The sequence below is a fragment of the Aedes aegypti genome, chromosome 1 (assembly GCF_002204515.2).
Source record: "Aedes aegypti strain LVP_AGWG chromosome 1, AaegL5.0 Primary Assembly, whole genome shotgun sequence".
Lineage (NCBI taxonomy): Eukaryota > Metazoa > Arthropoda > Insecta > Diptera > Culicidae > Aedes > Aedes aegypti.
The window spans coordinates 209,781,900-209,903,795 of record NC_035107.1 but is presented as its reverse complement, the minus strand read 5'-3'; the positions used below and the strand labels follow the sequence as shown (position 1 = coordinate 209,903,795).

The 121,896-nt window shown below is 39.5% G+C and overlaps 3 protein-coding genes and 1 long non-coding RNA gene across 6 annotated transcripts; 2 read left to right on the top strand and 2 right to left on the bottom strand.

Moving 5' to 3' along the window:
- Nucleotides 1–9,825: 9,825 nt before the first annotated feature.
- LOC110674313 (zinc finger protein 845-like) lies at nucleotides 9,826–11,391 on the top strand. Its single transcript, XM_021838600.1, has 2 exons — nucleotides 9,826–9,848; nucleotides 9,915–11,391. The coding sequence occupies exons 1-2, from the start codon at nucleotides 9,826–9,828 to the stop codon at nucleotides 11,389–11,391; spliced, it is 1,500 nt and encodes a 499-aa protein (XP_021694292.1).
- A 3,709-nt stretch (nucleotides 11,392–15,100) lies between these two features.
- On the bottom strand, nucleotides 15,101–15,371 carry LOC110681512. The gene is made up of 2 exons (XR_002503229.1): nucleotides 15,315–15,371; nucleotides 15,101–15,244 (listed from the first exon to the last, which is right to left on the bottom strand). It is a non-coding gene; the product is annotated as an uncharacterized LOC110681512 (long non-coding RNA).
- Nucleotides 15,372–21,023: 5,652 nt separating this feature from the next.
- On the top strand, nucleotides 21,024–62,223 carry LOC110681511 (zinc finger protein Xfin-like). Of its 2 annotated transcripts, none has more exons than XM_021857432.1 (4): nucleotides 21,024–21,176; nucleotides 21,400–22,304; nucleotides 33,644–34,883; nucleotides 60,613–62,223. In XM_021857432.1, exons 1-4 carry the CDS (start codon nucleotides 21,136–21,138, stop codon nucleotides 61,811–61,813), a joined length of 3,387 nt encoding a protein of 1,128 aa, XP_021713124.1. In that variant the 5' UTR covers nucleotides 21,024–21,135; the 3' UTR covers nucleotides 61,814–62,223. The 2 variants fall into 2 exon arrangements, with proteins under 2 accessions (XP_021713124.1, XP_021713122.1); XM_021857430.1 differs by having other exon boundaries at nucleotides 33,641–34,883.
- A 14,710-nt stretch (nucleotides 62,224–76,933) lies between these two features.
- Nucleotides 76,934–105,196, bottom strand: LOC5572335 (RING finger and transmembrane domain-containing protein 2). Of its 2 annotated transcripts, none has more exons than XM_021857429.1 (4): nucleotides 104,997–105,196; nucleotides 99,947–101,706; nucleotides 99,666–99,881; nucleotides 76,934–77,974 (listed from the first exon to the last, which is right to left on the bottom strand). In XM_021857429.1, the coding sequence occupies exons 2-4, from the start codon at nucleotides 101,579–101,581 to the stop codon at nucleotides 77,741–77,743; spliced, it is 2,085 nt and encodes a 694-aa protein (XP_021713121.1). In that variant the 5' UTR covers nucleotides 101,582–101,706; nucleotides 104,997–105,196; the 3' UTR covers nucleotides 76,934–77,740. The 2 variants fall into 2 exon arrangements, with proteins under 2 accessions (XP_021713121.1, XP_001654025.2); XM_001653975.2 differs by having other exon boundaries at nucleotides 77,047–77,974; nucleotides 104,851–105,196.
- Between the last annotated feature and the right edge of the window lie 16,700 nt (nucleotides 105,197–121,896).

Genomic DNA, 121,896 nt, shown 5'->3' with positions numbered 1-121,896 from the left:
TTCTTTCGCCGGCACGCGGCATTCGGCCTTTTTGTGGCCCACTTTTCCACACCGATAAAACTTCATCTTCGCCATCGCCACACCATCACTGCCGCCCTCTTGAGCAGCTGAGTTGAAATTTCGACGCTTCATGTCCACATCCATTAGGCGCTTTTTGACGAAATCCATTTCAACGCCCCCCGGGGGTGTTTCAATTGCCGTAACGACGGAATCGAAAGACGACGGCAACGTCAGCAATAAGTGACAGATTGCGTCCGAGTCATCCACGTTGGCACTGCTCCCTTTGAGCTCCCGAATCAGTCGATCAAAGCGCATCAAATGTTCCGACATCGGCTTCTTCGGTGTACTTGAGCGTAAGCAACTGTTTTCGGATGTAAAGCTGACCTGCAACACCACGCTTTTCGAAGATGTTCCTCAGTGTGTTCCAAATCACTTTCGGCGTTTTACAATCTTTAATCAATTACAATTGACTGTCTGTCACCGCCTGCACGATGGGTGATTTGCACTTTTTCTACTGCGATTTTCTCTCCAACACTTTCTTCTTCTTCTCTGCCTTCACTTGTGCTGCATCATCATCCTCCTCTAGCAACTCTTCAATTTCTTCCACCTCGCGTTCGAGGCAATCCAACAAATCGAAGGAATCAAGAACCGTTTCCATCCGGAAGCGCCAATTATGGAATCCGGAACCATCAAACGGTGTGATTTTCGCCTTTTCTTCCATGTCTGGGGCCATAACCTAAAAGCGAACGCGCAGACCGACTAAAGACTCGACGACCGAAGGACTCAGAGAGAGAAAAATGAAACACTTGTTGTTTGTAGAAAACGCACTTTTGAATGAATTTATCGAAAGCAACCTTTTGACGTTTTACAGCAGGGCCGCCTCTTTGCGAATACAGTTCATGGTTTATCTCTGTTGTGTGTAGTGTTGATCAAGGGGTATACGATTGCACTCTAACAAGGAAGCTGTCGGGTGCCTCATGTATTTGGCGCAGAGCACTCGGCCGGACATACTTTTTGCGGTGAACACTCTCAGCAGATTAAACAACAATCCGGGACTCAAGCACTGGAACGCGGTGAAGCACGTTCTGCATTACCTACGTGGTACTTCCGGCTTCAAGCTGGTTTATAAGAAGGACGCAGATTCCAGCATTGTTGGCTACTGAGACGCCGATTAAGGATCCGATCCAGATGAGTGAAAGTCAACCAGTGGCAACGTGTTTTTGGCCCAAGGCGGTGCCATTTCATGGATGTGCAAGAAGCAACTGACGGTGGTGTCGCGACCGCCGTCTGATGAGTCCATTTTGTGCCTTGTTGCTGATACTGATGTTGTTGTTGCCACGATCCGTTATGTTCCGAGTCCGACAACTGAATGACCCGACTTCGGATTGGGGCCACTATTTATAGGAGACAGCTGCAGCGAGTCAACTCTTTTAACCTCGCTACAGTCTGTCTGCTACTAGCCACTCGCCTTGCTGCTGCTGCTGATGTTGTTGTTGTCACGATCTGTTCCGTTTCGAGTTCACCAATTGAATGACATTGCTGTGGCTTAGAGGGTCGTATTTATTGCATTTTGTCTTGCGTTCGTTTCGCAATTTCCCTCCACTTTTACCCGTACAGACATATATTCATAAATTGCCAAATCCATTGTATCCCTTGTATACCAAATTCGATGCGACCACCAGAGCTGTATCGCAATCGCAAAGAATGGTGGGTACAATCCTCGCACGAAGCATATAGATATACGCCACCATCAAGGACGCTCTGAGCCGTGATGTGGTACAACTAGCGTACGTTGGCATGGAGGACCAAGTTGCCGATGGCCTTACCAAACCACTACAGCGGACGAAGTTTGAAGAGTGCCGTAAGATGATGAGAATCTCTGCGGCTTGAGGAGGAGTGTTGAAGTAGTATCTCAGCAAGCTTTGATATTCATAGGTGTGTAGTAGATAAGAAGAGCACATATGAATAAAAACAAAAAATGTCAATTAAACTTACCAGAATCTACTTATTCGATCGACCCAATCCGATGAAGAACTGTTTTGATTGATACGTGAAGAAAACTGAATCAAAACAAAACTAATGAAAACTGACATTTCCCGAACAGCACGAACAGTTCCAAAAATAACATTGAGCGATTCGATTTCAATAATCGATTATCGATTATTGTTTAGAAATGCTTAGAAGGTTCGAAAAGCTTGCATAGAAACTAGAATATGAACCTAAGGTAAAACGCTTTCGGGAGCTTAATTCGAAAACAAGGTCAGAAAAAGTTGCGTTCCTTAAAAAGTGAATATAGAGTTAAATGAACAGATGAGTGTGTGCGTGTAATGGATGAAGAAAAGACGGTTGAGAGTGTTTGGACTGATCCGTTCCTGATCATTCGGAAAACTAAGTTTAGAGCGAACGGAAGCGTTAAATTCGGTGTCGCAGTTTTCGTGTCTACAAAATGGAAGGCCAAAGTTACCACAAGGTGTAAGAATTATCAGAAAATAAATTAGTTCCTTTTTAACCACTACCAAAGACAGACGTCTTAGCTACTCTCTACATAACTCTATAGATAATCTGTGGAACGAACTTAAGATTCGAGTCAACAAACACCATCCAACCAACAAAAAGGACCTAAAGTTGAAGATTTTGGCGGCTTGGAATGAAATCCCACCGGCGGTCACGAAAAAGTAAGTGGAATCGATGCCGCGCCGGCTGCAGGCGGTCATTGATGCCAATGGAGGGCATACCAAGTACTAAATCCTGAGCGGAATTAATATGTTATCAACAATTTGTGAATTTTAATATGGTTTCAGTTGTACGCTCAATTTTGTGTCTATGAAATCGAAGACAGTTTACTATATATTTGTCAACCCAATTTCCTAGCTGCATATCGAAATTGTAGGAACTTGATTATATATTTTAAATTTTGCACCCTATCGGACGCGACGATTTGTAATCGTCGCCGGTAAAACCATCGCCAAAATCGTCGCCAGTCAAGCAACTGCTGTGAATTTGACGTTTCACCAGTCTTACCAACACAATGGCAAATCACTTCCTTTGATTAATTTTCTGGCATTTGACGTTTCACCAGTCTTGCCAACATAAAGGCATATCACCTCCTTTGATTGGTTTGGTGGCGACGATTTTTTCAGTCTGTTCGAAAGTTGGCGGCGCGTTTTGTTGCGAATGAAACAGACAATAATCATAAGAATAGGTAGATGTTTTGTTCCAGTAAATTACGCTCCCGACCGTTGCTAGGGGCAACGTGAAGAAAATAGCATAGTAGGCTGTTAAATGTGTAAGAGGGATTCGAGAAAAAACCGTTGTGTAATAAAGACGTGTTTGAGTGCAGTGAAAGTGGTAATTCAATTTATTTGACCAATTCGTCGGCCGATTCTGTTTCTCCGTGTTTCTGCTGTTCCGCTCCGGATACGACCCTACAACCTGGCGACGAGGATGAACTCCGGTAAGATTTCATTACCACAATAACGAAAAAACGTGAGCTTACATAGTAAAAAAAAAAACTGAAAATAATGCCAGAACTGGGAGAGTTCACTTTGAGAAGATGCTTAAATGCGGAGTTTTATGTGAAAGAACCAGTAAAACTCGGATCGGGAGGGTCCACTGAAGTTTATAAAAAAAACTGTCTTCTGGCAGTGCCCGGGCTGGGAGAGTCCACTATCAGGTTACTGTAAGTAAAAAAAAAAAAAAAAACGGGCCGGGAGGGTCCACTGAAGTTGACAAATTTGCTGCTAGTGGGCAATTCCTGGACTGGGAGAGTCCACTAAATGATTATGAATATCTTGAAATTTTCTGAATTTGACGAATATACAGGAAGATCGTTTTTGAAATAGTGAAAAAAAATATCTTACTCAACATTGTAAGTGTAATCCAGAATGTTCGAAAAAAAAGAGTTGCTATGGAGACAAGCACAAGTGCACACGAGTCGATGACTACTTTGATTTTTTTTTACGAATGGATGACGTTTTTAAAAATTACAAATTAATTGAACTCTATGTAAGCTCATGTCAACGTTAAGTGAATAATATAAAAAAAATAATAATAAATAATAATAATAAACATATATTGCAGCGATGGAATTTGAAATGAGACCATTGCCCCCGTTCCGTTGTGAACAAATAGAGAGATCGAAGCTAAGCCGAGAGTGGAGGTCGTGGAGAAACGCGCTTGAATGTTATTTCGAAGCGCATTCCATTTTTGACCAAAGAATAAAACGAGCAAAACTTTTATTTCTTGGTGGACCACAACTCCAGAGGGTGTTTGAGCATCTTGCTGACACGGATAAAATTCCGTTGGTAGCCGTAAAGGAAACGTGGTACGACGTTGCGATTGAAAAATTGAACGAGTATTTTCAACCAGCTCGTCAACATACTTTAGAAAGACATCGTCTTCGTGAGATGAAACAAATGAAAGATGAACGTTTCGCTCAATTTGTAATGCGCTTGAAGCAGCAGTCTGCGGATTGTGGCTTTGACAAGTACTCAACAGAAATCTCCAAGATTCTGACCGAGATTACTTTGATAGATGTAATAGTCCAAGGATGTACGTCGAATGAGTTACGTCGTCGTATATTGAAAGAAGACCATTCTTTGGCTGAGATCGAAGCCCTTGGGGCGATGTTTGAATGCGTAGATGAGCAGGTGAAGAGTCTGAGTAACGTTACCGCAAATACGCAAGAAAAGATTTTTAAAGTGACCGAAAGCAAAAAGGTTGAGGATAAACCCGATACAAATGGCCAACTGTCGTGTTATCGGTGTGGAAACACAGGGCATTTTTCGAAATCTCCTAATTGCCCTGCCCGGAATAAAACATGCAGACGATGTAAACGTATTGGCCATTTCGAATCAGTATGCCGTGGATTCTCGAAACGACCTGCACAGAAACTGAATGACAATATAACAGCGAAAAAGATTCGAGTCATTGAGATCGTTGACAGCGAGACTGAGTTGATGTTACCAGGTAAAGATTCCAAGAAGGATGAACAGACTCCATCGAAAACAAAAAAAAAAAATGAAGCCGTATTACGCGAACGGTATCCCATGCCTGTCGTGGATGATTACATGGCTAGAATGGGAAAGAATATGATTCGTAGCAAGCTTGACATTCGCGAAGCATTCCTTCAAGTTGAGCTAGAGCCAAACTCACGAGACATCACCACATTCATCACCAGTAAAGGATTGTTCCGGTTTAAGAGGATGCCTTTTGGTTTGGTTTCCGCTCCTGAAACATTCCAAAGAGTGATGGACGAGATATTGACTGGCTGTGAAGGAGTATACTGGTATCTTGATGATGTCATGGTCGAAGGTGCAACCGTCGAAGAGCATGATGCACGACTCAATGAGGTATAACTTGATGGAATTTTATTAAATGCGATTTTATTTGCATTGCATTTGAATATAAGTTTGCTGAAATAGAAATTAATTTTTTTTTAATAATAGGTTTTAAATCGTTTCAAGACTCGCGGTGTTCAATTAAATTGGGAAAAATGCGTTTTTAGGGAACAAGAACTTGAATTCCTGGGACATGTAGTCTCACCTGAAGGAATTTTTCCAGTAAAATCTAAAACAGATGCCATTCAGACCTTCCGAATTCCAAAGAACGAAACTGAAATTAAGAGTTTTCTTGGACTAGCTAATTATATGAACAAGTTTATTTATAATTTGGCTACCATTGATGAACCGTTGCGTAGGTTGACTTTGAAGAAGGTGCCTTTTGAGTGGACTGAAGAACATACTAATGCTTATGAAAAAAATAAGCAAGAAAAGAGAAGAGCTGGGAAATTAGGGTATTTCAACCTAAACGACCGCACGGTGGTGACAACTGATGCAAGCCCGGTTGGACTTGGGGCTATTCTTGCGCAATATGATGACAACGATCAAATACGTGTCATAAGCTACGCGTCCAAATCTCTGACTGACACAGAGGCAAGATATTGTCAAACTGAGAAAGAAGCGCTTGCGCTAGTATGGGCTGTAGAGAAATTTCAAAGATACCTTATAGGGAGATCTTTTGAATTGGTAACCGACTGTAAAGCATTGCAATATCTATTTACTACCAGATCCCGCCCTTGTGCACGCATCGAGCGATGGATTTTGCGCCTACAAGCGTTTGACTATAAAGTTATTCATGTTGCTGGTGAATGTAACGTTGCAGATGCACTGTCACGTTTGGCCACTTTAAACCCACTTCCTTTCGATCAAAACGAAGAACTTATGATTCGAGAAGTAGCAGTATCTGCAGCAAATGCAATGGCTTTAGATTGGCAGCAAATAGAAGATGCCTCTAAAGAAGATGAAGAAATTCGTAATATAATAGCGCTTCTTGATTCCAACCGGCAACGAGAACTATCTGTTCCATATCGGGTTATAGCGAACGAATTGTGCCACATTGGAGACGTTCTTATGTGAGTAGATAGATTAGTTGTTCCCTCGAAACTTCGAACTGTGGTACTGAATCTAGCCCATGATGGTCATCCGGGCAGCCGCATGATGAAAAGCCATTTGCGTAGTTCAGTATGGTGGCCTAAGTTAGATCAGCAAGTTGAAGAGTTTGTACGAAATTGTCGCGGATGTTGTTTAGTATCTGCACCGGACGCACCTGAGCCAATGATAAGAAAACCCCTACCATCTAGACCCTGGGAGGATATTGCGGTAGATTTCATGGGTCCTCTACCGGAAGGTCAATATTTGTTAGTAGTAGTGGATTATTACTCACGATTCATAGAAGTGAAAGAGATGAATACTATTTCTGCAAATGATACCATCCAAGAGCTAAGTGTAGTTTTCAACAGATATGGATTTCCGAATACACTTAGAGCTGACAACGGACCTCAACTTAATGAACACTGTGAAGAGCTGAAACTATTTTGTCGTGAAAATGGAATAAAGCTACACGCAAAAAAATTGTGCAGTAAAAACTACCATTTTAGGGGGTTAACTTAAGCGCTCGCACCGGCAATTTTCAGCAGACCAGAAATGCGCTTGATTTTACCGCAGACAGACGTTTAAGCAGGAACAAATTTATTCAAAATTCCTGTGTAAATTCTACCGTGGTGTCACCTAGGGAGCAAATTGCTGCAGTACAGTGACAGTTCGTAAAAGCACGTGGCTTCATCTTCTCGCTTACCACCCAGTCCACCACCCACTGAACAAAAATATCAAAACAATCACTTTAAAAATGATTCACACAATTGTGATATTTTCACGCCAATTTATTTTACATGAGTTACGATCATTCAAGAGTGTTATACTAGCATGAATCTGTGAGTAAATTAAATGCCAACTTATGGTAAAAATTACAATGGATTTAATTAACTTTTACATGAGAAATTAGAACCAAAAGGGAACATCACCCACCCAGCGCGAAAAAAAAGGTGCATAGTTTTTAGCGTTGAGCACGTGGACTGTGGGAGCGGTTGTGTGTCATGCTGTCAACGAAATGTGATCAGGATGGTGGCGGGACGCATACGCCACTAACGCCATCTGTTAGCTTATTGCCACTTGGCGATTTGTGGCGGCCATGTTTTTACACAAGTGGCTGAGTCTAACTTGAACGTCTGTCTGCGATTTTACCATGTCTGTTGTCGAAATCAGATTGTTGTAAATTATTTCTGTCAAATGTACCAGTAATGAGGTGGGATGTACCGTAAACATAGTAAATTGGTCTGAAATTCCATGGTAGTTTCAAGAATGGGCGAAGTCAGCTACAATAGTAACTTTTACCACAGATTTTTTTCCCGTATAGTAAACACAATTCCGTATTGGCCGCAGCAAAACGGTGAGGTAGAGAGACAGAACCGTTCTATATTAAAAAGGTTGAAAATATCTCAGGAACTAGGCAAAGATTGGAAGAAAGAGCTAAGTCAATATCTACTGGTGTATCATTCAACAAATCATTCGAAAACAGGAAAGTCTCCGGCCGAACTGATGTTTGGTAGACGCATCCGAAACAAACTGCCTCATGCCCGGATAAAAACGTATCATTCAGTGAATGGGATAAACCATTAATGTACAATATAACGTATTGGATATAATACAGCGTATTGTTATTGAATGTCGAAGCAACATTATTCTTGTATGGATATACAATTCAAAAACAATATAATATATTGTAACAGAACACTGTATTGTTTTCAATTGGTTTTATACCTTACAATTTTGGTCAAATTCCTATTTTCGCGTAAAACAACTGTTGCTATTTTCTATGTAGCTTTGCTGAAAGAAATAAACAAAACAAGTTTAGAAAGTAAGAAATGTTGGGTGAAAAATATTCAAAAAGTAAAAATAAGTAGTTTTTTAGAAGTCACTTGACATTAGCTGTAACGACGAATGCAACCATGATACAGTTCGTTGAATTGTTTTTGTATTGTACAACAATATACGAATTGCTTATCAAGACAATACATGAACAATATATCGTATTGTATTTTCAAAATTTTTGTATGAGAAAATATCTATATTTGTATTGTTACGATACTTAACCACCCATACATTATATTGCAAAAATCTCATATACCATACAGTGAACTGTTCAAAACAATATATTGTACAGTAATTGTATTGTCATTTTACAATATACTGTATTGTATTTCCAATATATTGAATGGTACTGTTTCAATACGTTATATTGTTTTTGTATTGTATTTTTTATCCGGGTGTTCCGATGTACCGTTTGGATGATGAAGAAGTTCGAGAAAATGATTTGGTTCAAAAAAGAAAAAGGAAAGGAGTATGCTGATGGCAAGAGAAAGGCAAAGCAAAGCGAAATTGTGGTAGGAGATATTGTGCTAATGAAAAGAATGAAAAGAACGAATAAGTTGGATACAGATTTCTGTAAGGAGGAATATATTGTAAAACGTAGAGAAGGTAGTGATTGTACGGTAGAATCTATGGAATCATGAAAACAATATAGAAGGAACGTTAGTCATCTCAAACGAGTGGGAAAGAAAGCGGAAAGCAATAATGTTACAGAAGCTTCTGAGGAAAATGTAGACTTGCAAGTACAGGATGGGAATAATAAAACAGACGAAATACAGTTAGAATTAAACGAAGATGAAAATCAAAGGACTAGGAAGAGGATTCGCATAGAACCGCATCATTTCAAAGATTATATTGCACACTAAACCGATAAAAAAGCAAAAGTGGGATTGTAGGAACTTGATTATATAATCATAAGAATAGGTAGATGTTTTGTTCCAGTAAATTACGCTCCCGACCGTTGCTAGGGGCAACGTGAAGAAAATAGCATAGTAGGCTGTTAAATGTGTAAGAGGGATTCGAGAAAAAACCGTTGTGTAATAAAGACGTGTTTGAGTGCAGTGAAAGTGGTAATTCAATTTATTTGACCAATTCGTCGGCCGATTCTGTTTCTCCGTGTTTCTGCTGTTCCGCTCCGGATACGACCCTACAGAAATATTCGAATGATAATTTTGAAAATTTGAAGTATCACACTTTTTAGGAGAGAAAATCGAAAAATGATGTAAAAATTGAACTTGTATGCTCAATTTTGTGAGTAACTGTAGTCCTACGTCAAAACATAGTTTACGCATAAGATAAAAAGATTGTATTTTTGTGGTCCAAGTTGAGTGGAGGTTCTCATTTTCGGCGAGTTGAAACGCTGCTTTTCTTTTGGTCTGTGATGGCATCACTGGTACTCCAGGTGCAGTTGCACTGTCATCAAAAACAAAAAACGCTGCCGATGCAGTTCTGCGCTGCAGTTGACATCAGTAGTTTGCGGCTTCAGTTTGCATATTTATAAAAGGGAATCGTTTCCTAAACCTTACCAAAGAATTCTTGCAAATTGTGCATTTTTCATGTGATGGACGAAGACTACCTGATAGTGTAATAATTTGCACAAGTAAGTGATTTCGTATTTCACCGATTCAATTGTTTTCGTAATGGTTTCAGACCAAGCGGACCGCCGGATTCCTACTGCCGGTTGTGTCTTTCGGAGTCCAATGTCGAGCCCTTGCTGTTGGTTTCGGACGGTTTCCTCCAACCCAACCAGGGACTGGTAGATCTTATCAAGCGATATGTGGAAATCGGGCTATCCGCCACGAGGGATAGCCCGTGCGGAATTTGCCACACCTGCCGGATGATGCTGGAGGAATTCGAGAGTTTCCGGGAACGGTGTCTGCGGTGCGATTACATCCTTACAGGGAAAGAGCGCAATGTGCCATTTGAGTGCAGCGAGTGTCCAAGCCGGTTCCGATTCAAGACAGAGTTCGAACGGCACTGGAAGTTGTACCATGAGATGTTCTTCCGGTGCGATTCTTGCGAAGCCGGATTTTCAACGCAAGCCATGCTGGATGGTCACCAGGAGCAGTATCACAAAGAAGGAGGGAACGAGATGACTTTCAACTGCTCGTTCTGCTCGCGGATATTCGCCGATGAGAATCAGCTTCAATTCCACGTTCGATTGTCGCATACGACGCCAACGTCAGTAACGGATTTCGTTCCTCCGCCGGCCAAAAAGAGAAAACCGGCCAGGAAGCCGAAGCCTATCCAACAAGAGCCCGAAAACATCGATAAGCCATACCAGTGTAAAGCTTGTAAGATTAGATTTACCTTCATTGGATCTTTGACGCGCCATTTAGCTGAGAAACACCGAAACTACGCTAGATCGTCGAAAAATAAAAAATCCACGACTGTCGCTACGGGAATTCAGTCCAGCAGTCCAATGGCCACAGATAGCTCATTAATGCCTGAGGTTATGATTCAGGAAATCGAACCTTCAGCTATGGCGTTTCCCTTCGATAGGGAAAATTCTGCCATGAGTAACCACTTCTCAGCCCAAAATGGATCGGAACGATCTATAGTCTCACCGTTCGTCATAGCTCTGAATCGTTTGGATCCCGACTTGATCCCTCCGATAGCAAACTACGAGATTCCTTTGGGAAAGTTTTACCATGCCTTGCAGAGGCAAGCGGACCCTGTTGAGGAACCGCCGATGGACGACGAAATCCTGATGAACTATCCTTCGTTTACGCGCAGAGTCCACAAGGCGGTCCGCTGTGATCAATGCTTGGCGGAGTTTTCCGATAAACGGGGCCTCGATCGACACCGGGCTATCAAACACGACGGCGCCTACCACACGTGCCCGGAATGTTTCCGCCAGTACCCGGACAAGAGCAGCCTGGATCGGCACAGATATCTGCATACCAATGATTTCCCCTACAATTGCGACCAGTGTCCGCTGGGATTCGTGCGGCAATCGCTTCTGAACCAGCACAAGGAAAAAGCTCACTATCCGGGGGCGCCCCCGATTCAGCTGTACTATTGTCCGTACTGCAGTCGGCCGTTTACCGTCAAACAGAAAATCAAGTCCCACATCATGTTTCTGCACAGTGATCAGAGCGATGATCTCTACAATCTACCATTCTAACGCAGAAGGATTTGTGGCCATTGATCTACTGAAGTAGGTATCTATTTTATATATAAAAGTATATTCTTCTAAATTCTGTCGGATCTGAGGTTGAAATGATGTTTCTTTCGGAAAGAATTACGTGAAGCAACTCGGTTTTGCAAAGATTTAGTTGGCTAGCCTTATGAATCAAAATGATCTTCATATGTTCTGTTCGTATATTCAAAATTCATAATGTGAAACCGAGAAGCTTCGCTTCCCTTCCCTTTCAGGACGGCTTTTCTACACACATTTCACGTATTTTTACATCTATCAAATGGGTTTATTTTACCAGTAGCGTGAGGTGACAATTCTCGAGTCGAGTGAAGTGACTCTATTTGATTAACATGGCGAGTCAATTCACTCGAGTCGAGAATTGTCACCTTGCTATACTAGGCCGACAATTCTCACCTCACGCCACTCGTAGAACAAACCTAAGTCAAGCGTGTGCTGGAATGAGGGCGTAAGTACATTACATTAGAGTGATGTACATTTTGAAATTTTGACTCAGCTATGCTTAAATTATTTTTATTATTTATTTATTTACTTGCTGTTACTTCAATTAGTTTGATAAAACCTTGTCAATGATGTTACGCCTATTTACTCGGTCCAAGGCTGTGCCCCTCCAACTTCGATTTCGGCCCACGCTCTCCAGATCTTGTTACACCTGATCAAGCCACCTCGCTCGCTGTACTCCCCGCTTCCTTGTACCAACCGGATTCGACGCGCCTTCTCGATACAGGGTTCGCCGTAGAGCTTAGCGAGCTCGTGGTTCATTCTCGGCCGCCACACTCCGTTCTTTTGCCCACCGCCAAAGATTATCCTAAGCACCCTTCTTTGGAACACTCCAAGTGCTTGCAGGTTCTCTTCCAGCATGGTCCATGCTTGGGGCCCCCTCAATGTGGGAACAGGTTGGTTTCCTTCATCCGCCGTGCTGAAGTAGTCACTTCTTCCGCTGTCGTGACCCTCTGCGCTTTTGTTCTCCGTGCCATTCAGGTGTTCATCATAGTGCTGCTTCCACCTTTCAATCGCCTCACGTCCATCCGTCAAGATGCTTTCATCCTTATCCCCACACATTTCGGCACGAAGCCTTTTCGGTATGCGTTAAGCTTCTCGCAGAGCTTTCTTGTGAACGATGCAGCTGCTCCATTTCTTCACATTCCAGGCGGCGCTTTTTGTCCCGGAATAGGCGGGTTTGCTGCTTTCGTTTCCTTTTATATCGCTCCACGTTTTGTCGCGTTCCTTGTTGCAGCATTGCAGCCCACGCTGCATCCTTCTTCTCCAAAACTTGCCTGCATTCTTCGTCGAACCAATCGTCACATGTCCTCGTTTCCACGTACCCGACGATGCTCTCGGTAGTGTGATCACTATTTCACAAATTTTTGTCATGTTTTCCTTTGGAATCCAAAAATTGTTAAATTTTTTTTGATAAAATCAGTACTTCATTGATCTCTATCAGTTTATGTATTCGATATTTTATGAAATAAAATTTAACATTTCATAAAATTAGTTTTAATATCACAAATTGAAAATAACACATTGGGGCGAAATTGATCACTATACACACTTAAATTAGAATGCCGTATCTCGGCTAATTTTAACCGAGATCCGCACAGCCGAGAAGTCGGCAAACAAATTTCATGGGATCTCAGTAAATAAAAGCCGAGTATCATTGAAACGTGCTTCGTTGCTAAGCAACCGGCCAAATTGTTAGCTGAGTCACGGTTAAAATAGGGAAACCGAGATTCGCACAGCCGAGCTCGTGAAAAAAATCTAAGTGTGTATAATTAAGCATATTTTAAAATGTAAAATTTCCCTATCTACTAAATTTGGCTATCCTGAATCTGAACATGATGTCAAAATTCTTACAACTCGTATATTCCCTGGCCAAGAACACAGGGTTTGACGGTGCCAAAGTAGAAGGTGCACCATAATAATACCCGTCTGTGAAACATATCACCTTACCAATACTTTGGCACACCTCTAACGGTTCATGATTTATCATGAAACGGCTGCACTCAGGCGAGGATCTTTTAATATGTTTCGGCATATTATCAGGTCCTCTTCGAACGGAGGGACCGCCAGGGCTCATTAGTTACTTATAAACCAGTGCTGGTTGTTGATGTTTCAGTTCCTTTACACGACCTGTAGCATCCTTTGTACTAATCAGTAATGGTGGTTAAGTTTCGAACACCAGTATGTATGCGAAGCCGCCATCTTTTCGATTCCAACATGTTCTAAGTTACCGTTGGGCACTCAAATGCATTGTGATGCGGATACTTAATTGATCTTGGCTACTGTCAAATCCAATAGGTGGGGTAGGAGTTGCCATATACGTGGTTTCAAAGCCAACGTGTGTTAAATCGTTTTATAATGCAACATAAGAATGTGTGTTTGGTGAAACTCTGCGTTACACTCGTTGTTATAAAATTAGTGATTGTGAGGGTGCTAATAATGATGTTTAAAAAATTGAATTGTGATGAAAATTTTAAAATGGCGTTGAAAGTGATTGTGACAGTTTTTACAACACGCAGCGAACTGGACTATCGAATTTCATACATTTTGCCTTATGAAAGGTGGAACGAATATTGCAATACGAACGCTTTATGTATAGTTTTAGCATCACACCTCATCAAGGCGTCGATAGGCGCGTGATGTACGCTCGGGCCTATCGATCGCAAGGTTCTTGGTTCGATTCCAGGTTGCCGCGAAAACGTTTTTTATTTTCAAATTCTGGTTTCATAAGGCAAATTTATGAATTTCAATCCGATTTCTTGTGGCGAATTTTCATAAGGGGTTCCTATGTTTATCGATAGTCCATTTGCCTGAGTGAAATATACAAATAATAATTATATGAACCCTACTAGTTTAACAATGGCCATAATATATTTTGGAATCATTTCTCTGAAGATAAACACTATGGCCTAGTTCTTCACAAATGTATGATAAAAGGGTTTATAATGACAGCGAGTGCAGAAGAATGGATCGAAATGATTTTTTACTGTAACTTTCTTGATCGTAGTGCTAAATCGTAGTTTGAATACCCGCATAAACCAGAACCGTACTGGAACAATTTACCAAACTATCCACAACCACTAACGACAATATCTAACCCGTTTCCTGTAACATCCAAAATAACAATAAACCGACACTACCGCAAACGACTTTTACAGTTCGGTAAATGGTAAATGGGAAAATAACAATGTGGGGAATAGGTGGTTAAGTTATGTAACCATTCAAAAACGACGATTTTCTCGAACAAAATTTGTCGTGGATGGTTTGCCAAAGGGTGGGTAAACCATCCATTTTTTGCCAAATCTAATGTTGGGCAAATAGTTGAGAAATTGTTAAACCATATTTATTTATTGAAATCATATAATGTATGTGTAATTGTTGGCTAATGGTACTTTATGGTATTTTAAACGTATGCTGAACTGTTCTATTACATTTATACCATTAAAAAAAGAACGGGGATATTTCTTAGAAGAGGCAATGAAACAAGTAAATAAGTGTGTAAAAACTTAGTTTTAATTAAAACCTATGGAATCACGATTGATCACGAATAACTTGTTATCACTTTATAAACAATTTTTTTGTTTGAAATGAGTTCAGCCCACACGCACTACTTGATTCATTATTCGCTATTGAAAATGATCAACTAGAATTGTAGAACTAAAACTATTATTATTCATCATTAAATCACTAGCATTTTAATGTAGGAGCTCGGGACACTGGTTTGATAAGGTGCAATCCAAGCTGCGCGGCATCATCATCATTCCGTCCCGGTTCTTCCGCTTATCATCGTTCCGACCGAAGCAAAAACGGCAGCTGTTTTCTGGAGAGAAACAAACAGATGCACATTACATGAGGATTCATGGGATCAAACTTGGGATCAGAGTACTTACCAGCACTTCCGGATCCGGTTCTAATAACATGATATGTTTTTCATTTCAATGAAAAAACCTGACTTAATCCACCGATGGTGAGACTGAACCCTTCTTACATTTCCATACCGGTTTGAGATAATTATTATTCATCTTTCATTTGAAACCTTGTACCAGTATAACTAAACTTGAGAATGTTGTGACTATGTTCTATCTGTCCTAATAGTTTAATGGTTTGCGAAAAAGTCCTGGAAACTACACGTCAAAAGGCGGATATCAAACTTTATTACTTTTCATACTCTTTTTATCATAGTTTAAGAGGGTCTATAAACCCATGTTGCCATCCTGTAAAATAATATCGAAAAATGAAAAATTGATATCCTAAAATTATTTTGCCAGCGATTTTTTAAAGGTTTATGTGCAGGTTTAAATTATAATTCGATTGCAATATGATTGTGAATGATGTCAGAGCTTTCAATCGATGAAAAAAAAGCTTAAATCGGTTTGAAAATAGCTGAAAAATTGATCAAAATGTAAAAAGTTGTATATCTTAGAAAAAAAAATCCAGTACCTTAGAAAATTCTTCCATTGATATCTCTGTAACTAGTAATCCGATTTCAATGAAAATTTGAAGGCTTATGATTGAATGTCAGAGCTTTCATTAGCCGATAAAAGAACTTAAATCGATTAAAAAATGGCTGAGAAATCGATCAAAATGCAGACAGTTGAAAATATTAGAATATGCTTTTTCTAGTACTTTACAATACTGTTTGAATCATAACTCTGTAACGAAATGTCCGATCGCAATGAAATTCAATAGCGTTCTATGGGAATGTTGTAGCTTTCTTTTAGAGCTAAAAGTGTTTAAATCGGTTGACAAACGGCTGAGATAATTAAGTGACATTTTTTGTAACACACACACACATACACACACATACATGCGTTATCGCTGGCATGATGCCCATCTGCATCACCCTGGCCGAGGACGTGGAGTGTTATGAGCGAAGAGGCACCAGAAATGTGAGAAGGATCGTCAGGACGGACTCGTTGGCTAAGTGGCAGCAAGAGTGGAACAACGCGGAGAAGGGAAGGTGGACTTACCGTCTAATTCCAAATGTATCACTGTGGGTTAATAGGAAGCATGGAGAAGTGAACTTCCATCTGTCGCAGTTCCTGTCCGGACACGGCTGTTTCCGGAAGTATCTGCATCGGTTCGGACATGCTTCTTCACCTTGTTGCCCGGAGTGCGAGAATGTGGAGGAAACACCGGAGCATGTAGTCTTCGAATGTCCTAGGTTCGAAGAAGTGAGGAGGGACATGCGAGGAGTCACTGTCGATAACGTTGTCGAAGAGATGTGCCGAGAAGAAGGCATCTGGAACGCTGTCGATAGCACGGTATCGAGAATAATGTCCGAGCTTCAGAGGAAGTGGCGTAGCGACCAACGATCTGCTAGCTAGAGTGAACGCATGAAAAGGAAGAATGGCTGCTCGGTTTCTGGAGATATTCCTTTGCCGGGGAACTCTCTGACGGAGTAGGCTAGATCCACCGCCGGGGACTAGCTGAGTAGACGCGGCGTTGCACCGGTCCCGGGTCGTAGGAGCACCAGTGTACCGGACGATAGGCTTCACCGGAATCGCTGGACTGACTTCGGCATCCTACCGGTCGTCCCGTAAAAAAGTGAAGATCAGCAGTAGCAGCAGCAGCAGCAGCAGCAGGAGAATCGGTCTCGGGAGAACTTCCATCGCCGGGGAATTCTTCGTCGGTGTAGGCTAGGTCCACCGCCGGGGACTAGTTGAGTAGACGTGTCATAGCGCCGGTTTTAGGGTCGTCGGGGCACCAGTGAACCGAAAGCTAGGCTCCACCGGAATCGCTGGACTGACTTCGGCACCCTTCCGGTCGGCTCGAAACGTAGAAAAAGAAGAATCGGTCTCGGGAGAATTTTCACCGCCGGGGAATTCTTCGTCGGTGTAGACTAGGTCCACCGTCGGGGACTAGTCGAGTAGAGTACGTCGGGACGCTGGTAATGGGTAGTCGAGGCGCCTACGAACCGGAAGTTATGCTCAACCGGAATCGTTGGACCGACCTCGGCATCCTACCAGCTGAACAAAGAAAAGGAGAAGGTCGTCGTAACTGTGTGAGTACGCGCTCTGAATGAGTGCAGAGTAGTGTACAAACTGGAGCCGAAGGGCTCAGAATGTTGCATGTAGGTACTAACAAATTGACGGGTCGCCAATGGGCGAAAATAGGTACTAACAAATTACTAACGTGAGGAGCCGAAGGGCTCAGCATGAGGCACAACGTTCAGCGGTTTTAAAACTGCTAACAGGAGCCAAAGGGCTCAGGAGCCGAAGGGCTCAGGAGCCGAAGGGCTCAGGAGCCGAAGGGCTCAGGAGCCGAAGGACTCAGCATGTAGAGTAACAAATTGTAGAGGTGCGCTCAGCACGTTAGCCTCCCCTCTGAAGTAATACCGGAAGGTGGTTCCGGAGGGTTATGGTACTAAACCTAGGAGAGTGTTTTTAGTGGGGAAAGCACATTGTGGATCCCACACCGCGCCAAAAATTACACTGGCATGAGCATGAACATATACAGGCCAGTCTATGATGATTTTTAAACTCCTAGTTGCATGAAAAAAAAACACTCACATACACACACACACATACGCACACACATACACACACACGGACATGTGCTCAGTTCGTCGAGCTCTATCGATTGGTACATGAGACTTGGCCCTCCGGGCCTCGGATCAAAAGTCGGTTTTTTCAAGCGATCTTTATACCCTTCTTATGGTTGTAAGAAGGGTAAAAAACAACTATAAACTAGCAGGAGCAGAAATAACAAACTCGCGACGTTTTTTATTTTTCTATTTTTCAGACAGCGTGAAAACAAACACGCATGGAAAATTCAACAGAGTGTATGATAAAAATTTTACACAGTAGTTTTTTGTCTTTTTTAAGGATTTTACATCTCCTATAAAAAACAAAATAGCAGCGCTTGTTTTAAAATTGTTATCAAGGGTGAGGAGAAATATATTTCTTTTCTACAAAATATGGAACTTCTATAATATATACTGTGAATTTTATCAAGGTGTAATTTTTTTAGCGTGTATCTCTTCAACTGTTTGCCAAACTGTTGCTTAAAAGTAGTTTATAGTTAAATATTTATTTGTTTGTGTTGCACAAAAAGAAACAAAATCCATTCCCCAGAAGGTAGATTTATGTTGTTACTGTTTCTCACGACTTTCAACTTCATATCATTCAACAATATAAGTACAAAACACTAAATTGTAACAATTTGCTATGACTCTAATAAAACGTAATTTATTGTTTAGAGTTTGAGGTGTCAAAATGTTCGACATAAATGCAACAGTTTGTGATATTTTAACCGTATCAATTACATGCAGCTTATTGTTTGGAAACTAAGGCAAATTGTATTTTTCTATGCGGGTAGTAATGACTACAGCAACATAAATAATAAAAAAAATAAATTGAATATCTTTTAATAACTTAGTAATCATAACAGATGGTAAATGATAAGAACAATGAATTTATATGAAAATGGTATGATGTAAATTTGATGAAAATTTGTAGTTGTGATAATGAAAAGTGATGGATAATATATCTGAAGTGTTTTACGAAAGTTGATGAGTGATATTCGGTGGTATACGTGATAGTGTCGATAGTGAGTGATGAAATGAAATGGGGAATGAGGACCTTTTAATGAAACTATTTCGTTCTTCACTTTAACCACTCTAGTAGCATTTCGGGCCTTATCATAGTATGAAAGTAGTCTGAACTACTAGACTGCAAAAATACGGTAAGGGCTGATTAAACCTCATAATGAAGTATCCCAACTGACAGCAATAATGGGTAATTAATACACATGATTGTTTGCAATGAAAAATTGCCATTTTTATAAAGTTTTTCTGCGGCTTGGTGTGAAGTCAAATCTTATATCGTTAAGTGAAAGTTTCCATCAAAATAATGGACGAATACTCTTTCTTGAACAAGTAAGTAAGTAACTATCTGTTAGTTTGATTGCAAACATCATTTATTTCGTTGCAGATTTTTGAATTCAAATGAGTATTATTAGCTGATCAGATTTGCCCGATGCTGCGATTCCCTTGTTGCCTCTACGGAATACGGAGATATCATACACAATTAAAAAACTTACGCGAAGGGATTTTAACAGTTAAATAAATGACATAAATTTTGAAAATTCAATACAGTCGAGTTTCCACATCTCGATGTTCTACATCTCGATATCTCTCCCTATGTCAATGATTGCTTCGGTCCCTTCATCCTGCATACGATTTCTCTCTCCATATCTCGATATCCTCCTTATCTCGATATCTCCATATCTCGATGTGTTTATGTTGATATGTCCCAATTTTCTCTCCATATGTCGATATGAACATTATCAAAGGTTACTAGACCAGATTTAAGTGATTCAGAACAATTTGGAAACTCAAAACGAAGTTTGTTTGTTTATTATTTTCCTAGTAACGGAGTGATTTTCAATCTAGTGTTCATTAAATTTATATTCTTTGTCTCGATCTCTCCCTATCTCGATGGCCCCTTTGATATCGAGATGTGGAGAGGTGACTGTATTATCCGTTTATAAAGTCTTTTATTTCTGATTGTTTGCATTTAGTGAAGCATTTTCAACCATAACCTCAATCTACAGCGTCGTTCTTGCAAATAATGGGGTTTTATTACCCATTTTCAAACCTAAGACCAAGAGGGAAAAATACCCATTATTTGAAGTTCAAGGCGAATACTCTTTAATGAGTAACTCGAGTTTACTCTTTTAATGAGTTAAACCACTTTTCTTTGAAATGGGTACCATAGTACCCATTAAAGGGTATTTCCATGTTAGCGTGTATGATTCCTGTAAGAGCAACGTGAAAAATAAGATAAAAAAAACACTTATGTTTTCAAGTAATATAGATTTGACATAAGTTGCTAGCTGATTTATTTTCAACTAGTGGTCCCGGCAAACTTCGTCTTGCCATCAAGTAGGCTGTTGTATACGCTATGGATCGTCCTATACAAAATGACAGTTCCGTCCACTCTCGATTTTTCGACTTTCCCGGTAAATATCCTGGAATTTTTATACGCACGAACACGTCGGAACCCTTGACGAACAAAACGGAGAAATAATCATTCATATCCGTTAACCCGTTCGTAAGCCATTTCGTGACGTACAAACACCATTCCATTTTTATTTATATAGATAGATATGAGCAGATTTCGTCTCTTTGTATTTTAGACTCTTTAGCTCAGTGCAGGTGTGATTCTGAAACGCACACGGAGACGGAATTCAACTCAATTTTGGGTTGTTTCAACGCAATTCCGTAGTTGAGCCCAATAACTCAATTTTGACTAAATTTCCAAGGTCCCCACTAGGTAGTTTGGCTTTAATTCCATTAGAAAAATATACTCAATTTTGGGTTGATTTAACGCAAAATTGAGTTCTTTCGACCCAAACATAAGAAAAGTTGCATTTACCCAAATTTGGCTTATTGGGCCAAAGTACCCCCATTGGGTAGATGCAGCTCTCTCTATTTTTGACAACATTCGTGTGGGAGAAAGAGAAAACCGAGAGATTTTGGGTTGAAACTTTAATCGATATACTTAATTTTGGGTAAAGTAAACTCAAAAATTAGGTAAAAATATTTCTCCGTGCACTGTTCGGAAGCCCCTTGGTAAAAGTGACAGACATGTCACGGAGCTTCAGTCACAGGGCAAAGAAAAAGAAAGTTTGCGGGATACAACACAAACTTGGTCCGAGAGCAAAAAATTGCATTTTTCCGCTGGAAAACCATTCGTGGAGTATTAAATGGATCCGTCCGCGTCCACCGGGGACGACCTGCTGGATGTGTAAGTATCGGTTACTTGTTTTCCGGCATGGATTCGGTCCGAAATCAGTGAACAAAATTTGTGTATCTCGGATGGTTAAAAAATTTTGCTTGCGTCTTCTTTTTCTCTATCACGCTCGTTCGGTGCTTGTTGTGTACGCACATAAACACACACATACCATTGCAATTCGGATTTCGGATGTTGACGATGATTGATGATGATGGATTTGGATCCGGGGTCGTAGGCCAAATGGCGATCCGGCTAAATTCTGTCGGCTGTGCTGTTCGGAGCTGGATGTGGAGGAGCTGTTTCCGGACGGGCAGGGTATTCGGCAGGATGTGATCGATCGGATTTACGGGTGCACCGGAATTCGGATTACATTGGAGGACGATTATCCGTCGGCGGTTTGCTGGATTTGTTTGATGTCGTTGGAGGAATTCCAGTGGTTCCGGGACCGGTGCCAGCGGTACGATGTGCTGATCCGCAGGAAACGTAAACTGATGATCGCCGACCGGGAAAAAGTTCCGATACTGGTTGGAAATCATGGTTTTCCGGTCGTGGAGGAAGATGATGGGGATTACGACGACGATGACGATGAAGATGAACCGGATGGACCCGTGCTACGGATTTCAGCCGTTCAGGAAAATGTTCGTACTCTAGAGGAGGAAAGTTTGGTTGTGCCCCAATCGTTCCAGCCCGCACCGGAGGAACAGGATGTCAAGCCAAACGCAGAAGCGCTGGCAGCTTTTGCCGCTCATTTCATATCCGGTGGGGATGGATCTCCCGCGTCCGAGGACGCCGAGAAACGGTTCCAGTGTAATCTGTGCAGCAAAAGCTTCAAAAACAAGGCCAACCTGTGGGAACACAACCGTCTCCATAAGGGCAATCTCCCCTTCCCGTGCAAAGACTGCGGAACTGCATTCAGCCGGACGAAATCGCTAGAAACCCACCGAAAGAAGTACCACTCGAAGGACTCGACGGAGGACCCCCCGCTTCGGTTGCAGTGCCCGTTCTGTCCCCGGGTGTTCCCGCGCAAGGGCGATCGCACCCAGCACATAAAGATGGGCCATCCGGATTTGTACGACAAGATGGAAACGCCGACACCGACGCTGTCGAGCGGGAGTAACACACCGGCGCCTGCTTTTGGGGGTAAGTTGCGAAATTGTACGATAGGGATGGTAGCAGGACTCACTTTTTCAAGGCAAATCTCTTAAAAGTCTTCTTGTAATGGTCTCTAAAGTATTCTCTTTAAATGGTATCTAAAGACACTTTTCCACCCATTCTGCTTACTGTGAAAACAAGTGCAAAATTCTAAAAACTTCAAGAAACCTTAGATATTACATATTACGTGACCCCCGATATTTTTCCTCCAGCTATTTTTTCACAACTTGTTCCACTAATTTCTCCACTTCTTACTCTAGGAGATCATCCAAAGATTTGTACAGAAGTTCTTTCACGAAAATCTACGATGATTCATTCCAAAATTGTTGGAGTTTTTGACGACAAATTTGTTTACGGATTTTTCCAAGAAACCCTACCAGATTTACTATACAGATATTTTAAGTTATTCTTCCTAGCATTTTCATATAGGTTCATAGAGAATTCATTCACGGTTACTCATAGGAACTGCTACAAAAAAATTTTCAGGCATTACCTATTAGAAAAAAAAAAAACTATAATCTAAGAACACACTGCCAATAATTCATCAATCAATTCGAACTGGGATTTCTCATGAAGTTTTTCCAGGGTGTTAAACTTTTCCGTAGTCCGAGCGAAGCGAGACTCGACTGAAATTTTATTGCGATTTATAATGTGTAGTTTTAACATAATTAGTACTTACAATTAAGTTTTACAGTGGTGCAGTAGAAATCGACCTCACATATGTGCTAGGACAGCTTGTAGTAGATACCTGTGTATTTCAATGTAATGCTTAGACATTTTGCTTGGCCAATACAAACTGCTACTCACGGTTAACACCTAATCGCAACTTCGTAAGGGTACTCAAATATGCTCTTCTTCCAAATAAACGTGATCCTTTCTAAATTGATACATAATTGTAAACTTTGTTAGGTATACCACATCTAGTTCAACAAAACGAATTCAATGTCATCGATATTTACCTGATAAAATGCTCAAGCGGTTAATTTAATAGTAGAAGCAACTTAGCTAACAATTTCATCGCCTATTGGCTAATTATATTCAAATAATGAGGAAAAAACTAATTATATTGCAAAGTTTGTGGCAAAAACGTGTGAGCTATTCTTCTCTGCTCCTCTATAGAAAATGCAATCTGTCAGGTTGTTATAGTGGATCTATTCAGTCCTACCTATCCAAAGGGCCTATTCGCTTTGTGCGTCAACACCCCGACCCGTGAGGCCTAACTTGTCGTCGGCCTTACTATCTTCTAGCACATCTAAGAGAGCCAGTTTAACCGTTGGTCGTTGAAATGTTCCTGAGCCGGTATGGATGTCTACCTTGCGTATTTGTCCATCGACACCTGGATAAGTCCTGATAATTCGTCCACGAAGCCAACCATTTCGTACACTTTCGTCGACGATAATTACGAGATCGCCTTCTTGAAGTGGTCGTACATCTGTGAACCATTTTGTTCTTCTTGCGATGGTAGGGAGACAGGATTTTATCCAGCTTTGCCAGAATTGATTCAGCAGATGCTGCATTATTCCGCAGTTGGTACGCAACGAAACCGTTTGGTTGATAGGGATACGCGAAAGACTGCTGTTATTGCCACTGGAACTCATCAATAGGAAACTATTCGGCGTCAATACTTCTTGACCAGGAAATTCCAACGGCACAAAGGTAAGGGGACGTGAATTGACGATCATTGAGGCTTCTGCAAGCAAGGTAAGAAGTCCTTCATCGTCTAACTTTTCACGATGCGCTAGAACCTTGAAGGCATCTTTAATAGAGCGAACTTTTCTTTCCCACACACCTCCCATGTGTGGAGCAGATGGTGGGTTGAAATGCCATTCTGTTTCAGCGTTAGTAAAGGTGCCCGCAATGGCCAGATGAATCGATTTGATTTCAGCAGCTAGTTCTCTGGCGGCTCCACGAAAATAGGTACCGTTGTCACTGAAGATATTCTGCGGTGCTCCCCGTTTATCGAAAAATCGCCGAATGGCCATTTTGCAGGACTGGATTGTCAATGAATGCACCACTTCAAGATGCACCGCCCTAACGGTAAGGCATGTAAAAATCGCAACCCATCTTTTAACGTTGCTACGCCCCTGCTTCACTAGCAGTGGTCCAAAATAGTCAATACCTGTGTGCGTAAATGGACGCACAAATGGTATTACACGTGGCTGTGGCAACGGTGCCATTCTTGGTGTGTCCGGCTTTGCTTTATATACACGACACCACATACACTGTTTGATGACCTTCTTTACTACTGAGCGGATCTTAGGAATATAGTAGGTCTGTCGCAGTTCGTTTATAACGGTCTCAGCATTGGCGTGACCATATCTTATCAGTAGCTCAGAGGCACGATGTTGTTTAGGTACAATTATTAGATTTCGAAAATTGTATGGGTAATATGCGGCTTTTGGGTCGATCCTACTTTCCATTCTCAGAACATTCTGTTGATCTAGGAATGCCGACAGTTTCGCCAATGGACTGGACTTCACAGGTAATTTCACATTTTTTAATGCTGCTATCTCCTCTCCGAATTCTTTCGCTTGTACTATTCGCCACAATCCATTTTCTGCCGCCACGTAGTCTTGACGTACCAGTGTCACAAGGCGGGATTTCGTTGGAACACGTTGTTTCTTAGAACAACGGTTGACGAAATGGTATACATAGGCTAGAGATTTGACCAAATCCTCCCAACGTGAAAACTTGCTGAAATCAATTACGTTGGTCGTCGCTGCTTCTCGGTGTACGTTCGTTGTTCTCAATTCTTCCATTGGTTCATCTACTATACCTTTCCTTACAGGCCATTCGCATTCCGGTTGCCAGAGGAAATCTGGCCCGCGATACCAATTGCTCCGTCCATCAAAACTGGGACCGCTGCCCCATTTGGTTGCCTCATCTGCGATGTTTAGCCGGGTGGGTACCCAGCGCCATTCCTCTAATGATGTCTCCGCCAGGATTTCAGTAGTCCTAAACTGCACATATGGACGATACTTACGAGGATCCGCCCGCAGCCAAGCCAGTAATACAGTGGAATCAGTATGAAAATATCGCTTTGTAATTTGCAGCGAGTGATTGTCCATAACGCTTTCATTAGCCGCACCCCAATTACGCCTGCATTCAACTCGTTTCGGGGAATTGATTGTGGTCGCAGAGGAGTTACTTTAGCTTTTGCAGCTACCAGGGCGCATCGAGGTTGCCCGCGGTCGATTATGCGAAAATATGCCACACTACAGTACGCGAGTTCACTTGCATCCACAAAAACGTGTAGCTGTAGTGAACCGTAGCTTTCTCGCTCGTAGTTTGGGAAGTAACATCTCGGAATGTGCACTCGTTCTAGTTCTGGCAATAAGCTTATCCACCTTTTTCAGTCCATGAAGTCCCTGTTGATAATGGGATCGTTCCATCCGACGCCTGATCTCCAGATATTCTGGATAAGTATTTTTCCATGGACCGTAAATGAAGCAATAAGACCTAGAGGGTCAAAAAGGCTCATGACCACACGCAAAACTTGCCGTTTAGAAGGTACAATTTCACCAGCAAGTAGAGGAAGCAAATCTGCATGAAATTGAATGGTAAACACGAATAGGTCCTCATTCGGTTCCCACATCATTCCCAAGACGCGGGCTGCAATCGTCGTCTTTTCTGCGGTGAAGCTTTTTACTGCTGGGCAGACATCTTGGCTATTTTCAACTCCGATTCGCTGAAGAATCTTCCGGTCATTGGAGAGCCAATTCCGGATTTCGAATCCGGCTTTACTGTGGACCTCACGAACTTGTACTGCCAATTCACTAGCTTCTTCAACGGTGTCTCGGCTGTCTAAGTAGTCGTCCACGTAGGTGTTTTGCGTAATTGCTCGTGCAGCCTCAGGATACTGTGCTTCATACTGGGCAGCATTTAAATTTTTAGCATATTGGGCTGAGCACGGTGAACAGGTGGCCCCGAATGTAGCCACGTCCATGACATACACATCCGGGGTTGACTCGGGTTTTGCACGCCACAGAAATCTCTGCGACTGTCTGTCCTCCTTTTTAATCCGTAGCTGATGGAACATCTGCTTTATATCGCCTGTTATAGCATACTGTCTTTGGCGGAATCGACAAAGAACTGACATAAGCGGAGTCAACAAATCGGGTCCGGTTAAGAGCATGGAGTTCAAAGAAACTCCTTTGACGCGAGCTGCCGCATCCCATACAATGCGCACCTTATGGGGTTTATGTGGATTTCGAACGATCCCCAGCGGTAAATACCACACGCGATTTGGATCAGAGCTTCGAAGCTCTTCGTCAGTGGCCTTGTGAGCATACCCTTGTTCCTGATACTCGTCAATCTGAGCTTCCACGTTCTTTCGAAGCTCTGGATCCGATTGCAGCCGATCGCATAGCTTTCGGGAAATTTCACCTCATCGTGCTTCCATAATAATCCGGTTTCAAACCGACCTGATTCCGTACGCCGAGTAGTATCTTCCAGGATCCGTCGTGCACGCCTGTTTTCCTCGGATTCCAATATTGAAGTGACCGTTATACCCAGCTGATCCATTTCAAAATAATCTCTTACCAGCTCATGAAGCCGTTGATCCACAGAACAGTCACAAACGTGAACCATCGCACATGTGTCGGTTGCTCGCCGTCCACCGAATATCGTCCAACCCAGTCTCGTTTTGACAGCCACTGGCTCTTCGTCTCGTCTCTCTCGCTTGTTCAAGGGTAGCTTCAACCGAGCATTATCAGCACCAATCAAAATCTTTGGAACTGCTTCCGTATAACTCTGGATCGGTAGCCCACGTAGATGCGGAAATTTGCCACTAATTTCTGCGTAGTCCAAGCTCTGTCGAGGCAGGCTGAGATCGTCAACAGTTTGTACTTGTGACAACACATGTTGAGTTTTTCCGCCACCTTCGGATATGCCGACTTGCACTCTTTTCGATACGGATTCTTTTCTAGTGACATTACTTGTCCATTGCAGACACAGCGAACTTTCTTCTCCCTCCAAGTCAAGCATGTTCGCTATACTGTTTTCAAGAAGCGTGACGTTCGAACCATCATCTAGAAAGGCGAATGTCGAAACCGATTTTCCATTATGCGACAACGTCGGCTTTAGGGGCCCAGATCAACCATTTCGCAACTGTTGAATTATGTTTATATAGCTTCACTTTAAACGGCATATAATTGCTTCAAACGGCTTGAAATGGCTTAAATCGGCGTAAAACAGCTAAAAACGGTTTAAAACTGCATTAAACAACTAAAAACGGCTTGAAACTGCTTAACACGACTTAAAACGGCTTGGAATGGCTTGAATAGGCGTAAAACGGCACAAAATGGCTTCAAACGGCTTAACATGGCGTAAAACGGCTTAAAATAGCTTAAAACTGCTTGGAATGGCTTGAATCAGAGTGAAGCGGCTTAAATTGGCTGAAAACGGCTTAAAATGGTGTAGTACAGCTTATAATGTCGTAAAACGGCTTGAAATGACTTTAAAAGGGGTTAAACCGGCTTAACATTGCGCAAGATGGCTTGAAACGACTATAAACGGCTTAAAATGGCTTTAAACGGCTTGAAATGGCTTAAATCAGAGTAAAACGGATAAAAATACCTTAAAATGACCAAAACGGCTTAAAACCGGCTTAAAAAGGCCTGTTTGAACCATTTTGCATTAGAAAATCCTAACGAACAGCATAACATATGTTCCATAAAAAAGAGTTAGATTCAGCCCGCTTCTCTAGTCCACTGGTCGTATGGCTGAAGACGATGTAGACTGTCTTTTTTTTTAATCAGCGTCGCGTTCAGTCAAATTGCTTAAAACGGCTTATAACGGCTTAAAATTGCTAAAACGGCTTAAAACGGCTTTGAAAAAAAAAACAGCTTAAAAGGCTAAAAACGGCTTAAAATTGCTTTAAATATCTACAAACGGCTTAAAACTGCTTAACACGAATAAAAACGGCTTATAACGACTGATTAAAATGGCTTAAAACAACTTTAAACGGCTTAATCGGCTAAAAGCGGCTAAAAACAGCTAAAACGGCTTAAAACTGCTTATAACGGCTTAAAACATGTAAAAACGGCTTAAAACGGTTTAAAACGACTTAAAACGCTAAAAACACTGTTGCCGAACGATAGGGCGTGGAGTCGGATGGCTGAGCTTCTTTCAGCAAATCAAAGGTGTTTCGTTTAGTGGATGAGCTAAAGCTAAAACAAGATTTATTAGTTCCAATTCTGTGCAATTCCAAACCCACTTCTTTACAATTTCTCAGTACGACCTTCTATTCTATTCCCTAATCTTTCGACAAACATCGAATGGCTTCAGCTTTGCTGGATCTTGTAGTGTCTGCCGATGTAATAGGTGTGTCACAAATTACATAATTGTTTTAAGGATTTTTATAAACATTAGTACTTACTTAAATTCGTTTAAGGTAGATAATATGATTTCAATTCAACTTTACTAGACTTCTTTTCCCTATGATATTTACTTCACTGTCGACTTTAAGTGACTTTTAGCCGTTTCTCTAACTTGTTCTTAAGTAAAAACTGCTTAAACGGTTTAAAACGGCTAAAACAGCTAAAAATAGCTAAAAACGGCTAAAAACGGCTTTTAACGACTTACAACGGCTAGAAGTGGTCTAAAATGACTGCTTAAAATGGCTAAAAACTGCTAAAAATGGTTAAAAACTAAACGGCTTAAACGTCTAAAAACGGCTCAAACTGCTTAAAACTGCTTAAAACGGCTAAAACGGTTTTAAACGGCTTAAAAGGCTAAAAATAGCTAAAAACGTCTTAAAACTGCTTAAAACGGTTAAAAACTGCTTAACACGGCTTAAAACGATTTAAAACGGCTTGAAACGACTTAACGGCATAAAACAAGTAAAAACGGCTAAAAAAGGCTTAAAGCGATTTAAAACGGCTAAAAACGGCTTCAAACGGCTAAACACGGCTTACATGGTAAAAAACGGCTTAAAATGACTAATAACGGCTTAAAACTGTTTAAAACGGCTAAAAACGGCTTTAAACTGCTTAAGACAGGTAAAAACGGTTTAAAACGGCTAATAAGGGCTTAAAACATGAAAAAACGGCCTCAAACAGATAAAGACGGCTTAAAACAGGTAAAGACGGCTTATACAGGTAAAAACGGCTTATAACGACTTTTAACGACTAAAAAGGCTTAAAACGGCTTTAAAAAAAAGGCTTCAAAGGCGACCTAAAACGGCTTTAAATGGATAAAAACGGCTTATAACGACTTACAACGGCTAGAAACGGCTTAAAATGGCTAAACACTGCTTAAAACTGCTCAAAACGGCTAAAAATGGCTTAAAACTGCTTTTAACGGCTTAAAAGGCTAAAGCAGCTAAAAACGGCTTAAAACTGCTTAACACGGCTTAAAACAATTTAAAACGGCTTCAAACAGGTAAAAACGGCTCATAACGACATGGCTAAAAACGGCTTAAAAAACGCTATAAAAAGCTAAAAATGACTTAAAACTGCTAAAAATGGCTAAAAACGGCTTATAACGGCTTCAAACGGCTAAAAACGGATTAAAACGGCTTTAAACGGCTAAAAACTACTTTAAACTGCTTAAAATGGCTAAAACGGCTAAAAACAGCTAAAAATGGCTAAAAACGGCTTAAAACGATTTAAAACGGCTTAAAACAAGTAAAATCGGCTAAAAACGGCTTCAAACGGCTAAACATGGCTTAAATGGTAAAAAACGGCCTAAAATGGCTATTAACGGCTTAAAACTGCTTAAAACAGCTAATAACGGCTAAAACGGCTAAAACGTCTAAAAACGGCTTAAAACTGCTTAAGACAGGTAAAAACGGTTTAAAACGGCTAATAAGAGCTTAAAACATGTAAAAACGACTTAAAACAGGTAAAGACGGCTTTTATCGACTTTTAACGGCTTCAAACGGCTAAAAACGGCTTAAAAGGCTAAAAACGGCTTAAAACTACTTTAAACGGCTAAAAACTGCTTAACACGACTAAAAACGGCTTAAAACGGCTTGAAACGACTTAAAACTGCTTAACATGGTTAAAAACGGCTAAAAACAGCTTAAAACAAGTAAAAATGTCTGTGAAAGAAATGGTAAAGACATTTTCTACAGCGAGCTCCATTTGAATTGACATTTCTTTTCAACTGCGTACTGCGATCAAAGTAAAAAGTTTTTTTGCATGAAATTTCCCACGCATGTTTTTTTTCAGGTGCATAGTCTCCATAATAGAAACAAAATCCCCGATAAGTCAAGGCTCAAGAACTTTTTTTACAAGCATCGGATTGCTTTGCGGTCTTTGGAAATATTATTCATCGCAAATGTATCTATCGACGTTTATATTTAGATTTTGTTTATAAAAGGCAATGAGCGACTTCTGGCCATTTTTTAAATGTTAGTATTATTTTTTAAATGTAAGTAAATCCTATACAAACTTTGAACAGCTAGCTTTACCGATCGAGCAGAATTTTGTACAGCAATTTGTACATACATTGAACAGTTAACGTTTATCGCGGATCGACGTCATTTCTAACCCTTCCACGGAACGTCAGCGGCAGTAGATATAATACTGAGCAGGTGAACCTGATATTATGCCACCCTGCAGATTCAATGCTGATAATACTATCCTTGTGCTTGGGAACTCCATCGTAACTCTTCTCTGTAGGGTCAGGCGGGGCAAGATGAGCACCCTAAAGATAAGAGTGATTTAATCCTACTTAAACGTTCTTATTTTGGTAAAATTGGTAACCATACATATCTTTTACATTATTACTTTGACCACCAACCATTGAAAGTTTCAAAAAGTTATAAATAGTTTTCCAAATAACACGTTGAAAAATAGCTTTTTTATCATCGGTCAAAAATACTGTGGGGCAAGAAAATTATTATTTTGCAATGCTTGTAATATCCGAAGATATTATCTTTAATTTCTGATGGTATTTATTTTCAACTAGCTTAATTTTTCAAGCTTTTATCAAAAAATAAATCAATTTTAATAAATTACTAAAATTTTACTTAAAAAACGATCAAATTTGTTGTATGTTAATATATTTTTAGAAAAATAGTTTTGTACAAAGCGGATACCGTACGTCAAGCCCACAGATAAATGTGGTTCTATAATTTCACACTTTTACTTAATTTTGAGCATGGTGCTCATCTTGCCCCAAGGGTGCAAACTTTTTAATATAATCAAAACATTTGAAACATTTAAGTAATTTGATAAAAGTTTCGCTCCATATTATCTACAGAAGATTGTTCTATAACAATACGGCCAAAAACATATGAATGAATTTGTTTACGCAACAAAAATGTCCCTCTTAAATGATCAAATCTTATATGGAATGGGTAAATTTTTGGACTAACATGTATTTTTGACAATATTTACGTTGTGTTGTTGATTTTTTGGTTGAAATTTATGGTCGTCAGATCAGTTTAATGGTTTTCATCAGAACCCCAAATATTTTTTTGATAAACTTCGGTAAGAGCGACACAGACAAGGGGTGCTCATCTTGCCCCACGTTCCCCTAATTGGAACACTGAGGTCTAGTTCTTCCAGTGACCAACGGCAGGGTTGGTAATAATGACTTAAGTGACTTAAACATTAGCATCACCCATTCGATCAAAAAATCCCTTAAGCAAAGTGCATACTTAGCATAAGAGTATATTTTCTAGGGGGCTAGCCCCCTGTATTTACGCCAATGGATTTAAATGATCAAGGTAGATATAAATTACCTACAAGTTTTATAAAAAAATACATAAAAAGCGAAAATGGATGTTAAAACGTTAAAACTGTTTTCTAAAATTTGTCCGGATTTGCACCGAAAATTCCTCAAAGAACGTTGTCAAAGCATTCGAATTTTTCGACAGAAATCTATGACAAATATTCACCTGAAACTTTCCAGAAAGAGCCCAAAAACCCTTCCTTTTAGACCTTTAAATTCCCATATGAAAAGTTGATGTCTTTAAAAAAAGAGAAAAAAAAAGTGAAACATCGCTATGCATATTGCCTTGCTGTTTAAATTTGAGGAGCTAGCCCAACTCATAGGGCGCTTGCGGCAAACATAAGTGTGCCCAACGTCCCCATTTGATGTTGCCGGGTAACGGTCTGAATGGACGAATTGCCCTTCGAAGGAAGCACCACACTATAGTGCATGCAAATCTAAGATGGTTGAGTTCTGTGACTGACCAATTTTACGTGGAATTTTTCTAATATGAGTTCTTTCAAAAAGATCCGTAATGATTAGGGGCGGAATTAAAAGGTACAAGGTAGTCCAATCTACTTTTAAGTTTCTCTATTGAGATTCTGCTCAGAGGATTCTAATATATTAAAAAGAGTCATAATGATTTATTTCAGAGATTTTCGAATTTTTGAAGAAATTTGTTTAGGTTTTCTTGATTGGTATTTGGTCTCTTATTGGATCCTGTTTGGTTTCTTTTTCCAAGCATGAAGTCTCTAAAATTACTCTGAAGCAGTCTTCCCATGAACCGAACCGATGTGCAACTTTGGTTCGAACATTGCAACTTGTGTTGAACCACAAACACGCTTCGTACCAGTGTATCAAACCGAACCCGGTAAATGTGTACTTCGGTTCAAACTTTGGTTCAAACTTGGGTTCAAATAATGGCACAAAGCAGACAGACAGAGAACGGTTGAAATCCACGCGGATAAATTTCTTCGATCATATATGGAACTTCTTGGTTCAATTCGCAAGACCCTTGAGGCTTGAATAAATGTTTCATTAAAGCAGATCAATTGAGTTCAATATTTGGGTTACATTCAGTGGTAACTTTATGAAAAAACAAGGATTTTACTAAGTATATCAAACAACAAGACACGATAAGTAGAAATTGATAAGGGGCTGTCCATTAATTACGTAAGACAATTTTAGCGGTTTTTCAACCCCCCCTCCCCTCTTGGTAAGATTTTTTGTATGAAAACCAAAAATAATTTGTATGGCGCGTAAGAAATCTTCAACCCCCCCTCCCCCCATAAACCCTTACGTAATTAATGGACCACCCCTAAGCGTGGATATCAACAATTTTATGTCTCTCCGTTTGTGTCATCGTTCTGAACCTCGGATGCAACTGAAGATTTGCACCAAAATTTGAACCGCGGTTGCAATCGAGGTACAAATGGACCGGTTTTCGAACCGGCGTTTGAACCAATGTTTACACATGTTTGGGTTTAGGTTCAGTTTCGAGCGTTTCGGTTTGCACACGAAAACAGAGTACAAGGAGAGTACCGAAACCGCCTGAACCAACGTGTTCGGTGTTCGTTTGGGAAGACTGCTCTGACGCCGCTGCTACTAGCCCTGTTGACGATACATTGCCAATTGATTGAATTTCATGTTTTTTTTTCTAGCTGCTTCATCTTCCATGCTCGCCATGCCGGAAACGAAGCCTATCATTAACATTAAGCGACCGATACTTTCCAGTACTCCCACGCAGAAAAGACAAAGATTGTTTCCGGTGAGCGGGCCAGAAGGTCCCAATCTGAACTGCACCATCTGTACGAAACTGTTCCCATCGCTGCGAGAGCTTGAGGAGCACGTCAGCCGGGATCACCCCATCGGTTCCATCATGTCTTGTCCGTTCTGTCCGAAGACGTTCAAATCTCGACAGACAATTCGGATGCACATCCTCAACCACCAGGGCAAGTTGCCGTTCAAATGCGAAGACTGTGACGCACGATTCGATCGGAAGTTCTACCTGCAGAAGCATCGCGAGCGCTACCACCAGGGAGACATCGGGCAACCCAAGTGTCGTTTCCGCTGCAAGTTCTGCCCTAGGATCTTCCTGCGCAAGATGGATCGCAAAACGCACACCAGGTTGGTGCACCAGTCGGAGGTCAAGATCAAAAAGGAAAAGCTCGATCCGGACATTGATGGGAAGGAAGCGATCGAGGAGGCGGCTCAATCCAATACCTCAACTCCGGTCTCAATGCAGCAAAACGAAATAAGCTTCGGATGCCTGCAGTGTGGAATGCAGTTCAGATCAGCGGACAAGCTCCGGGCCCATACCTCCACGCATCACCTGAAAAAAGAGGTCAAACCCACCACCGTGGCCGGGAAGGGCCCGAACCCAAGGCCTATCCGACAAGGTCTTAACGTTCGCCGCCCTTTCAAGTGTCAGTATTGCCCGAAGTCGTTCAGCCGGAAGTACATCATGATGGAGCACACGTTCATCCATACGGGGTCTTTGCGCTACCCGTGCGACATCTGCATGGCCATGTTCAACCGGCCACACTATCTCAAAGCCCACAAGCTCAAGTACCATAGCGAGAACTCCACGTTCAAGGCCATCAAGTGTAGGTTCTGCACCCGGACGTTTGTGCGGCAGCAAGACATTAAAATGCACGAACGGGTTGCCCACAGTGTAACCGATTACAATGATGCGAACGTCCAGCGGGAGGTGTTCGAAACTTCGCAAAACGGTTCACTGGATGAGAGTGGTGGCAAAGGTGCTGGGGAAGATGGTAGCGCGGCTGGAGGAGGAACTACGAAGCTGCCCTACACAATCGATGAGGACGTGGACGATTTCGATGGCGACGATGACGATGACTACGTTGATGGGGACGAAAACGGAGAAGACGACAACGGTTACGAGTAAGTGTTCTTTATTCTTTATTTTTTTTTCTGTAAACTTTACTTAGTCCCCAACAAAAAGTTCAAATGAGGTCACAGGACGATCGGGAATCTATATTTAGAGATTCTAAATTTGACGAACTGTAATTTCGAAACCAACCGAGTAATCTGAATCATCTATAATATAGTTGAATAGGTTTTTGCATGGACTATGAGTAGAGGTCGTAAGTTCAAATCCCGCCAACCGAGAATATTTTGGTTAAGGAAATTTTCCCGATTTCCTAGGGTATCGAGTTTCTTCGTGATTATCTTCTTCTTCTTCTTCTTCTTGGCATTAACGTCCTCACTGGGACAGAGCCTGCTTCTCAGCTTAGTGTTCTTATGAGCACTTCCACAGTTATTAACCCACCGTCGGTCGCCCTATTGTACTGAGTACACGCACTTTGCGAAAAGTCGAAAAACACGTTGAAAATCCCTTCAAATTGATCCGGGTGTTGGTCCTATTCCAAGATCTACTCTTCTTCTTGCTTGTAGAGAAGAAATTTTTCGAAAAAATCAACGAAAAGTATTCGAAAACATCGTGTTTTTAACCTAAGTTTTTAGGCGTGTACTCAGTACACCAGTGCGACCGCTCGTGTAACTTTTTTTTACCGGGCCCGTCACACGAGCGGTCGCATCGTGTACTGAGTACACGCGGAGCAATTTTGATTGTACATCCAAAGCTAGGCAAGATAGAATATGGATGTCTTCGACAAATTTCTTCAGTCCAACGGTACCAATTGGTCAGTGGACAGAAAACACTTTGGAAACATCCTCATCTTCCTGTGGCCATCGGATTGTGCCCCGGGGGAACCGATGTAGTGGACATTTCGCAATGCAACATCTCGTACACAAATATCTCAGGATCCAGATTTTTTAGCAAGATGGTGTCTTCGGCAAAGTTGTTCAGTAGGTCAAGGGCTAACATGTGATAGGCTGCTTGTTTCGAAATTCTGCCACCAGATGGTGCTAGTGAGCATTTAATTTTTCAAACACCGATATCTCAAGATCCTGATTACCTAGAAAGATGGTGTCTTCGACAAAGTTGTTTAGTAGGTCAAGGACTAACATATGATAAGCTACCTAACAAGAAAAACTGCCACAAGATGGCGCTAGTGAGCATGCAATATTTTAATCACGGATATCTCAGGATCCCGATTTTTTAGAAAGATGGTGTTTTCGGCAAAGTTGCTCAGTAGTTCAAGGGCTACCATGTGATGATCTTCTTGATTTGGAATTCTTTCAATAGATGACGCTAGTGAGCATGATATTTTGCAAACACAGATATCTCAGGATCCACGTTACCTATAAAGTTGACGTCTTCGACAAAAGTGTTAAATAGGTCAAGGTCTAGTATGTAATAAGCCACAAAACTTGAAATTCTACCAACAGATGGCGTATTTTGATCGCGAATATCTCAGGTAAGTCAAGTACAAACTTGTGATGGGCCACACTTGCTTGGGAATTCTTCCACTAGATGGTGCCACTGAGTATGCTAAATTTTCAACCCAAATATCTAGGATCGTGATTGCTTAGTCATGAAAATGACGTCTTCAACTAAGTTGTTTATTCTGTCCAAGACTGAAGCATGTTTTACATGTAATAAACCGTTTGATTCGAAAACGGTGCTCTTCAGCATGAAAATCCCATCAGAATATACTTCAGAATTTCAAGGACAGTCAAATTTCCAGTCGATACTCAAAAGATCATCGACTCATGGAACAGATATTCTTTAGAAAGCTGATAAAAGGGAGCATTATAGTAATTATTATATTTTTGTTCTAAGTATGGTTTCATGAGTCGATATCGAACTATGGAACATCGACTAATGAAAAGGCTTATCATATATCTAATGAGCCTATGCATGCTACAAAACGTTTGACTTTTTCTGTGTGCGCTGTTTTCGAGTTGCCCGTGAGAGAGAGCGAGACAGCTCCAACATACGGCGCACAGTAAAAGTTAAAAGAACAAAACAACTAATGGCACGTACAGAGGCTCATGAGCGGCAGAAAGCTGTTACACAAAAACAAAGATGGATGTGTGGTAGTGCAAAGTGATATGAGAAACTCGGTTTCTTATGGCGACTCACGGGATGGCACGCACACTACAACATTGTTCGAATCACCTCGAATGTGATTGACTGTTTAACGATAAACTTGCGACGATCGACGCGCCACCATATTTCATATAACGGAGGGTATTAGAACTAACTTGGAGGTGATGCTTTGGAGGTTATTTGGCAATTTGGAGGTTGAAATCACCTCCAAACACTAGCGATTTTGCGGTGAGATGTTGACGTTTGATCACGAATAGTCATTGCCCGTGTTGTTTACAAATCCATTCAAAGTGCTCTTTGTGCTAGTATAACCATAACCATATTATGATTATACTAGCACAAAGAGCACTTTGAATTTATTTGCATACAACCAGTAAGTGAAATTATCGGTCACGGCGATAATCATAAGCCTATCTCTCAAGCTGATTTTCCGGAGGAAAAAGACGTGCCATAATATCAAACCCGACCAGTACTGCGAGAGTGTGCTCTCATGAGATGTGCAGCAACGAATTTAGATGATCACCAGCAACGAGAAGTTTGCGTCCTACTTTTCTACTAAATATAAAAATAATATTGTTCAATTTGAATCTAGAGTTTGAAGTAGAATGAACCCTATATGTTTAATTTTATTTTGTGCTTATCTATTAATTTACTTGTAGCAAAATGTTTTAACATTTGACAAAACGTGTATAGATGAGCCCAAATGATCAGTATCATAAGATGTTCAGAAAATTAAATGCTCACTGGCGCAGGGTTACATAATACAAAATATATTGAGGATTTTGCCCTCTAATAGACTCACACTTAAATAATTTTGTCACACCAAAATATTCTCCCACCATGTTTGCCATATATTGGATGGTGTCGTAGCTAACAAAACCAACAAGTAACGCACATGTAATGCATTATGTTGGATTGTACATTTAATGCAAGGTGCGTGCTTCTATGAAAGTGCCATATAAACTGACCTGTGAGTATTTATTTTTACACGTTAAAAATGTGCACGAGAATCTATTCCTTAACTAAACGAGCAATAATTGCCAATAACATATGAGCACTTTCCTTACCTAATAAATTTGATGCAGACGTCAAGTTTTAAAATAATCGGGAACTTCAGATTCTGTATTTGAAAAAAATTAAACCAGGAACTCTTTCTCTAGCCTGATGGAAGTATTTGAAATCTAGCAGCCCATTGCATTTTGAATTGAATGTGGAAGAATTTTGAGTAGGTATATTTTACACTTAACACGTTGGTCCATGGCATACAGAACAACTTCATCGAAGACACCATCTTTGTAATCTAACTTTATTTTCCTAACCAGGAACCTGAAATAATTCAATTCGAAAATTTTGTTTTGTGGAAGAATTCCGAATCAAACTGCATATCACATGTTTAGTCCTTGATCTACTAAAAATCTTTGCTGAAAACACCATCTTGCTAAAATATCATTATCTTAAGATATTGGCGATCAAAATACAGCATGATCACTAGTGCCATATGGTGGTAGACTTTCAAGTTGGGTGGCATATTACATACTAGACCTTGACCTATTCAACACTTTTGTCGAAGACGTCAACTTTATAGGTCCTGGATCCTGAGATATCAGTGTTTGCAAAATATCATGCTCACTAACGCCATCTATTGAAAGAATTCCAAATCAAGAAGATCATCACATGGTAGCCCTTGAACTACTGAACAACTTTGCCGAAAACACCATCTTTCTAAAAAATCGGGATCTTGAGATATCCGTGATTAAAATATTGCATGCTCACTAGCGCCTTCTTGTGGCAGTTTTTCTTGTTAGGTAGCTTATCATATGTTAGTCCTTGACCTACTAAACAACTTTGTCGAAGACATCATCTATGCCCAGGGAAGCCAAGGAAATTTCTATTACGAAAAGATCCTGGACCGACCGGGAATCGAACCCGGAAACCTTCAGCATGGCTTTGCTTTGTAGCCGCGGACTCTAACCACTCGGCTAAGGAAGGCCCCATTGATTATCATGCAAACATTATTATTGATATTTATTTAGGACTCTTCACCATTTATATGGTATTCGTGTCGAAATAGTCGCATTCGCCCTTCAACATCCATCAATTCTTCAACAACACTCATTCACACTAACATCGTTTATACCTATTGATTATAGAAATTACAATCTTTAAGAAATTGCGAAATGTTCGCTTCTCTTTTTGCACATTGCGCTAGTATTTCAGTAAGTGATCCGGTGAAGCGAAGTGATTTCGCTTCTGATCCGTTGTTGAGAATATCCTCTGTCGTCAATTAGGATGCGTGGGATTCTTATTTGGGTTCCACAAAAGCGACATATAGGTAGTATGGTTTTTATCCACAAGATGCGAATGGGTGAGACGAGTGAGCGCTATACGAAGTCGAGAGTTCGTTGTTTGGAAGTATTGTTACCGTCTGGGTACTTACTTAACCCTTTGGGGCCTGATTTTTTCCAAGAACTATTATACAGTTTTTTGAACGCATTTCAATAGTTTTGGTGCTCAAAATGCTAAACATAACAAGAAATGATGACAAATATTTTTTGGGAGGTGCTAGGTCTTCCAAACTGCTCTTGAGTTCATAACTTGAAGTCTATGCTTGTAATAGCAACCTTGTTCATCATACAAGGTGATGAACTGTAATCTACCGTATATTCTGAACCTTCTGAGTGTTCAGCAAATATTATCAGATCATTTCGAATGTTCTAGATTATCTCACTTGTCGGGATGTTCAGTACATAAGATCTACAACGCGATGAGAGTCAGGATTTAGTGGTAATAAATTAATAACCACGAAACGAAGCACTTCCGTATTCCATGTATTCGACAAAGTTTCCAGTCATAATTAGCGACATCTATTGGGAAGCATCCATAAATTATGTCACGTAAAAATATACTATTTTCAACCCCCCTGCTTTTCACCTTTTGTTTGAGAACAATTTGTGAAAACGTCAGTAGAGTCTAAATGCGTAAACGATGCATAAAACGGTTGATTCACAGGTACATGCAAAAAACGGTTGATTCACAGGTTGTGCAGAATCTCATGGCCGGGGTTGAGGCCAAGGTGCGGGCATTTACGTATGGTCTGTAAATAAAATACGAGGTAAAATGAAGTTTAATAGTTATTTCTCAATCCCTGAAGTTTTGATGGCAATCGGATGAAAACTCGAATTTTGCAAATCAATTTTGTGTGTGGCAATTTCACACCCACAATTCACAATTCACAATTTGACACCCTTTAGTCTATGCCCAAGGCAGTCAAGAATATTTTCATTACGAAAAGATCCTGGACCGACCGGAAATCGAACCCGGAACCCTCAGCATGGTCATGATGAATACCCGCGTCTTTACAGCTTCGGCTATGAGGGCCCTATATAATCTGGTAGATTATATAACTGAACTCTATTTAGCAAAAAAAAAACACTGCCACAAGGGCAGATTTGAAGTTCTGAGCTCCAGGATAGTTTGGAAAAGCTTTTGAGATTCTCAGAGGTCAATAGATTCCGTTTGAGTTGAAAATATTATTTGCAGCGTTGCCAGATCTACGGAAATTTCCGTAGATCTACGCAATTGAGCACTTTCTACGGATCCGTAAGATAATTCTACGAAAAATGTATATTTTCTACAGAAAGCTACGGAAATTCTCATTATTCTACGGTAATTTACGGATTTTTCCAACGGAAATCTACGGAATTGCAATGCCGGGGATCTCTCCCCCCGCTTATCACTTTTCGTCTATGGAATGATTTCCAAAGAAATCTGGCATCGCTGATTATTTCTAGCGCAAGCAACTACTGCTGTAAATTTCGAGAATTGAGCTTCGGGAAAGTCTGAACGTCGTAGAATATCCCAAGACATGAAAAGGCATGTGAAGCAGCGTTTGTCTTGACATAATAGGTATGTACCAAGTACGAACATCAATTGTATTTACAAAAGGCATTTTTAGCTACTTTTATACTAATTATTCTATTTGTCAGACTTCTGCTTGTTCAGGATGTTCTAGGTTGCCAAGTAGGACATTAAGGCATACACCTAAAATTTTTCCCTGACAGGGAAGTATATTTGCAAGGACTTTTCCGAAGACAGTAAATTTTATTCATTGGTTCTTTTTATACAGCCATTTTCCGACTGCGGTCATAAATGACCGTGCCGGCCCCAAAGGGAAAACTTTGATCATTTTAGCGAGAAAAGTTACTGCAACAAAGGGGTAGATTGGAGGGCCTGGAATATCACCAACGTTCCTTGAAATAGCCAATTGGTCTGTGAGAAGGTTCAGTGAACATGGTAGATTATATAATTTCACTCAGTTTAGAAGGAAATATTACTGGAAAAATAGTAGACCTGAAGTTCTGAAGTCCTGGGGAAATTTTGAAGGATCTGCAATACCTCAATCGTTCCTTGAAACAGCATATTGATCCATGAGAAGGTTCAGTTAACATAGTAGATTATATAACTTCACTCAGTTCAGAAAGAAAAATTACTGGAACAAGGGAAGACCTGTAGTTCTGAACTCCAAGGTAATTTGGAGGGCCTGGAATACTCCAAACGTTCCTTGAAATATCTTTTTGATTCGTGAGAAAGCTCAGTGAACATTAAATAACTTCATCGTTTAGTAAGAAAAATTACTAGAACAATTGTAGATCTGAATTTCTGAACTCCGGGGTAATCTAGGTGGCTCGGAATACCCCAAACGTTCCTTGAAACAGCTAATTGATCCGTGAGAAAATTCAGTGAACATGTTAGATTTTATAACTTCACTCAGTTTAGCGAGATAAATTACTTGAACAAGTGCAGACCTGAAGTTCTGAGCTCCAGCACGCAGAGAAAACAATTTTAATATTAAATATATTCTATATCATTACAAAAATATATCTGTATTATTTGCCGGCTTATAATTGCCTTTCATTGTTTCAATAATAACTCGTAATTTGGTTCAAAAATATTTATTGTTGAATTTGACAGCTGGGTTAAATGCGGGGCAACAAAAATATTTTTTGTTTCGACTTTCTTTTCTTTCGAAACAACAATTTTCTGCATTAAAATAAAACCTATAGTTTTTGTAACAATATTGCACTGTTTTTTGGTGTGATAATGTTTTTGTTTGAAATAAAAACTCATTTTTATTAATCTCAGTCCCCCGAAATCTTTGTTTTTTTTTCTTTTTATAAAATAAACAACGATAATCGTTCTGAATAGCCTACTTTATTTTCTCTTACGTAAGAAGTTTATGAAACTTGCTCCATAATGTGTTCAACTGACGAATGAATTTTATCAGCTCTGCGACAAGAAAGAATGCAATCATCAGCTCGTGTAGGAATCGACTGCAATAATTTAGAATGCATTAGTGGAAACAACAATTTAGAAAGAATGGCCGAAACTTACCAAAAACAGTTTCGACTCTGAAACAGTAATGAAAAAACGATGACCCAAACTCCTTACACAGCAGTTTTTGCACGTTTTTCACTTAAATACAACACACCGAATTAATATTTCCACTTTCGTACCGTTTCAAATGAGAACCAAAATGGCGGGGCAGTTTTCATGCTACACGCATGGTTAATTGAACCAACAGTGAGGGAAATTAAAACAAATAAAACTTTTATTTGATGTAATGATTTTGTTTTGTTGTTTCAACAAATTTCTAGTTAGAATTGCTCCTATTCAATCCAACAAAATTTTTGATTTATTCTGATAAAAAATATTGTTGTTCCAACGCATTTTTGAATTGCAATAAATTAAAAATGTTTATAAAAAACAACACAAATATTTATTATTTTGAATAGCTGTTAATTCTCTGCGTGAGGGTAATTTGGAGGGCCTGGAATATCCCAAATGTTCCTTGAAAGAGCTTATTGATCCATGAGATGGTTTAGTGAGCATGTTAGATTATATAACTTCACTCAGTTTAGTGAGATAAATTACTGAAACAAATGTAAACCTGAAGTTACGAACACTAGGGTAATTTGGAGGGCCTAGAATACCCCAAACGTTCCTTGAATTAGCCTATTGATCCGTGACAAGGTTCAGTAAACTTGGTAAGTTATATATCTTTACTAAGTTTAGCAAGAAAAAAAAATGGAATAAGTGTAGACCTGAAGTTCTGAACTCCAGGGTAATTTGGAGCACCTATAATATCCCAAACGTTCCTTGAAACAGCCTATTGATGCATGAGAAGGTTTAGTGAACAGGAAAGATTTTATAAATTCACTCAGTTTAGCGAGATAAATTTCTGGAATAAGTGTAGCCCTGAAGTTCTAAACTCCAGGGTAATTTGGAGGGCCCGGAATACTCCAAACGTTCTTTAAAACATCCTATTGATACGTGCGAAAGTTCAGTGAACATGGTAGATTATATAACTTCACCCAGTTTAGCAAGAAATACTACTGGAATAAATGTAGACATGAAATTCAGATTTCCAGGGTAATTTGGAGGGCCTGGAATACTTCAAACGTTTCTTGAAGTAGCCTTTTGATCCGTGACAAGGTTTAGTAAACATTGTAGATTATATAACTTCACTCAGTTTAGCGAGAATAACTACTGGAACAAGTGTAGACCTGAAGTTCTAAACTCCAGGGTAATTTGGAGGGCCTGGAATATCCCAAACGTTTCTTGAAATAGCTCTTGAGATTCTCAGAGGTTGGTAGATTCTATTTGAATTTGTAATGTTATTGTTTTTAACCCAAACAATTACTGTTACGGTTGTAGATTCAAAGAGTGTGCTTCAGGACAGTTTGGACGTCCTAGAACATCCCAGGACATAGCAAAGCAAGTGAAATAGTGTTTTCGTTAAAAGAGTAATTCTGTATTATCTAGCCTGAACATCATTTATGTTCACAAACAGCATTTCACGCTTCGTATGTACTTATAGTTCAATTTTCCAAACTTCAGGATGTTCAGGATGTTCTAGGTTGTCAATTAGGTCATTAAGGCATATACTTCATATTTTTCTCTGATAAAAGAGTACATTTGGGACAACTTTGCCGAAGACAGTATATACATTTGTTCATTGGTTCTTTTTTTACAGCCTTTTTTGTACTGCGGTCATATATGACCGCGCCGGCCCCAAAGGCAGCCAAAGTTATGACTGAACTTAGCGCCTTTCAAATTCCCATGTGAACCAACTCCGTAGCACTTATGAGGGTGTCGCTGAGTCGGTGGCCTCTCATTACGTAAGTGCTACATCAACATTTCCTTCCCCTATCCCAAGTTACGGTAAAGATGGGCGTGGCCGAGAATAGTGATATTCATGCTTTTAGTATTCTTGTTTATGATTTGAACAAGGTATACTCCCCTGCCTTGTTCCTGAAAGTAGTCATAATGAGATTATTAAAAAGAAACATGAATGTTGCTAGTATACCGTAACTACGCTAACGCTAACGCTAACGCAAATTCCCATGTGAACCAAACACTTCGCTTCAGAGCCATTTTTACGTCTTGAGAGGGTACAGGAAAGCTGAGCTTTTGCTTGTTTCGCGCTAATTTAGCTAAGTTGTCTGGTCGTTCGTTCCCTCCCGGGTAGAGGAAAATAGCAAAAGAATAACTAAATTTATCATTAAAATAGAATGTTTGAATAGCAAAATTTGTTCTTTGTTTGTTTGAAATAAGAGATAAAATAACAAAAATAATAACTGAGTTTGTATGGCATAAAAACTAAATCATAACATATTTTGCCATTGTAATAACAAAATAATAGCAAAAATATGGGCAACCGTAAATAACAAAATATGTTATTATTTTGATATTGATAACAAAATAATAACTAAATAAGCTATTTACGAGTAGATCAAAATAACGGTAATTTTAGTTCTTTGACTTTAATATCTAAATTCTCGCATAAACTGGGATAACGCAGAATTTAGCATGATTAAAAAATAAACTTTTAGCTTTCCTGCTGAAAAACTTGCTTTTTGAATCTAACATAGGGGAACGTGGGGCAAGATGAGCACCCCTTGTTTGTGTCGCTCTTACCGAAGTTTATCAAAAATATATTTGGGGTTCCGATGAAAACCATTAAAATGATCTGACGACCAAAAATTTCAACCAAAAAATCAACAACACAACGTAAGATATATAAGATTTGATCATTTAAGAGGGACATTTTTGTTGCGTAAACTCATGCATATGTTTTTGGCCGTATTTTTTTTTTTAAGGCACTCTGTGCTCCACTACTGTGCCGGAATCAGGTGATCTGTAGCTTCTTTACCGATACAGATCTATTTTTAACTTATCTATATTTACATCAACTTTCACTCTCTCCTACTCTTTTACTCTCACACCGAGCAGGTAGGAGAGAGCTCTGTTGTTAGTGAGGCTAGCTGCCTGCGAAGAGGGTCAGTTTGTCTCAGTCACCATCTGATACTGACGGAGGATGGATGTGCTCCCCAAAGCACGGTCCTCCGTGCGGCGTCTTCTGGTGGCTGGACGGGTTTTTTGTGGAGGGGCTGGGAATCGAACCCATGACCTTCCGCTTATGAAGCGAAAGCGTAACCTCAAGGCTACAGACCCCCCTTAGGCCGTATTGTTATAGAACAATCTTCTGTAGATAATCTGGAGCGAAACTTTTATCAAATTACTTAAATGTTTCAATTGTTTTGATTATATTAAAAAGTATGGTGCAAACTAATTTTTGCTCAAAATTAAGTAAAAGTGTGAAATTATAGAACCACATTTATCTGTGGGTTTGACGTACGGTATCCGCTTTGTACAAAACTATTTTTCTAAAAAATATATTAACATACAACAAATTTGATTGTTTTTTAAGTAAAATTTTAGTAATTTATTAAAATTGATTTATTTTTTGATAAAAGCTTGAAAAATTAAGCTACAGTGATACCTCCATGAGTCGATGTTCCATGACTCGATATCGACTCATGGAACCATACTAAAAACAAAATTTCATGGTTACTATGATGGTCCCTAGAAGCAGCTTTCCAAAGGATTGCTGTTCCATGACTCGATATTTCCATGAGTCGATGGTCCCTTCAATATCGACTCATGGAGGTTTTACTGTAGTTGAAAATAAATACCATCAGAAATTAAAGATAATATCTTCGGATATTACAAGCATTGCAAAATAATAGTTTTCTTTAGAAAATTTAATCTTTTTATAAGGGTGCCCATCTTGCCCCGCAGTATTTTTGACCGATGATAAAAAAGCTATTTTTCAACGTGTTATTTGGAAAACTATTTATAACCTTTTGAAACTTTCAATGGTTGGTGGTCAAAGTAATAATGTAAAAGATATGTATGGTTACCAATTTTACCAAAATAAGAACGTTTAAGTAGGATTAAATCACTCTTATCTTTAGGGTGCTCATCTTGCCCCGCCTGACCCTATAAATAGTAAAATGAGAGATTATGGCAAAATTTGACATTGGTTTGTTCTCATGAATTATTTGAATAAAGTTTTCAAATATAAAAATGATGACATATTTTACTATGATGGCGATGTTTGTAATTCTTTAGATATTTGTTGTTTTTAGTAATTTTGCACAAGTACACGTCTTGAGAGGGTACAGGAAGTCTGAGCTTTTGCTTGTTTCGCGCTAATTTAGCTAAGCTGTGTGCTCGTTCGTTCCCTGTAATACCATAGTGTCTTTGGATGCAACAGAAGGTGATGTTCATGTCCTTTGACGATCTCCCTATAGATTGAATCCATAGGTGTTTGGATCTGGCGCCTCTTAGAGCATCTTATGCAGCTGGCAGAGTTAGTGAAAATTATGGTGCTGTGTTTACATTTACTTTGGACAGCATGAGGCAGAGCAGGGCTTCTATTGAAAATACGCTGCAATCGTCTGGGAGAGAATAGCTTTCTTCTTCTTCATCCATGACAACCCCTACCCCAGTGAAGGAATACTTTTTGGAGCCGTCGGTAGAGTATTTCACGTAGTGCAGGTAACGATTTGTTTTGAAGTCCTGGAACATTGGTATCACGATTCTACTATTCGTGCCAGCTTTAACGCTATTTCTTAAAAAAAAAGTTATCAATCAGTATCAGTAGCCTGTTGTTTGCTGGAGGATATCCTTTGCCCATGAGTCCGCTGGGTATTTGGACGATATCAGATCTTTCTCCAAAAATCGTTCAGCTAGTTTCGCTAATCGTAGAGTCATGGCAAGGCGCACAACTTCTTTGTATGTTATTCCTAGTATCTGCTCCATATCTTCGATTTTCATGCTTGTTAGCCCTAGACTGTATAATAATTTTGAATAGATCATTGTTGAACCTAGGCTCTGCAAGATTGATCTGTTACTTCTCTTCATCCGAGACACTAAATCTCGGAGGATATTGATTCTCCTGCTACAGCACTTCTTTACGGCTGTTAGGGGCGTCGAGAGTCACAATCTCAACATGCTCGTCGTTTGCATAGCTGAACAGAGATTCGACGCATTTAGACGTATACAATGTTCTACATTGTTTAAGAACAACTAATGTCGGGGATCCAACGTACCTTTTAGAGATGTGGACTGTATGTGGCTTTTCGTCCCCAACATTGGTGAAGTGCAACCGATAGGTATAATGGCGGCCTAGTGATACTCGCACAAACAGTGATCATTTGTCGATGTCCTTGATCCTAATCAGCGTGTGAGTTCCGGGGTTTTCCAGCTTCAAGGTTGCACATAAAACACATTTTTTAAAACGGCAATCAAACACATGTATTAACGCAAAGACTAAGACTAAAAAACATTTATTGCTTAGTACTAAACTGACACGCGTGCCCTACTCTTTGGAAGCTTACTTATGACTAACATTAATTTGCCTTACAATCTAGTTTCTTCCTCAATCTCATCCCGATGCGATGTTTCCCGATCGAGATAAGAGAGATTAGAGAGATGTGTTCATCCATATCACAATAGCCAGCAGTGTGGAACCTATTCGAATCTCTCATGCTCATCCGTCGAAATCTATAAATAATCTGCTATTGGTAAAGTAGCATACTGCCAGGGTTGCCAGGATCGCTGCTTTCCGACATTCTCACCCACCCTGAGATGTCCAATATCTGAAAATATACAAATCCTCTTCGACAAGGAAAGGGAAGTGGGGAGGTAGGGGTGATTTGAGCAAGTCGTAATCTACTATTCTGCGCTTGTTGTTTCATCACCATCTATGTATGGCAAAAGACAAAGTTTTTCAACAGATCTTTCCAGCACACCGTTTGAAGTTTTCAATGTCACCACCCTTACAACTCCATCGGTTCCTGGATGTAGGTCACAAATTCGTCCCATCTTCCAACGTGATGGTGGTTGCTTTTCATCTTGGATAACAACTAGCTGACCGACTTGAAATTGAATTGGTGGTTTCCATCGCTCAGTGCGAGCCTGTAAAGTATGCAGATATTCCCTGCGCCATCTCGTCCAAAATAACTGCATCTTTTGCTGCATCTGTTGCATTCTGTTAAGACGATTCGAAGGTAAATCCTGAAAGTTAATATCAGGGACTGTCTGAAGCGATGACCCGATCAAAAAATGAGCCGGTGTCAATGGTTCCATGTCATTAGGATCGTCTGATAACGCAGTTAGAGGTCGCGAGTTTAAACATGCCTCGACTTGCGTCAGTAATGTGGCTAGGTCTTCTGGAGATTCAGGATTTTCGCCAAGTAGCTTTAGCAGATGGTGCTCAGCTGAGCGCACGGCTGACTCCCAGATGCCGCCAAAGTGTGGTGATCCGGGGGGGATGAAGCTCCATCGCATGCCTTCAGTACAGCAGAATTTGGCAACCGCTTCCTTATGGTCATCTTCGGATAATAACTTGAAAAGTTCCAGTAGCTTATTTCGGGCACCGACAAAGTTTGTCCCATTGTCGGAATATAGTACAGCACATCTTCCGCGTCGGGCAACAAAGCGGCGAAGTGCCTGAAGAAACCGATCAGTACTTAAGTCTGTCACGAGTTCCATGTGAACCGCTTTTGTGCACAGACAAATGAAAACAGCTACGTAAGCTTTAACAGATGGCCTTCGTGGAGCTGGCCTCACGTAGATAGGTCCAAAAAAATCTACCCCGGTCTTCAGAAACGGTCGAGAGACGGTAATCCGTGATGCCGGAAGTTCGCCCATAAATTGTTGAACAGGTGTTGGTTTCGCTCGGTAACATATCTTGCATTTATGAACTAACTCTCTAGCTAGATTTCTGCCCCCTAGAGGCCAGAAGCGAAGTCTTACTACTCCCAATAATAACTGGGGACCTGCATGTAGTAATCGCACGTGATGATACTGAAGAAGCGTCCTAGTGAACAAATGTCTAGCTGGTAGGACAGCTGGGTGCTTAACTTCTTCCGATTCCTCAGACTTATTGAGTCTTCCTCCAACTCTTATTATAATATTAGCTGTATACATTATTAGCTCCGATACATGGATGAAACCAACGCAGACATGATTTCTGGGAAACTGGATGTCCGTGGACAAGAGCGTTCCATTCATCAGCGAAGGTTTCTTGTTGTACAAGACGAACCAACAAATATTCAGACTCCCTTAATTCCTCAGTCGTCAGGTAGCCCTTGTTTTTACGATCCACTTTCGGTGTTTTCAGGAGGTCAATCAAACGAATCCAATAAGCAGTATGTCGAATAAGTTTGCTGTATGACGAATACTTTCCAATGTAAAACTCGTTGAAACCTTCTGTCGCCGCTGTAGCAGCAACTGCAGTTCGTCTCTTTTCCATTTGTTCCGTATTTGTTGCTGAATTTTCAGGTGATAGTGGCCAGTTCGATGAGTCCTCCTTCAGCCATTCTGGGCCATGCCACCATAATTGATTTTGAACTACTTCTGTTGGTGAGATCCCCCTTGAAATCAAATCAGCAGGGTTAAAGATTCCTGGTACATGTTTCCATTGGCTTTCATCCGTAATTGTTTGTATTTTTGCTACCCTGTTGGCAACAAATGTAACCCAAGTCAATGGGGGAGACTGAATCCATCGGAGTACACAAATGGAATCCGTCCAGAAGTATGCTTGAAATTCCATTTTTATTGAGTCTCGAACCTTTTGGAACAGCTGTGCTCCAAGAAGAGCTCCACAAAGTTCCAGACGAGGTATTGTTTGAGTCTTGAGTGGTGCAACCTTAGATTTTGAGGAGAGCAATTCAACCATTACTTTTCCATCAGAGTTCGTGCTGCGTACGTAGATGCAACAACCAAAGGCCTTCTCAGAGGCATCTGTGAAGCAATGTATCTGCACAGAAACAGCATTCGGCATAACAACACAACGCTTCATCCTGAGCTCGTTCAAAAGTGGTAATTGATCGTAATATTTTCTGAAGGTCTCACCCACCGTTGAAGGTACCGGTTGATCCCAGTTTAATCTTTGACCATCCTTGCCTATTAAAGTCCATAGTTGCTGCATTAAAACCTTCGCACTGGTGACAACCGCTCCTACCAATCCTAATGGGTCAAATAACATAGCAACGACCGATAAGATTTGCCGTTTTGTAAGTTCTGCAGTTGCATCTATTACTGGAAACTTGAACTCAAATCTAAAGACATCCGTTTTTGGCATCCACGAGAGACCCAAAGTTTTAACCGAAGGATCCGGGTCTAAACTAACGCTGTCCGTGTCTTGAATTGCCAGATTTTCCTCCGATATTCCCCCTAATACTTCAAAACAGTTCGATGCCCATTTTCGAAGTCTTAATCCTCCACATTCTGCCAGTTTTTCTAGTTGACATCGCAGCTCCTTGGCTTCCTCGATGTTATCAGCCCCTGTCAAAACATCGTCGACGTAGGTGTCCTCGTAGATAGCCTTCGCTGCTAGCGGAAAGCGATGTTCCTCATCCAAAGCCAGTTGATTGAGCGTCCTCGTGGCTAAGAATGGCGCTGATTTAGTCCCGTAAGTGACAGTACATAGTTCGTAGACGCTGATTTCCGCTGCTGTTGATGATCGCCACAGGATACTCTGCTAAGGTCGATCCTCCTGTCGTAGAAGAATTTGTCGGAACATCTTTTCAACGTCGGCCACCAACATTATTTGTTTTGTACGACACCGAAGAATGATCGAGCGAAGATCCTCTTGAACTGTTGGTCCGCATAGTAAGCAATCGTTGAGAGAAAACCCAGTAGAGGTCTTACAAGAAGCGTCGAATACTACCCTGACCTTTGTCGTTGTACTCGCTTCCTTGACGACAAGATGGTGCGGAAGGTAGCAGCGATTGGTAGAATCTTCGTTTGATACTTTCTGCATATGGCCCAGCAGAAGGTATTTCTCCATAAACCTGGAATATTGCTCGGCTAGACTGGTATTTCTCGCGAGTCTACGTTCTGTAGCTAAGAGCCGCCGTAATGCGATATCCCTCGACTCACCGATCCGTGCTATTGTGTCATTTTTCGGTAGTGCTACGATATACCGCCCGTCCTTTGAACGTTCAACCGTCTTTTGATATATATCCTCGCATTTTCTTTCCTCTTTCGAGTACGCATTTGTTGATTCCAACTCCTCACATTTCCAAAATCTTTCGAGCAATTCTTCCAAGTTGCTGAAAGACGAATAGTTACAGCTGACCCGTAAAGAATGCTGAGAACTTGAAATTCCTCCGCCTATTACCCAGCCGAATACAGTTTCACTCAATGTTGGTAAGCGTTCTCCTAGCGAAAATCTCCGGCCGGTGTGGAATAAATCGAAAAAGCATTCAATTCCTAAGACTACATCTACCATGTTAGGTTGAAAGAATGAAGGATCTGCCAACATAAATCCACTTGGGATGGACCACCCTGCTGTGTTGACTGTAGTTGTTGGCAGATTAACAGTGACCCTAGGCAAGACCAAGAACTCCATCTGTCGGGAAAACTCAGTGTTTCTAGACAGGACTGTTGCAGTGACAGAATGCTTGACTTTTGAAGCGGATTGGCCAATACCCAGCACAGAGACATCTACGGTGCTTCTTTGTACACGCATACGCTGGCACAACGATTGCGTTATAAAGTTACTCTCTGATCCAGAGTCCAAGAGAGCTCTTGCTGGAAACCGATTTCCTTCGTCATCCTCCAGAAGAATAAGTGCCGTCGCCAGAAGGACTTGTGATGAAACCTGATGAGCTACATTAGATACCACGGTCTCAGAGACAACCGAACTTGCCACATTAGAAGTACTTGCATTGCTTGATGATCCATGAGGTTCCTTAGGGTTTGGAAGATTGTTGACCTTGGAAGGTGGAACAACTTTCGCATCGTTATTCGACCTGAAGCATACAAGGGTGTGGTGCCTCCCTTTACATTTCCGACAAGAGTACCTTGATTGGCAATCCTTTGCCTGATGGCCAATCTTGAAACAATTACGACATAAACCATTAGCTTTCAGTATTGAATCCCGTTCCATAACGGACATCCAGAACACTGATACAGTAAGTGGCTATCCTTGCAAACCGCGCACCGTACTGTAGAGTTCTGTACCACATTATAACTAGTTTTAACTATCGAGGATTTAGGTTTCAAAGGGGCTTGTGATTGAGCAATATTCCTTTCCATCGGTTTCGACGGCATGGATTCCAATATCCTTATCCGTCTGTGTAGGAATTCCGTGAGATCCTTCACCGAATCCTGATCCTTAGATGCCGATTGTTCTTCCCAACTCCTAAGAGTCACCGGATCCAACCGTGTGGTGAGAAAGTTTACAAGGAGGAGGTCCTTATAATCTCGAGGTTGAACAACTTGATCGAGAGTTTGTATTATCCTTTCAAATCCTTCAAGAAGGCAATGCAATTCGGCCACGGATTCCTTCTGGAGTGCGGGCAGCTTAAAAAGCGACTGAATCTGACGTTTCTTTAGCACCTTACTGTTATCATACCTTTTCAAAAGTAAATTCCAAGCCACTTGGTAATTTGCTTCGGTGAGGGGTAAAGGATCGATTAAGTTCTTTGGTTCCCCTTGTAGACATCCTTTAAGGTAGTGAAACTTGTCAACCTCAGGAAGTTCCGCCTTTGTATGAATGAGAGATGTAAAAAGATCCCTGAAACTTAACCAGTCGTCTACAGAGCCATTGAAAGTTTGCAGCTTAATTTGAGGAAGCCGCACGTGATCCAATCCTCCAAACATAGAAGTATCGCGATATGATTGCTCGTGTTCTCGTGATGGACGACGCTCTCGTGACTTATCGAGGAGAAACGCCTTGACTTCATAATAACGATCACTAATTGCCTGCCTTTGCTTGTCGTATACGTCGTCTTCATCTTCGAACTGTGCATGGCCCCTTACAAGCACTAAAGTTTCAGAATACCTTTCCCACAATTTGTCAACTCTATCTAAACGTAACGCTATTTCGGTGGTACTGGTTTCCTCCCTAAACTGTTCCACGAAACGAGATATGTCATGGAGAGATGACTGGATGTCCTTCAGTTGAGCCTTCAATGCCTTCAATGTTGGGGAGCTCTTGGTCGACGGCATGATGATGTTACGTCACGGTGTACCGGTAAATGTATGGAAATGCTGGTGTAGTATTCCGAAAAGCCTAGCTTCGGCGGACATATACTGTCTTAACTGACCTTTGCAACAGTAGGTTGACGCCAAACTGAAGAAACTCCAATGACAAACTCAGCGATCCAGTAGAAACAGCGTGATGTCTTAGACTCGTAGAAGTGCTCGCGATCGATTTAGTTGTGGGAAAGGAGGGTACACTATGTAAAATCTGTCGTCCTAGGCCTCGGCAGGCCATATACCATGTATCTCACCTTTGAGACTGAAGAAGGCTACCATAAAACAACGCAGTTTTCGTTCAATCAATCAGCATTCACAAACGCCAGCTCAAATTCACCAAAAAATGAGGGGGAGGAAGAGAAAATCCATGTAGTTTCCAAAAACCTTTGCTTCGGAGGACATATACCGTTCTAACTCACCCGTGAGAAGAACAGCTAGGCTAGTCCAACGAGCTAAGCATCCAAATATCCAAGAGGAACCAAACTGCAGAAAGCGGACTTGTTCTAACGAACAGTTCTCGTATGCAGGGATTCGTGGCCAAATAAGTGTCGAAGAGGTTTAAATTTAATTAAAAACATGCAATATCTATTTGCTAGCTTCGGCAATACACTATTCTAAATAGCACTCACCCAACCGGGTAACAAATCATGCTGCCTCTTCATGCGACTATGTCCATGCCAAAAAACGTAGGGTTGTTATGACGATACGGTCAACGACCTCGTTGTTGTGAACACCAGTATCCCTTCTCTTGTATGGTTGATTTCTTGATGTAGGTCTTGTTGAGGGTTGAACGGCGGCTGCCTCTACCGTTCAAAAGCACAATGGAGAGAACGTCGAAATGCAGGTGTTAGATAAAAGAAACCATGGCTTCGGCCAGACATACACTAATCTATTCTAGCTTACCTGTGAAAACAGGGTTTGATGCGGGGTTAGTGTCCCAGTCCGCTTATGCCAGTCAACGTCCAACGCAACATCCAAAGAAACGTCCAATTCCAGCTCCAAGGTGCTTTGTATCCAGAAAAATCCTTTTATATCGATCCACAATGGAGAGCGTAACCAATTGTTCGTCGGCTTGGGATGACGATCCTTTGTTCAGACAATGGCTATTGTCCCGGTTTGTGAAGATGCCGCTTGGTCCACAATGTGTTCTTCCGGAGAGTCTTCGGATCCGGCTCGAAGGACCATTTAATGTCGGGGATCCAACGTACCTTTTAGAGATGTGGACTGTATGTGGCTTTTCGTCCCCAACATTGGTGAAGTGCAACCGATAGGTATAATGGCGGCCTAGTGATACTCGCACAAACAGTGATCATTTGTCGATGTCCTTGATCCTAATCAGCGTGTGAGTTCCGGGGTTTTCCAGCTTCAAGGTTGCACATAAAACACATTTTTTAAAACGGCAATCAAACACATGTACATATTAACGCAAAGACTAAGACTAAAAAACATTTATTGCTTAGTACTAAACTGACACGCGTGCCCTACTCTTTGGAAGCGACTAACATTAATTTGCCTTACAATCTAGTTTCTTCCTCAATCTCATCCCGATGCGATGTTTCCCGATCGAGATAAGAGAGATTAGAGAGATGTGTTCATCCATATCACAATAGCCAGCAGTGTGGAACCTATTCGAATCTCTCATGCTCATCCGTCGAAATCTATAAATAATCTGCTATTGGTAAAGTAGCATACTGCCAGGGTTGCCAGGATCGCTGCTTTCCGACAACTAATTTGGAGCAACTTTGCCGAAGAACACAAATTTCTAACTCTTATGGATCGTGAGTTCTGATTTTTTTTAAACAAATAAGTTAGGGTGGTACTTGGTTCCGAGCACTTTTAGAACTTTTGATTGCGCAACTTTTTGCTGAAGAAACTACTGTTCAATCTCTTATGGTTATAGAGTTATCAGAGATTTTCTTTGAAAAATGGTTGTTTTCAAATGCAGATATCTCTGAAAGGCGCAAACGGATTCTAAATTTTTTGTCGCCATTAAAAAGATTATCTTCTTCTCTATGTATGGTTGAAAAACTGTAGGGACGTTTTTTGTTTGAAGAGATTAAAAATCATTTGAAAAATAATATGTTTTTTTTTTTAACGAAAATCGTCCATAATTTGAAAAATAACCGAGATAGCTACTTGGTGCTTCAGCAAAAATATGTAAAATTCAATGTTTTGATAGTGTTTCATACAAAGTATTCATAAAAATTCAGAAACAGATATATCCACCATTAAGGTGAAGCGGCGTGTAACTCAAAGAATCATTAGAACCATCATTGATGTAATAGTAGTAGTGTCGGCTTTCCATGTATATTTTCAAAACAAACAAACAAAAAATATAACATTTTTGTTAAGCATATTTTCATGTAAACACATGGGAAATTTAGTAGATTGACGAGTATTGGAAACCAAAATCAACTGTTCAATCGTACATATCAACACAAAACATTACAATTTAATGAAGGGTAACGGAATTTCTCTGTTTTTTATTGGATTTATCGCATATTTATGTTATGCATCGATACGGTTTATGTTTGCAAGGGATGACGGTGTTGCCAGGTGATTGGTGACAGATTTTTCTTGCAATTGTTATATGCTTGTTTTCGGAATATTTGCTGCATATTATAAAGACTTATCATTTTGCAAATAGTTTTCCATCACAAGATCACTGATTTAATAAAATTTCAATGATTTTTGTGATCAATCCACATTAAATGCTATGATTTTACAGATAGCAACTCTGACATCACTGCGCTCAACGATCGCGATGATTGTGCACACACGATAGACGCGTCCCGACGCATCCCGACGCATCGCACTGTGGAGCTTTTCAATTATTTTGGGTGGTGCAAATTGATAAACACTTGGTGTGATTTTATGCTTTGTAGAGATGGTTTCTGTAATTTGAGAGAATAGAAAAACAAACAACGTATGAGTTTTAAGTTTCTATGCTTTACCCAACCTTTCCGCACTGAAAATTAATACAACAGAAAAAAAGTTGGATATTTTAGACTATAAACACAGGCATGTCTCAGTGTGCGGTGGCGGCGTCGATTCTCAGCAAGTTGAAACCATCGCCATAATAGTTTTGAGTGATGCGGTTGATAAAACTTTATAAATATTTGATTCCCGTTCGAAATGTGTTCCTTTAGGGAAAGTGAATGAAAGATTTGTTTAGTGGAAGTGTAGTGAACGCAATATGAAACCCAAAAAACAAATGCTTGCTGCAGAATTACAATGGAAAAGGTAAGCACCTTCTATTTACAAGTGTAGTTGTGTGAGGCAATGAAATGCGGCATGAAATCGGAGATTTTTTTGAGAATATAAATATATATGTATATTGCCGCTAAATTGATAATGCTGTATCTGAAAGTGTTGATTAAATATTGAAATACCACCTGAAGCATTTTTCTTCGCATACATTATCCATTAAATCAGGTGATAAGCAGTTATATTTCATCGATGTTGTAAATACCAATACCATCATAACAATATGTTAATGATTTTGGAAGAAGCCATTTTGTGATGACGCACCAAAAGGCCTTAACCGAAATTTATATGGTAAAAAAAGCGAAAAACGAGATTTTTGCTAGAACAATCGGATTTACTTTATGTAAAGCAGAGGGTGTAATCTACAGACTTCACAAATACAGGAAACCAGAACACACACCGCCAACATCATCCGTAACACGAACACTACACCCCAAAACAAAGAACACAACATAATCAAACAACTGAACACAAAACCAGTTCTCTATTTAAGAGCAGATAAAGGTAATTCTACTGCAATTTTTGATAAATCTAAATACGAAGAAATAATGCAGAATAAAATTTACGTATACAAAGAACAGATCCTCTTCCAGGAATGGTAAGATCAGGTATCAGAAGGCCGGCTCCAAAGGCACGTTCCCCGCCAGTTGGGGGATTTGTGCCATCGCCATATTTGAGCCTATTTCATCATCTACCCGATGGGAGAGGAAAGGTAAGGGAAAGATGGTAGGAAATAGGAGTGGGGTCTCTTTAAGAGGGAAGATCGCATAAGCGAAATGAGAGCATGTAGCTCCATACCACGATGGGTTCAAACAGCGCCCTAAAAAGGGCACTGTAAAACGCATGAGCGTAAAGAAAGCCTATAGCTCATTACTACAGCGGGTCAAGGATAACAGAATGTCCTGAAGATTCAGGCTTCTGAAATCAGTTTCACCTAATGAGTGTTTACTATGTAAGCGGAGTCTCAGTTGCGCTAAGACTAGACAGTTACATATACGGTGATATGGAATGAGCTACAGATGAGTCAGCACGCTGAATATTTGACATGTGCTGGCTCAGGGCCAATGGAGTCATGAGATGCTCCATCGCGAGCTAGCTCATCAGCCAATTCATTTTCAGCGATGAATACAAGGTTTACAGATTTGACTAAATTCAGTTCCTCAATTTGAGTTCGACATACGATAACAAGCCTCGACCTTGAGTTGGCCTAAGCAAGAGCTTTTATAGCAGCCTGACTATCTGAACAGAAGTATATGACTTTACCCATTACGCGTTGTTGAAGTGCTGATTGCACTCCACGCATAAATATTTCCGCCTGAAAAAAACGGTACCAGTGTCTACCCAGTGAGAGAAACTGATTCAGCCTTAGCTTACGCGAATGTACTTCAGCACCAGCTCTACCTTCAAGAAGGGAGCCATCAGTGTAACATACTATTGTGTTTGATATACTTCTGTACAAAAAGCAGACATCCACTCATTCTGTGAAGGGAATTGTGTGGTAAATGTCCTGTAAGGAAAGTGACAAGCAATGGATTACCTGCTTTGCTCTTGTCCAGTTGATCAGCGGCAATTTTCTCGTTTCATTTTGTATGGGGAAAGGCATCTAACTTGAAATTTATCGTAAATGAATGCATTAATCGAAAAAATGTTTGGTAGGCGTGATAATTATTATCATCACCTACAACCGGTACCAAATATTTTGTTCGAAAATAGTTCACAATTTTCGCCATACGAATATTTTTCGCATTAACTTCTAGCGACTTTTCGTCAATAGACACTAGTGCATGTTCGTTACTATGTGGCGAGTAGCGAATAAGGCCATACATGTAACCCATTGTGAGATCACTTGGAGCAAGGATAACTTTGTCTCAATTCGCCAAAAGTGGAAATAACGAAGTGTGTGTAGATCTACAATTTACCGGATTTTTCTCCAGTAGATCCAGTACCAAGAGTAAGAAAGTGCTTCTTGTTTAAGATGTATGTGTAGTGGCCCAACGTCGAAAAGCGTCCCGAGCGCTGCTGTGGGAGTCGTAGAGAACGCACCAGACATATTTCATAAGAACTGATACTGATTGGTCTAAAGTTCTTCGCTTCATACGACACACGTCCTCCTTTCGGAATAAACTTCACAGTAATATCACGCCAAGATCTGGGAATATACACAGTAGCAAAACTGCTTACAAGTAGCTGAAACGCAAAGTCTGCGCAGTTACATTTGAATGTTCAAAGAAGATGTAGCGATGATCAGATGATGATTTCATCTGATACATGCCAATTCGTCAACTCGTGACTGATTCTATTCCAGCAGAGCGTTATGTCTAACACTTCTTCTCTAGTAGAAACCATGAAGGTTGTGCGATTGCCTATATTAAGTAATCCAATGTCTGTACTGCCCATAAATGCATAACTGTCCCATGTGAATAGGAAACCCAGCAAACATGGGACTGACATGTGTTTATGGGCAGTGTACTACTTAAGTATTCCATCAGACTGAAGCCTTCAAAATTTATTGATATCTGAGCTGCCCCAGATGATGTGATGAGCATTGGCACCACTGCCACAATCAGCGGAAGGCTTGTTTTTACGCAGTGTACGACAACTCGTTTGAAGTCATCCGTTGGGGATGATTCATCATGTGGTAAATATACCGAACAAAAGACGTTTTTCCTATTGAGGTCACCAGGTTATTAACGAGCACACATGCGCGGGGCATGGAGCGCGAGTTTGCTATTTCAAGTTTGAACTAGCGTCTCTTGGGCTGTACCATATTGCATGGGTTTGCAAAAATTGATCGTTGCTGTTCTTTTATGTTGAAGATTGATCTGAGCTATCCTAACCGTAGCCACTATCCAAACTAGGCAGGATTAAGCTTTTTGCAATCTCAGCACGAAAAAGATCAGCATCGAAAACAATCAGATCTGTATCTATTGAAAGTCGCCAAAGAAGCTCAGAATACGCTGTGTAAAACGCATAATGCGAAACCATATAGGTGATAGTTTAAATTAAATAACAACAAATTCATAATCCCCTCCTTATTTAGCCTCAGGCTAGAGACTGAATAAGGGCAGCCGATTATCTCGGAGAAGCACAAGTTCACACTAATCACACTTATTGTGTGGATTTCCATTTTTATATGGGTTGTCACGTTTCTCTGAAATTACCTCCCTCCTATTGTGTACGTTACGTAATTTATTATGAATGATCCCTATCATACAGTTTTTTCCCACTTTATGTTGCAATGGATCGAATAGCATGGAAATATATTTGATAAATCTCGAAAATAACCAACTAGAGACTGACTAGATCTCCACAATAGACATGTATTTTCTTGGTGAAATAATGTTTAATTTATGGGAATACAGCTATGAATAAATAATTAATATGTAGCTGAATTACAATTGTGAGATACCTTGGGCGTTAACGGGTTAAAATAAATAATACTTAAATATTCAACCACATACCTATGAATGGTTCATATTACTTGATTGGTTACAAAATGACAGGCACGGGTTAGAGGTCTTCAATGCTAGGGGTGTCCAAAAAAATCTATATGTAGCAAATTCCTGGTGGACACAGTGGTTAAAATCGGATCCCTGGAGAGTTTCTGAAACAGAAAACAAATCAGTCAATTAAAATTTTGTAGCAAACATCAAAAAACAAAGTCCGCTTAAGGTGAAGATGAATCGGAGCCAAACCTAAAGCACGAATCTGGAGAACTAGACATCCAGCTGGTGGTGACCAATAAATTAAGTTTTCAGCTCAATCGGATATCTCCAGATTCGTGCTCTTGAAAATTTGAGTTTTGGCTTCGATTCATCTTTACCTTAAATCAAAAAATAAAATCAGGAAAACAATGGATATCATTTTTAACCTCTCTTTATCATAGGTTTATATCAATCTAAAAATTCAGCATTTTAAATATTGAAATGGGTCGCAAGAGACCTCAAGCGCTTATCAAGGTTAATCGAATATTTTCTTCGTTTTTAGCATTCCGGAAAACCCGGAGATTCGCGACGTGGTTGTTACACTGGAGCGAATCCCCGACGACGTCCTGGAAACGCTGGACACTTCATACGACTATGGAGAAGAGGGAGAGGACGGTGAGCCCAACGGTGAAGCCGAATCCGAAAGCCAGCGGATCGACACTCCAAGGCTCAACATGAGCATAACTCTGCACCGCTGCCCCAAGTGTCACAAGGTGTTCAAGACCCTCAGATCGCTCAAACATCACATGATCTACCATCAGAGCCAGCTGCCGTTCGCTTGCGACGAGTGTGGAGTCCAGTTTGCCCGTAACCGACCGCTTCAGATTCACAAGGAACGCTACCACTCGGAGGATGCTCCCTACAAAGGGGAACGCTTCAGTTGCGACTTCTGCCCTAGGATCTTCCTGCGCGATCGCGATAAACTGTTCCATCAGAAGATCGTACACTCTCTCGAGAAGAGCTATCACAACCGAGACGAGGGCACCCCCGAACTAAAGAAAGCCAAGATCAAAAAGCGCAAGGACTACGTTTGCCTGACATGCTCCGAACGGTTCGAGACGGAGAAGGCCTGTCAGCGGCACATCAATCAGCAGCACTCTGATGAATCAAGTGACAAAATGACAAGCGATTCAGTTATTCCAGCACTGTTGGTAACACCCAAACTTGAACCGGAGAGAGATACCCCGGAAAACCTTGACGATGTCAAAGCAGCAACCATTCCAGAGTCGGATCAACCTCCGCCACCGCCTGCGTTGGCAATGAACAGACCGTACAAACTATGCCGCTGCACGATTTGTGCGTCCATGTTCAAGAATCGTGACAACTGGGAGGATCATCTCCAGAACCATCCGAACGTGCGTCCACATCACTGTGAAAAGTGTCTGATCAAACGCAAAAGCCGCTCGAACCGTAAGGTCACGTCCGTCGGGTTCAAGTGCCAACACTGCCCCAAGGTGTTCACCAAGGCCAACACGCTCCGTGGGCATGCACGTCTTCATAACTCCGAGCTGCGCTTCCCCTGTGACGAGTGCGGCATGATGTACGATCGCTACCGATTGCTGCAGGCCCACAAGGACAAATACCACTCGGAGGACTCGTACATGAATCCCCCATTGGAGACGTACCGCTGTATGTACTGCCCGAGGACTTTCATGCGGCAGCGCGATTGCAACTTCCATCAGGAATCGGTCCACGCAGTCTAACGCGTAATTGTTTATAAAGTATTACGAAAATTATCAAAAAAACAAGCAAAGCATACACACGTGCCCGGAAACGGACACTATGGTAAGGACACCTGCCCAACGATGAGCGGGAAATATTATTTTATAAAAGTGGTACTCTTCTTCGTTTACATTTTATTTAGGTTTTATTTTTAATGCTACATAAATAACGATCAGGTAGGACTTCCATTCATCTCGGTCTTTAGTTTAGAAAACCATATTGTGATGGGAGCACAGAGTTTCACGACAACCAGACATTACATTTTATACTCGACAGACGCAGAACTGTTATAGCTTCCTTTTCGCCCTCCTTCTGTCTTAATATTAGTATGACTTTACCTACTTAATAAAATTGAGTAAGATCTGAATGCCGAAATGTGCAAAATAAAGAAGACGGTGCATTTTATTTATACCGAATTTCCTTACCATTTAATAGAGGGAGGAATTACAGGTCGAAAAACTGATCTGTGATTTACACTGCCGAAATTCATTTCTACATACCGTGACATGCCCTATTACCGTGAGGTTAAAAAATCTTAAGTTTTAATCAATCAGAAAAAAATAATGTATGAGTATTTTCAAGTTTCTCAAATTTTACCTAGTAGACCGTTTTATATATTTTGCACAAAAAATAAGATTTGTACTGTTTTGAAATTTTCAACCATAGTTACAGTTGATGTTGTTAAACATACCAATGTTCCAAATACCGTGCATCTCACTCCGATTGCCGGGTGACATTTTGAAACATCTCTCATTTGAACGTCATTTGAAGCATCATAATTAAAACTTTTGTATCATACAACGTCTTGAGATTTGTGTGATTGATTCAGGGAATAAAATATGTATTTCACTCAGCCATTTTGGAATTATAGCTGAAACACGGTATTTGGAACTCAGAATCAACCGTGCCTTAATACCGTGTGTTGACATTAGGCGATTGTATTCTAACATTACCTCCAGGAAAAAGAAAATGCATGTCTGTTTCTATTATTTGCTAGAAAACATGTTTGTCCATGAGATAATGAATAAAAAAAGGCTTATAATAATGATCCTCATAACTAAAAACGCTTCCTTCCTTAGAGGGCGCGTTTTACCCCCAGTTACCCTAACAATTTGTTCCACAGAGCTAATCTAATCTAATCTAAGCGCTTGCACAGTCAGTATTGAAAAGCATCCTGGAAATACTAGAGATAATTTTTGTATTTTCTTGTCGACATTGATATTTGCAGCATATCGATAATATGATAAATATCAAAATGGTCAGACCTACTGTGCAGACTTGGGTTTGAAGGTAGGGGAAGTGGTGGTAATATGAACAGGGGTGGTAAAATGAACACCGTGCCTTTTACCGAGAAAAAACAAATTTCGATGAATTTTTATCACGCACGGACGATTTAGAGCATAAATATGAAAGTTCGAGTTGATACGTAGGTCAATTGAAGTGAAAATATCAACGAAAACTAAAATTTTAAAAAACCACGTTTAGAAATTAGAACTGACTTAACTTTTAGCTCGAAAGACTTGAGGTTTTTCAGTGATGTGAATATCCCCAAGGAACAATTGGTAGCTTTTAAGATACTTATGTGTTTAATACAAGCTGCATAGCAGCAACCATTGCTGAACAAATTTTTAGTTGAATCATTAATTGAATAAAATTAATTTCCGCTTATAAAAAAGCTGTTATTCCACTTGAAGTTTGTGTTTTGAATAAGAGCTGAATAAACCTCCGAAAATGCAAATATAGTAGCTTTTGTTCTACAACACATAAGAAGTTTAACAATTGACGGATTAAAAGCTTCTATAGGTTGTAGCCATCATTTTAGTAAAATATTGAACATTTGATTAACAACAAATCGTACAAAAGATTCAGTGTCTTATACTTAAAATGTTGAAAATGCGAATAACAGTATATGAGTATGCTTTTATTCAAGCAAAACATATCATGTCTTTTTATGTTATTTTCAAATGTTTCAAATGTTTTTTCAAATCAAATCTAAGCCATGTAGGCGACTATGGATCAACGAGGGTAAAGTTCGAATTGGATTAAAAACATCATAATTTAAATTTTCCAAATGTAGTGATCATCATCTGCGACGTTATTGATATCGGAAAAAGTTACTAACCATAATATGTTTAATGATAATCGAAGTATACATAATAATTTAACAATGATTACATGAAAGTGGTTAGGGGCCCAGATAGCCGTAGCGGTAAACGCGCAGCTATTCAGCTTGACCATGCTGAGGGTCGTGGGTTCGAATCCCGCTGGTCGAGGATCTTTTCGTAAAGGAAATTTTCTCGATTCCCAGGGCATAGAGTATCCAATGTGCTTTAATAGAGGTGAGGAGATGATTTTGTATATTACACAACTGTTTGATTGTGTTAGTGAATCTTTTGAGTTTTCACACAGCAACCCATTGCATTGTGACCTGAGACGAGACTCGCGAAGAGGAAAAAAAGCAACGTCATATGCAGCCCAGATTTCGCTGTCAGATGCAGCCAGTTGATTTTGTGGGCGAATATGTGGAGAGTATTGGAATCATTAATAAAAAAAAAAATAATTCAGCGAAATATTCCATTTGATTTGCGCTGACGAAACTAAATCGAAACAAGCAAAACATTTGTTATTGCAATGTTTACTGCGTTTGCGGATGTAAAATTTAACTTGAAAAGGTTTTCTGAACTTGGAACGATGCAATCGCAATTCATCTTTGCCATTGAGTTCATGTAAAAGCTTGAACATCTTGCTCACAAATTTGTGTAAACACAGAATCGAAGAAGAAAATCTTAGCAACCGTAGAAAAAGAAGACCGACTTCGCGAGTCTCGTCTCAGATTGTGACTATGTGTGACGTCATACAGTTCGTTATCGAATGGTTTCTGGGGCTTCGTTGCTAGTCACCCTTCCGTTACCAAGGCTGTTCGGGTGTTGTTACTCAAACAATAACATGAAAAATAATCGGCACGGGAAGATTGCATAGGAGGTAATTTATGCACCTAATTTAGTTTCACTTTTGTTTTATTTTAGGATGAAATCTTTAATCCAGAATAGATCCAGATAGAACCATGGAAGGAACCGTAAAATACTATCCCGTAAAATGCTGGTAGTAAATGCATGTTCATGAGTTGTACAAATATATTGTGTGAGATAATGCGTCTAGTGCAGTGTTAAACTTCAATATGATTTGTAAAAGAATATAAATCCTTGACTTTATTCCCAAGAAACATTATTCCCGGGATACCCAAGTAACCACAAGCATTATACCATTGCATTAATTTGGACGAAAGTCAACATTTTTTGCATTCATAATGTTATCATGCATTTATTCAATAACTGTCAAGCAATGATGCATTTGATTAACATTGTAAATGTTTTGTAGCATTATTTTAATATAGCATTATGCTAAGCGTTTAGAGTGAATATACAGTTATGCTGTCATACAAGATTACATAACCTCATTAAACGCACTCGAATCTGTAATAAATAAGTAAGATGATCGAGCACGTTCGCACTCGCTCATTACGTTTTGTGGGATATGGAAGAATAATGAAATGACTTTCTTTCATCTCGAACCCCCATTTCATGATCTAAGGATATATGTATTCATTCAAAATTGTTGTATTTTATCTATGAGACTATTTTATTCATAAGGAGCGAGAGGAAATGTCGATCAATTTCTCTCCCCTGAAATCTGTTTAATGCGCCAGGGCTTTGTTTTGTGGGTTAAGTTCTGTTATTTCCTCTACGAGAAAGAATGGTGATCAAATTATTTCTATTGATGTTTCATTTGGTGAGGAAAAGAAATCAATCGCCGAAGAGAATTCTTTCTATTCGTAATAACTGGGCGAATAGTAATGGTAACACACACAGTGGCTTCGTTTATAAGGAACTTTTAGCCTACCTTATTACATCAGCAGCTTTAGCACAGGACACCAACGCGCCAGGCATCCAGCACACCATCATCCTAGTTGTGGGTTTGAATCCTGATTCCAACAAAAAAATCATTAAGCTGGTAAAGAAAACCATTGAAAGGTAGTCAATGGATTCATTGTTTTGTTTATTTTTAACGCAAGCCCTAAACATACATTATTTTAAGCTAATATACATCATGAACCCTAAATATACAAACATAAATGCTTTAGTAGGGCTTGTGCATTAAAACTGCTTTACCAAGTATTGCATTAATTTGGTTGTTGTGGGGCCCTTTCCCACTTTAATTATGCTTTATAAAGCTCTCAAAGGTTATGTCACTTTAAAACTAAATCTGATAGCATACTATAGAGCAAACATAAAGTATTCATATATAGCTTCGTGGTTACTTGGGAGGTAGTCGAAATACGCGTACACCCGATTCTGTTTTTGCACGGATTTTTTTTACACGGCCGTGCAAAAGAGTTTCCATACGGGGTAACTTTGATAATGCGGGTAACTTTGATAGTGCGAGACCAACAACATACCCAAGTAACCACGAAGCTATATATGAATACTTTATGTTTGCTCTATAGTATGCTATCAGATTTAGTTTTAAAGTGACATAACCTTTGAGAGCTTTATAAAGCATAATTAAAGTGGGAAAGGGCCCCACAACAACCAAATTAATGCAATACTTGGTAAAGCAGTTTTAATGCACAAGCCCTACTAAAGCATTTATGTTTGTATATTTAGGGTTCATGATGTATATTAGCTTAAAATAATGTATGTTTAGGGCTTGCGTTAAAAATAAACAAAACAATGAATCCATTGACTACCTTTCAATGGTTTTCTTTACCAGCTTAATGATTTTTTTGTTGGAATCAGGATTCAAACCCACAACTAGGATGATGGTGTGCTGGATGCCTGGCGCGTTGGTGTCCTGTGCTAAAGCTGCTGATGTAATAAGGTAGGCTAAAAGTTCCTTATAAACGAAGCCACTGTGTGTGTTACCATTACTATTCGCCCAGTTATTACGAATAGAAAGAATTCTCTTCGGCGATTGATTTCTTTTCCTCACCAAATGAAACATCAATAGAAATAATTTGATCACCATTCTTTCTCGTAGAGGAAATAACAGAACTTAACCCACAAAACAAAGCCCTGGCGCATTAAACAGATTTCAGGGGAGAGAAATTGATCGACATTTCCTCTCGCTCCTTATGAATAAAATAGTCTCATAGATAAAATACAACAATTTTGAATGAATACATATATCCTTAGATCATGAAATGGGGGTTCGAGATGAAAGAAAGTCATTTCATTATTCTTCCATATCCCACAAAACGTAATGAGCGAGTGCGAACGTGCTCGATCATCTTACTTATTTATTACAGATTCGAGTGCGTTTAATGAGGTTATGTAATCTTGTATGACAGCATAACTGTATATTCACTCTAAACGCTTAGCATAATGCTATATTAAAATAATGCTACAAAACATTTACAATGTTAATCAAATGCATCATTGCTTGACAGTTATTGAATAAATGCATGATAACATTATGAATGCAAAAAATGTTGACTTTCGTCCAAATTAATGCAATGGTATAATGCTTGTGGTTACTTGGGTATTAAACGAAATAACGAAGTTTCTGTTAATCAGTTAAGAAAAACGAATGCAAAAGTAAAGAGTATTAGTATGACACTTCATGTCAAAGTTATTTTCGTTGGAATCAAGTGCATTTACGGATTTATATGCAAATATTAAAAATTTACAAGATTTTAGCATTTTTACGACGATAACAAACAATCTGTTCTACGATCACTATTTGATAAAGTCATAATTAGTTCGTCGCTTATCCATGACAGCCTAGTTATAGTAGGACATGAATTCAGTCTCAAATCTCTTAGCGAAAACCATTTTTACAAACTGGGACCATTTTTGTAATCTAAGTCAGAAATTTCCATATAGCGTTAAACGCCTAGAGGTATGCAACTCCCTATAAATGTTCCGTATATCATTCTATTTTGTTCAATTCATACTTCATTATCAAAGTTACCGTAATTTCGGGTGAAATTGATCACTTTTCACGGTTTTTCTTCTCTGATTTCTATAATGTTTACAATGCCAAACAACTGAATGCAGGAAAACAAGTACGAAGGTGAGCCTCATTGACCCAAGTACCAAAATTTTCTAACAAATCTAATTTTGATGCTAAAAAATTTGTCTAAAATAAAAAATCGGGCTATCTCATTTCGGGGTGAAATTGATCACTTATCAATGCCATTAGGCTGATACAAATATTAATTTTCTTTTATGTCACCCCCCCCTTCAAAAATCCGAAAATTTTGAAGGGGAGAAAAAAAAAGATACATCATTTTTTTGACATCAGTTAGTTTTTTTTAAATTTTTATAGAAAACAACAGGTAAAATAATGATCCAGATGACGATTGAAAAAAGTTTAACAAGTATCGTTAAAAATAAAAATTCGAAAAAAAACTTTTTTTTCCTTCTTATTTTTTTGTTCCTTATTTATTTTTATCCCCCCCCTCGTACCTTCCAAGTGGTCTCGGACATAAAAGAAAATTAATATTTGTATCAGCCTTATTGTTAGTTTTAAAAACAACTTTACATAGTTAATGTGAGCTCCCTGAATCCGAATATGCTTGCCAAATTCTTAACAATACAATATTTATAGAAATAATGAATGTTTAAATTTCAAGAATAACGCAGAAAACGCATAAATGTATGCAATTTTCAAAGGAATTTCCTGATATATAACAGAAATTCAATTATTTCAACCAAATCAACGAATTGGTTCGAGTTTTGATTATGAAATCTCGTTTGGGGATATATCTTAAGTATCCTCACAAACTTTCAGGATTATACCATGTCCAAATCCTTGTCTAGTACAAGAAGTTTATTGATGTTTGTCAACACTGCACCGTACAAGATTTTGAAATTTTACATTATTTTCATAGAAATGAACATTTTTGAACGCAAAAAACTTCACAACACACAATTTGGACATACTTACGACAAACAACGTTCATTCACTGCAGGTTACATTGACATTTGTGCTCCATTAGGAAGAAATAAAATCGAGTGACACAGTGATCAATTTCACCCTACTGATCAATTTCACCCGAATTTACGGTACCCCAAAACAGAAAACCGACTTTCGTGTATATGAAAAATAATATATCCATTCAGAATAAATCTTTTGGAAATCTATCAAGTGCAATCGATATCTATGATGTCAGTACTTGTTTCAAAAATATAAATTCTTTGAAACAGCATGCATAAATATTGAAGTTTTCTTCGAAAAAAACTATCAAAGTTACCCCGTTTTACGGTACTTTTTTTGCACGGTTTTGAAATTTTGAACTGAAAACTTTTTTTGCACGGTACGCATCCCCCGTGCAAAAACAGAATCGGGTGTATCTGGCAAAGATAAGCAATTAGGGTGGAATTAAAGGGTACAAGGCACTCCAATCTACTTTTTTGTTTCTCTATTGAGATTCTGCTCAGAGGATTCGAATACATTGAAAAAAAAGGGCTGATTTTTTGCTTTAAAACTCAACCAGAACCCGTGCAAATTTGGGTTCTAGCATATTTTTTTTTTCAGGTCGATTACTTATTCCCATATAGATTCAGCATACTCGGATGAAAATTTATATTACAATCTTTAACCTTATGAAACTAATACTTATTATTGTAGGTACTTCAAATAATTAAAGAGCTTCTTTATAACGTATTGCTGTGGGCGTTTGAAATGCAAATATCAAAGGCGGGAACACCAAACGCGGTAATATTTTTCACAAGAAATGCGATGTCAAAGATAAAGTTTTCTTGCTAGGGCGGCGTTGATTTATGTAATCGTTGCTAGGTGTCCTTTGATTATTTTGTGTTACCGCATTTGGACGTTTACTCAACATTTGCATCTCAAATGCAAACAGCAATACAAATCGCTAACCTCCACTCTACGCGGAGATATCTAGCTTAGGGGGAATAGTTTTATGTTTCCCGAGATTCTCGTATTTCCCGGGAATCCAAAATTTTCCGGCAAATTCTATTTCATTAAATTGACCACCTACATTTAAACAAAAACTATTGCACAATTTACTTTTCATAAGTAAATTTGGGGCCTTCCTTAGACGAGTGGTTAGAATCCGCGTCTACAAAGCAAAGCCATGCTGAAGGTGTCTGGGTCCGATTCCCGGTCGGTCCAGGATCTATTCGTAATGGAAATTTCCTTGACTTCCCTGGGTATAGAGTATAATCGTACCTGCCACACGATATACGAATGCGAAAATGGCATAGGGTAGGTGTACCAGTTATGGACATAGTGGTTCTCTATTTCGCCATACGTGATAATTTGTATCTCTCCACATTTTAAAAGGTTCTGTGTCTTTTAGCAGTGGTAAATGATATATCTTAACGTTAAAACATTCAAAAAGATTAAAAATATGAAAATCATAGAAATTTTACATATGGCCACATATAGAACCACTATTGCCATAACTGGTACACTTTCCCTATTTGGCAAAGAAAGCTCTCAGTTAAGGCCGCACGGGACGTCATCATAATCACCCTATCCATTTGAAGAAGCAAATCCCAAGAACCACTCCATATATCGATGCGAAAAATATATCACTATGATTCTATATATGTAGTGCATAACCTAATAAATTTTCAGCTTTATCGGTTCACTAAAACTCGAGATTTGCTTCCACAAAGTTTTGATGATAATTGTTAGAGTGAGACAAAAGATAGGGTCTCCCGTGTCGCCTTAATAACTGTGGAAGTGTTCATAAGAACACTAAGCTGAGAAGCAGCCTTGTCCCAGTGAGGACGTTAATGCCAAAAAGAAGAAGAAGTAAACTAAAGCCGAATTTAATACTACAGTGCCTTACCGATTTTGGCAACAAGGCGTGAATATTATGTTGCCAAATTCGGAATTTTGTTTTGTTTTTTTATCATTCTAATCTCTAAAGTATCAGAAAATTCATGGCAACAACTACGAATGATATGAAAAATGGCTGGTAGCCTTCTTCAGTTGAGCTTTTGATTCAAAAACAGAGACATCATTTACTAATTATATGCACCATCTGAAAAGCACACTTGTTGTACAAAATACAAGCGTGGTATCAATTTCAGTGGACAGTTGCGACTGTTCTAGAGTGCAGATGTGCAATTTTAAAGCCAGACCATAATGAGAGTAGCAGATTTCGAATACAGGTTCGGTGGTGCATCCTTTCGGGTGGGTTGGGATTTCCTGAGCATAGCGTGCAATTTTGGCTACCACACGTCTTAATAGTAAACAAGGTTCTATGTAAACAAATGGAAGTTCTTATAATTTACTATGTTAAAATCGATGTTTTCACAATTCAAATTTAATATCAGGGATGAGTAGAAAAATAGAAGATGAACGATATCCATGACATTTATTTTTTGTAAGGCCTGTTAAAAAACTATTCGCCTTTTTTGTATCATGGCAGTTTTCAAATGCTTTTTATTGAGACTGGCACCGCCATGTAGGGTAGATGTACCAATAGTTGAGGTACTGTGCACGATTGAACTTCATTTTATCGCTCAAATTCAAGTAGCGCAATAAATGTACATTTTAATGTTGAAACGGGAAGTAATACCATTGACTTAATGAGAAAAAATATTTCATCGCAGTAATCCACGGCATGTCAGTGAAAAATAATACCTCCACTATTGGTACACTGTTCCTTTCGTTGCGGTATATTTTTAATTTGTGTTCCTATAGTTGCGGTATCCGTTGTTTTCTTATGGGATCCTCCACTATAGGAACACTTTACCGCAACTATTGGTACAAGCAAGAAAAGTTTTAGCAATTTTAGTGATATTTCATCAGTTTTAAGGTAATTTGTACGCTCTTTTCAACTATTCCGTGTACAACAAGTCAATACGTCGATTGGCAGTGTCGGTTCTGCGGCTAATGTAATAAAATCAGTGAAAACGGCACTACCGCAACTATAGGAACACCCACAACTAAGGGAACACTTACCCTACCCTGAAATAGAGTTAATGACGAGATCTCATCAAGTATTATGTTCGTTTGCTGAGATTCGGGATAAATTTTGCTGATAGTTGCAAAATGTGTGATAGAGGATTGGAATGAATTACTTGAAAAAAAAAAACAAACATGTTGAAGAAGAAATGTGTGGCGGAATTGTTTAAGCAACGTGAGGAGTACATAATACAGTTCGGTTTCGATTATCCGGAGTATCGATTTTTTTTTCACTCCGCATAATCAAGTCCTCCGGATAATCGAATCACTAAGAAAAGTTAAAATCTGCGATAAACGAACTTAAATATTATCTTTTTTCGTTGCTTTATTTATATGATGCAGTGGCGTAGCCAGATATTATTTCTAGGAACATTAGGGGTCTATAGAAGAAAAACAGAAGTTGACCAGCATACATAAAACCCATTTTTCAAACCCTTCTTTTCTTACCTAAGTCCAAAACTGCTAACCTATTCATATTGTATATTGCAATACTAAATTATCTCAAATTTATGCATAAAAACTGAAAATCAAGAATATCAAAAATCATACTCCGGATAATCGAGTCTAAAATTCCGGATAATCGAATCCCGGATAATCGAGTCATCGAATAATCGAGTCTCCGGATAGCCGAGTCCGACCTGTATTCGAATTAAAAATTGCTGTAATTAGGGTTGGGAAAACATTTGAAATTCATTCTACAGTAGCCAAAGCCAATTGCAGTCAGCGAAGCCAGTGAAACTCACGCCTATCGCTGCTGTAGGCAAAGAGCCTTGACAATTGCAAAACACCCGTTGCTAAGGGCAACCCAAAATTACTGTAGAAAAATGTTCTATTTCCCGCTGCATTTCCCGTAAATAGGGCCTTCAATGACACTAAAGATTGATGAGATTCACGATTTAGAACTACTGTACTGGGAAAGCCACTTGATTTTCGCAAAATTCAAGCCTACTACTATTACCATTCCCAGCACTGGCTGTAACTGCTAATTTCATTCATTTCATTGCGTTTCCTTTTTCACGAGAATACCGTTAGATTATTTTTACAAATTCTTGAAGAAATTGCTTGCAAATTCTTTTTGGTACATATGAATTTTCTCAAGGATTCCGCCAATTCATGTTTCTGGTAAAAAGTACAATCGATACAAGTAAGGATATTTAAATTTTATTTCTGCAGGATTTTTCATAAAAATTAAAACGGTTAGCAGAGACAACGTAGCTCACATTTAGCGGAATCAGTGGAAAAAATGTAGTAAACATTACTTTTTTTTCTGCTTGCAGAACAATGTGTAAACTTTAAACTTTTAAATCTTTGATTACAGTAAAGATTTCTCGGTGACATTTTTTATTGTAGTAATTTTTTATGTTGAAAAAAGAGGTAAATTAATGAAGAATTCGGAACGTGACAAAATCGGAACGTAACAAAAACAGAACAAGCATGTATTATTGTGTGAGAGGTAAGAGCCAATGCGTACGCGCAGCATCTTGAGGCAGCGTTGGATGAGAGCGAGCTCGATAGGGTCCCTCTTGAGAACTGCTGGAGGACAGTCAAAGCAGCCATTAACGACGCTGCCGAAAGCATTGTCGGATATGTGGAATGGAGCTCAAGAAACGATTGGTTCGACGAGGAATGCCAGGAGGTTTTAGAGGAGAAGAATGCAGCGCGGACTGCAATGCTGCAGCATGGTACGCGGCAATACGTGGAACGATACAGACTGAAGCGCCTATTCCGGGAGTTGTTGTACCGTTCTCAAGAAACGCGGAAGTTCTATCACATCCCGCAAAGGATTCGTGCAGCGAGCTGACATGTGCCGGAATAAGGATGGGAGCATCTTGACGGACGGACGCGAGGTAATCGAAAGGTGGAAGTAGCACGATGAACACCTGAATGGCGCAGAGAACACAGGCACAGAAGGTCAGGACAGCGAAAGCGATGGCTACGTCAGCACAGCGGACAGTGGAAACCAACCAGCTCGCACGATGGGGGAAGTTAAGGATGCCATTCAACAGCTCAAGAACAACAAGGCCGCTGGCAAGGATGGTATCGGAGCCGAACTCATCAAGGTGTTCCCGGACAGGTTGGCCGCTTGTCTGCATCGGCTGATAGTCAGAATCTGGGAAACGGAATAGCTACCGGAGGAGTGGAAGCAAGGCGTTATATGCCCTATCTACAAAAAGGGCGACAAACTGGAGTGCGAAAATTATCGTGCAATCACTATCCTAAACGCCGCCTACAAAGTGCTATCCCAGATTCTCTTCCGTCGTCTACCACCTATAGCAAACGAGTTCGTGGGAAGTTATCAAGCAGGTTTCATTAACGGGCCAGATCTTTTCCGTGCGGCAAATCCTCCAGAAATGCCGTGAGTACCAGGTCCCTACGCACCATCTGTTCATCGATTTCAAGGCGGCATACTTCAGTATTGACCGTATAGAGCTATCGAAGATCATGGACGCGAACAGGTTTCCCGGGAAGCTCACAAGATTGGTTAGAGCAACGATGGATGGTGTGCAAAACTGCGTGAAGATCTCGGGCGAACACTCCAGATCGTTCGTGTCTCGGCGGGACTACGACAGGGCGACGGACTTTCGTGCCTGTTGTTCAATATTGCGCTTGGAGGTGTCATGCGGAGAGCTGGACTTGACAGTCGAGGCACGATTTTTACGAGATCCGGACAATTTGTTTGCTTCGCGGACGACATGGATGTTATTGGGAGAAAATTTGAAACGGTGGCAGATTTGTTCACCCACCTTGAACGCGAAGCAACAAGAATCGGGCTAATGGTGAATGCGTCGAAAACAAAGTACATGCTGGTAGGCGGAACTGAGCGCGACAGGGCCCGCCTAGGAAGCAGTGTCACGATAGACGGGGATACCTTCGAGGTGGTGGACGAGTTCGGATCCTTGTTGACGGCTGATAAAAATGTTAGTCGGGAAATACGAAGGCGCATCATCAGTGCCTACTGTAGGCTCCAGAAGAAACTGCGGTCAAGAAAGTTTCACCCCCGCACCAAATGCACGATGTACAAAACGTTCATAAGATCGGTAGTCCTCTACGGGCATGAGACGTGGACTATGCTTGAGGAGGACTTGCAAGCTCTTGGGGTTTTCGAACGCGAAATTCCACACGTTCCGCTCATACTCAACTTGATTTTTCACTTTTAGAACGCAAACTGATTGTATGCAAAATTTAAGCGATGTACACGGTAATTTTTTTTTTTAAAAGTGATTCGTTTTAAACAGTTTTAGAAGACAGGTTGTGATTCTTCTTAATTAATTTTCTCAAAACCGTATGAAAGCTACTTACGTCGATTTGAAAAAGTAATCGAGATTTGATTTTTTATAGTTCATTTAGGCGTTCTGAGCTGCTTGCGATTTTGTTGACACATATTTTAGATCCCATCCTAAAGGGATTTCCCAGCCGAAGGGAACATCTATCAAACTTTATAAAGGAATCAGTTGAAGATTTATTTTGTTTCTACCTATACGAAGGAAAAATCAGAATTTTAGAACAATTGGATGGAATTAAACTAAATTTAGATAAAGCAATAAACTGTTACCAGTTTTCTTTTCTTCTTTACAAGCATATTAAATGCAACAACAGGGTAAATTTATGGAAGATTGTATTGAGGTTCCTGTTAGCACTTCAGGGATGTTAAGTTCAGTAATTATTTAAATAATTTGAATATTAATACTGGAAAAACTATAACAGAGTGCAAATTTTCAAATTGTTTTTTATTTTTAATTGTAATCCGTAGAAAAGTTCACAAACAAATTTGTTGGCGAATTTCTATAGGAAACCTATTCCATGGCATTATAGCTATGATGTTCAGTATATAAAATATGATGTATGATTACAAAAGTGTAAAGGATATCTGGATATGGCCAGAATCTCATATTTAACCATGGCATTATAGCTATGATGTTCAGGATAAAAAATCATGAATTTAGAGCCATTGCCCGGCACTATTTTCTAAGTTTCATAAAAAGTCCTCTTTGTGTAGATTCAGGAACCGGCGCCAGGTGACCAGAAAACCGAAATCACCAGAACCAATGAGAAACAATGCCATTCGACCCTCTGGTAGATTTTCACTTATGGAAAGTACACAATGAATAATTTTCTTATCGCTTATTTAAAAAAAAAAAAAATCTACGTGAACCATCACTTCCGGAACGAACATACCCCAAAATGGAGCATGCCAAAAACGGAATCCATCTGTATTATCATTGATGGTGGCCTTGTCCAATATTAGTAGTACAACGCTAGTGGTGCATTTGTTACAAAACTGATTTTAAGGCCGCACGGGACGTCATCATAATCACACTATCCATTTGAAGAAGCAAATCCCAAGAACCACTCCATGCAAAAAATGTATCACTATGATTCTATATATGTAGTGCACAACCCAATACATTTTCAGCTTTATCGGTTCATTAAAACTCGAGATTTGCTTCCACAAAGTTTTGATGATAATTGTTAGAGTGAGACAAAAGATAGGGAAAATAACACGGTCTCCCGTGTCCCCTTAATTATTACTCACCCTCGTTCTCGTTTACGGCGGATCCAACTTTCGATCGAATCCTATTCGTTCGAAGTACCTGCCCACTTGATTTTGCTGGCGTAATCGGAGATTGCAAAACGGTTTTCAAACAACAGAGCATTCATTCGAACGTAAACAAGAATAGGGGTGATTATTCTTCAATCATTGTTTTTAATTGTTTTTTTTTTTCAATGCCATGTCGTAGAGGATGATTTGTTTTGGCTTTTAAAATTAATTTGACACTTTGAGGACTTGTGGAAAACTAGATGTCGGTAACACGAACAGTAGCGACATTAGCATTCTTAGGTTATTGCGTCTACTTCTTGCCCACTACCGTAAGTTACAAAGCATTGGCTCCAGATATTTTTGTGCAGACACAAATTTGCAAAAGCACTTCCAAATTAGGAACAGGCAAAACAATTCCAAACTGTAAACGATCATAAAACTCTCTTTCTGGCTGACAAGAAAAAAACAAGGTTCGTCGCCTAACGGCTCTCGGTCGCCGCACGCGTTCAAGTCTCCCACACGATTGATGCCAAAAAGCGATCACAAAACGGATTTTCTTTCCTGTCTCGTATTGAATTCACTTTTGCAAATGGCAAATCACCGACAACAGTTTCGAAACTAGCAATGTTTGTATTTTATTTTGAAAATAATATTATTCATATTCATACTTATGTTGCATTAGGTATAGGTTACTTTGCTTCCTTGTTTTTTCGTTCTTCCTCGACTTGAGCACACCATCTCCTGTATTTTCTTTTGATTAAAGGTAGTGCCCTCCTCGTTCGTCAATTCATTTTTGTTTTTCTTCAAACCTACTTTTTTGATTATAGTAACAGAATTTTTCGTTTTCACTGCGCAACTTTAACACATCGCCATCTCAGTCATCACTATCGCAATTTTTGGTTCACTCTTTCCTCGCACTCTTCCCCGTACGATTTAAGCTGTTTTTTTTTATCGCGGCATCACGTTTCTCTTCAGTTTTTTTTTCAGTACCTTTTTTTAATTAAATTTAAATATCATCAAACACAGTAAAAAAGTTTTTCTGTTTATATGTCACCATGGTTACGGTTATTTTGTGTAAACTTTTGTTGAATTTTTGGAATTATAAACGCATAAAATTAAACTAATAGGTAAAATTTTTGTATTTGCTTACAATTAAATCTCGACCCAATAAGTTTGGTCGGCAAACCATGCGCAAGTTGATTTCGCCCTGCTCAGGATGCCGCTCGTGAAGCAGTTTGTGCTTCGGAAATTTAGATAAAATAATCCATAATAAACAACTCATAAACGCTGTTTACGGGGCTTTACTCAATAAACGCAATTGTCACTAGTCTCCGCACTGCTGCTGTGTCACTGAGTTCCGTCATAGACGGTTTCACTGTACACGTGTTGCACGCGGGGCATCGATGGTTTGGGGGGATTAATACAGCTGCAAGAAGAACGTAGTTGCGCCGTCCCGATAGGAAGGATCGTCAACGATCTTGGCCCTACAGAGCGGGCAGGTTTGCTCCCGATCGAACCAGGTTCCGACGCAGAGTTCGCAGAAGATGTGGTTGCACTCGAGCAGTACCGGCGAGTTGAAGTTGTCATGGCAGATTGGGCACTGCCCACCACATGCCTGCAGCTGTTCCTTCGACGGGATGGTTCCGTAGCTCTGGAATTAGAAGAGATAGAAGAAATGGTTCTAGAATTAGTGGTTCTATTTGCAAGGCACACTCGAGGAAACGCTTAGAGAACCATGAAGAGTCGTCCGACGCGACCGAACCACTCGAACGGTAGCGAGATCCAGACAAATTTGGGCAACGATCCAACACTTCCATTCAGATCTTCCGTAGAACTAGATCTGCTGGAGACTACGACTGAAGTCGTGCCGGATGATTCACCGCCGGAGTTTGCCATGCTTTGTTCTGCTACCGTGGAGTTCCAGCGAAACACAAACCAGCCCCCGGACGAGAAGGCTAGAATCGCTCCAAGCCATCGATCTATCGAACGCGATCGAACCCACTTGACGAACAGGGGGCAACTATCGTGATCGAAGGCGATCCGGAATGGATGATGGACACGAACGCAGTAGTCTACGACTTATTTCGGTAATAGTTTGATTGGCGTTTGGTGGCCATTCATTGCCTACTATGAGCACCATGAGCGATCGACGACGGCAACAAGTGCGTCACCTTGGTTCTCTTCGGCTCAGTGCCGATCGCCGCTTAAGAAGTGCACTATGGGCCAGGCATTGAAATTTCGTGACAAAAAACTAAAGACCATTTTTATATGATATATAAATAAGATAAATTGTAGATTTTACTATTTATTTTGCAATGCACCCATAATTTCTATTCCGCCGTATGGCTGAAGATGGCTTCAAATTGCTTAACTCTCTAATACCCGATTTTTTATTTTCGATCCAAATATCATTTTTCGTTATGTAAAATCGTTCTAAACAGGTTTTGGACAATGATTTATTTTTATTTGCAAATTTATGAATTTTGGTTTGTGATTTTTCTAACTTTTATTTTTGAACATCCCTATCATTTTTCATTTTTTCTTGAAGCCTCTAGTGGTTACTGATTTTTGGCAATAATAAAAATACAAGTTTTACGGTACTTTTAAAAACAACATATTTTATTTTCTGTGTAACTAACGAAAAACCAGGTTTGGAATAAATAGGCTCTTCTTCTGCGATAGGTTGATTATAGAAAAATAAAATATAAAACGATTTACGATTTTTTATATAACACGTTAAATAAACCACAGGCGTTTGTACGTTATATAAAAATACATTTTTAAACATTTTTGCAGGGGATCGTGCCACTGGAGCCGTCTTTTTGAAAGTGTACCCCGTTTAAAGGCGGGGTTGGGTATTAGACAGTTAAGATGGCTTTAAATTGCTTAGAAAGGCTTAATCGTTAGGCCGAAGGCCATTAGGCCGAAAGGGTCATTAGACCGCAAATGGCTGATAATCCGAACGAACCGTAAGATCGAATGGGTAATTAACAGGGATAGGTCATGATAATTTGCATCACCTAGAAGCCGCCGGGTGAATTTTTGATTGTATGACATTTGCCAGAAAACCATTTGCCAGAATGATTTTTGCCAAAAACCATTCCCCAGAATGTACCATTCGCCAGAAAGCCATTCTCCAGAATGGACTATTTGCCAGAAAACCATTCCCCAGAATCATTTTTTGTAATTCGTTTTCAACCTTGATATCATATTGATCGACATATTTGTGAAAATGCATCGAAGCCAAACCTCAAATTTTCAAGAGCGCAAATCTAGAGACCCAAACAGCCATTCCAGCTGAAAATTTAATCGATTGGTCACCACCAGCATGTGACCAATCGATTAAATTTTCAGCTCAAACCGCTGGCTGGTTCTCGAGGTTTATGCTCTTGAAAATTTGAGGTTTGGCTTCGATGCATCTTCACCTCAAGCCTACCGAAATTTTCGATATTTGTCATTTTTGTATCTTGAATATACTCATATTATTTGCACTTATAGCATGAAACATTGTGTAGTCAACTTTCACATTATTTACATCAAGAGGATTGGACACTGCATAGCTGCAGCGCAAAATTAATTAAAATTTAGCGTCACTTCTACAGTACTTCACTCTCATCGTAAATATTGCTCCAAATAATGTTTATATCTTTGTAATATTATAACAAGTATAAAACAACGCAACTGATCGATCCGTGTTATTTAGTCTATGTTGTTAAAATCCTTCGCATACAATTTTATGCAATTTTTACTACTTACATAGCTGGTCTGAGAACAAAAAAGCTGAAACGTTTGACACGAATTAGTTTAGTTGAATAATTTCTGAAATATGAATAGTGTATCTTTGTGGAAAAAATTGCAAAACAACTAAAAAGAACAGCCTTTAAGTGAAAGAAGGTAAAATTATGTTTGAAATATCATTGGAACAATATACCATGCCCACACAGTTACGGATCACCCACAGTGACGGATCACTTTGGCGTTCAACATCGGATAACTCGCTCAAAACATAAACGTTGGCGTAAAACATATTTTTCCCATGTTATACTATTTGTCTCCTACTATTTGAAATGTTAAGCACAACATTCAACCGCCAAATAACGGTGTATTTGACAAATGTTTAGTTGGTACCACACAGCTATCATTATATGGTCGTTTTCTGTAAGAAGTGCCGTCAGCATTCATAAGCTCCCACATGTGGTAAAATTCAAATGGTAAAGCATGTTTTATACTTGATCGCTTCGATTTAGTATGAATTCATCTTTGGAAAACATTTTTCTTGATTGTTGGTGCTAAATACCGAATATTAGCATTTCTAACTAGTGATCCATAATATGAACCAGGAAATGATTGTTTACCACGGTTATGGATCACTTCCAAAGAATGTAGATTTCTGCATTGGATTCGACATTTTCAGACAAAAGCACTAAGGATAAAACTAATAAAACATCAAGGTTTGTAAATTTCATTTTTTAACAGACAAAAATGGATGGAAAACTTAGTGTGGAGCGAAAACAGTACATGTCTCAGTTACTACAATGCAGTATCACAAAAAAGGGCGTTTTACCTTTGTTTCCAGCTCTAACACTGCTATTTTTTGCAGTAATATATGATACATTGTTAACTTTCGCCATACCATGCGATACGGATGCATTGAGTTGAAAATCTCTTGATTTTGCGCACTGATCCGTAATATGTCACAATTTGATCCATAATATGAAAATTGATCCATAATATGGTTTTCAGGAATCGATACAATTTTTGATTTTTTTTTTATGCAATCCTATGTAAATATTACACTCAAAACAGTTTACTAACTGAAGTTCCAATTTGAAACGATTCGATTCGTGCTTTTAAATTACAACTTTACGTTTTCCATGTCGTTTTATTGAATTTTAAAGATTGGACTCCACACTATTTGATCCATAACTGTGGGGTCATGGTAACTCAAATGACTATTCAATGTTCTTTCGGTCATATATTTAAATACATTATTCAGTCCTTGAAATGAACGTTAAACTGTTTTACTCTTAATAATAATTTGAACCGCATTATTTATTGTTTTAAAGTAGTTTTACAACATTTGCGACAGGCAGCCGGAAAACTCTTCAATCTTCAGTGTTTACTCTGATTGCTAGTTTTAGCTATCTGGAACGGGAGATATTTTGAAATTCTTAGCAGGACTGCTACGTGGCCATGATTAATGGTGGAAACCAAAAAACACACATATATTGGTTTCTCATATTCTGTCACTTGCTCTACGAAACAAGTCGGTTATGAAGATTAATGTTTTCGGAATCACTCGAGTAATCTTCAATGAGAAATTAGATGAAGGTCATGGTAAATATTCCATTATTGAATCACTTTCAATTTAGTTTTTTTTTATTTGAGGACATATATTGATTGTCCATTTCCCGCTATTTGCATTTTTTTTTACATAAATTCTTTTTACAGACATTTTTATTGACAGCAGTCCTATATTGATTTTTTTTAGCTGTAATTATTTAAAATTGAGATGACATAACTTTGTTTATATTACTTCCATTCCTTCTGTTAACTGCAGGCAGAAACACACAGTACAATTATAAAGACTAGCCAATAATATAAAGAAGGGTAAATCTCCTATGAAGCATATAAGTCCTTGAATTAGTTAGCCCTAAAGAACAGCCTAATCTTCAAAGAAAGGAAAATCATTAATAGAATGTTGAAAATACAGTTGCCTATAAGGGGTTGTCCAACAACGTGGTCAATTCTTTCGGATTTTTTACCTCCACGGGGTCTTTCGTCCATACAAAAAATTAAATAGAATTGTTTGTATCGTGGTCATTGGCCAGGCCCCCTTCCATCCTCCCGTTCCATGGTCCATTCTGGCAAATGGTTTTCTGGCAAATGATCGATTCTGGCAAATTGATTCTGGCAAACGGCTTTCTGGCAAATGGTTTTCTGGCAAATGATCCATTCTGGCAAATTGATTCTGGCAAACGGCTTTCTGGCAAATGTCATACAACCGAATTTTTAGGTCGAATGAACTGTTGGTTGTTAGATCAGGATAATTTGCATTACCTAGAAGCCCATAATAACTACTGTGAAATATAACTAGAAAAAAAGCCTTTGATTATAAGAAGGAAAAAACACAGATGAATTAGCCATTTGAAATAGTAGTAAATAATCAAATGTTATTTTGGCCTAACGATTCTTTCGGTCTAACGGCCTTTTCGGCCTAATGAACTGCATCCGTTCGGGTCAATATAATCTGAAACGCACATTCAAAGCGCCATAACTTTTGTTTGTTATTTCCTATTGTTATGAAATAAGGTGACTTTAAATTTTTTTGGAACATAAGAGTTTCATGTTTGAAAAAAAGTAGGTCATTTCTGAAGGGCTGGACAAAAAAAAGTTACGTTTAAGGTGTTCGGGTCATATTGACCCGGATTTGACTTGCGATTCTCGTAGCCGTTTTTTCACCAAATATAAATGATTTTGTACTCAAAATTATTGTTAAGCCTTATATTTTGTGAATCTAGCCAACAATTTTGGTTTGGTTGGACTTGGCTGCTCAGAACCTGTGCCAAAGGGACCATGGTTTGGCCATTTCTGTAAGAGCAAAATGTATTTGTTGTGAATTGTGAAACATAGTATTTGGTCTAAATGCATTGAAAATGGTATCTAATCAACTGGCTAATTCTTCAAGACACTACTGGTTATCAAGTGGCCAAGGGACCGATTCGGGAGGCCATTGCACGGTTCCCAGGGCCACTACTCCGGCCAATTTATGTTTTCGGTGAAACCAAGCCGCGCGGCATATAAAAATTTGCATAATTTTATAACAAATCGATCCAAGACGATGCTATCTGAGTATGGCAACGTTGTTCATATGGGTTCCCATGGCAGATTCCTGGGTTCCCTGGAGGGTCCTGGAAAAGTGGCCAATAGGGTCCTAAAGGCCTGTCCCAATTTTAATGTCAAACGCTTAAGTTTAGGCTAAAAACCCATGTTTTCTCAATTTTTTAAAGTTTTTCTTTTGTTTAAGTCCAAAAAACATTTTTTTAGATTTTGTCACACTCCTTAGCTTAAACTCAAATTTTGGGTGTATTTTGCTTTCCGTGTCCCTTCCAAAATGTCAGATAGGAACAACCCCAGTGTTAAAACTGAATGCCCTGTGGTGTTTTTGTCGATTAAGCGAACGTCAAACATGATCAAAAATGTCAAGGTTCATTTATGGACCCAATTTTTAAATTAAAGTTTAAATATGATGTAGCCGTTATTTGAGCGAGAAAAATTGCTAAAATAGTAGCAGTAACATGCTCCTTCGTGTTTTTAAATGAAAACAAGATTTCATTAAACATTTTAGGACCCAATTAATTAATTTGATAGAACCATACCATGCGACCTATCAAAATTTTCAGAATTTCATACAGAATTCATTAGAAATGCCTTCAGTTATCCAAGGCAACGTTGGCCACCTATTGATTCCGTAACAGGTTCCGGGATTTCCGGAAATGTAGTCAGTTCATTCATTTGTTGCAATCATATCACATCACATCAATTTTTCAGAATTTCATCCAGAATTCATGAGATATTCACTAAGTTATTAAGTTAATATTGGTCCACACAGTGGTTCCGTAACAGGTTCTGGGATTCCTGGATAAGCGGTCAATTCAAAAATTTGATAGAACTGAGTCGTGTGACACATCAACATTTTCAGAGTGTCATAGAGAATTCATCACAGATATTTTCAGTTATCTAAAGTAACACTGGCTACCTAGTGGTTCCGTAATAGGTTTCAGGATTCCCGTATAAGTACCAAATTTAAACATTTAGCAAAGCTGAGCTGTGCAATACACCAAAATTTGTTGAATTCCATACAGAATTCTTCAGAGATCGCTTCAAGTATCGAAAACAACATCGGCTACCTAGTTGTTCCGTAACATGTTCCGGGATTCCCGAATAAGTGGTCAATTCAAACGTTTGATAAACTAATGTGTATCAGTTTTAAATTTCTTAATAGGTAACAATGGGCACTTAGTAGTTTCGAGAGTATTGGATAAATGACCAATATAGCTCATAAAACCTTTTAGAATTTTATAAATAATTCTTCAGAGATGTGTTCAGTAATCATGAGTTATTTTGGCTTCCTAGTGGTTCCGTAACAGGTTTCAGAAGTTACGGACTAGCGGACAATTCAAATAAATTCTACACATCATTGTACTAACCTGCTCAGAGAACCACAGAACAAAATATATTTTGCTGTAAAAATCATCGATGTATTGCTATTTTAGAGATAACTGTTCGTTTTATGGTTTAACAGAAACCTATCACAGCTGGTTTTCATGGCTTCATGTACTACCAGTATACTTTGATCAGAATATTGTATTCAATGATAGAATGATTCTCAAGCCTGCGGTAGAACTTTGACAGCTCCGGTAGAACTCTACCGATACCGCAGAAAGGAAAATTCTCAAAATATCCGCCATATGATAGCCCTCACGGCTTAGCTTATAAGCAAAGACAAATTAAAGACCTCCATGTCCCTTGCAGTTGCCCAATATTTTATGGCTCATAAGGTAATCTAGAATGCCGTGAAAAGTGTACTGCGATCTGTCAAGCTTGGGTACCTTTTGTACTACCGAGGGACGAAATGCAGTACTAGAAGTGGTACTCAATCTGAGCCCGAGTGTGACGGACCTGTTATAAGGGAATATTTCATGTGATTTCACTTATTTATTATCTGCTTAGTTCTCCGTAAAATTCTGTAAGATTTGAGTGTTATGATGACTTTGTTCTGTCAAATATATATATATAAATTGATCGAATTTTAATTTACGTTTGTTTCGCGAGTTACCAAATCGATAACAACCCCCAGGAACACACATGTTATATTTGTGTATTATCAACTGATATATGACTAAAACTAGTCATATATAAGTTGATAATACTCAATTTTAACATGTGTGTTGCTCGGGACTTTTCAAAAGGGCATAACTGCTTTGGAAACAACACCATTCATCAAAACTGGCTATCGCATTTGATGGAATTTATGCAAACAGTTCATGGAGCACCTTGTGACCAATATTCCTTCAGAGAAGTTAGCTGGTTAATTTTCTAACCAGTCATGTACATTTTGATATTGGCCTTGGCACGTACACCAAATGTTGTATAAGGCAACGGCAGATATTTATGATAGCACCTCAAAAAAATCCATCAGCTATTTGAATTCGCCTCTTGGGTCACTGGTACCCAAGATAACTGTAGATATTTTTGATAAATTCTAAATGGAAATCTAGAAAATTTTGATAATCCGCACGGCTCAGCTCTATGAAATATTTGGATTGATCACTTTTTCGGGAATCCCGGAACATGTTACGGAACCACAAGGTGGCCAATTTTTCTTTACATAACTGAAGATTTATTTGACTAGTTGTCTATCCAGGTTTTTTACGCTAGCTTCCCGACCAGACGGATGAAACAAGATTATAACAGAATGTGTTCTCCTGATATGATTTTTTTATATCACCAGTTGTTATAAAACATGTACCGTTAGTAGTTAAAATAACAAAAATTCTAACAAAATTTGCACCAAATTAAACTAAAATATAACACACCCTGATACAATTATATCAAAATTATGACAGAATGTGTTGCAAAGATGTTACAAAATAACAAAATTATTGCAAACTTTGTTACTGTTTATGACATCGGATGTTATTTGCAACAAACTTATAAATGCGATGTCAAAAATATAACAAATTTTGTTATAAATGTGTTACTAAAAATATAACAAGTTGAGAACAAAGCCATCTTGATAACCAAATTTTATCAACTTCTGTTATTTTTAACTGCTGCTGATAGGAATGTGTTATAATCTTGTTATGTGGTTCTGGTCGGGTTGCTATAAATTTTGAACCACTCCCTTCTGACATTTCTTGCATATACTATAATTTTTTATAATTTCATCGAAGCAAGCTTTGTGTTAGAGTTTTATTTTGACGACGATTTATTTATTGTCACAATTTTTCAATTTGTAGATATAAAGCGATCGACATTAGAAAATATTTTTTAATTTTTATGAATGTTTTGCTTTTTTCAGGTTAATGGTTAATAATGGGTTCAGCAAGCCAAGACAAATTACGCCTGACTTCAAGCCGAATAATGTTTATGTAAAGCTACGTATGTTGTTCCGCTCAAGAAAATTAAATGTCTGCTCAAGATATGGTCAAGAAATCCTTTAACTGCGTACTGCGATAAAAAATGCCTTTCCTGAGCATTTCTTGCAAGAAATTTCCTACGCATCGAGATAGGCGATTTCTTTTCTGTTGAAATGCATACTTCCCATAACTGTTTTGCTTGGAAAGATGCCACTGGACCATTAATTACCGCTCAACAATACACAGCTTTCAAAAAGAAATATGCCAAAATTTGTTACAAAATCTTTTAAGAGTGATGGTTTACCTTAGTGATCCTTTATAGAGAGATAAGTGGAAGTAAAATGGAATGATTTGGCAGCAGACCAGCAGTGCTGATTTTGCTCGGCATCGAGAATAATATTGTAACACGGACATGACTTCCTCATTGCTAAAAAGTGTATTTTTTTCGTTATAGATCTTTGAGCTACATTTCTAAACTAATAAACATCAGAAAAAATCAACAATTAAAAATCTCATTGATGAAAATCAAAAAAGGAATTATTTCATACTTTTTACTTCATGCAAAACAACTTTTACTGAAATAATTTCAAGCGGATTACATTACTCCTCAAGTAAAGTTCAAAACAAACATTACGCGTGTTCGTTTGGCTCACGCTTTGGCAGTTCTCGCTGTTCGATTGGCTCACACTTTGACAGAAATGTCAGCTTCCGCGAATCTCTCTTATAAAGGATTACTAGTTTACCTGTGTTCATGTGCTGGAACTCAAGTGTAAATTCATTATAGCAGTCCCTTTTGATGTGGCAAATTACGACATTGTGTTTATGAGCCATTTTACGAGACGTTTCGGAACAGCTGATCGCAGCAACGGCGTCAATTGACAGGAGACCTGGGATTAAATCCAGCGTGATTTTCAATAACGCCTCATCTTACCAAACGAGGACATGGAAAAAATGACAAAAATGAGATCCCAAAATGTTTGTTACTGCAACATTACACCTAGTTATTGTATCAGCTACCTCTTTGTTACCCATATTGCACATAAAAAAGCACTTTTGTGATCAGAAATATTTTAATAATTTTTCTCCATTTAAGTTTTCGCTTGAATGAAAAGCTACGCTAGAAATGCGCACAGTCATCAACCATCATCATCGCGAAAACTGACGCCGATGATTGAAAAATCCCAGGTCTCCTGTCATTTGACCAGGCTTCGTAAAATGGCTTATAAGCCATTTTACGAAGCCTGGTCAAATGACAGGAGACCTGGGATTTTTCAATCATCGTCGTCAGTTTTCGCGATGATGATGGTTCATGACTGTGCGCATCTCTAGCGTAGCTTTTCATCCAGGCGAAAACTTAAATGGAGAAAAATTATTAAAATATTTCTGATCAGAAAAGTGCTTTTTCATGTGCAATATGGGTAACAAAGAGGTAGCTGATACAATAACTAGGTGTAATGTTGCAGTAACGAACATTTTTGGATCTCATTTTTGTCATTTTCTCCATGTCCACGTTTGGTAAGATGAGGCGTTGTTGAAAATCACGCTGGATTTAATCCCAGGTCTCCTGTCAATTGACGCCGTGTCGGCCATCAGCTGTTCCGAAACGTCTCGTAAAATGGCTCATTATATGATTTGCAATGTACGGTTAAATGTAGGGTGCAGAGCTATTTGTGCACTTCCATGATTCACTTTGGCATGGGGATTTTTTCTATGTTTTATATTCTATATTTCTATAATTTTTATGTTAGAAACGCAGTGGCGATTGGTTACTGATCCGATCGCCACTGCGTTTCTAACATAAAAATTATAGACAACATTGAAAAAACTTATCGATATTAGTGTACAGCATTCTTTATTTTTGTTGTAGTCGTAGTTCCACTATGACGAAAAAAATCGCTTGAGGTAGCGAAAATTAAAATATTTCAGTTTTCTTAAAATCAATCGAAATTTTTTCCCAAAAAAGTTTTTTTTTTCAGTTTACTTTACTTTGATACTGACTGCATTTAGGTTACATTATGACACAAAAACAAGTTCATTTTGTTAGTTTTTAAAATAAAAATGTTTAGACTCACAATTTGTCTTGAATGAGCGTAATATAGTGCACTGATGATATAATTCATTACGGTAAAATAACTGTACACAAGAATTCTGCGATTGTTCAAACATGGATCAAACGAAAAAAAAAAAATTTGTCGCCTAATTTTAATTCTCGGCCCATAGTGAAGTTGTTTGATCGCCGCGAAGTTTAGTGCGACGCGTTGCGATAATCGCGGTGTGGAAGGTGAGGGCAAAATTAATTTCACTTTCATCGTTAGGCTATTTTGGATGCAGAATGTGCGCGAGAGGAATTTGGGGATGTTCAGATTCGTATGATATCCCGGGGTGAAGTTTTGAGTTCACGACCTTATCAGAGTCTTGAAATCTTCACTAACTATTCTTCCATTTGAATTCGCCAAATGGTCGTGCATCGGACCATCCCTACGTGTATATTACTACTCCACTCATAACTAGGATCAGTCATTCGTCACAAGCATGTTCGGTTTGCAGTTTCGCCCATAGCTTCGACACGATCGCCTACGAGTGGGTTGCGAACTAAATCTACATTCACATTGATACACAAATATTTAGCTACCGTTTCGTTAGTACCAGGTGAATTCCAACAAATTAGAAGCGCTTATGGCACGACTTGTCTTGACGCTCAGAAATGCGACGCCTCCTTCGAAGACACCCCATCCACCAAGTAAACAGACTCACGTGGACGGATGATGTTACTATGTGTATGTGTCGACTTACATCAGCGTTTTTGGCCAATCTTGTTTTTATCGTGATTTTCGGCAATCGACCAACGCGATTTTATGCTTGGCTGGACTGCAAACAGAACGTGGGTCAACAATGTTGAGCGTGATCGCAAGATGATGATCTTCTTCCACTTATGGGCGGTGGAGGTGAAGATACTTTTGTGGCTTTGGAGGATTCTCTTTTGCCAATTAGCCAATTTGGACACATTTACCGCCGTTCGCGCTGGTGATGTTACAACGCGAAACTGGACCACACGTCAATTACCGATGGCAATGGAGCTTCTGTTTCGAATTTATTTTCTGTTGGTGCAGTGCCTAGTGGTTCGTAGTGATCGTCGTGGGTTCAAGAAAAGTCGTGGGAATTTCGTGATTCGGTATCGTCAGCAAGCGGAATAAACAAGGTCTCTTTTAGTTCGGTGAAAAATGAATGGCCAAGGTCATACGTCATACGAAGGCTATGTATGGAATTTGAACGCTTTTTGCAACAAATGATTTATTTGAGTACCAAATTGACCAACCTTAAGGTGAAGATGAAGCGAAGCCAAACCTCAAATTTTCAAGAGCACAAATCTGGAGAACCACCAGCTAGCGCCCAATCGATTCAGTTTTCAGTTTAAACAGATGTTTAGTTCTTCAGATCTGTGCTCTTGAAAATTTGAGGTTTGGTTTCGTTTAATCTTCACCTTAAGAGGTGGCCTCCAATACCGGACACAATCTAGAAATATCTCTAATTCTTTTAACTTGTACATCATTGAATGTTTTCACTTGAGGAATAGTTGTTTATTGTTAATTCAAAGCATTTGCAACATTTAGAAAGATAATTTCAATTTTAATTAGTCTGCGAGATGTTCATCCCACAACATATAAACATGATCGTCAAAATCCATTACAATGAATGTATTTTGAGATATTTTGAAGTGCTGGTGCGAAAATTACAAAGTTATCTTCAAGCTGTACGAAACGAGACAGTAGATGCAAGACTTAAGTTGTAGTTTGTTTACATTTAGTTCAAATATGACGCAAAATCACAGGACTGAAACGGCTGTCATCCACGAACAACTGGAGTGAAGCCAATAATTTGGTGCTGGAGAAGGTGCTGATTTGACAGCTCGTCCAAAAATACCGTTTTTGGCACGAGACATACTCGTTTTCGAATGCGACATTCATATTTTACCTATCAATCTGGTGTTAAGTGCGTATTACTTTGTACAGTTTTCTGTGATTGCTAGATAATTTTGCTCCATATTATTCGTCATCAAACGTCAACATCCCACCGCAAAATCGCTAGTGTTTGGAGGGGATTTTAACCTCCAAATTGCCTAATAACCTCCAAATCATCGACTCCAAGTTAGTTCTAATAAGCCATTTTACGAGACGTTTCGGAACAGCTGATCGCCGCAACTGCGTCAATTGACAGGAGACCTGGGATTAAATCCAGCGTGATTTTCAATAACGCCTCATCTTACCAAACGAGGAAATGGAGAAAATGATAAAAATGAGATCCAAAAATGTTCGTTACTGCAACATTACACCTAGTTATTGTATCAGCTACCTCTTTGTTACCCATATTGCACATAAAAAAGCACTTTTGTGATCAGAAATATTTTAATAATTTTTCTCCATTCAAGTTTTCGCCTGGATGGAAAGCTACGCTAGAAATGCGCACAGTCATCAACCATCATCATCGCGAAAACTGACGCCGATGATTGAAAAATCCCAGGTCTCCTGTGATTTGACCAGGCTTCGTAAAATGGCTTATACCCTCCGTTATATGACATATGATGGCGCGTCGATCGTCGCAAGTTTATCGTTAAACAGTCAATTAGGCACAACGATACACGATTATCAATAGTATAATGTTTTTCTCATACGACATTTGTCGCTTCCGCGCGGGGTTTGATGAGGGCAAAGCCTAAATATGTTTACTCCAGCACTAGCGCCACACAGATGGTGGTATGCTTCAAGAACTAGCGCTTCCTTCAGGGGGTTGCGCAAAATACATTAATAATTTCAAATTATGAATCGATGGAATATATAGATGCCTGCGTAAAGAGACCATATCATATCATCATACCATATCATTGAATTAACTTTTGATCGAGAATTTCGATACATGATTCAATGTGGTTCACCGTCGTACTTATTTTCCTGCGTTTAGTTTTAAGGAACAATAAACATTACAGAAAATAGACAAGAAAATTGAAAAAAGGGATCATTTGTAACCGAAATTACGGTACCAACGGTGGAAACAAATCGTCGAGTTTAAAGTTTAAAAGCAAATGTACAATACAAAAATAATTGCAACTTGTTTAAAATTTCATTAAATTGCGTAAAGCTATGATCCTACATTTTACCCTACAGTTAAGATTTTAATATACATGAAATACATAATCGTGTAAGTACAGTAGCGCAACCAGGATTTGGGTCTAGGGAGTTTAATAAGCTTAAAGGTAATCCTTTTGAGGAAGGAACTGGCGTAATTTTTGCTATTCCGTAGCAATTAGGGCTCTGTGCAAAAAAATCCTTTCTCTATCACTCTGCCTTGGGGTTAACAATAAGGCCAGTAAACGACACAACACCATACAAAATTGAAACAGTGCAGTGCCCCATAAGCCTCCTTTTTAACAACATAACCGACTACCCAGACAACCAGGAGTCGCATGAAAGTACACGTAATAACTCGTTATTTCATACATATCACATCAAACCCCGCGAAACGCGGTGGATAAAATCGTCAGATTGATGCGTTTCCTCGCATAAAACTCTTTTTTCTGAGTATATTTGAACATTTTGTTTCGTCTCGTACACTTGTACAAAGTAAGTCGCATCAATCCGTAGCAGCTGTCAAGTCAACATTTGTTATCATAAGTTAAGTCGCATAAGATCACAGATTAGTTCGGTAGAAAATTTATATTTTCGCATTGTATGCTGTTATTCATCACATAATATATGCACGTACCGTTTTGATTCATATTACGGACAGCTTCAAATTCCGGACACTCTACTTTGTATGGGAAACATTTCACACGAAATGTTTCAATTTTTGCCGTTGAAAAGTTCTCAATTTCGAAGCTCGTTTTAGTAAGCTTTTTCCAAAAATATCTTCGAAAATTTATAATGCCCAACTACCTTAGATGTCTCTTTAGTGGTTTGACGATTTCAATTCATGATTTGACTGTTCCATTAATGACTATCATGAGCTGTCCGGAATTCGATTCAGAGTGTCCGGAATATGAGACAAAAGTGAGGAAGCGTCCGGAATAAGAATCATGAAAAGGCCACACATTTTGATTTATTTAAAATTATTCAAGTTGTGGAAACGTATTCTTCACCCACCATTCGAAAGATAAGGGCTTCCTACGCTCGATAGCGCTAAGGAATCATATAGAATGATTTATTTTGTATACTCTATGCTGGGTTATACTTCACTAAGTCCTTAAGTGTCCGTAATATGAATCAAAACGGTATATCGCCTCCACTTTTATACGTAGAAGGCCTTTTCGCGACATCTTGAAATTTTGCACATATAAAGCCTCCAGATGATTTCGTTATACGTACATTTTGGTTGTCTGGGTACTTTTGTCACCAACGAAGACAGTACTGAAAAATGAAAAAGGTTGTGCCCATTTCTGAGACGAGAAAGTGTTTTTTGCTGTTGCATGTGTTTACCAATATAATCCCCCTTTTGAGAGATAAGACACTTGTTTATTTATTGGTAAAATCATTTAATAGAAATTGAATTTAATTTTAGTCGCAATAAATTGTATAAAGATAAATAGAGTGGTTTGCAGTGACTTGAAGCTATCAGAGGCGCGTCCACGTTCGGAATCATGGGTAGGACAAAAGTTAACATTTTTTTTTGTGTGCAGTGAAGCTAAGAAAAAAAATTAACCCTGGGCTGGAAATTAAAAGGGCTCTAACAAAAAGCGGTGTAAGTTACATTTTGGTCGTTTTAAGTAAAGTGGAGGAAATTCTTCTGTTTCCAAGCGTTCAGGTGACTTTTCCGCTCAACTTAAAAATAGCATAATTCTTGGAAGACTCGTTTGTTTTTTGACTCCTATACAATTTTTATAGAATGAAAAATCGCTGAAAAAACTTCGAAGTAGATTATCACAAAACTAGGTTTTTGTCACCGACATCCCTTTATTTCTAACCCCTCAATTTCAAGCCATCCTTTACCACAAGTTTAATGGCGTTTTTAGTTTTAAACCAGGGTCAGAGCTGACCCGACTCGCAATAAACGAACAAAAACGGAACCAGGTTCGGGTCAAATCGAATGTGTCATACCTACATTCGAACTGTAAGCCACAAAGTTTTATGAAATTTCAATTCTTGGAGTGCAAAATTACAAAATAATGTTTTAACCTTTCGGTCGTCGCGCGAATTTTTGTAACGCGAGTAGTCGCGCGTTGTATTTTGTACAACACCCTTGATTTTGCAAATATTCCAGGAGTCTGACCACTTACAAAGATGACGTCTTCGGCAAAGTTGTTCGGTAACTCAAGGACTATCATTGTTTGAGATAGTTGATTCAAAATTTTGCCACAAAGCGGCGCTAGTGAGCATAAAACATTTGTTTCGCAAGTATCTCAGGAGCCTGATCACTTAGAAAGATGGTGTATTCGGAAGAGTTGTTCAGTAGCTCAAACTCTTTCTTCGTTTCGAGATTTTGCAAAATAATGATAGTTCCTGAGCTTCTGAACAACTTTGCCGATGGTGCCTGTCTAAAAAGATGAGATTCTGTAGTATCTGCAAAACAAATATTTCATGCTCACTAGCGCCGCCTGGTGGAAAAATACCCTATTTCTTAGCTCAAATAATGATTGCCCTTGAGCTACTGAACTACTTTGCCGAAAACACTATCTTTCTAAGTGGTCAGGCTCCTGAGATATCTGCAAACAAAAGTTTCATGCTCACTAGCGCCGCCTAGTGATAAAATTTTGAATCAACTAGCCCGAAAAATTATAGTCCTTAACTTACTAAACAACTTTGCCGAAGACGCCATCCTTCTAAATGGTCAGGATCCTGAAATATCTGCAAAACAGAAGTAAAACTTCCATGCCCACTAAATGCCACCTAGCGGTCAAATTCCGAATTAAATAAGGTACCATCAGATAGCGCTTCATCTCCAGAACAACGTTAATAAAGACCCCAAGTTTCTATATTACCTGGATTTTAAGATATGACGATTTCAAACTGTGGTTTCCTCGAACCGTACATAGTGCGTTCATTATTATGCGACTTCCATGTACATTTGTTGATTTTACCGTATTATAAAGGGCCATACTGTAAATAAAAACTGTCGAGTATTGTTCTTAAGAAGATTCTTGAAGAATACATTTTGGTTTGGTGTCGATAGATATCTTTGTTGCAAAATGATAGCATATAAATCACAACTGTTGTACAAAGTACAACAGCGCGACAGCCCAAAGGTTGATACCATAAACTTAAAAACTTAAATACTTGTTAACACCGTGCTGCATCAATACCCGGACGCTTACCTCTTAATTTTCAATCTCTCTTTTAAAAAAGTTATTTGCAAATTAGGATGAAATTAACTTTAGCAATACACGGTGTTTGTACTTGACAGATGATGTCTAATCGGCAGAGCGAACCTCGATGTTTTTGGGTTGAACCTGGGGCGGATCCGGGTTCGGCTCGACCCAATAAAAAAACGTTTTGACAGCTGTTATTGCGGATCCAGGGCGAAACTGGGTTCGCCCCAGCAATAAACAAAAAGACCATAAGAAAGCTTTTCATCGGGCTGGTAGCGGCTGAGTGCCTTAAAAATATGAAATAGAAGACCTTTCACCAAAAGAGATATGAAAGGAACCAAAAAGAGACCGAAAACAGACCAAACAGGAACAAAAAAATAAAATCTAATAGGAGCCAGGAGAAAGGAGTTTGACTCTTCCTAACATCAGAGCAGACATTTCTCTAATTACCTGGATTTTGGAACAGAAATATAATTTCTCTAAAAAATATTTCAGAAATCATTTGAATCATTCCAATTTTTTTTCGAGAAATTTTTAAAGAAGGTCATGGTTCCTCCAAGATTTTATTCAGTGATTAATTCATCGATTTCCCTGGGACATCCTCCAAGATTCCCAATCCAAACGAAAGATTTTTCCTGGAACTATTCTAGGAATGTCTTCAGGGAAACGCCAAGGATTTTTTTCTGAAAAATAAATCAGTGAGGTATTGGAAAAAAACTTATATAGTAACCTCTGACAAAACTTGGGTAAGTTTTGAAGTCACCCTTAATGAAAAAGGATCCTCCTTTTTGAGAAACTATTTAAATAAATGTTTGGTAAAACTGTAGAAGTAGTACTTGGATGAAATGCTGAACCCCTTAAGGAATTTTGGATTTCAGGAAGGAAACATGGATGGGTGGTAAATGACTGGACAATGCGTACCATTGGTACTTCGCGTACCTGCAGTTTTTTTTTCCTTCTAAGCAATGGGGGGATAATCTGTTCAACAGACTCCGGACCGAGGTCCGGGAGTGTGAGGTTGGGGACCATTTACTACGTACAAGCAGTAAACAGGACTACACCCCCGACCCACTAAACCATTTCCATTGCCGCCAGACCCTTCGTCTCTCCGGGACCACCAAGAAGGCATTGCTTCGGAGAGGGGCTATTGCACATCGCATCCTCCAGGTTAGCTGCGTAGCCATGCAGCAACGAACATCGATGACACGCTTATGGGGGTCCACCAAGGTAGCATGCTGGCGCATTGCCAGCTTCCCGGGTGGTCCTCACCTCCCATTGTCCGCTGAAAGCGGGCAGGGTCGACCACTAAGCCCGCGCCCAGCTGCACCGCAGGTATCAAGAACTGATACTGCGGGCTTCGCAATTTGACCTACTGAAGGCTCAGGCCCTATCAGCTAGCACCAGCTGGGATTGCTGACGAAGGGGCCTCCACCTGCCCCGAACAACCAGAGGCTTGTATCCACCCAGTAGGCCGGCGCCACGACAGCAGCGCTACCTGCAGGTATAAAATAGATCCCATTTGTGGTCCTTAGCCTCTTGTCCAGTAACTCCTATCCCTACCTCCCCGTGGTGCTGCCTGGGGTACGAGTAACCGTAGGGAAGAACGGGTAACCAACCCTGATGGGACCTTGGTCGTATGCTGACAGGGAAGGAGGGTTCCTCTCTTCTGAGGGTGTAGCTTATCAGAGCGTCTGTTCTCCATGTTAGGGGCGGCTCAACACAGCGTCTGTTCTCCATGTTAGGAGCGGCTGATCATCGTCCTAGTGCCAGCGTGGGACTCTAAACAGTGCTGTGCACGATGATCCTCCGGCGAGACAGGGGGTTGGTGCAGGCCTTACAAGCCAGCCGTAAAAACCAATTGCAATGTAAATTCGTACCGGAACAATCGGCATAGACCCAGGCATCGAAAACGGACTAACGATTGGAATCTTGAATCATGGAACTGTAAGTCTCTCAATTTCTTGGGAAGTACCCGAATTCTTTCCGAATTATTGAGGGTCCGCAAGTTCGACATCGTAGCGCTGCAGGAGGTTTGATGGAAAGGGTCGACGGTACATACCTGGCCCATGTCACGGGACGACTTTTAGCGTAGTCAACATCTCCATGTGTTTACTCATTTTTGGGTAATTTGAATCGAGAGTGCAATCAGAATGCGAAGTTTTGTTTAATGTTTATGATCCATAATCGAGCAAGAGTCGCAATCAAATCACTGATTGCTTGCTTCGAGGCTTGCAGGATGCCTTTTAATGTTTGCTCTCCTTCCAAAACCATCGAAATGTTCAAGGTGCTTCAACTTTTTGGCACATTATTAGCTGATTTAACAATATCAAAAATTGATAATCAAACCATAACAAACAATTAAACAAAACAATGGTCTTTATTTTCACAGTTCTTACAACTGACAGTGGGCGATATTCACTTATCGCCCGGGACATCTTGGCTACGAAGAACACTGTGTATCGATGTATGATTGTCATGGGCCTGGTACATACGTATAGGGATGGTTATACCATCTACCAGAGCTGCGGCAACAGACATGAGCTGGGCACAGCTTTTATCGTGATGGGTGAAATGCAGAGGCGCGTGATTGGGTGGTGGCCAATCGACAACAGAATGTGCAAGTTGAGGATCAAAGGCCGTTTCTTCAATATCAGCATAATCAACGTGCACAGCCCTCACCTAGCAAGTGACGATGACGATAAGGACGCTTTCTACGCGCAGCTGGAACGTGAATACGACGGCGACGAACGCAGAACGAAACCCTACTCCAAAATTTTGATAAAACAAAAATGCAGAATTCTCATACATATGGTTCTGGTTGGTAAATACCTGGGCATGGCGTACCATTGCTACCTCGCGTATCTGAAGGAATAAAATAGACCTCTCTGTGTGGTCCATAGCCTCTTGCCTAGCAACTCCTTTCCCTAACTTCTCGCGGTACTGGCCGGGGTACGAGTAACCTTAGGGAAGATCGGGTAACCAACCCCGGTGGGAATTTTGCTTTTGCTTCTGTAAACCTTGAGCGTCTATACTCCATGTTAGGAGCGGCTCACAACAGCGTCTGTTCCCCATGTCAGGGGCGGCTGATCATCGTCCGAGTGCCAGAGGACTCTAAGCTAAACCGACGGCCGCCCTGGTATGACCTAGAGCGGCTTAAGCAACCGGATGTCGCAGCGGCATACGCGCAGCACCTCGAGGCTGCATTACCGGAAGAGGGTGAGCTGGATGAAGCCCCTCTTGAGGACTGCTGGAGAACAGTAAAAGCAGCCATCAACGATGCAGCGGCTACGTGGGACAACAGAGGCTACGTGGGACAGATTCAACGAAACGATTGGTTCTAAGAGGTGGTCATGCTGCAGCAACACGGGTAAAAATGAGGCACTCGAAATAAGGAGAATGAGTCATGATTTCGGGAGGAAAGTGTGTTTTCATGTTATGAAAATACACCATGACCAAAAGTCATGAAATCATGAAGCATTTTACCGTAACACCGTAACTGAACACAGTTCATGAAAACATAAGCACTATTCATGTATTTAGGTGGTTGTCATTTATGATTCCGATTTTGGTGCTGAAAAGTGGAAAGTTGAGTCATGAAATCATGAAGCAGGATCCCTGAATCATGAACTCATTTCATGAAAACGGAACATTATACGTCAATTTAAATCCCAGTTTATATTTGCTATTGGTAAACAAATGCAATGAAAATTAAAATCGTTGCGACTTTTGGGCCGTTAGTTTCGCAATAAACCGCGAACACATTCTACAATTGTCAACCTAACGAGTGCCAAATCTTTAGGAGGAACGCGAACATTCAGTGATTAGGTTTGTGTTTCGAACATCAATTGATTCGACAAATGGTCCCTGGGCTCACAAAATGCTGGTGGATTGCATGAGTAATGGAACACTCCTTATCAACACTGTGGATGTGGAAAGTGAACTGGAACATCCGGCTGCCGAAGGCCTTTTGTGAGCTGCTCTGGTATAGGACATAGGGAAGGCATCACATCCGAACAGTAATTGCCGACGAGTTTGTGAAGCGAAACCTTCGCTCAAAGTCAAACATTGCCCGGTTCTGCAAAATCAGGATGAAGGCTTGTAAGCATATGTTGGAACATCTAACAGCTCCGGCAGATTGTGTCGTGACACAATGTGGGAATTTACGGAAATCTCGCCAAGAATGTCATCGATACGACGGCAAGGTTCCGAAGAGCAGTGTCTTCAATTAATTTTTTTTTTTTTCAAAAACAAAACTTTGTTTTTATAATTTTACTACAAAATATCACCGATCGCCATGAGACGCGTTGGCTAAGATGAAGAAAGTGACAGAAGAACGGTGAGAAAAGCTTTCTCCAGAAGCTCATAATACTGATAAGAGCAACGAGAGAAGGTGTTTAAAATTCTGTGAAGGTTTGTAGGCGAACATTCTGGTTCGTTTGAATCCTGCCGGAGACTACGACAAAGTGCCTGTTGTTTAATATTGCACTAGAAGGTGTTATACTGAGAGCCGGGCTAAACAGTCGGGATACGATTTTCGCAAGATCCAGTCAATTTGTTCGTTTTGCGAATTACATTGTCTGCCGGCCTGTACACCCGCCTGAAACGCGAGACACCAAAGTTGGACTGGTTGTGAATGCGTCCAAGACAGAGTCGTGTTGCAATAATGCCGGACAGCAATCCTGTAAATATGGTGGCTTTGGATCCAATTGGTACAAGAAGGTGTGGGGCGCAGCGAGCTAGGTGAGCAGATCAAGAGTGTAGCGGTTTGGCGAACGTGGGGCGGAACCGAGTATGGAGACTGGAGAGATGCGGCCACGAACCGAGCATTTTGGCGTGAAATTTATGATTCAGTGTTACCTGTTTAGAGGTCAACTAAACAAATGAAATAAATGGGCATTGGAACTTACCGTTTTTTGCAGCAGCTTGATCACCGATCGTTTGCAAAACTTGATCCGATCGAGCAGGTCGGATGATTTTGCAACCATGTAAACTGCGGACAAGATGACACCGACGATCTTTTCCGAGCCTGAGTATGATTCGAAGAGGAATATCAACCAGGGCTGGATGGGAGCGGCGGCACGGTATAGCTGAGAGAGCGATTCCGTCATCAAATAGATTTTGCCCTACAAATAGGCAAAAGAAGATTAGTGTGATCGTTTGGGATAGATTGATCATCGTAGAAACTTACTCGACTTTTGTACTCGATCACGCTCGGTGGCATCAGAGTGATGACGATCTTGACGATGATGGTGAGCAACTTGAGCACCAGATCGGACATGCAAACTGAGAACAGGAGAGTTTTGAGTGTCTGCGGTTCGGACAGGTCCGGCATGAACAAAATGCTGAGGAAGATGTTTTTTCGTTCGAGGACGAAACCGACTACGGCTAGGGCGATTCCGATAAAGATCATTTCGCGCAACAGCACCATTATCCGTTTCTGGGCCTGTTTGGAGATCTCCTGGCGGACAACCCAATTGGCATGGGAAAATGTCATCAACAGGGCTAGGAAGTGGATGATGCCATCAAGGTGATCGTAGCAAAGCTTTGTGACCAAGATGAACAGTAGCGGAATGTACCGAGCAAAGGTGTCCATCATGGCGCGAGCTTCTGGTATTTGGTTGAGGGCTTCATGGACAGTAGCCTCATCGTTTGGTTGGTTAGAGCTGACACTGTTACTGCGAGTGCCATTGTTGGGGTTCGGATTGGTTGGAGAGCTGGGCCGTTGAGGGGGTTCGTTAGCAGAACCTCCATTGCCGGTAGCTCCCAAGGAAGCTGGTTGGCTTTGTTGGGCTGTTTGGGCTTGCTGGAGAAGTGCCGGCTGAGGGTGTGCCAGATGTTGGTGGTGGTGAATGGTGGACAGCGGTTGATGGTTGTGGAAATGATGATGGTGGTGGTGATAGTTGAAGTTCGGCATTATAGAAGCACGGCTGGCTATGGCGTCCTCGTCTGTGGTATTTGCTGGCATCCAGGAGTTTGGCCGGATACCACTGGCAATGGACGAAGACGTAGAAATAGGATAGATTTCATTGTTGGACGAACGGAGCGATGGCCCGGTAGCGTTGTCAAGATCAATTACTACGTCGCTGGGGTTACCGGTGGTAGCGTGGCCAATCGGTGGTGTGCTGCTTCCTGGCATGTGTGACGCGGAACGGCCGGATTGGAGGAATAACGATCGTCTTTCCGACGAGAATAGACTATTTGGGTTGCGTGCTTGCTGCACGAAGGCAAAAATGTCATTCAACAGGTTATTGCTTAGGTTTCCTGAGACACGTGCCGCATCGTTGCCGACAGCCCGACGATCGCCGGCACTTCCCGTTGATAGGATTCTGGCAAAAGGTACACGTCCGTTAAACGAACTACGGAATCCCGAGCCGCCTGCGTTGGCGTTGTTACTGTTCGACATGCTTCCCTCGGTGGAGCTGACCGAAGTTTGCCGCTCAACGATGATCGAGGGCTGGTGAACTGTTGCCGTAAAAGTCGATTCAATCTGAATGGACGACGCAGTCGTTGACGAGGAACTGTTCGCCGTAGGAATTGAACTTTCAATGACGGTGACTGTGACCGCTGGAATGTTGCTGTTTGTGCTGCTGGAATCTTCCTCTGTTGCTAACGGTGGCTTGCCGTGGTCGCCAAGCGTCAAAGTGGTGGAGGTGGTTTCGATGATGGCGGGCGAATCTGCTGAAGTCGGCGAAGATACTGCTGCTGGTGGCGACTCTACTACTGCTGTTGCTGCTGCTGCTACTAGTGTTTGTGGTGTTTGCGATGACGACTCAGTGCTCGAGCTCGAATGCTGCTGCTGCGGCTCGGATTTGGTATCGGACATCTTACGCGTTGCTGTTTCGAGAGGTGTATTGTTCTGGCTTAAACGGCTCTGTTGTTAAGCATTGTTGGTGGCGGCAGATGCGGCAAGGTGCGTCGCATGCGCTATATTGTTCGCATAGTAGAGATCTGTAAAATGAAGATTGTTTTTGATTAGTGAAAGTGTGTCTATATTTTGTTATTATTTGTATAGAATTTTCAACAATACAATTTTATGCTTAATATATGTCCAGGACTTTTTGTTAAGTATGTCATGCAATACCGATCGCCGACGTCTGCAACTGTATAATTTGGAACGACTCAGATAGCCAAATATATTCCTTAGCAAGGCAAGGCGCATAGGCGATACCGACTGATGACGAGGCAGCAGAACTATATTTTACACCACGTTTCGTGTACGGGTCGGGATAAAGGTGGAGGTTTATGATACACATGATGCGATTGAAAGATGGAAAGAGCACTACGATGAACACCTGAATAGTGTGAGAAGGTAGCACACCAAAATGGCAGTAGGATCAGTTAGATCGAAACTGTGATCGAGGTGAATGTGCCAGCTTTTAAGTGAAGTTGAGGATGCTATCAAAATAACTCAAAACAATGAAAACATGGGTAGGACAAACATTAGCAATTTTTGTGTGTGCTGTGAAGCTACGACCCTGGGCTGTACACTGTACACTGTAATCGTCCCGACATTGCGTATGCGGTGAATGCAGTCAGCAGCATTTGTAGTAACCTGGGTGAGACTCACTGGACAGTGGCCAAGCACATTCTACGGTACCTTCAGGGTACCAATTCGCTGGGATTGGTCTTTCGAAAGACTTCTGTGGTGTTTCATCGATGTTCGGGTAATCAATGTTAAGACTCTGCGTGTCCGAATCTGTCGACATATGTCTATATGTTCTGAACGCTGAGCTTTACCGTTAAGAATGACTCTGGTCAAAGCTCTTGTACGTTACCTTCTTATCGTAAACAAGATGATAATTTATTGCAGAATCTAGCCTGAACATAACCTTACCAAACCTGGTATCTGCAGCATTTTAGCGAAACAACTTCGGTTTCAGCGACCACCACGTACGCTTCACCTTTCAACTTGACCCGGCAATCCTTTGTCACCTTTGACCCTTTTCTGTAAACTTACGAGGCTTCTGCTTGAATCCGACAAATCCTCTAGGTTTCTACTCACTCACATGCGTTATTCTGCCGGGTTTAAACACTTCAACCAGCAATCGAACATGTACAGTTGGGGAATCAGATCAGCTTCTTCTAGCTTTGCTTGATTTTTTATTGATGCTTATTTAATATCAAGTCTTGTGAGTTGTTTCCGGACTAACGTTTGCGGGGAAACCGACTTCTTCGCGTATGCATTCTTCCAAGGCGAACCAGATTCTCTTTGCCATAGTGTTATTGCGGAACAGATCCAGAAGGTTATCATGAATGAAGGAAATTGTTCCAGGCCTTCCACAACAGTTGATGTGTCCTTAGTAATCATACCCAAATATCACTATTAGAAAGAACTAAAACTCATTTTCTATAATATCACGCTTCTTCTTTGTTTTTCGGGACCTCTTTGTCCTACTGTCTATACTTGCTGATCCATCTTCTGTGACCCTTGGACACCATGCTGATCGTCTTGAAGAATTGGTCAGATAAATAAATAAATAAATAAAGATATGACCTATCCCGATCTTCGGCTTTGTGGAGTAAATAGACGGCACATATGACCTGTGAAATAAGGTTCTGCAATGCAACCACGGGGTACTGTTGACTTCTCCACTTCTTCGCCCACTATACTCTGGTGTAGTTACGATCTGTAGCGAGGATCTGCTGATCTATGGCCTCCATCTACTACCAATGTGTACTAATCACAGGTTTTGCCATCTAGTCCTCATTGTTTGTAGGCATTCAGGTGGCTTTGTGGTTATCGGGCATGAGCATGAGGATGAAGTAAAATCGCACAACACAGACGCTCTGCTGAACTTCCGACAATCAACTAACATGTAAACTACACTAAAGCTCAACACAATCTCAATAACCTGCTGGAGGAGTAATAAGGAAACGATACAGGCTTAGGATCTCCTAAACCGTTTCCTAGTGTTTATTCAGAATTATAGAATATTTACTCGAAAAACGATTCCTTTCTGAATATGTATGGAATGGGATAACTATACCAAGCAGATTAATAGTTTCCAAGCAGCTACAATATGATCATTTAGAAGCTTTTGAGAGTTTTTACACTACCAATAAGGATACCATACACGTTATTGAAAAACAAAATCTGTATGTGTTGTGATTGTTTTTAAAGATATTTCAGCTCTATCGGAATACTTTTTAAGAATACTTACTACATTAAAAATCATATTGTTAGAAGTATGAATACATTAAAGAAACAATTTTCGTCCATGCATCCAGACATTATGGACCTCTCATAAATTAGCTATCGATTTGGTTAGATTAAGCTTCAACTTATTAATCGGAATCAAAATCAGAATCTCAAAGCTTTTTTGAAGCATGCGTGGTCTATTTCAAAACATTTTTCTAATTTGAATATGAAGAGCAATCACGAAATAGCATTCAGAATTAAAATTCAGGTTGGAAGGTCTCCAAACGAATCATCCTTGAATAATAAATTCGTCTGTTTTATCTCACTCTAGATTTACGCAAAACACGTAAACATACTGCACTGAATCAAATCGTTACGCACATTCTGTAATGAAGGTGAAAGTTTGGCCAATTTGATTCGATTCCGCTATTGAACCAGTTTTCAAAGTACACCAGAAAACAACAGAGCAGAAGCTCAACGATTCAGGTCGATGGGAGATAATCCGCGTAAGTAGGCATTATTTCAATTTTTATTTACGTGTTTGATTGTATGACATCATCACGCTCGTCGTTCCGACTCGGATGCAGCTGTGTGAGCGAGTAAACATGAGCCCACCTGTCAAAACACAACCGCATCGTGACAGTTCGGCCATTATGGAGATGAAATTTTCATCAATAATCACGAAATCTCGCACTATGGACCAATTCTGGACCATAGCTGAATTATGATGATTGGCATATCCTATCGATGCAAATGTCGCAGTTCTTTTGAAAAGGGCTCTACGCTCGTCGGGCGAAGGTCACTTTCCCGCACGTAGGAATGTGTTATGTCTGCAGATAATAAATATTCCCCGTTTCGGACATTTACGTCGAGCCAAGCGAGAAAAAATGTACACCACACAAGCCCCGTCATCATTCACCCATCAATACACATAACACTCCATTGGAACGCACCCAGTTTTTTTTCTTCCTTCTAGTCACTTCCACGGATCTCCTGAGGTACTACAATCTGGAACAGCTCCGATTCTCCAAATTCCGCGTCAAAGCACTAATCTAACGCAAAAGCAACTGGCAAGGTCACCAAAAACCGAAAAACTCACTCGCAACGGCACTAAATTCGCATCCCAAAAGTTCAGGTTGTTCGTGTAAAATTTGTCACCATGATCCAACTTCGCCTTCCTGTTACTATACACTCCTCTCTCTGGCACGACTCGACTCTCTCCGGACTCGACTGACTTTATATGACTGACTGACACGACTGGTGGACTGACTAATCACATCGCTGCTTCTGTGATGCGATAAAGCTCACACTCTCACCATATACCTAGCTTTGTCCGATTGTATAGCGGAGATTCCGTACTCACGTTCACATCAGTTTCTTGTCTCGTTCGTGAATGATTACTGAAGGTTTCCTAATGTTGGTGTGCTCAAACGTAAACAGATGTTGGAATAACAATGTGGGTTGATAGTTAAATCGAGTTGGTTGATAGCGAGAGTTTAGAGCTATGCTATAAAATTTAGTGAATTATGTATTTGATTTGACAGTTTAAATTTGACTCAGTGCAGATTTCGTGTTTTAAGTGAATGAAATGTGGAAATGTAAATTTATTGCAGTGTGTGAAGAGTAAGTGACGAAACAAATTAACCTCAGTACCGTAATTTCGGGTGAAATTGATCATTTTCACTGTTTTCTTGGTATGCTTTCTAAAATTTTATCAATATCATACAACTTAATACAGGAAAACAAGTACGACGGTGAATTTAATTGGTTCATGCACCGAAATTTTCTAACAAATGTGGTATTAGTACCAAAAATCAGCTCTAATATTAAAAATCGTGGGATCCCATTTCGGGGTGAAATTGATCACTTGTCAATGTGATTATTGTTAGTTTTGAAACTAAGATTACATACTGAATTTGGGCCTCCTGAATTCAAATATGCTTGCCAAATTCTTAACGAGACAATATTTATGGAAATAATCAATAATTAAATTTCAAGAATACCGCAAAAACGCCTAAATGTAGGCAATTTCCAAAGGATTTCTGTACTTTGTAGCAGAAAATCAAATTTTACAACAAAACGAGCAAATTGGTAAGAGTTTTGATAGTAAAATCTGTTTTGGGGATATATTTTTAGCATCCTCACAAACTTTCAGGTTTACACCATGTCCAACTCCTTGTTTAGAACTATAAGTTTATGGATGGCTATCAATTTCACACCAAACTTGATTCTGGAAATTTACATTATTTTCATAAAAATATACATTCTGTGACACAAAAAACTTCACTTTACACAAATATACATTATTTAACCCGTATAGGCCTGAGTGAAAGCAAAAATACTAAAACCCGTACCACTCAGCGAATACTTAACGGATTCAAATAAGTTTTTGTCAGTATACTGGCCCACATATCTAGTTTCTATAAATGGCCGGAGGAACTCGGAAATACTCCTGTAGCCAGAGTTATTGCGGTGGGTTACTGGGTCAAGTCGGATGAAAAAAGGCGATTTTTTGGTACATGCCAAGTTGTCTTTATTTATTTCCAATGGCAATCATTTTAATTTGCATAAATCATTAAGATCTGATATTCAACATTAAAAACAAATAGTTTTGCACCGTTTAGAGTGTACCAGATGCGGCCACTTGGACTTGATGCCCTGAAGAACCGGCTCTAGATTTGTTAGGTACTAAACCGTTTCAAATCTCTAAAAGTATAGATCGAACATAAAAGTTCACTAAAATGTGTTCCCATAAGCTTGACACAGATGTTAAGATACAAATTGTGCATTTTATCATTAATTTGATGCATCCCGGAGATCCGGAAATGGTCATTTGTAGGATCAATCAAATGCTGTTGACATAATTATTCAATTTAATCGATCATCAGAAGGTTTACGCTGATGCGTTTTTCTTAAAACTCCTTGATATAGTTGCCATATTATAGCCGATTCTGGAAATTATCTGTGACTTGAAATTTGCCTACCTCCAGGGGCACAGAAGCACAGAACTCTTGTCATCCGACCTGACCCAGTGATCCACCGCAATAACTCCGGCCACATGAACATTCCCGATATCCTTTTATCACTTTTAGAAACTAGATATGTGTACGAGTATACCGACAAAAAATCATTGAAATCCGTTGAGTATTCGCTGAGCGGTGAGAGTGTTAGTAATTTTTCTTTCACACAGGCCTATAGCGGACTTTGGGGCAAGTGTGCCATAGGGGCAAGTGTGCCACCCCTGCTTTTTATAAAAACTACAATATATATTTTCCCTTTGAGCTTAGCAATATGTTCCCCTATAGTTCACAATACAATTAGCAAAATATGATGAAAGTTGCTTTATTTTTCACGTATTTACATCGACTTTTGCAAAGACAACCAAATTGGAGTGGATTTTTATAAGATTCCGTTGTTTCTAAATAGCATGGCAAAAGGTAAATTATTAACAGATTTTTCTTATGTACTGTAGATCGTGAAACTATTCAAATGTGTAAGTTATTGTGGCATTTGAATGAAAAAAGTATTTAGTTCTACATACGAAATCCAGTTTTGTTGAAATCTATACTTATTGGGGCAAGTGTGCCACCTATTTGGTAAACGAAAATTGTTGGAGTTAAATTTATAAAAATGTAAACATCATCAACAAAATCTTAATAATAAGCCATAATTAGGCACCAGTAGTGATTCCTGAAGTATAGTAGGGGAATAACTGACATTTCTGCACCCAAAGTGATTTTTTCTCTAAATATTCAAAAATAACTTGTTTTTCGGCTTATTAAGTACCGTTTTACATATCTACATCAATATTTTACCGTTATTTAGTGCTGATCTAGTGTAGTATTATACATATTCGCCGTAATATAAGGGTAAAACATATATTCTATTGAATGGAGACAAAAACAACTATTAACGTCATTCGAACTGAGTAATAGAGAGCTACGCATGTTTTGAACCTTGTTATAAATCATCCCCTTGTTACGGTAAACTTAAATTATTTTTTTAAATTATCGATTAGCGTATGCTTTATGAGTAATATTATTAGGCAATAAAGAAAATTTCATTACAAGTAGAATTACATGCGATGTTCATTCGGTGGCCGTCTTGCCCCATATGGGTGGCACACTTGCCCCATAGTGTCGAAAAATAGGTTATTTGGGATGGTATTTGAGAAGCTCCAAAACTAATACTTTTTGAAGTTATTTTCTTTTTGAATGATACAGTGGTTATGAAAAGATGTGAAACTAACATCATGAGGCTAAATAAGTGGATTTTATAAGCTTTAGTCAAAGTTAGAGAACAATTTGCTTAAGGTGGCACACTTGCCCCAAATTCCGCTACGGGTTAAGACAAACACCGTTCATTTACTATAGGTTGCAATGAATTTGGTGCACTATTAGTAAGAAATAAAATCGCTTGACACGGTGATCAATTTCACCCTACTGATCAATTACACCCGAAGTTACGGTACTAGTACGGATCATTACTAGTAAAAGGGTCGATTAGTAGACGACCCTTTAGACGCACAAGTGGCTTTTTACAGTCGTTTTATTATAAATCGTAGCAATATATTTTAATAAATGGTTTCGATTTAAACTTAAGCTCCCTCACACCTATAGTAGCCATATTGCTCCTATAGTAGCACATAGAGAATCTATTTTCTATTAAACAAAATCATTCGAAAGCTTTAGGCGAAGTAGACCGTCATGGAAACTCGTGCGCATCGTTGATGATTGCTGCTAATTCAGCTCACTATTTCAAATGTCGTTTTCGTTTTTGGAACTGGCTCTGTGATCAATACATAAAATCTTAGTTAAGGTGAAGATGAATCGAAGCCAAACTTCAAACTTTCAAGAGCACAAATCTAGAGAACCGAACACTCGTTTGAGCTGAAAACCTTATCGATTGGTTACCACCAGCTAGTGATCAATCGATTAAGTTTTCATATCATTGGACGTGATAACCACTATAATCATATTCTTTAAGTTCATCGTTATAGCCAACGCTCCATGAATGCTCTGATAATTGAAGAGATCATCAACTCATGGTAATATTGCGTTATGTACAGTAATGCAAACAGACATACAGACGTAACACTTAGAAAAATCTTTATTAAAATCATAGTCACAAGAACATGTACGCCCAATGTTAAAATCGGCGTGTTTGGCCGATTGATCAACAGATGGCGGTAGTGATTAAACGTCAAACATGAACAAAACACACATGAACATGAACAAAAACGATGCGAGCGCTGCGAGTAAAAAGGTGGTCGATGGACAGCGATTAGAGCGTGACGTCTGTTTGTCTGTGGTAATACCGGAAAGCTGTTGTTGGTGATAATTACTGTAAACATGAAACTTGAATTTAAGTATAGTTTCATGAGCCGTTACCGAGTAGCAAAAAATGGAGGTTTCACAATAAATTAGTGCAGCGAAAATTCTAGATTATTTATGTTGCTATAAACGAAGCATGCCGAAATTGAACGATCTTTTTATGACTCATTTTTGGAGTCAAATTATTTAGATATTGAAATAGAAAATCATTCTACATCATTGATTTTGTTCAGAGGCGCGTCCACGTTCTGAACCATGGGTAGGACAAACGTTAACAAATATTTTGTGCATAGCGAAGCAAAGAAAAATTTTAACCCTTTAGAATCCTTGGCTGGAAATTGAATGTTTTAAGGGACTCAAGCGTAAAGGGTGCCTGTCGTTACTACAGGACAAAATAAGTTTTTGTCTTCACATGGCTGGTAGCTACTGAGGACCTTAAAAAACAAGACCTCTTGCCTGAAAAAAAAAAAAAAAACTTAAAAATAATCCAAACGAGGCCGAAATAAGACTGAACAGGTTTCAAAAATACAAAACTAAACCTAATAGGAGCCAGAAGATAAGTGCTCGATTCTTCAAATCATTACAGCACTCATTTATCTAAGATCTAACACTCCTTTTGTGAGAATTTCTCGAGACAAGTATGTGTATGTGTTTTTTCATGATCTTCTCTAGAAATTTCATCAGAAATTATTTCAGGTATGTTCCTCCGGAAATTTCTACTGGAGTTCATTAAGTAATTATTTCGCAAGGAATTTGTACCTAGGGAAATACTCCAACAATTTCGTTTAAGATACCTCAAGAATCCAAGAATAGATTTTCCCAAGGAATACCACAGAAAAGAAATTTCTCCTAAGATTATCTCAAAAATCTTCGGAATTTCTTCAAAAATCCTTTAAGATTTTCTAAGAAAGTCTCTAACTTTCCCAAGCTTTTTTCAGTGATTCAGATTCATCGATTTCCCTGAGACAGTCCAAGGTTCCTGGACAAAACATCTCCTAAAATTCAACCAATTACTTCTCCAGACATTTCTAGGGATTTCCTATGATTTGAACTTAAGATTTCTCTGGCGATACCTTCAGCAATTACTCCAGAGATTTTTTCTAAGATTTCTACAGAAAATTCTACACTAATCCTATAAGATTTTCTAAGGTACGTTTTAAAACTTTATTTTTAAGGAATTCTTCCAAGAAAATGCCAAGAAACTTTGTTCAGAAATATAAATCCGTAAGGAACCTCTAAGGAAAATCCTTAAGTAACCTCTGATAAAACTTGTGTAAGTTTTAAAGTCATCCCTATAGAACAAGAGTGTCTGAAAGAACCCCTGGACTTTGGACTTAGGTAAAATAATTCAATCTTTCTTAGATATAATCAATCAAATCTCGGGATTGTATTCCGCACAAGAAATTTCTCGAAAAATAATGGACATACTAAATTCATGCATGGATGATCGGAGAAACTATTGGAAAAAAATCTGTAGTATTAACTGGTGTAAAACAGGTGTAATTTTTGGAAGATTTTTTTGGAAAACTATTGGAGTAATACTTGGATGAAATGCTGGAGAAATCCCTAGGAAAAATAAATAGATTTGTTCAACTAACCGCTCAAAGAATTGTGGATTTCTGGGAGGAAACGTGGATGAATACTTGAAGGAATCCACATTAACAGGCGGAGAAATTCTTGTAAGGTTGCTTGAGAAAAGTCTTTAGCTATTCGTTTTTTTTTTGTTAAACACTGAAAAAAAAAACTTTGAATAGTTTCTCGGAAGCAATTCTACAGGAATATTTGGAAGATCTCCTAGAGTGACAACAGGAGAATTCGGTTGAAAGAATAGTGAAAAAAATATCTGGAGGAAATTCCAGGATAGTTTTGGGAAAAAATTATTAAAATAATACCTGAGGAAATTACTGGAAGTAGTAGCTTTGAACTTCTCATGGATTTCCTGGTGCAAATTGTGGAGAATTTTTTTTTTCTAAATTCTGGGGAAATGATCTAAAGTATTTCTGAAAGTACTCTATATAAAATCACTATGATAATTACTGAAGTTTTTCCTCGAGGAATCTGAGACGAAATTATTTAAGAGGCTGTTTAACCCGTTATAGTCTCTGGAACCTGTCAAATTTTGCATCAGGATTTTATACAAGCATAATAAGGAACAAATAAGAATATCCTCTATAGTTAAACCCTATCCAACCAATTTATCAAACAAATTCGACAAAAATATACCAAACTACTTGCCTTTACAAACAACTTGCCTTTACAATGGAATTGTTAGCATTTCCTCATTTATTTCTTTATGGTTGGTGTTCAGACAGACCGGACTAGATGATATTTTGAAGCTCTTAAGATATGTGAGGAACTCCATTAATTCTGAATTTTCTTATGCTATTATGATACATCAAATAGATAAGAACCATCATTACAGCAAATAATGGAAACATTTTGATGTTTCGATTATCTGGGATACGTTTTCCTCAAACCATTAAAAAGCATTTGATTCAGTCTGTCTGAACACCGACCATATAACAAATGCATGAGCAGCATAAATTATGTTAATTTGTGTAGCAATGCTTTGATATATTATATCAAGAGTGATAGCACGTTTGGAAATCGCTAGCACCATCACACTTATACTGTTTATAAAACGATACGACTGATCTTAGTTTAATCCATTACTTTCTTTCAAATATTCTTCGAGAATCTTCTGATAATTTTGTAAGGATGTTTCAGAAACTTTTCGAAAATTGCTTCCAGGAATGCACACGGCAATTTGTGCCAGAACATATACAGGGTTGAGCGTACATATTTTTAGGAAACCATCCTTTGACTGATTCAGAAATTCCATGGATTGCTCCATTTATTTTTCTAACGGTTAAAGAAATTTCTTGTAACAATTCTTACAATTAGTTTCCCAAGATTTTCATTATAGATATTCTCAAAAGGTGCACAAACCATGCCACGCTTTACTAAGCATGAGAAAACAATGAAAACAATATCGTGTCTTCTATTCTCCATAAGAATAAGTACGATTTTGGTATATTGAACAGGCGATAAATTGTTTAATTTATGAATCAAGCTTTCCGCTGATCTAGTTTTTTTTATTGAATCATGGGTAGGACAATCCATTTACTGTCCTACCCAGGTGTTTTTGCGCGTAGTACATGTCCTACCTGTCCTACCCACTTCCCGCGCCACTGATTTTGTTTTATACATTGTTCATAATCAATGAACATAATTATTATTATATCATAACATATTTATGAAAACCTTTACATTGGGGTTGAAAAAGAATGTTACCAAAATCGTACAGTACTTATGTTGTGAAAAATCCGGTTTGCTGACATCTCCGTAGAATATGTTCCGAGATTCAATTTTGAAAATTACCGAATTCTCAGCTTTTGGGTTCTTGCCGAAATGTTTCTCTGAGGTCGGAAACATAATGTAAGTGTGTACGGATCTCCATTAACCCGGTTCACCGTATCATGAAAATTTCTGAGATCATTCTACCTGTAAGCCGCGTAGATATAGTGCGTCTTATGTAAGGAGAACTTCTGTGCGTTTTACGAAGTCTTTTCACGCAAACATAATCAATGTATTCATCAGAAGCAGGGATGGGAAAAGTACTATAGCAATCATTTAACGCCTCTACATTTACATATTTTTACACGACCATCAAAATCCAAAGCAAACCATGACCGTTCCAAACAAAAAAAAAAATGTCACGGCTCTTCAAAACTGTAATCTTCTTCTTCCCAACGTTTTTCAAACCCGAATGCGAAATGACTCGAGCACAGTGGTATCGAGCACACGCGAAATATTAGCGATTGAATTATTTAACATTTTTTTCAATCATTCACCTCGAGATGGCTGCCCGAAAACGGTCATAGTGGAGAGACAAAAACAGTCAAACAGTGTGTGAACCGTTGGCAGCGCAACGCCTGATGGTATTGATGCTGCTGCTGCGTTGTGTTTTGGTTGACTGGCAGAATCGATGAACTGTGGCAAATTGTGATCACAGTTCCCGAGCCTGCCCTGGTTAATTGTGGTCACAGGTCCCAAGCCTGATCAGAAGTTCGTTTAATGACAAAACGTGCACTGTTAGCCCAAATGATCGGCATCATATGATGGCCAGAAAATAAAATGCTCACTGGCACCGAATTACATAATTCCAAATATAATTGCCCATAACATGTCAGCACTTTGCTTGCTGAATAACTTTGACGAAGACTACAAGTTTTAAAATAATCGGGAACTCGAGATTCTGTATTGGACAAATTTTAATCAGGAATTCTAGCGTAGCCTGATGGAAGTATTTGAAATCTAGCAGCCCACTGTATTTTAAATTGAATGTGGAAGAATTTTAAGTATATTATACCCGTGATATACAGACATACAGACATACAGATACATACAAATATACAGACACCATCTTGCTATAATATCGCTATCCTGAGATAGCCGCGATCAATATACATCATGCTCATTAGCGCCATCTAGTGGTAGAATTCCTAGTTGGATGGCCTATCACATGCTAGACCTTAAGGTGAAGATGAATCAAAGCCAAAGTTCAAATTTTCAAGAGCACGGAACTGGAGAACCAAACATCTGTTTGAGCTGAAAACCTAATCGATTGGCCACCACCAGCTAGTGACCAATCAATTAAGTTTTCAGCTCAAACGGATGTTTGGTTCTCCAGATCCGTGCTCTTGAAAATTTAAACTTTGTCTTCGACTCATCTTCACCTTAACCTACTCAACACTTTTGTCGAAGACGTCAACTTTCTATGTAATCGGGATCCTGAGATATTCGTGATTATAATACTGTATACTCACTAGCGCCATCTGATGGTAGAATTTCAAGTTAGATGGCCTATAATATGTTAGACCATGACTTACTAAACAACTTTGTCGAAGACCGCATCGTCCTAGGTAATCAGGATCCTGAGATATCTGTGTTTGAAAAATTAGGTTCTCACTAGCGCCAACTTGTGGCAGAATTTCGAAACAAGCGGCCTATCACATGTTTGTCCTTGACCTACTGAACAATTTTGCCGAAGACACCATCTTGCTAAAATATCTAGATCCTGAGATATTTGTGTTCGAGATGTTGCATTGCGAAATGTCCACTTCATCGGTTCCCCCGGGGCACAATCCGATGGCCACTGGAAGGTGAGGATGTTTTCAAAGTTTCATATGTCCACTGAACAATTGGTACCGTTGAGCTGAACAAATTTGCCGAAGACATCAATATTCTATCTTGCCTAGTTTTAGATCTATAATCAAAATGCTCCGCGTGTACTCAGTACACGATGCGACCGCTCGTGTGACGGGCCCGGTAAAAATAAGTTACACGAGCGGTCACACTGGTGTACTGAGTACACGCGTAAAAACTCAGGTTAAAAACACGAATTTTTCGAAAACTTTTCGTTGTTTTTTTTCGTAAAATTTCTTCTCTATAAGCAAAAAGAAGAGTAGATCTTGGAATAGGACCAACACCCGAATGGGTTAAGAATAGTACCACATCTCGCCCTCGACAGCAAAATATGCATTGAGGATTGTTCATCTGTTTCACCAAAAGGAGACGCGAAAATGTCAATATAATTTTGTCAGTGTTTTGACACCCCGCTCTCCCGTGGGAAGATTTGTTGTACAAAAACTTGTCTGACATGTAAGAAACAACACCCTCCCCCCTCCACACAACTGCTTACCCAACTAATGAGCGGCGTCTAATTACAAAAGAATTTTTGATAATTCTGGACAAACATTTGAAAAGGGCCCAAGAGGTCTTGAGCCTTTTTTCAGAAACGTTGCTGTTGAGCCCTCTTTAGTCCGCCCACGCAAACTAACACCACTATGAGAAAGATTGGTGTTAGCTCTACCTGATAGTGGTATTGGTGAGCGTGATCGAGTTGGATTGGGCTCAACAGCGTCTTGCAAAGCGATTGTTTACCAATGTCGATGTGCCCTTTTGAAATGTTTGTCCAGAATTGTAAGAAATGTACGTCCTAGTTTGAAATTCACGTGCTTGTGTAAAATGTGATTGAAGTGTAGAGTAAGCAGAAAATGGTTCGACACCGCTGTCAGTCACTGTCGTTCTCGAATATGTCTTCTATGAAAAGCACCAAACGAAGTACATTGTGCTTTACGAGTTTTAAAGAGTAGAGCAGAGTAGAGCTGGAGCTATATTTTGTCTATCACACAGTTGCGGCAGTACTCGCACCTTTTCTTGTGTCGCTCAACAAAACCAGGAGACGCACGCAAAAGCACATTCATATTTTGCACCGCTCCGGGTTTTCTGCCATTCTCTGAAGTCATTCAGTGGACAGATTCCTAGTCAGCACCAAAGGTACGACCTGTTGGAAAGTAACGCCAACGAAATATACACCACCTGCCTCTCCTTACCATTAATTTTCATTTACTTGATGAATTCAATGAAATGGTTTGGTTTGGCGATGGTACAAGGAGTTGTTTAGTATGATCACAGATAACAGATGTTTATGCTAGAACAAAAAAAAATCTGAAAACCTGTGTAAATATTCAAACTGAAACTCCATACAATCACTTGCGCCGCCACACAGCGAATTGCGTCAATCAGTGGTGAATATCAGTATCTTGGAATATTTCATATTCACTACTGACATCATCATTGAAAGTTACCGGTGACAGCGCCACCACGATGTTGCTATTTGTGTTGCCATTCTAAATGACCGTTAATTGTCTTACACAGTTTAACAATCGGACTTCAACGTCTGTACACTGCTTATCTGTTATCTGTGGTTCACATAATTTATACCACATAATCTCATGAAATTTGAGAATTTACTCGTGGACGCCGCTGTAGCGCCGTCAGACCGTAATAACATCATAGTACCGTTTTGATTCATATTACGGACACTTAAGGCCTCAGTGAGGTATAACCCAGCCTAAAGCTTACAAAATAAATCATTCTGTTTAATTCCTTAGCGTTATCGAACGTCGGAAACCCTTAACTTTCGAATGGTGGGTAAAGAATACGCTTACGCAACTTGAATAATCTTAAATAAATCAAAATGTGCGGCCTTTTTATGATTCTTATTCCGGACGCTTCCTCACATTCGCCTCATACTCCGGACACTTTGATTCGAATTGCGGACAGCTCATGATAATCATTAATAGAACAGTCGAATCATCAATTGAAATCGTCAAAGCACTAAAGAGACGGCTAAGGTAGTTGGACATTATAAATTAGCATAGATATTTCTGGAAAAAGCTTATTAAAACGAGCCTCGAAAATGAGATCTTTTGAATGGCAAAAATTGAAACATTTCGTGTGAAATGTTTCCCATACAAAGTAGCGTGTCCAGAATTTGAAGCTGTCCGTAATATGAATCAAAACGGTACTCAGCATTGTATGGCATTTCTAACAGCATCGTTGATTTATCATATAATTGGATAACACTTCCTAAATTCTCGAGTACGGAAATTGGGAAATGTATTAAAATTGCAACAGATTTTAAATACTGTTCACTAAACTGTTCCTTGACCAGTTGTAATAAGCATCTATTGATCTGAAAATTTTCTACATGTTAGTTTCAATAGAGAAATCCATTGAAAATGTCATATTATATAAAGCAGAGCATTCATATTTACGCTTGTATTGGGTTTCGAATTCCGATTTCCACAACTTTTACGCACATTGATCAGAAATATTTAAAACTTGCTCGAAGGCATTTATAGTAAACTATTGAAATCATGTTTTTTTGTCCATCCGAAAGATATGTAAATCCCTAGCCAAGACATCAACTTCATATACCTTATGTCCCAGATTGGTCGATCAGAAGAAGGCAAGAATACGAAAGGGAGTAACATCGTCTGCTATTCAAATTGTGTAAAACATACTACTTTCGACTGATTCGGTTCATTTCATTTAAATCTTCGTACTAGTAAGAGCTCCTCGTGAGAGTGAAAAGCAAATGAAGTCGACTTTTCTCTAGCACCTCTATTTATAGATTTGATTGAAATCAACGTTCTGTTTTAAAACAGTTATTAAACTATTTGGACAGGTTTGTAGGATTCAGTAAGTAAACGACATAACCCTTTTATGCCTTGTCTTTTGATTGAGGTGCTAATCATGGAATTTCGTTAAGTCAGCTAAAAGTTTTAGAGTTTAAATAAATCATGCCAACGTAACGCCCTTGGTTTTGAAATTCCAATTCACTTCTGTATAGAGATTTATTATTTTAGTATCAAACTGAGCGGCATAATCAAATGCATTCAAATATGTTGGTTTGTCGCGGGTTACTTCACTGCAAGGACTATTTTTGACAAACTCTACTAATTCTTTCAAGTTCCATTACGCCAAAGGCAGCAATTCTTCCAAGAGCTGCAGCGCTTGGGCAATCATCGATTACGGACGCTTGGAGACGAACTGGGTGAAATACTGGATTATAGCGGCCCTGCCTGTACATTGATGAGTATCAATGCACAGAGCCTAAATGCTCATGTAATGGACAGCCCTAATTCTGACCAGTATAGGATTCCTTGCACTGAGTGAGACTTGGCTAGACGATCACTCCTCCGTCGACATTGCTGGCTGCAGCTGCATAACCAGTTCAAACGCCCAGGCGTGAGAGCTGGAGGTGTGGCGATTTACCAGAAGGATACGGCCTTCAACGTAGCTGTTCCTCACACAATTCAAAAGATTAGAGAGGAATATGATGCAATGCTTGGCGTTGCAGATCAGGTTGGAGACATTTGTGCGGCATCGATTATGGTTATGGACATTGAAATACTGCTTAAATAACAGTGTACATTTCTCCAAATACTACTGTGCAAAATACGAAAATGTTCATGACCCGTAATTTATTGAATTATGTAAAACAAGATGCTCCTATTGTAGTCACCGGTGACTTTAATATTGACGTTTCCAAACAAGAAAATATTAAATTTGTCGATTTCATGAATAAACATTTTAATTTAAAGTTGGCTAATCGTGCAAATGAAGCGACCACATTAGGTGGTTCTTGTATTGATTAAACGTTTGTTAAAAATATAAGTGTTGAGTGCAGTCGATATTGTTCAAACTTTTCTTGCCATAGACAGATTCTATCGATTCTCATGATCGAAGCACCCGAGCTATCAAACATCTAATCTACTGAAGGAGTTTGGCGAACTACAGCTGGAGCCAGAACTGAAAGCGATCACTCAACAATCCAATCAATACCAACACAAAACTTGTACATTTACAAATTCATACACATGACAAATTATTAATAATCTTTCACTACACTCATACTCAAACTTCACTGTCATTCAATCATCATAATCAAATCAAATCCTTTTTAAAGTATTTTACTTTGAAATCCAAAACTCTGAAAAAGCTTCCAAACCAAATGAGAGATCTCCTTTAAAACCATAAAGTAATTGAATACTCACAATCACAGCACCTATCATCTATCATCAAATATCCTATCATCTGCAAAACATTTGGGGTGAGTAATGTCTGTTACATTACCTACCGCACTGTTGTTAAAGTCTGACCCAGAATTAATCGAAGTTGTGTCCATAGTAGTTCTACGTCAACCCCGCGGTAATGTAACAGACATTACCCATCCCATTTCTTTTTTTCAAAAGAAAAACAAAAAAAAAAAAACACTACGAAATGTCCCATAAATGCAGAAGGATATGTTTTTATACGAATGGGTTTGATTGTAGATGAAGATTCTTTCGAATCCCCATCTACTAAATAAACTAGGGTAAATTGGTATAATGCGCCCCAACCGGGCAATACGCCGCACTTCATTTTCAAGGGACTAAGGCTTATTTGGCACGTAAATATGATTACATACCTTAAATATCACGAAAAACTGATGTTGCGCGTATAAGATCTTTGAGAAGTATGAACAATCAATAGAAATCTAGAAAGATTCGCGAATTAGGCGAAACTGACAAAATGTACACAATTTAAGAAACTATAGCGTTGAAATTGTAGCTTGATTGTCTATTCACTGCACTTGAACTTTTCCCCTATCGATAATTTAACTATTCAAAAAAACGCAAATTAGTAGAAGACGAAACTTCACCTCATGCTAAACCACACACTGTATTGATTACGCCTGTGTTTTTGTTTTTCAAAGTGATGGGCGCATCTGAAATCGAAATGAAAACACGGCGAGAGTAAACGGCGACACTGCAAACAAAAAATAAACAAGGCGTACACGGCGGGCTTAATTGAAACCAGAATGTAAACACGGCGCAAAAGTAATAGGCGACACTAAAAATAAAAAGGCTCATAACATTGGGCGATACTGGCATTCTCGAGTACGTTTTAGGCCAAACCTTTAATGATTTTTTGAGTACGAAATAGCTAGGGAAATTGTAGGAGATGTGTGTGGTATTCATGAGGATTTGAAAACTAGGTTTATGAAATGTGTATTAAAGTGAAAAGGTTAAAGTTTGAGTATATACTCTTCAATTGGGATTAAAAATTGCACATGAAAATTTCATTGGTTGTTTTCTCATTGTTATTGATTTGTCAGATAGGCCCTTATCGCGAATCCCTCTCGAAATACCGAAAATATCGATAATCAGCTTTTTGCTGTAAAATTTGGGGTCCGATAGGGAAGCCTCGTTGTAAATGAAGCCCATCCTTTACTATTGTACTTATTACAAAAACTTTTACCGAAAGACGACTGCTAATAGACCCTTTTAAGCTTAGCAAGTGGTGGAATTCTCCTTGGAAACATTTCTACAGCACTGCGGAACTTTTTCTACGGGAGGGGCATAATGCCCGGTTTGTTTTGAAACGTCAAGATTTGGACCGTTTACAGAAAACGTCTTGTACTCTTTTTAGAAGTTACCTGGCAAGAGAAAGTTGCATGCAGAGCATGACCAACTAAGTAAACAACACTTTGACACCAACAACTATAGAAGTAATGCACTTGCCACTGCGATAGAGCAGTTTTTCGTTAGGGGGGGGGGGGGTGGGAGCGTATTATACCTGTTTACCCTACATCCCCGTCAGTTAATAATAATAGAGTGAACAAAAATCAAATCAACATCAGGAAATATTAATACCAATAATAAACGATTGAAAAGTAAAATTAATACTTAACAAACACCATACAAACTCAGCGACACCAGCAACAGCAATCACAAAAACGTCAAGAGCTGGGAACACTATCACTTGTGTGGAGTCTTGCAATTTGAATCTTCGACTTCGCAACCCACTGCAAATCACAATATCGTAGTAGCGATTTCAAACTGCTATTCTTCGGAAGGAAAATTCATCTGAAAAAGAAAAAACAAAAGACAAGCGCAGAAATAAAACCTGTAACCTGGTCAAGGCCTACTTACCTTGGATGGAACTAGCTTTTGTAATACCAGGAAGAAGTTTTTTAAGTTAGTTAGGAAGATTAAGTTAGGTTAATAAATTGAAAGCATTATAAGCAGGTAAAATCAACTCTTCTGTAAAAAATCTGAAGTGCTACGGTAAATGAAATGTAACATGTAACAAAATGTTAATACATTAAATGCTCAATTTTGTTTTGCCAAATTTGGACGATAGTGTTGTCTAACACATAACACCTAGATATAAGCAATGAATGTAATATTTGGAATGGTACTCATAAAGAATGAAATAAAAAGATTTTTGTTTTGGACCGAGACAAAACGTAACACTTATATTCTTACTAGCGTCAAGTAAATGATACATCGTGAAATTTTCTAATGTTTTATTCCTTAATAATTGTGAAGAGTTAACTGCAAAACCGACTACACATCGGCCATTTTTCTTCCAGTCCATCATGAAACCCCGCCCACTTTTTGCTCGACGTTTTCGAGAAACTCTCATTCGAAATTATGATCGAGCCTATTCTTATGCAAAAACTAAACCGGAGCACTCGTTATGAACTTGCATGCAACAATGGTACCGTATTCCGGGGGCAAATTGGTCACTGTTTCGCAACTTTCGACAAATCAATACCGTAGAACGAGGTAACATTGATCGTAGGTTTCCTCCTAGTAAGAAGTGCGAATCAACATTTATCAATGGCAGTGCGCATCGTACCTTCGTGCTGTGCGTACACGAATTCTCTCTGCTCTTGAAAGTTTTCTTAAAAACTACCTAAAGCAATAACAGTACTTTTCAGTGCTACAAAAACAGTACTTTTCAGTGCTAAAATTAAAAACGGTACTTTTCAGTGCTACTAAAACAGTACTTTTCAGTACTATTTTTTCTACTATTGATCCCTTTACGATTCTTGTTTGGACCCGTGCCTTCGATTTTTCGTTGGACCCGTTGGCGAAAGCTAGCGGTGGTAATCCTTCTTGGACACCGTCTTGGGAAAAAACCTCTCGAAGGTCACGTCTTCTTTCGTTTATTAATTAAACATGGTATCAACAACAAACAAAAGGAAGGGTGAATCTCTGAATTCACTACTTCCTTCCAAAAAAGTGGGTTTTAAAACTGTCACTACACGTGGCAAGAATGGAAGAAAGGACGTTTCCCCGGAATGCGAACTTTCTTCCAAAGGTGAAATGAATAATTGTATCGAAATGAGTAATCAGTTCGATGCTCTAGACAAATTTTCCGAACACCAAATCGAAGCAGCCTCTAGCCCAGGCTCTTTGATTCAAGTGAGGAAGCAAAGAGTGCCGCCTATCGTGGTCAGTTGTTCCGAATTTGCGGGAT

Excerpts from the sequence above, each read along its gene's own strand:
- LOC110674313 (XM_021838600.1), top strand. The coding sequence starts at position 9,826 with ATGGACGAAGACTACCTGATAGT. Across the intron at positions 9,849-9,914 it reads GACGAAGACTACCTGATAGT|ACCAAGCGGACCGCCGGATT; the intron begins GTAATAATTTGC and ends TAATGGTTTCAG.
- LOC110681511 (XM_021857430.1), top strand. The coding sequence starts at position 21,136 with ATGGATCCGTCCGCGTCCACCGGGGACGACCTGCTGGATGT. Across the intron at positions 21,177-21,399 it reads GGGGACGACCTGCTGGATGT|GCCAAATGGCGATCCGGCTA; the intron begins GTAAGTATCGGT and ends CCGGGGTCGTAG. Across the intron at positions 34,884-60,612 it reads GAAGACGACAACGGTTACGA|CATTCCGGAAAACCCGGAGA; the intron begins GTAAGTGTTCTT and ends CTTCGTTTTTAG.
- LOC5572335 (XM_021857429.1), bottom strand. The coding sequence starts at position 101,581 with ATGTCCGATACCAAATCCGAGCCGCAGCAGCAGCATTCGAGCTCGAGC. Across the intron at positions 99,882-99,946 it reads TGATCGAGTACAAAAGTCGA|GGCAAAATCTATTTGATGAC; the intron begins GTAAGTTTCTAC and ends GCCTATTTGTAG. Across the intron at positions 77,975-99,665 it reads TCAAGCTGCTGCAAAAAACG|AGCTACGGAACCATCCCGTC; the intron begins GTAAGTTCCAAT and ends TTCTAATTCCAG.